Below are 144179 nucleotides of genomic sequence, written 5' to 3'. Positions count from 1 at the left end.
CTTCTACTTTGGCTTTTGAGCTCCATATTTGTGAACTTCTTTCAATGGTGGGGTCCACTATCTGTGACCCATGACCCTGTCCCACACAGTGCTAAGTGGTGGGCATACAAAAAGGGACAAGAGTCTTTAGCTTCAACGAGATTACAGTCTAATGAAGGACACAGCAAGCCATCAAATATGAAGGAAAAGCTATATAGAGAAATTAAGAGAGAAAAGGTACTAGAATTAGGAAGGATTGCAAAAGGCTTCCTGTAGAAGATGGAATTTTGGGATGAGGAGAGGAAGTTGTTGAAGGCTTTGAATGTCAAGCAGAATTTTGCATTTGATCCTACAGGGGACAGGAAGCCATTGGAACTTATTGAGCAAGGGGTGACATGGGCTTTAGGAAAATAACTTTGATGGTTACGTGGAGAATGAATTAGGAGTCAGGACAACCTGAGTTCAAATGTGACCTGACTTTCTAGCTATGTGACCCTTCACAAGTCATTTAATTCTCCCTTGCCTAGTATAAGCTCTTGCCTTTCTGTCTTAGAAAGTTGCTACAATGAGAAATAATTTGATACCTATTCTATTTGAATAGACTCCTGCCCATCCTAAATCATTGATTTTACCCCATGGTAATTTATAATCAGTATTATCCAGCTTAATGTGATTCCTTATTGGTAGGAATCATTTTTTTATATTTATAGACATTAATATACAGTTAAAGATAATCAACCTATCTTAATACATAATATAATTGGGAGTACTTATATTAGGTTATATAGTTGAGTAGATTTATTCTTATGTTAAATTTCAAACTTGTCAGAATCTATACTGGCCATATTACAAAAATGTCCTTACCTGCATCCTTATGGCCCTAATGAGTATCACTGTGGGCAAGAAAGATAATGGGGTTGAGGAGATATAGGATGATATTTAGTGGGGATGGAAGGATCAAGTGGAAGTTTTGAGGAGAGAGGAGATATGGGCATATTCATAAATAGTAGGGAGGGCAGCAGTAGACTGGAAAGATTGAAGAGAAGGAATAGAGAAGGGATGACAGAGAGTACAATCTGTTAGAAAAGACGGAGAATGAAATCACTTTTGTGTAGGTAGAGAGGTCTTGCCTTGGTAAGCACTAGAGCACCTCTTCACAAGAGATAGGGATGAAGAAAGAAATAGTAGCAGAAGGCATCTGAGTGATATGAGATGAGGAAGTATGGGGGGTGGGGGGAGATGGATGACAAACAGCCTCTATTTTTTCTGTAAAATATGAGGAGGTAAGGTTCTCAGTTGAGAGGGTGGGGGGAGGGCAAGCCATGGGAGATTTAAAGAGGGATAAAAATGTTTGGAAAAGCCTTGGAGGTGGTTGGAAAGTTGATAGAAGTATAGAAAAATTGCCTGGAGACATAGTGTCTTCTGTCTGATAGTATGTTTATTTTAATCCTAGATTTCATTGGGCATTTGCAGAGATAAATCAGGTGGGACAGAAAGAATATAGAACAATGTTTAAATTGTTCTCTGGAAAATATAATGGTTGATAATATTAATATGATGATATTCTTTCAATGCCAGATAAAATCAATCACATAATGCATAAACTATATCACTCTTCAAGTCTGTATGTAAATAGTTGAGAAAAATTTTCTTCTCACTGCCACCATTCCATTCAAGAAATAACTCAGAACCTATATAGTTGCTTCAAAATGATAGTACCATGCAGGAGTGGAGAGTCTTCCTATCTCCACCAAGTAGTAAAAGAAGTTTTCGCTAGAACAAAATCTCTCCTTCCACAGACCTACAGAAGACACATGCCTCAAAGTATCAATTAAGGACAAAATCCAAGTTTCTTTCCTCCTTACTCTTTCTCAGTTCTGGGTCTTATGGCACTGGTTTGAACTATCAATTCTTCTATTTTGACTAGGAACCTCTTGCCACTCCACCAGCACTGCCCTACCTGGCATGTGCCCTTTCCATCAGAAGACCTCTATAGTTGACATATCCTTTTCCCATATTTTTGTCTTCTTTAGGGAAATATCATAGCTTTCAAATGAGAGAACCAGAGATCGGTAGGACCCTGGGAGAGTTAGCATTACTTCCATGTTTTTTGTTCATCAAGCCCTGTCCAAAAAAGGGACACTCAGTGACTAAAGCAGGCTTCTCTAAAGAACAGCTGACTCTTCCTTTTCAGGTTAGGAAAACTAAATACCATTCCCCTCATTCCACTTCAATGACTGGAGAGAGTGAGGCCAGCAACTTTGCAAAATGGTGTCTCTCTCAAATCTAACTAGCTTGCAAGTCAAAATATCATATTGATGATGCCTTTGGTCTTCAAAAAACAAAGGACAAACAACTTCAAGATGCAAGCGGTAAGACACCCTCATCCCCATGCCCACTCCCAGTTCACTAAACACTTTGTATTGAGTCTTTTTGGTCCACAAACCCATGTATTGTAATCAAATAAATTTACAATCTTAATTCCATCCAAGTTTATTTACACATTCAAATTCCACCCAGAGTCCCACAAAAGTATCAGAATTTAACGCTTAAAGAAAAATGAGTACCTCAGAGAAAGAACATTTGGAGTCGAAATGAACATGAAAGCATTTGGGGTTTTGTTTGGGGGTTTCAGTTTTATATGAAGTAGTTTAAAATCATGCAAATAACTTTTATTTAGGATTAGAGAAAGTGAAAGTGGGAGATAGGATGGAGGCATGTATAACACAGAAAAAAAAATTAGGTAATAAGCATACAACTTTAGAATCATTCAAATAACTTATTTAGGATTAGGGACAGTGAAAGTAGGGGATAGGATGGAGATGTATTGGAGTTCTTTAAATATCTTTATTTCCATTTTCAAGAATTAATTTACTCTATTAAAATTACATTGGTCCTCTTCTTCTCTTGAAAAGGAAACAAAGGAAACCTCTAGCATATCAAAGGAAAGAGAGAAAACATGCTAAATGCCAATCCTGGACAAAGATCATCTAGTGGGTTTTTTCATGTTTGTTTTGTTTTTTATTCCAGGTTCCACTGCCCCATGACTACTTTCTTTTACAGATTTGACTCTCCAGTCTTATAACATCTAAAACATCCATCAAACAACGTTCACCTACTTTACATATGGTTGTCATGTGAAAATAATGAGCTACTCATGACTCTTTTTGGTCAGGACTCCCATGCTTGCTTCTCCCTGCTTCTTTTCCTTCAGTTTTCTTCTTTCCTCTGTTTCCTGATGGGCTTCTGTACTGATTCTCAGGCTCTCCCTCTCTTTTCTCTCCTTTTTGGCCTCAGGTTCCTGAAAGGGAAGGATCAGAGAACTATAAAGTCATAACAGCTGACAATGCTTGGTATTTATCCTAGCATTGCAACCAAAATGGTATAAGCATTGGTCATGATAGTTTTCTATTTCTGAACAAAGCAGCCTTTACACATCAGGCTCCAAATCTGGAAAGTCTTATAATAGATCAGCCTAAAACTAAGGTTGTTATAAAAGTGTTTGTCATTTTAGGCACATATGAAAAAATAAGTATTAAAATCATCTTAAAGAAATGGAAGGGGGCCTTGTTTTATGCCAGTCAGGTGCATATCTAACCTAATTCCCCTTACTTTTCCTTCTTTTTTTTTTAAATTAATTTATTTAGTCAATTTAGAACATTATTTCTTGGTTACAATAATCACTACTTTTCCTTCTGACCAGAACTATAACTATCAATCCTGCTACCTAAGGCAAATTCAGATGGGTAGAAGAGGTAGGGTGCAAAGGTAGGTGTGACTACAGTGTAGTCACATCATGAAAACATCCCTGATCCCAAGAGACAGTAGAGACTGGTGATGCAGTGGACACTTAGTCCTAGAGTCATGAAGATCTAAGTTTTAATGTAGCTTCAGATGCTTACTAGCTGTGTGACCCCCAGACAAGTCATTTAACTTCTTTTTTTTGAAACCCTTACCTTCGGTCTTGTAGTCAATGCCGTGTATTGTCTCCAAGGCAGAAGACTGGTAAATCCACTGAGCCACCCAGCTGCCCCTTTCGTTCAAGGAATTATTAAACCCCCATATTATTATTAAAAACCTATGGTTAACAAGGTCTGTTTATTTTTAATTTAGAATGAGATAGTGCCTTTCTCATTCATTCATTCAGAATGAGACTCTTAGATAACAATAAGCAGAGAGTAAGTTGATCATATATATCTAGTTGTCAGTGAACAAGGTGATTCCAAAGGAATCCATATTTCTAAAGAGGTTCCAGATATCTAATAATGTCTATTTACATACCAAAGAGACTGATCTTTTGGTTCTAAAACAGAGTTGCTGCTCAAAGTGTTCTGAAAATTCCTGGATGGAATGTGATCTGCCTTTGGGTTCCATTTGCCCCTGCAATGAACCACTCTGGGAGCATATTTTTGCCTTCATATGATGATGGCCTTGGAAGCCATAGTCCTCCTGAGAATGCCTTCGAGGGTGGCCAGAAACTGGAACAACTCTAGAGGATCCATGAGTGCTGGTCATGGGAAGGGCAGCAAACTGTGTCTAAAGAAAGGAGAAAAAATTGTTCCATATTAATACAAGCAAAATATCTATATTGGCTTTCTGGTTAACAAAATCCATTCTGAAACAGCTTTAATTAACATGCATTTTAGTATGAGGAAGCATAGGCAAGTCATTCACAATTTGGGCTGGATGTCCAAGGATCATCATTCAGTTCTTGTTCTGCTCTACTAGTAAAATATGAACTAGCAGTTTCTCAAGATTGCCTTTGGAACTGGGAAAATCTAGTTCAACAAGTTTTAACTTGGGGAAGAAAATCTGCATGCTCACCAATGTATGTTCTCCTAATAAGGAAAATAAAAGGTCTAAATAATGAGAGCTTTGGTTAGGACTGAAAAAAGAGTAATAAATATCACTGTATAATTTTGTTTATATTGTTACTGAATTGGTAAACGATACGGGGAGAACTAATGTAGAGTGAAATAAGCAGGACTGGGAGAACATTGTATACAATAAAGGCAATATTGGATAATGATTATCTGTGAAAACTTGGCTACTCTCATCAACACACCGATATAGGATAATCCTGAAAGACTTATGATTGGAAATGCTATCCAGCTCCGGAGAAAAAATTGTTGGAGTTGTCTTTCACATCAGTGTATCTTTGACTTTATTTGGGGGTTTTGCTTATGTAGGAGTGTGCTCTTACAATAATGACCAATATGGAAGTATGTTTTGCATAAAAATAAAAATATGGAAAACAAAGCTCCCCCTTGAGTATTTCTTTTGTGAGATAATTTCCCACATATTTCTTCTCCCATTTCTCTCAGGGTATCTCTTGTTCTCACTTTTCCATTGTTTCATCATCCCAACATAATAACTCACTTTCATATATTCTTTCTGTGCAGAATCCTTCTAAATGCCCTAAGAATGATAAAGTTATTAGATGTCACATGTATCATTTTCCATATAGAAATGTAAGCAGTTTAACCATAATGACCCCTTTATGATTTCTCTTCCATGTTTACCTTTTCATGCTTCTCTTGAATCTTGTATTTGAAAGTTAAATTTTCTATTCAGCTCTAGTTTTTTCATTAGGAATGCTCAAAAATACTCTATTTCATTAAATATCCATTTTTCCCTTGAAAGATTATACTATTTTTCTGTATAAGATATTCTTGGTTGTAATCCTAGTTCTTTTGCCTTCTGGAATATGACATTCCAAGACCTCCACTCCCTTAATGTTTTAGCTACTAAATCTTCTGTAGTCCTAATTGTGCATTTCATCATAGTTGAATGGTTTCTTTTTAGGGACTTGAAGTTTTTTTCTCTGTGATCTTGATACCCTAAAATTTGGCTACAATTTGTGGGAATTTTCATTTTGGGATCTTTCTTTCAGGTAATGATTACCTGAATCTTTCCGGTAATAATCAATAGATTCTTTCTATCTCTATTTTGCCCTCTGGTTCTAAGATATCTGGGCAGTTTTCCTTGATAATTTCTTGAAATATGATGTCTACATTCTTTCTTTGATTATGACTTTTCAGTAGTCAAATAATTCTTAAACCTCTCCTTAAACTATTTTCCAGATCAGTTATTTTTCCCAAGAGATATTTCATATATCCTTCTTTTTTTTTCCTATTATTTTCCATTTATTATTTCTTGATTATCTCATGGAATTATTAGCTTCCACTTGCCCAATTCTAATTTTGTTTAAAACCTTACCTTCAATCAACAATACTGTGTATTGGTTCTAAGGCAGAAGAATTGTAAGGGCTAGGCAATGGAGGTTAAGTAACTTGCCCAGGGTCACACAGCTAGGAAGTGTTCAAGGCCAGATTTGAACCTAGGACCACCCATCTCTGGGCCTGGTTCTCAATCCACTGAGCCACCTAACTGCCCCATCAATTCTAATTTTTAAGAAATTATCTTGTTCAGTGAACCTTTATACCTTTTCTTTCTAATTGGCCAGTTTTGTTTTTTAAGATTTTTTTTGTGCCCCATTACCATGCTATTAATTACCTTTTCATGTGTTGTTTCTTTACTTTCATCTCCTTACCTAATTTTTCCTCTTCCACTCTTATTTGATTTTGAAAATAACTTTTTAGCTCTTCTAGGAATTCTTCTTGGACTATACCAATTCCCATTTTTTTCTTTGAGGCTTCGGTTGCAGTTGTTTTGACTTCATTGTTTTTCCGAGTTTGTTTCTTGATCTTCTCCATCACCATAGATTTTAATGGTTAGGTTCTTTGTTGTTTTTTGCTCATTTTTCCAGCCCATTTCTTGATTTGGAAATTTTATTAATGTTGGGCTCTCTTCCTAGAGTAAGGGGTAGATGGGCATTATATAAAGCTTCAGGTTTTTTTACACTGCTATTTTCAGAGCTAGTTCTCGAGGGCTAGAGAACTTTTTTTTGTGCTTCCACAGTGGTATAATCAGGGGAGAGGTGTGGTTACTGCTCTCTTGGTCTCTACTTTCTGTCTTTATTCTGGAAGATTCTAAATCAATAGATGCTATTCCTTAGGGTTTCTACTCCCTTGGGATTAGACACAATACAATTCCTGAGGGTCCCTGATCTCTTAGAACTGGAAATTATATTGCCCCTCAAGGCTTCCACTACCTTTTTTATTATTTTTTTCATTTAATATTTTTTTAACCCTCACCTTCCATCTTAGGATCAATACTGTGTGCTGGTTCCAAGCAGGACAGTGGTAAGGGCAAAGCAAATGAGATTAAGTGACTTGTCCAAGGTCACATAGCTATGAAGTGTCTGAAGTCAAATTTGAACCCAGGCTCTCAATCCACTGAGCCACCCAGCTGCCCCACCCAATCCCTACACCCTCCTTATCAGAATGCTTCTCTCCACCTTTGAACTATGATACAGAAGCAGATAAGGGTAATGGAATTTGAAAGTATCTGACATTGTACTCAGTACTAGTTTAGGGGTCCCCTGTAATCTCTCCCAGGACCAATTTCTAGGCCCCCTTTCCACCTCTGACTTGAAAGCCCTGAAAATTGCTGCTATTTCTGTCACCGCCACCTACTCCCATCACTGAGGTTGAAATCACATGGGTTCCAGACCAGTCTACTCCTACATCACAGATCCCTCTTTCGGACCACCTATGTGGTCAGGGGCAGGAAGAGTGTCTCACTGGCTTTTTGGTGGCTCTGCCACTCCAGAATTTGATTTGAGATGATATTTTAAAGTTGCTTGGTAGGGAACAGTGGGGAAGCTCAGTTGAGAGCTTTCTCTACTACCTTGACTCACCCCTGAAAGTCTGTAATCTCAATTATAAAATGTAAGTTGTTTCCCTCATAAAATAAAGTGTAATGGGGAAGTGGCTGAGTTCCATTCCTAGTGTGTGCAGTCGGTTCTGACATGTGCTAAAACCACACTGATGGTTAGGGGAGTCCGCTTGCAACTAGAGGGAATGAAAGACCCTCTGCTTCAAAGCATGCGCATGGATGCTGTGACTTTTTCCCCCTTTACTGTGTGGTGAAACAAAGTCTTTCATTTGGCTACTACACCAGAATTGAGTACACATAAAAAAGGGCACAATTAGGACAAATCTGTTTCCTGGTGAAATAGAGGAAAATTTCCTTAAATCACATCATGAAGGGAGCTATAGTCATTCTCGATCACCGAGAGACTACCACTACCTAGTTCTCCAACTAGTAGATCACTTCCTGAAAAGTATTCTACATCCAGAAAAATCATAAGTAAAGGAGTTCAATATTTCAACCACAAATCAAAAATTTTCAGTGCATATAATGCATGATGCCACTTAAGTCCTAGAGCCACAATCAATAGACTGAGTTAAAATGTGATTAATAGTAGAAATGTGAAACTTTTGCTCACTCTAAAAATGACATGACTAAGGGGGCAGCTGGGTAGCTCAGTGGATTGAGAGCCAGGCCTAGAGATGGGAGGTCCTGGGTTCAAATCTGGCCTCAGACACTTCCCAGCTGGGTGACCCTGTGCAAGTCACTTAACCCCCATTGCCTAGCCCTTACCACTCTTCTGCCTTGGAGCCAGTACACAGTATTGATTCTAAGATGGAAGGGAAGGGTTTGAAAGAAATGACATATATATAGAAATGAAAGAACAGAAGAGGAAAGCACTACAAATCTGTAGAAATCAAGAAGCCATTTCATTACTGTCCTTTTGGCTCATTCTATGGTTTCTCTCAATGCACTGTCACTGGGTAGTAGGGAAGCAGACAAATAGGGAAGCTGGCTTCATATTCCTTTGTTCTGATTTCATAAAGGTCAGTAAGCCTGTAAAGGCAATTTTCTTTGTTCATTTTGGCTGAAGTTGCAGATTACAATACGCCCTGCCAGAGAGTAAGGTTTCCTGAGGGTATCCAACCCCTGCCCTGAGGTATTTCATGTTCTTGCATACTAAATATACCCAGGACATTACAATGGTTTAGAATGGATCATGAGGCTCATAAAGCTCTAAGACTTTTGCTTTAGATAGGAGTATGCAACATGTAAATGGATCGCTGATAGCAAACTCTTCTTTTGTACATGATGAGGCAGATGGCAGGTTATTTATAATTCCAAAAGGGAAGAGCCTAGAAAGAGAGCATTTGGAGTCAGAGATTCTAGGTTTAGAATCTGGTTTTACCATTTACTAGCTGTAAGACCTCAAGCAAGTTACTTTAATCTCTCTATGCCTCAGTTTCCTTTTCTGCAAAATGAACTCAGAGTAGATGACCACTGAATTCCCTACAAGCTTTAAAATCTAAAATCATAGGTACCTCAAGTGGATCACTGTAAGAAGATGAAGTTATAGGAAATGGGAACAAAATTAATAACATGATTTTGTAGAATTCCTTTTTACAATTCTAAATACACATAAATCTCATTTGTTCTTAAAATGTTTCAGGTAAGCAAGAAAGAAGTAGAAAATACTAATTCACTGGGAGGAGGGATATAAACCAAGTCATTAGTTGAATTGCTAAATGTAATTTAATTAAGATTTCCTGAATACATTTCAGGAGTGTTCTCTCTCTATTCAGACCGTGTTTCCTAAATGCAGTGGGATATTGTTGTGTGCAAGTCATTTAATTCCTATTTTACTTGGCTAAATCACTTTCCAAAAAATATTATTTTTGCTTATTAATTACAGAATTTTGTATTTTCTATGAAAAGCTGAATAGATTAGCTTCATGCATTTGTGACATAAAGCCTTTAGGCTGCACTTGTGTCACATGCTTCTCTAAATTGACCATAATAAAAACATCAAAATGCATAGGAATGAAAATGCACAATATGGTATGATATTTTCCTAATAATCTCCATATGGGATGTACAGAGTTTTTAGGAAGAACTAGCACCTCTATTTGCCAAGCCCTTTTCAAGATTGCTCATCCTTTAGTAAGCCTAGGTCTCATGTGTGGCTCCAAAAATCTATTGCATGCACAGTGGCCACATCCGTGTAAACCATTTCAGTAGACAGAATAAACCAGGTTGAGGGTAACTGATAGGACTCAAATTCATTGATGAGTTAGGGTAGTGTCTACCTCAGGCATGCAAAGACTTCTCCTAATAGAATTGACTGTTTAGAACAACTTTTTCCAATGGCCATGAACACAGGGAAAGTAGGCAATGTGGAGGGCTTAGCACTTGGTTAAACATCAAAGAAGCCAAGGCAGTCCACTTTGCACCAGGGCCTCACCAGACATCTTTACTTTTGAGCTGCCACTGGACTTGAATGACTCTGGATTTGCATTTCCCTAATTATAAGAGATTTAGAACACTTTTTCATGTGCTTATTGATTATTTTGATTTCTTTATCTGAAAATTGCCTATTCGTGTCCCTTACCCATTTATCAATTGGGGAATGGCTTAATTTTTTTGTACAATTGATTTAGCTCCTTGCATATTTGAGTAAATGGACCTTTGTCAGAGGTTTTTGTTATAAAGATTTTTTCCCAATTTGTTGCTTCCCTTCTAATTTTGGTTGCATTGGTTTTGTTTGTACAGTATCTTTTTTATTTTCATGCAATCAAAATTATTTATTTTACATTTTGTAATTTTTTTCTAACTCTAGTTTGGCCTTGAAATCTTTCCTTTCCCAAAGATCTGACAGGTATACTATTTTGCATTCACCTAATTTACTTATAATTTCCTTCTTTATATTCAAGTCATTGAATGACTCTGAAAAGGAGTGAAGCTGATGACTTTGTACAATTCTACCTCAAAATTCAGCTTAAGAGCAAGTCAAAAAACATCACCCAGTGATTCATTTTGATATTTTAGTTCACTTTTTCTCTGTCTTTATTCTCTTGGAACAAAGTAGGCCACATCTCTTCATCAAAGTTCTTGGGGTATCCCTGAAGGGTTGGGTGTCTTTTCTCTAATACTATCAGCTTGAGCATTCCAGGTATCCCTCCCTCTATTAGTCACCTTTGCCCAGTACCTGTTATAGAGAATTGTATATGTTATTTCCTAGCCGTTATCAGTACTTTCCTAAAAATAAACTAAGTCTTTTCTGTTTACCAAAGGTTCTCCTGACTTTTGTTTAAACTCCTACTAAAAATTTTAAGCCTTCACATACCTGAGTTCTAGTAATCAGTTAACATCCATTTGCTTTTTACAAGGGAAATTTATTTAGAAGTCAGAGCAAGAAGAGCAGTATAATATTTTCCCCTAATTTTCCAGGAGCAGAGTCTCACTTATACTTCCTCAGTGCCTAGGGAGATTGAGCTTAGATTTAACACGGTTTCTACATAGCAATAGATCTATTAAATTCAGGTCCAAATTCATCTCTGCTACTGAATGAGTCCATATCTCAGCTATCACTGGGCTAAGTCCTGAAAGTTACTCCTTATTCCTTGGGGAATCAAAACTACCTGTCATCGACCAGGCTCCTAGGCTCCTTTCTAGACTCCCAGTTGGTTCACAATCATGACCTTTTGAAACTCAAAAAGGGGTTGCCTACAATCGAATGCAATGGACTTCTCTATAACAGCAATGCAGTGATCCTGAACAACCCGGAGGCATCTACAAGAAAGAACACTATCCACATCCAGAGAAAAAACTCTGGGAACAGAGACACAGAAGAAAACCAACTCTTTGATCACATGGGTCAATGGGGATATGATTGGGGATGTAGACTCTAAGTAATCACCCTGGTACAAATATCAATGGTATGGAAATGGGTCTTGATCAATGACACATGTAAAACCCAATAGAATTGCTCATTGGCTATGGGAGGGGGAAGGAAGGAGGGGAGGGAAAGAACAGGAATCATGTAACCATGTAAAAATATTCTAAATTAATCAAATTAATTAATTAAAATTTATTTAATAAATTTAAATTTAAATTATTAAAATTAAAAAATAAAAATAAAAAAGAAGTGTTTTATGTATATGTGTATATACATACACATATACATAAAACACTTCTTTTTTATTTATGTGTATTTTATTTATTTATGTGTATATACATACACATATACATATAGATAGATAGATAGATAGATAGATAGATAGATAGATAGATAGATAGATAGATAGATAGATAGATAGATGTTGCCTACTACTTCCTTCCTCTAAAAAAAAACAAATTCCAAGGAAGACAAAGAATTGGGGACTATGATGTAACCACATTACTTCTGTAACAAGAAAAAAAGATAAAATGACTGAGGGGGGAAAGTCAGATCTTCTGAGAATATTGATTTATTAAGCAATGCTTTCCAATTGTCTCAAGGTCACTGACATTCAAAAAAATATATGACAAAAAATATATAAAAATATATAAGGTTCAAATCTGACCTCAGACACTTCCCAGCTGTGTGACCCTGGGCAAGTCACTTAACCCTCATTGCCTAGCCCTTACCACCTTAGAACCAATATGTAGTATTAATTCTAAGGTGGAAGGTAAGGGTTTAAAAAAAATATATATATATATATATATGGAAAGGAATAATAATAACAGCTCACATTTATATAAAGCTTTAAGATTTGCAAAACATTTACTTACATTATCTCATTTGATCCTCAGTCTAACCTTTTGAGACTGATGCTATTTCCACATTTTACAAAAAAAGGAAACCGAAGCTTCCCAAGTCCAAGTTACTTGCCCAGGTTCGCTGGTTTTAGGTATCTTAAAGCAGGAATGAAATCCAAGTTTCCCTCCCTTCAAGACCAGCATGTTATCCACTAGGCCATGTAAAACGAAAGCAGCAACATAAATTCAAGCTGTGAAGGCTGGAAGAGAGAAGCAAAGCCAAGGAAGCCAGTTCAAGTAAATGTGGGAAACCCTGGAGGGGAGGAGGGGTTGCTGGGACAGGAAAGTCAGCAGGAGATCCCTTAAAGTGACTGAGATCCAGACAGGAAGCTGAAGGGCAAGGTGGAGAGGCAGGTGCAGGGCAGGGCAAACTCCACCAAAGAGAGAGATTAGAGCCACATTTGGGCCCTTGCCTGGCAAAACAGGAGAAAAGGATAAGCCCATGACTCATAATGGGTCCTTGAACAAGGTGAGTCAAGGTGAGTCTTTTGAGTCAAAGAGGCAGAGCCAGACCAACCTCAGCAGTAGTGACAAGACCTACACTGACATTATCTCCAACATCACACATTGGCCTATCAGTCCCAATTAGGTATTGTGCAAGGAGAAGATGGAGACCAGCAAAGGCCAGAACCTGCAGTGGACCACCACAAGACAGAAGCCAGGGACTGAAGGAAAAGGCAAAGTCCAATACCAGTCACACCATTAAGAGAGACAGAAACGAAGCAGCTAAGTGGGTGAGTGGATTGAGAGCCAAGCCTAGAGATGGGAGGTTCTGGGTTCAAATCTGACCTCAGACACTTCCCAGCTGGGTGACCCTGGGCAAGTCACTTAACCCTCATTGCCTAGCCCTTACCACTCTTCTGCCTTGGAGCCAATACACAGTACTAATTCTAAAGTGGAAGGTGAGGGTTTTAATTTTTTTTTTAAAAAGAAGATAAATTGAAGCCACAGCATTCAGATTACTTCTCCTGTTCAATCCATTCAAAAGCATGAGAAGGGTAATATCTCAAGCACAAAATCCCGAGCCAAGAAGATGAGCTAAAAACACAAGTTAAATAGAAAAATATACCAAACACAAAGAAGAAATATTACCGGTGAGAGAAAGCCCACAAATTAGGAAAGAAGGAAATAAGCATTTTATTAAATCCCCTCTATGTTCTAGGCACTATATTAAGTGCTTTACAAATATTATCTTGTTTTCTTCACATCAACCCTAGGAGGTAGATGCTATTATTAGCCCCATTTTACAGTTAAGGAAACTGAAGCAGACAGTGGTTTAGTGACTTGCCCAGGGTCAGAAAGATAACAATTGTCTGAGGCCAGATTTAAACTCAGTTTTTCTTAACCCCAAGACCACAACTCCATTGTGCCATCTTCTACCTCAAAGATAAATCTTAAAGACAAGATAACTCCACAACAACTACAAGAAGAGCCCCAGACTGGAAGAAAATGGCTTAGCTACAAGAACTAAAAGAATGTCTGAAAGAAATAAAGCAAGAGATTAAAATTAAAAATGAGAAAGAGAGTTGGGGAGGAAAATAAAGAAAGACGAATACCTTAGAACATAAGGTAGAGAGAGAGTTGTTGTAGACTCATTGAAAAACAGAATGGAGCAAGCAACTTAATAAATCAATGAAACAATAAGAAATAGAACAAAGTCAAAAGATTGAAAAAAGTAAAAGAAAACATAAGGTATCTATTCTCTAAAACAACAGGCCAGGGAAACCAATTAAGGAGGAATAATCTAAGAATCATCAGACTTCCTGAAAACCAAAGAGACAAAACTGTATTTCAAAAAATCATTTTTAAAAACCGTCCAGATCTATTATAACCATAGGAAATTGTGAGAGAGGGAAAAGAAAAAAAAGAATGCACCAATCATCTCTTGAAAGAGAAACCAAACTGAAATCACTCAAGAAAGTCACAGTCAAAATCCAGAGCTTCTGAGTAAAAAACAAACAAAAAACTGGAATTAGCCAAGAAAGCAAGAGTTCAAACACCACAAAGAAGTATGTAAGGTTTATTATAAAGTATAAAGAAGAGAAAATCTTATAATATAATACCAAATGATAAAAGACAAAGGCTTACAAAATGAATAATTCAGCCTTAAAAAAAAAATATATATATATATATGTGTGTGTGTGTGTGTGTGTGTGTATAATCCTATGAGGGAAAAGTTAAATCCTATTAGAATGGAATATTTTCAAGTATTCCTGATGAAAATATCAAAGCTGATTTGAAATGCAAATCAATCAACTGGTATATATTAATGTCTACTATGTGCCACGTACTGTGCTAGGTACTAAGAATATGAGAATAAAGTGGGAATAATCCCTACTTCAAAAAAGCTTCAAGAGACTAATACAGATATAGGTAGGTACAGATATGTACAACAAAAAATATGTAAATACAAATATAAAGAAAGGAGTTAAATTCAATGCTTTGTACTAGCAGTTAGAGAAATCAGGAAAGTCTTTATGCAGCTGCATTCTAAAGGAAGAAGAAATTCTCTGAAGCAGAGATAAGGAGGCAGTGAATTCCAGGCATGTCAGACAAGCCCTTATTAAAGACACAAAAACAGGAAATGGAGAAACCATTGTGAAAAACAGAGAAAAGGCTAGTTTTGCTGAATTATAGAGTGCAGGAGAGGGAGTAATGTAGAGAGAGGCTGAAAAGATAGGTTGGGAACAGACTCTTTAAGACTGAAAACTAGAAGTAGGTAGGTGGCACAGTAGATAAGAGTGGAGCTGGGAGGACCAGGGTTCAAATCTGGTCTCACTCATTCTAGTTGTGACCCTGGGCAAGTCACCTAGCCCTTACCCTTCTCTCTTAGAGTTGATACTGAAACAGAAAGTGCTAAAAAAAATTTTTTTAAAGACTTGAAAAGTTAAAAAAAATTGAGATTTGAGATTTTTACATTTGATGTTACAAACAATAGGAAACCATTTGGAGTTTAGACTTCAAGTTGGGGAGTGATGAAGAGAGATATTGTGAAGATAGAAATGGCAAATTCTGACATTATAAATCTGGGACTGAGACTGGAAGAATGCTGATGCTGTGGCAAAGATAAAGAAGTTTTGAATAGAAGAGGATGTTGAGGAAAAATAATTAGTTCCATTTTGGACATGTTGAATTAATGATGTTTTCAGGACCAATAGGCAACTGGTGACTGGGAACTGAAGCCAAGAGCTAGAGAGAGAAAGAGAACTGAGAGTCATATGAATGGAGATGGTGGTTAAATCCATGGTTGCTGACCAGAGTGCTAACAATTAAAGTGTAGAAGAAGAAAAGAAACCATTGGAGGGAACCTTGAATGAACAGATTTAGGGGAGGAAGAGAACAGAAGGCAGGGCATGAAATGATGATAAAACAGCAAAGGAGACTGGAGAACTCTCAGACAGTAAAAGGACAATCGGGGAATATGATGTCAGGAAAACCCCAAGAGCAGAGAGTAGAAGATAGTGGTCCACAGTGTCAAATGTAGTGGGCCAAGAAGGGTAAAGACTAAGAAAATGCCATCTTATTTGGAAATTCTTGATGGAAAGCCCAGAGCTGAGTAGAAATTTTGACATGCAAACACAAAAGTCAAAAGAAACCTAGAAAGGTAAAAACGTCAGAGCAATCAAAAGAATGCTTACCTTTTAGTGACCAGAGGAAACATATATCCCTTCAAAATCCTTTTTTCCAAAGTAACAGAAGGAATTAAAAAAGACAATTGCAGGGCTTGGATGTGGTTTGTTCTATTTGGGGGGTTTTAAGAGAGGAAAGAAAAGGGAGCAAAAAAGGAATAAAGTAGAAATATGAGGAAGAGGGGGGAATCCATTATTTTATATAAATGAAATACTTGAAAGGAAAAGTATATAAACATATAGCACTCAATAAACTCATTTTTATGTGAAATAAATAAAAGAAGTTGAACACATAAAGAGTTAGGTATAGAAATACATTAAATTCAACAGGGAATGGGCAGAGAGAAGGGAAGAGAGAAGTATAAAAGAGATGGTAGTGTCAGGGAAGGAATAACCACAAGCAAAACAAATTTCATTGTAGGGTGTCAAACATAAAGGTCAAACTTAAAAAAATGTTTTTAAGTGTAAGAACTAGGGATAATAGTCTGCTTGGTAAAGAGAGATGGGGAAGAGGAGTGGAATCAAACCACTTCAATTTTATTGAATGCTAATTTTAATTAGATTCTTTTTCTTTGTTCATTTCCTTCTTTGTAAAGAGGTTATGATGGAAAAAATATATAATTAACTATATAAGCATAAATAGGAAAGGGACCAAACTCCCCTTAAATTGGAGATGGTCAGGAAACCAGATAAGTCAGAATCCAACAATCCAACAAGAAAGAAATTGAAACAAAGATTTACACTGGGTTAAAAGGAAGAGTTCAAGCTGAAATTTTTGTACTTCAGAAGAATTCAAAATAGAAGGAATGGAAATCAGGGACTCCAACAAAGGAATAAGAAAATAGATATCCTTGCAAGAGATAAGCAGGTAAATAATATTGTGCCTAAATAATAAAAGAAAATCAATAGTTAACATATGCATCAAATAACAGCAATCTATATACTAAAAATAATAGCTAATTGAATAATAAGGAGAAACAGAAAAGAATAACAGCTGGTACTGAGAAGATTAAGATTGATTCTGTATCATTTATTTATTGATCTTATTTACAATTAATAAATTTTGTCCTATAATTATTTTGTTCTTGTAACTGTTATAATTCTTTGTTTCTAAACTTAGTTTAGGATTCAGTTGATCTGTAAAGGATTAAGTTTACAAATCTAGATTCTCTGACAATCACTACTCTACTCTTGTCTCAAAGAATTTTGATAACTTTGAGGAAGGTGTGAGAAAGCAAAGGAGTTTGGGCCTGATATCTTAAAAAAAAAAACAAACCCTTATCTTCTGTCTTAGAATCAGTACAAAGTATTGGATCTAAGGCAGAAGAGGAGCAGTAAGGACTAGGCAATGGGGGTTAAGTGACTTGCCTCCAGTATCCAGGACTGGTTTTCTAATCTATTGAGATATCTAGTTGCCCCTGGGCATGTTATCTTTACAAAACCAAGCCATCCTTCCAGGGTGCCTGGTTTGCTGTCCAAAAGTTTAGGCCATTATCTTGTACCTGGGTTCCAAAAATGATCCCATCTTAGTCTCATGAGAGAAAAGGGGGTCATTGATAGCCCCATTACTAAACTTCCAACCAATCATGTTGTTCTCAGTGCCTCAGCTCTATCTATAACCAATCATCTTGCCCTCAATCCCATTATGTCATGTAGCCTGATCTGGTCTTTTTTCTGTAATCCCCAAACCCTCTAAAAGGGGAATTGTCCTCCTTGAATGGAGGCAAGCCACTGATCCATATATTGACAGGTTGTATGTTCCTGCTAATAAATGGTATCTTACTCAGAGATCTGCCTCAGCTGAACTTTTAGTTAAAATTCAGATACAGTACCTCAATGTGTCCTTCTAGACAAATTAACAAAATAAACAAGAGCCTTAATAGTTAGAAAAGCTAGATATAATAGCTCTCTGGTGATTATTGAATGATAATAGGAGGGAATTTGTATACTTTAGTTGCACCTCTAGAAAAATTGACAATGTACTAGGATATAAATGCCTCAAGAATAAACACAGAAAAGCAGAAATGTTAAATATATACTTTATTGATGACAATATGAAAACAGTATACTTTTTTAAAAAGCTTTAAAAGCTTTTTTAAAAGTTAAAATAGACATAGGTAATATAATCTTAAAGAAATAGTGCATTAAAGAACAAATCACAGAAGCAATACATATATGTATATAAAATGAAAATAATGAAAAAATACACTAAATCTTTTGGGATATAGCCAATATAGTCTTGATGGGAAATTTAATATCTTAAAACATTTTTCTAAAAAAAGCATTATAAAAACAATAAAACAAAAACTCCTGAACAAATAAAAAAATAAAAATTCTTAAAATAAAATAAGATAAAGGAAAATGAAAACAAAAAAGTAAAGTGAATATTAAGACTGGAATTCATTTTTAAGCACAAAATAAGTAAACTATTAACTTATTTTATTATTTTAAATCTAGTTGTTGATATGAAAAAAATTAAGGTTAATTTACAATAAATTGAGAAAAATAAAGGAAATCATTATTTCTCCCAGTTACATGTTAATAAATTGGCAACAAATGAAATTTATAAAAATATAATTTACCCAGATTCACAGAACTATAAACAGAGAATTTAAATATCTCAACCTCAGGGGGGAAAAAGACTGAAATATAAACTTCCAAAGGAAAATAATTTCTGGATCAGATAGATTTACAACCAAATTCCATCAAACTTTAAAAGAACAATAATTTTCAATATTATGTTGTATTAAATTGTTTGCAAAAATAGGAGAAGAAAGAATACTATCAATATCTTGAGCCTAAGATGTGCTAAACCAGAGTAAAACAAAGAAAAAAATACAGATCAACATCTCTAACAATAGTAACACAAAAAATATTGAAAACCATGGCAAAAAGTCTAGAACAATACATTTATTCTATAACCAAGTTGTCATTATTATTAAAAAGAAAGAGAGTAGAAGAAAATTTAGAAGATGACACAAACATACAGGTCACTGTTGCAACAGCATGTTAAATTTGAAATATACAAAATAAAACACAAAAAATTAAAATCTCATCTCCCTCCTTCCAAACTCTCCATTCCCTACAACTAGAAACTTTAAAAATATAAAGGGAAGGGAAAGGAAGAAAGGGAAAGAAAGGGAAAGGATGGGCAAGGAATATGAAATCTTAGAGGCAAGAATCTTTGAAAAGGCTGACTGTTATTCCTTAAGTTGTATCATCATCATCATCAGCCACATACTCGTGCAGTATTTTTTTTTCAGTTCCTCTCTGTATAAAAAGCTGTTCATTTTTGTTCTGCATTGTCAAGTTCACAATAACAAAAAGGAATTTTTTTTAAAAATCCAAACTGTGATAGCTGCTTCCACTATAAGCCCAAATTGAATATATTAATTTATAAAGTACATTAATCTACAAAGTAATCTGAAGTACCTTTTCAGCCTAGCTCCACAGAATCAAAGAATGCTAGAAGTGTAAAGCAACTTGGAAATCACTGGAACTTGGAAACTAGCCTAACTCCATTATTTCTTACAAATAAGAAAACCAAGGGCTAGAAAAATTCAGTAAATTTATCAAGGTCACCAGAATCTGATAAGTGACATGGGGCTGGGGGCTGAAAGATAACTTATTACTTAAATTGGTTAGCTATTCTTTACATTGCATGAGAATAAAAAGGGAATTAAATTTCCCAAAACTTATGTTCAGGGGAACCCAGTGCTAAAATAAAAAATTCCCCCCACCCGAATACATTTCCAATGTCTTTTAGCCTTGAGGAAAGTTAGAATAGAGGGCCACTTCTTGTTATTTGGTGTCAGAAAAGGTTATATAAAGAATTAGATACTTCTACTGCTGTATAATAAGGAGTGACACTTCCCCCAAAAACTGAAGAGTACTGGCATTCCGAAGACAAGGAGAAGTGTTGCTTTTTGTCTCTGAGTTTCAATGTGAATAGGCCCAAACATTTCCCTCTTACTAGTTTCATAGTCAAGGCTTTGCTCCTGTAATACTGTTTTCATGTAGAAAACTCTGCTGGTTTCCCATCTCAGAGATGGGAAGAGATTTGGGTTGTTTCAGTAAAAGTTCAGATGAGCTTAGAGATGGGGTAAAAAAATTAAAGGAAAAGCCATGAAAATTTGGCCATGCCAATGGAGCCTTTAAAAAGTAATTTGACTCAACCCCCCCATCTTTTACTCCCCCACTTTTGTTCTGCAGTAATAACTTACTGGACAAGGCAGGGAGGTCCTTCTAGCTCTGATATCCTGGGATCGGCGTTCCCTGTTGTTTCTTAAATCTCTCTCATTTTCATCAATCCAGCTGTGGCCCCAGAAGCTGCTCATCCATTTGGCAAAGGAAACATCATCATCATCTTCATTTTCCATGTACAGATGGTTCCAAACAGCAGAGCTTGTCACCCAATATGATCGAAGCAAATATTACAAAGCAGAGCTTCAACAAGGTCTCTCCAAAATATGAAAAGAGACTGGAGTTTCCAATTGGTCTTTAATAATGCGATCCTTTAAAAAAAAAAAGATTTATAAAATAATGACATGCAACACAGAGCTTCAGGCAGTATCTATTTATAAGTTAACCTGCTCCCCCCTCACTGATCTTCAAAACAAGAGGCCTTTTAATCTTTTCATTACAGGGATGCTTATGCTACATAGCCTTAAGGGTGGGAAGCCCAGTTCACTGCCTGTTTTCCCCATGCACTCAGTTATTTAATGCATCTCCAGCTGTCAATAACATTGAATTGCTACCAGCAAAAACATGCCTTGAAGGTGTAGGCTGGCTAGGAAATGGGGTCATAGTTGGGAAAGATAGGAATAGACATATTGACCGCAGCCTGAAAAATAAACAGCATAGATAGGCAAGGATGTACCAGGAAAAGTCATTCAATTCAGAGGGAGAGTTACCTGGGAATTTTAATATACTAAACAAATAAGTAAATGAAAAAAAAAATAATTCATATATAAGCACTTTGTAAAGTGGTTTCCTCCCAAGAACTCTGTGATTTAAAATCAAGGTCTTCTGAGAAAGAGTTCTATTTGTTTTCCTTTACTTTCCCAAGATGAAGCAAAGAAAATGAGTGCCACAAAGAAAGAATTAGATCTGTGACATAGTAGTGAAAAATTAAAATCTTATCTCCTTCCTTCCCAGTCTCCACACTTCTTGTACCCACAATCTATAAAAACATAAAGGGAAGCAAACATGGATTCTCAGAGACAAGAATCTTTAAAAAAAAAAAAAAGTTGACTGTCATACTAAAGAACAAACACCTAAATTTCAGGGTGTTGAGAATGGGCAAATGAGAACAATTTATTACAATGGCCATGAAGGCATCTGGAAAAGGTTCTGTGAAGCTCTTAGTCTTGGTTAGACAGACGGGCAAGGTCATCTTCTGCATCCTAAACCAGTGATGGCAAACCTTTTAGAGATGGAGTACTGTACTCCCCCCCCCCCCAGGCCTCTTGCCATATCCTGCCCCTTTTATCCCACACAGGGGAAGGAGAAAGGGCTCCCATTGGGCTGCTGGGCAGAGGGGTGGGTGAAGTGAGGGATGTCCTCAGTGATGGAGAGAGGGGGAGGAGAGTGGCCCAAGTGCTCTGCTCCCCTCCAGCTCTGCTGCCTGTGAGCTGCCAGCCTTACCCTCTGGGCACTCCCATTAGGCTGCTGGGCAAAGGGGCAGGGATATGAAAAAAAAATATCATTAGGCATGATGGAGAGGAGGAAGGGAGCAGCTCCGTCTGAGTCCCTCTGCCTTTCTAGTAATAAACTCTGGGGGGGAGGGGAGGGTTGGGGGGAAGGGCAGCTGAGTGCAGCTCTGCATGCCTTCTTTGGCACCCATGCCATAGGTTTGTCATCACTGTCCCTCGGCCATCACCAGTGGTTTGACTTTTGTCTTGCTATTAGACTTTGATAACTCTAAAAGAGAATGAGGAGGATGATTTTGTGCAACTCTGCCTCATTTAAATACAATTTAGGGCAAATCAAGACATCACCCCATGATACTGACAGCCTTGTTTTAAGAAACCCCAAATTGACCTTTCTACCTGTTAACCTGTCTTGAAGAAACCCTTGGACTGATCCCTGTCGAAGACTGAACAAAAAACCCTCAAGCACCCCTTCATCAACCTAGATAGGATTGCAAATATAATCAAAGCTTTTTTTTTTAAGCTTTTACCCTCTGTCTTCCAATCAATACTGTGTATTGGTTCGAAGGCAGAAGAGCAGTAAGGGCTAGGTAATGGGGCTTAAGTGACTTGACCAGAGTCATGCAGCTCAGAAGTGACTGAGGCCAAATTTGAACCCAGGACCTCTCAACTCTAGGCCTGGCTCTTAATCCACTGAGCCACTAAGCTGCCCCCCCACCCCAATCAAATCTTAAGTACCTTTTTTCTCTTTTGTTTTTTTCTATTTTATCCAGGGCCCTCCCAGGCATCCTAGCTCTAGATATATCCTTTTCCCCCCAAGTCTTTACAATCTGTTGTCCTTCCATTCTTATACCCTCTAAAGCATATATATGACCTGGAGTTTTTTAGTTCAGTGGAAGTTTTGGAAATTTTTATTTAATTAATTAATTTAGAATATTTTTTCATAGTTACAAGATTCTTGTTCTTTCCTTCCCCTACCCCCACCTCCCTCCCATAGCTGACACACAATTCCACTGAGCTTTACATGTATCATTGATCAAGAATCATTTCCATATTATTGATATTTACATTAGGGTGATCATTTAGAGTCTACATCCCCAATCATATCCCCATCAACCCATGTGATCAAGGAGTTGCTTTTCTTCTGTGTTTCTATTCCCACAATTCTTTCTCTGGATGTGGACAGCGTTTTTTCTCATAAGTTCCTCTGGATTTTCCTGGATCGCTGCATTGCTGCTAGTAGAGAAGTCCATTACATTCTATTGTACCACAGTGTATTAGTCTTGGTGTACAATGTTCTCCTGGTTCTGCTCCTCTCACTCTGCATCACTTCCTGGAGGTTGTTCCAGTCTCCATGGAATTCCTCCAGTTTATTATTCCTTTGAGCACAATAGTATTCCGTCACATTGGTGGCTTTTCTGAAAAAGCATTCATCCCCAAGTGGTGGCTTTGTGTCATGACTGTGATCATTGTCTCTCTTGTCCTGATTAAAGACATGTTCTAATATAACTACTCTGGTAGTTATGAGTTATTTTTTTCAGGTTGACAGCATCATATGTTCCTCTCAAAAATGGACAACTATAGTTGTTGTTGTTGTTGTTGTTGTTGTTGTTTTTTGGGGGGGGCAAAAAGATATAAAGAAGATAGAGATAAAGTCAGAAAAGAATCCCACTTCATCTTCAACATGCAGGATCCATGCCTCAGGGCTCAAATATAAACTTTTTTAGGTATGGGAGTTCTTCACATCTTGATCCCAATCTACCTTTCCAACTACATACATCCTTACCTTACCTTACCTTCTTTTCTGCATCCTACTGTCCAGTTTACTGTTCCTCACTTAAGACTCTCCCTCTCCTGTCTTGTATCATCTGGAGTGGAATGATTTCACTTCTCTCTCTTAGAATTCCTTTTCCTTAAACATCTGTGTAAGTCCTGTAGGGATTCCCTTCAGTTGCCAGGGCCCTCAAGCCTCAAAAATTTACATGATTTATTTTGTGTGTACTTAATTCTGTGCACATTAGCTCTAGAATGTTAGCTCTTTGAAGGCAGGAATTATTTCCTTCCCCCCCCCCCCCCTTTATATCCACAGTTCCTGTCACATAGTTGACATTTAATAAATACTTTTTGACATATGTTACATGTAAGGAAAAATATAGTAATAGTCATGGCTGTTAGATTTCTGAATAGGCTAAGAGATATTGTGGATGTCCTTCATTGAGTAGCCTTGCAAAAACTAAATTTTTATCTTGTCAAAGATGGGTTAAGCTTAGGCTTGACTAGAATCTTCTCTATTAATTGTAGGAAGTTGACAATCTTGTTTTATGTAACTCCAAATTGACCCTTGCCCCTGATAACCTGCCCTTCCCCCTCTTCAAAACTCTTTATAAGCACATTACATGCTGTACTTCAGGGGTCCCCAAACTTTTTACACAGTGCGCTAGTTCACTGTCCCTCAGACCATTGGAGGGCAGGACTATTTAAAAAACTATGAACAAATCTGTATACCGCTGTCTGAGATAGAGGAGGCTGCAGGCAGTGCTGGCTGTGATGGACCTGTTACACTTTGCATAGGCCCATATACACCACTATCCCAGGCATCAGTATACACAGGGAGGAATCCCCTCCCCCAGAGAGCCACTCACCATGCTGACATCTCCCATTGTGCAGCCACATAATCCTGTGCACGGAGCCTCGTTCTTGTTCAGTTACTCTCAGAACAAGGTGCCACACAAAGGATTATGTCAATAGAAGTAGTACTGTATGTGAGCAACACTGCACTTTGTGGTGCCAGCACATACAGTGCTCCTCTCACTGACCACCAATGAAAGAGGTGGCTCTTCTGGAAGTGCAGTGGGGGCTGGATAAACGGCCTCAGGGCCATAGTTTGGGAACTCTTGCAGAGTATAGTTCATTGGAAGTCCCAAGATTGAGGTTCAGGTCATCTTCCCAGGTTAAAAAAAAATCTTCCTACTTCAATTAAAGACTTATACATACTTTGGTAGTTCTATGGTTGTTTATTCAAGTAACAACATTTCAAGGCACTTTCTAGCTCTGTAAGCCAGTGATTTTATAAACAGATTACTGTGAAAGAGAAAACTACAATTCAGACTTTAAGTGAACATTTTTTTAAACTCTGTGAAAGGGAATTTTTTATTCCCTTTGTCTATTTTACGCTAATCAATCAGCAACTTGAAGTACCCCTACTTAATACTTAGTAAGTTACTAACCAAGAGAGTTCACACTTACTTAGTCATTAACACTTAGTCATAAAAGACCACAAGGACTGAATATTTAATTGGTTGCCAGGGATTTAATTTCTAAATCCCAAAATGAATTACTAAAGTAAAATGGAATTTATGGTAGTTAATTTTACAGTAGAGGGAAGATATTAAGGAAGAGAGAAAAGGGAAAAAGAGAGAGATAGAGAGCTCTGGCTTCCTCTGAGCCAGGTAGAAAGTCTAAGGACCCAGCTAGGGGAAAGGAGTCTCAAGGTGATGGGCCTTTCCCAGAGGCTCATGCCTTCAGAAAGGGCAAGGAAGGAAGTCAGTCTTTACACTCACCACATTGACAGTTCAATCAGCAGATTCTTTTATCAGCCTCCATTCCAGTAGGCTCCACTCCAAGTGTATCTCTTTCAAACTCCCAGAAGAACCACCACCAACTCCCAGAAGACCAACCAACAACAACAAACCTCCTTCAGGCCCTTGTCTCTTTCTTTTAAAAACCTTTTTTCTTGTGTTACTTCCCCTAATTCCATGTCTACCAATCACAGCTGACTCTCTGTAGGACCACCCAGAAGACAGTTAGTCAATTCTAATTAGTTACCCACTATCCCATATGTGAGTCACAGACCACCCACCTCATGATTAAGTGGAAGATTTACACTGTTACAGACAAAAGAATGGTTGCCATAAACTGTGACCGTGAAAATATGGGTTTCAAGACTTTGAATTGCCAAAAACTGTAAAGATAAATTTTAGTGTCTTGATTTAAATCAAAAATAAGTGGTCATAATGGGAAAATTCCAAAATATGAAATACCCAAGTCGGCTGGGTTTATGGAGATTTTAATTAATACAAATGAAGGAATTAAGGAAAGGGAGAGAGACAGAGTAAGAGGAACTAATAGGAAGGCTAGGGCCTAGGCCTTTCTTTTAAGAGAGAAACCTCTATGCCCAAAGGGCGATAAAAGAATGTCTGCCCTATGATCCAGCCATAGTATTGCTGGGCTTGTACCCCAAAGAGATAATAAGGAAAAAGACATGTACAAGAATATTCATAGCTGCGCTCTTTGTGGTGGCCAAAAATTGGAAAATGAGGGGATGCCCTTCAATTGGGGAATGGCTGAACAAATTGTGGTATATGTTGGTGATGGAATACTATTGTGCTAAAAGGAATAACAAAGTGGAGGAATTCCATGGAGACTGGAACAACCTCCAGGAAGTGATGCAGAGCGAAAGGAGCAGAACCAGGAAAACATTGTACACAGAGACTAATACACTGTGGTACAATCGAACGTAATGGACTTCTCCATTAGTCTCAATGCAATGTACCTGAACAATCTGCAGGGATCTAGGAGAAAAAACACTATCCACAAGTAGAGGACAAACTGTGGGAGTAAAAACACCGAGGAATACCAACTACTAGACTACAGGGGTTGAGGGGATATGACTGAGGAGAGATTCTAAAAGAACACTCTGGTGCAAATACCAACAACATGGAAATGGGTTCAAATCAAGAACACTTGTGATACCCAGTGGAATCGTGCATTGGCTATGGGATAGGTAGGGGGGGTTGGGAGGAGGAGAAAAAAGATCTTTGTCTCCAATGAATAATGCTCGGAAATGACCAAATAAAATAATGTTTTAGAGAGAGAGAGAGAGAGAGAGAGAGAGAGAGAGAGAGAGAGAGAGAGAGAGAGAGAGAGAGAGAGAAATAGAGAGAGAGAGAGAGAGAGAGAGAGAGAGAGAGAGAGAGAGAAAACTAAGTCAGTCTTTAATCACTCACCACAAGATTGTCCCAAGCAAAACTCTAGTGTTCAGAGAGACCCTCCAGTTCAGCTCCTCAGCTCAACTAAGTTCAGCCACTGAGAGACCCACCAAGAGCCCCAGCTCTCAGTTCCTGACCTCCATTTAAAGAGAATTTTCTCCTATATCACCTCCCCTAAATTTTCACATCTACCAATCACAGTAGACATTTTCCAAAGGACTGACCATTCTTAATTCACATCTTGTTATCACCTTCTCTGAGTAGACTAAAACTTCCTATTTCACACCTCTTTGCTAAGGTTGTCCCTTGCAAGTTGCCTGACCTTTTAGTGATTAATTTGACCTTCATAGGTACTTAGCACCCTTTTGTATTAGATCTAAAAATAGACCTAGCTTAAGGGCTTTTTTGGCCTCACTATAAGTATGAGTTAAGCACCTTCATTGTTCACTAAGGAGTTTTACAACTTTATCTTCCCCTAAGGTATGCCTAAGTATGGGTGGAGTAATTTTAAAGTTCCCAATACATTCCTGATCAAGTACCTCCATTGTTTAAATGGGAATAGCCTTAACCAGATGTTTTAAGGTAGAGTTTGAGCAGTTTTAAGATTTACAACACCCTTGGTGATAAGATCTAAAATGGGCAGATCTTCCCACTCATCTTTAAATATTGTGCTTACATTTTGGGGATTAAATCAGCAAATAGACAGGGGGTTACAATTTCATCTTCATAATCAAGAAAGAACTAAGTACTTTCATTGTTACAATCAGGGGAGAGCCAAATCCAATCTTCACAGTACTCTTTTGTCTTAGAAATTTCTCCCATAACATTTCAAATAAAATTTGTTAAATTAGCAGATGGTTTATTTGGAACAGATGTTAGTATATCTGGACTCCTATATTTACCTTCTTGGGCCTCTTTAAATATTTGGTATTGTACTAGCAGGGGATAAGGAACCAAAGTTTGACAGGTAACTGAGAGAGAGGAAACATATAAAGAGAAACACCACTTTCCTCCCAGGCAGAGCTGTCCCAGAGAAGGTTGGATCTATGTCCAGAGCTGAAAGGCAAAGAGAAAATCTCCTTCAATCTCTGGTTTCTGTTCTCTCGGTGGATGAATACTATCTTGTCCTCCCCCCCCCCTTAGTACATTTGAAGAATGAGATGTTTATTTCTTAATTTATAAGATCTATTTATTAGTTGGAGAATCAAGATTGATAGGTTTAGGGAAGAGGGAAACAGGAAGTCCCTATTCTATTTTCTACCTAAATTTCCTTCAGGGATTGAGGGCTCAGGTCTGGGGACTTGAGTCCCTGAAGACATTGATGGAGTCAGGCTGGTGTAATTTCTTGATATAGAAATACAGTTTTGAAGGAAAATCTTCTTTTTAGATAGTCTCTTGCCTTCCCCAAAGGGAAAAAGTTTCTATCAACCACTTGAAGGAATGATGGCTAATCTGGGTCTCTTCAGATCAATGAGGGATTATAGCAAGATAAGCTCAGTGAGGTTGCTTCTTCCCCTCTCAGTTCAGAAGAGCCAAGAACTTCTTTGCAACTGTCCTTCTGCTTTTCTTAGCTGGAGATTCCAGTCCCATCCTCCATTGTCAGCCAAAGTTCCATTTCCTTCTTGCATGAGATTTCCTGGTATCTCTCTCATCCACAGTATTTAGTTACATTTTTTATGTTACCAGGGTCATACCTGCTGGCAAATAACATCAATTCCAAGTTCATTACCAAAACTTTGGGTCATATTTTCTCCTTTTATTTAGATGCTTATGCAAAAACCTAATTCCCTTAAAGTCCTATGATGCTTGATCTAATGTATGTGATTAAGGTTATTGTGACCTTGAAAATATGGGTTTCAAGACCTTGAATTGCCCAAACTGTAAAGATAATTTTTAGCATCTTGATTTTATATCAAAAAATAAGTGGTCGCCATGGGAAAAATTCCAAAATATGAAATACCCAAGTCAGCTGGGTTTTATGGAGATTTTAATTAATATAAATGAAGGAATTAAGGAAAGAGAAAGAGACAGAGTAAGAGGAAATAGTAGGAAAAAGTTAGGGCCTAGACCAATGGCCTAGGTCTTTCTCTTTAAGAGAAACTAAGTCAGTCTTTAATCACTCACCACAAGATCTTTCCAAGCAAAACTCTAGTGTTCAGAGACCCAGCAGCCTCCTTTGACTCCTGACCTCCAATTCAGCTACCAAAGCTGAACTAATCAAACTACTTTGAATTGGTTCAGACAGCTCCTTTTACAGAGAAATTTATCTTGTGTCACCTCCCCTAAATTTTCACATCTACCAATCACAGTAGAAGCTTTTCCTAGGACAGCCCATTCTTAGTTTTTAGTTCTCACCTTCTCTGGGTAGACTATATCTTCTGAGTACTTCACACCTCTTTGTTAAGCTTGCCCCTTGCAAGTTGCCTGACCTTTTAGTGATTAATTTGACCTTCATAGGTACTTAGCACCCTTTTGTATTAGATCTAAAAATAGACCTAGCTTAAGGTTTTGGCCTCACTATAAGTATGAGTTAAGTACATTCATTGTTCACTAGGGAGTTTTACAACTTTATCTTCCCCTAAAGTATGCCTAAGTATGGGTGGAGTAATTTTAAAGTTCCCAATACATTCCCGATCAAGTACCTCCATTGCTTAAATGGGGAATAACCTTAACCATAACCTAAAGATAATGTTCCAAGGTAGAGTCTGATAAATTTTAAGATTCACATTATGGATATATGGAGGTACCTAGGACAAATCAGGTCCACTGAGGAAAAACAGCCAGAAAAGACATGCCTGTAAGTTTGTGATTCTTGGCAAGACCATTCTCATAGCTATAACTGTTCTCTAGGCTGAAACTCAGATAAGAAAGGATTCCTCCCTACATATAGTCATCATTAACCCTTGGGTCTTTCCTCATTTTGAAGAGCTAAGAGGTCTTTGTAATATCATGACTAAAAGTACCAAACCTTCCTTTCCCTATGTTACACAGAATAGATTAGCTGTCACTCTTTCTCAAATTGCTTACATTTGTAAAGAAACTCTGGTAGTGTTTTGGGGTGAAGTTATTTCATAAACAATTTTCTGTGGGAAAGTAACACACACAACCCCATAATGATGTAATGCTTAGAATTCTATTCTCTATAAAAGTCTTTCTTTTTGTCACAATAAGCAGAGTTCATGGAGACCATGCCTCCCTGTCTAGCCCTTGCTCTGTTATCTCTATAAATCTATCTCTATCTCTACCTTTACCTCTACTTTCTCTTCTGCTACTTTACTCTTCTACTAATCTGTCTACTTCTTCTACTAATCTCTCTCTACTTTCTCTCTCAAAGACAAAACCTGGGCACTCTACACATAGTTCCCCTGACATGAGGTAGGTCATAAAAACAATAGTAAATATTATTAAGTGCCTACCTTCCACCCAATACAATGCCTAGCACAGAGTAGGCACTTTAGCCTATCAGTAAACATTTATTATGTGCCTATTCTGTACCAGGCACTATAGTGAGTAGAAGATAGACATTTAATAATACTAGAGAAACAGAATGGAATATTGAATAAAGAACCTAAAGAATGTATCTCAAATTTATTAAAACCTGGAACCAAGTTTTATCTATGACACATAACAATTCTATTACCCTGGGCAAGATGCTTAAATTCTCAGTGCCATAAGTAATACTCTAAGACAATGAGCTGCAGAGTAGTTGCTGATTTGCATTGGGAGGGGGTTTCCCCACTGGGAGTTACACACTAAAATCACAGATCCCATCCAGACATTTCAAATTACTTTGTGCAGAGTTCTGTGCAAGGGACTAGGGAAAAATTCAAATCAAAGATCATTGCCCAATGTAACTAACAGTCCTGTAGAAGCATCAAAAGCACAGATAATTAGAATAAAGGCAGGGATTATTCTTGCCCTTAGTGGAACCTTTCCAAATAGGCCTCAATTGCCTACTGTCACAAGCCAGGGCATTTAAACTGCATTGGAGAGATTCCAATAAGACCAGAGGCAACCATATTACAAATATGTAAAAGGTTCAAAAAGAAGTACTATATCAGATCCTAGAGAAAAGAATGTTACTGACAAGAAGGATTAGAGAAAGCTTCATAAAGAAGCCAATATTTAATTCAGTAGATGAAAACTAAAAAGAAGGGCATTCCAGATAGAAGGAAAGATTATGAGCAAAGGCCTAGATGCAGGAAACCATAGGCATTTGCTGGGCACCAAGGAGTACACAGAAGTCTAATCCAATTTGGCTAAAGGATGGTAAAATATATATATATATATATATATATATGTAAGTGATATGAAATAAAACTAGAAACATAGTGTCAGATGATATTGGCAAAGAGAATCAGCAGGTAAAAATAGTATATTTTAGAGGGAGAGAGATAGAACAAGCACAGTAAGTAATGCACTCTGTGGAAGTGTGAATAATTGGTCTGATAATCGGAAAAATAATTTGGAATTATATGCAAAACGTTACTCATTTGTTCATGCCTTTTGACTCAGGACTACTATTACTTGGAGTCCAAAGACAAAGGAAAAGTTCCATCTAGTCAAAAATATTTATAGTTATAGTTATTTTTTAATCCTTACCTTCTGTCTTAAAATCAGTACTTTGGACTTCCGGGTAAACATGGCTGCAATGTAGATGCAAATTGTTTCCTCCCCCCGGCACCGAACAAAATAGACTACCTCAAAAGAGCATAAAAATCATCTTTGGAAGAATAGAGGGACTCTCCAGTACCCCACAGAAACAAAGGTACATGGGGTCTGAACATTGCCACACTATAAGAAGGAGGAAAAGCTTGCACAAAAACGTGAATTGAACCGCCCTTCCCCCTCCTCCCCCAGGGAACCACAGTAGGGGATCAGAGCACTCACCGGGACAGCAAGTAAGTGAGAAATGTCTCTGTCTGGGGGGGCAAACCAGGGTCCTTGGGATCTAAAGACTGCTAGGGAACGACCTCTCAGGGCGGTTTCACGGGAGAACCCTGCTAACTGAAGAGCGCACAGACTGTGGGGCCCCTGCAAACTGGGAACAGTGTGGAGTCTCCAGAATCTGTAAAAACTGCCTAAGGCCGAAGCGTCGCCCCTCACTGTAGTGAGGGGGGGGGCACGCCAGGCTCCCTGTAAACTGACAGGGAATACCAGAGATCCACCCCTCAGAGTGGTTTTACAGGAGATTCCTGGCACTGGTGAGAAGAGACCATAGAGCACAGGGGAGGGCATGCTAACAAACTGCGGAGGCTGGGAAGAACTAGTCTGAGGCAACCTAAATACACAGAAAACCCACCCATATCACCCAGACCTCAGACCAAAAACGAAAGGGGAAAAAAAAACACCAAATGGATGGCTCACATGGCCCAAAATCAAGCCTCCAAGAAGAAAGGGGAAAAAGTGACTATTGAAAACTTTTATGGTGGGAATACCCAAGGAAAAGAAGAGGAAGAGGATGAAATTCAAACAAAATCAAAACATGGCCCCCAAAATGGAACTTATCCACAAGCTCTGGAAGAACTCAAACTGGAGCTTATCCAAAAGATGGAAACCCTCTGGAAAGAAAAATGGGAAAAAACCCCAGAAAGAAGTCAGCAGCCTGACAGACAAGACCTCACAATTGGAGAAAGAGCTGGAAGACTCTAACAGAAGGGCAGAACAAGCTGAAAAGCAAAACCAGTTCCTAAAGACCAGAATTAAGCAACTAGAAGACAGTAATATTGCAAAACAGCAAGAATTAATAAAGCAAAGCCAAAAAATTAATGAATTAAAAGAAAGCATAAAATATTTCACTGACAATGTGACAGACCAGGAAAACAGAGGAAGGAGAGACAACTTGAGAATTATTGGTCTGCCAAAAAAAAACAGAGATAAACAAAAATATAGATGCTATACTACAGGATATTATAGAAGAAAACTGCCCACATGTTCTGGAGCAAGGGGGAAAAATAGAAATAGAAAGGGTTCATAGAACACCCTCTATACTAAATCCCCAAAAGACAACCCCCAGGAATGTAATCACCAAATTCAAGAGCTTCCAAGCTAAGGAGAAAATCTTACCAGAAGCCAAGAAGAGGAGCTTCAGATATAGAGGGGGCCCCCATAAGAATCACACATAACTTAGCAGCTAACACACTGAGACCGCAAAGCATGGAACACGATATTTAGAAAAACAAGAGAGCTGGGTCTTCAACCAAGAATCAACTATCCATCAAAACTGACTATATACTTCCAGAGGAAAGTATGGGCATTGAACAAAATAGAAGATTTCCAAGTATTTGCAAAGAAAAGACCAGAACTTAGTGGAAAATATGACATCCAATCACAGAGAGCAATAGAAACATGAAAAAGAAAATATGAAAGAAAGGGAAAAGGAGAAAAATCTTATCTTTTTCTTCAAGTCAAACTCTCTTCTATAAGGGCTACATTTATATCAAATTATATATATTAATATGTGGGGAAAATATAATGTGTAACTCTCAAAATTGTATGCATCATAAGAGTAGTTAGAAGAATTACGCATAGGGAAAGATTGGGACATCAAGACGATTTGGTGAAAGGGGAGGGGAGAAAGAAAAAGGGAGGGGGGAATCATTGATGATACTAAGATTTACTTCAAGAAATGGGGGGGAACTAAATAGAATAATCTTTCCCACACAAAGATATACATGGGAAGGGGAGGGGAAGAATTCTCATATGAGAAGGAGAGGAAGAGAACGCAAAGTGGTATTACTTAAACCTTACTCTCAGTGAAATCAACACTGAGAGGGAAGAACATCTAGATCCATTGGGATCCTGAATTCTATCTTATCCAACAGGGTAAGAGAGAAGGGGAAATTAAGGAGGGGAGGGGGAAGGAGTATAAAAAGGGAGGGAATGAGGGGGACTGATCTAAAGTAAATCACTGGTTTAAAAGGTTATAGCTAAAGAAGAAAGGTCAGAATTAGGGGAGGATATCAAAATGCCAGGGAATCCACAAGTGACTATCTTAACTTTGAATGTGAATGGGATGAACTCACTCATAAAAAGTAGACAAATAGCAGATTGGATTATAACCCCAAACCCTACCATATGTTGTCTTCAAGAAACACATATGAGGTGGGTTGATATTCACAAGGTTAGAATTAAAGGATGGGAATAGACCTTTTGGGCCTCAACTGATAGAAAGAAGACAGGAGTTGCAATCATGATATCTGACAAAGCCAAAGCAAAAATAGACCAGATCAAAAGGGATAGGGAAGGTAAATATATTCTGTTAAAAGGGAGTATAGACAAGGAGGAATTATCACTAACCAACATGTATGCACCAAATGGTATAGCACCCAAATTTCTAATGGAGAAACTAAGAGAAATGAAGGAAGAAATAGATAGTAAAACAATATTAGTAGGATACCTGAACCAACAACTATCAAAGTTAGATAAATTAAATCAAAAAATAAATAAGAAAGAGGTAAAAGATGTGAATGGAATCTTAGATAAATTAGACATAATAGCTATATGGAGAAAAATAAATAGGGACAAAAAGGAATACACCTTATTTTCAGTAGCACATGGCACATTCACAAAGACTGACCATGACCTAGGTCATAAAAACATGGCATACCAATGCAAAAAAGCAGAAATAATAAATACAACCTTTTCAGATCATAAGGCAATAAAAATAATGATCAATAAGGGTACATGGAGAGCCAAATAAAAAAATTAATTGGAAATTAAATAATATGATACTCCAAAATCGGTTAGTTAGAGAACAAATTATAGAAACAATTAATAATTTCATTGAAGAAAATGACAATGGTGAGACATCCTTTCAAACCTTATGGGATGCAGCCAAAGTAGTACTCAGAGGAAAATTCATATTCTTGAGTGCATATATTAACAAATTAGGGAGGGCAGAGATCAATGAATTGGACAGGCAAATCAAAAAACTTGAAAGTGAACAAATTAAAACCCCCCAGAAGAAAACCAAATTAGAGATCCTAAAAATTAAGGGAAAATTAATAAAATCAAAAGTAATAGAACTATTGAACTAATAAATAAGACTAGAAGCAGTACTTTGAAAAAATAAACAAAATAGACAAAGTACTGGTCAATCTAATTTTAAAAAGAGACGAAGAAAAGCAAGTTAACAGATCAAAGATGAAAAGGGGGACCTCACCTCCAATGAAGAGGAAATTAAGGCAATCATTAAAAACTACTTTGCTTAATTATATGGCAATAAATATGCCAATCTAGGAGATATGGATAAATATTTACAAAACTATGAATTGCCTAGACTAACAGAAGAAGAAATAGAATTCTTAAATAATCCCATATCGGGGGCAGCTGGGTAGCTCAGTGGATTGAGAGCCAGTCCTAGAGATGGGAGGTCCTAGGTTCAAATCTGGCCTCAGACACTTCCCAGCTGTGTGACCCTGGGCAAGTCACTTGACCCCCATTGCCTAGCCCTTACCACTCTTCTGCCTTGGAGCCAATACACAGTATTGACTCCAAGACGGAAGGTAAGGGTTTTAAAAAAAAATAACAATAATAATCCCATATCAGAAAAAGAAATCCAACAGGCCATCAAAGAACTGCCTAAGAAAATCCCCAGGGCCTAATGGATTCACAAGTGGATTCTATCAAACATTCAAAGAACAGCTAATCCCAATACTATACAAACTATTTGACATAATAAGCAAAGAGGGAGTTCTACTAAATTCCTTTTATGGTGTGACAAGGAAGTCACTTTAAAAGACTGATATATATTAATTTAAGGTCGCCAAGGAATTCAGCTATGTAATTCCTAAATGAAAACTCAAGTCAGCACTCAACCTTTTATAGAGTTTAATTACAAACAGGAGGAAGAAAGGTATTAGAGATAGAGAGAGAGAGGGAGAGAGAAAGGGGAGAGAAAGGAATAGGGCTTAAATACCCCTTCTGTTTAGGCTGGGCCAAAAGGCCCAAGCCCTTAGATAGCTGAGGCAAAGAAAAGAGATCAGTCCCTATCACTCACGTGACCAAAATGGAGAAACAGTCTCAGGGGCCTCCACCTCCAGCTTCCTTCAGAGCAGCTTCCTTCAGAGCAAGCACAACTTCTCAGATCAAAACCTCTCCAACCACCCACCCTCAGTCCTCAGACCCCTCTACCTTTAAGGAAACCATCCAAGTTCCCTCCCCTCAGTTCTCACATCTACCAATCACTGTCCATGTCTTCCCTGTGCCAATGGTGGCAAGCACAACTTCTCAGAGCAAAACCTCTCCAACCACCCACCCTCAGTCCTCAGACCCCTCTACCTTTAAGGAAACCATCCAAGTTCCCTCCCCTCAGTTCTCACATCTACCAATCACTGTCCATGTCTTCCCTGTGCCAATGGTAGCTTAACTCAGGACCGCCCAGTGGTCTGTGGCTTTGCACATGTCTGTTGAAGGTCATATTCTCAATAATTAAATCTTGATCCTTTGCTGCAGCCCTTCCTAAATCCTGTTAGGACTGAGTGGGGTGGAAATTGTATTTTCCAAGACCTGGTTCTGTCATTCCAAGTATCTCTATTGTATCAATTCTAAAATCAATCATGACTCAAAGAACTTCCTGTTCTATGCTTAAGCATAGGTCAAAGCCCTTTCCATTGTTCAGCAAAAGGTTTCTGTCCTAAAGTAATCTTAAGAAGGGAGGAGGAGGAACCTCCCATGCCAATGGGGTTCACATTCCAATAGAGTTCCCACTATCAATAGGAAATTTTTCAAGTATGAAATTTCCCAATGGTGAAATTTCCAACATTTATAAGTCTAAGAAATTTTAAGGTTTACAATGGCACAAATATGGTACTGATTCCAAAGCCAGGCAGGTCAAAAACAGAGAAAGAAAACTATAGGCCAATCTCCCTAATGAATATAGATGCAAAAATCTTAAATAGGATACTAGCAAAAAGACTCCAGCAAGTGATCAGAAGGGTCATTCACTATGATCAAGTAGGATTTATACCAGGAATGCAAAGATGGTTCAATATTAGGAAAACCATCCACATAATTGACCATATCAACATGCAAACCAGCAAAAAACACATGATTATCTCAATAGACTCAGAAAAAGCCTTTGATAAAATACAACACCCATTCCTATTAAAAACACTAAAAATCATAAACAGTATATATCTAAAACCATCAGCAAACATAATCTGCGCTGGAGATAAACTAGATGTGTTCCCAATAAGATCATGAGTGAAACAAGGATGCCCATTATCACTGCTATTATTTAACATTGTACTAGAAACACTAGCAGTAGCAATTAGAAAAGAAAAAGAAATTGAATGTATTAAAATTGGCAATAAGGAGACCAAGCTTTCACTTTTTGTCAGTGATATGATGGTCTACTTAAAAAATCCTAGAGAATCAATTAAAAAGCTAGTGGAAATAATCAACAACTTTAGCAAAGTTGCAGGATACAAAATAAACCCACATAAGTCATCAGCATTTCTATATATCTCCAACACATCACAGCAGCAGAAAATAGAAAGAGAAATCCCATTCAAAATCACCTTAGACAATATAAAATACTTAGGAATCTATCTGCCAAGACAAACACAAGAACTATGAACACAACTACAAAACACTCTCCACACCTAAAACTAGATCTGAACAATTTAGAAAAACATTAACTGCTCATGGGTAGGACAAGCTAACATAATAAAAATGACCATCCTACCCAAAGTTATCAATTTATTTAGTGCCATACCCATCGAACTTCCAAAAAACTTCTTTAAGCAATTTAAAAAAAAAACCATAAAGTTCATTTGGAAGAACAAAAGATCAAGGATATCCAGGGAAATAATGAAAAAAAATGCAAAGGAAGGTGACCTTTCAGTCCCAGATCTCAAACTATACTATAAAGCAGTGGTCATCAAAACAATTTGGTACTGGCTAAGAGACAGAAAGGAGGATCAGTGAAATAGACTTGGGGTAACGGACCTCAGCAAAACAGTCTATGACAAATCTAAAGACCCCAGCTTTTGGGACAAAAATCCACTATTTGAGAAAAATTGCTGGGAAAATTGGAAGATTGTGTGGGAGAGATTAGGCTTGGACCAACACCTCACGCCCTATACCAAGATAAACTCAGAATGGGTGAATGACCTGAACATAAAAAAGGAAACTATAAATAAATTAAGTGAACACAGAATACTATATATGTCAGACCTTTGGGAAGGGAATAATTTTAAAACCAAGCAAGACTTAGAAAGAGTCACAAAATGTAAAATGAATAATTTTGACTACATCAAATTAAAAAGTTTCTGTATAAGCAAAACCAATATAACCAAAATCAGAAGGGAAATAACAAACTAGGAAACAATCTCCATAACAAAAACCTCCAACAAAGGTCTAATGACTCAAATTTATAAAGAGCTAAACCAATGGTACAAAAAATCAAGCCATTCTCCAATTGATAAATGGGCAAGGGACATAAAAAAAAAGGCAATTTTCAGTTAAAGAAATCAAAACTATTAATAAGCACATGAAAAAGTGCTCTAAATCTCCGATAATCAGAGAGATGTAAATCAAAACAACTCTGAGGTATCACCTCACACCTCACAGATTGGCTAACATGACAGCTATGAAAAGTAATGAATGCTGGAGGGGATGTGGCAAAGTGGGGACATTAATTCATTGCTGGTGGAGTTGTGAATTGATCCAACCATTCTGGAGGGCAATCTGGAACTATGCCCAAAGAGCGATAAAAGACTGTCTGCCCTTTGGTCCAGCCATAGCACTGCTGGGTTTGTACCCCAAAGAGACAATAAGGAAAAAGACTTGTACAAGAATATTCATAGCTGTGCTCTTTGTGGTGGTCAAAAATTGGAAAATGAGGGGATGCCCTTCAATTGGGGAATGGCTGAGCAAATTGTGGTATATGTTGTTAATGGAATACTATTTTGCTCAAAGGAATAATAAAGAGGAAGAATTCCATGGAGACTGGAACAACCTCCAGGAAGTGATGCAGAGTGAGAGGAGCAGAACCAGGAAAACAATGTACACAGAGACTGATACCCTGTGGTACAATCGAAGGTAATGGACTCCTCCATTGGTTTTAATGCAATGACCCTGAACAACCTAGAGGGGCACAGGAGAAAAAACACTATCCACATCTAGAGGAAAAACTGTGTGAGTAAAAACACTAAAGAAAAACTACTGCTTAATGACATGGGTAAAAGGGGATATGAATGGGGAACTAGACTCCAAATGAACATCCTATTGCAAATACCAACAACATGGAAAGAGGTTCTGATCAAGAAAACAGGCGATACCCAGTCAAACTCCACATTGGCTGTGGGAGAGGTGGGGAGGGGAGGGAGGGAAAGAAAGAAAATTATTTTTGTAAATAAATAAATAAATGAATAAATAAAAATAGGCAAGGGGAGAGTTAATCCTATCTTCCCATGTGGCTGAGCATTGTGGAAGCTTTGGCTGCTTCTTCAGCTATGCCCAAGGCCTGTTGCCTAGGTGGAACCTGACATGCTATGCTCCATCCCTGGTATATTATATCCCTCATACCAGCCTTCTAAGTTGTTTGGGGCTAAAAAATTACTTCATTTCACCTTTTTTTATGGATTAGGCTCATCCAGATCTCATTAACATTATATCATTGCTTTTTGGATTTTTTTTTTATTTGGGAGAAATCAGATGGGTCCCTGTATCTTCTCTGCTATCTTCAATACATAAGCCTCACAAAGAATAATGCTGAATAACTGAAAATCATGAGATAGCTCTAAAATAGATTAATACATTATTTTAGGGTGTGAATTTTAGATTTTCTATGGCCTGATTTGTTTTAAAAATCCTAACAGGAATGTAAACACCTCTACTTAAGGATTAAGCGTTGAGGAGGATGACCTATGACCGACATATGCTATCAAGTGGCAAATAAGAAACAACTGACAGACCCCTTGGGCTGCCCTAAATCAAGCGTAAGCTGCCAGGTCGCAGGAAGAGATGTAAAAAAAAAAAGTCTATATATTCTCATCATTTATTCTTGCTGGCTCTCTTTGGCAGCGGAGGTATTGAGCTCTGGGTCTCTCTCTCTCTCTCTCTCTCTCTCTCTCTCTTTCTCTCTCTCTCTCTTTCTCTCGGAGACATTGGGTTCAAAAGTGGTGTAGCTGGTGGCAGTGTGCTGGGTGTCTTGGCATCTTGGCATGCCTGTAGCTCTTGTCCAGGTTTGGCAATGAGTGTCCTTGATGCAGTGACTGGGAGAAGCTCAATAGCTTGTGTCAGGTGAGGTGTCTTCCCTGAGCTCTCTTGGAGTTTAGGCTGATTCCTTTTTTCCTTTACCTTTCCTAAAAGCACTAAAAGCCTCTTAGGAGGCCCCTCATCTTGGAGTAGACCTCATGGCTAGAAGCCCAGCTAGTTTTAATCTTGGAGGAGGCCTCATGGCTTAGGTCTCTGAACTTCCCTTGGTTTAGACTAAGCCGGAGAAATCTTATACCCCTTTCTCTCTCTTCTTCTTCTTAATTCCTTCCCTCTATATTAATTAAACCACCATAAAATTCCCAAATTGACTTGAATATTTTTATTGGGATTTGAATTAATCCCTGAAGACCACTAGTATAATATATTAGTCAAAACACCCTAAATTTGCCCCCTACAAAAGTCTTTACTGATTTGTATCTGAGTAAAATTGCTTAATTTGATAAATGAAGTTATTATTAAAATAATAAATTCAGTTAAACCTAGATTGTTTGGAGTTATAGAATAAAATAATAATATTCCTTTGAAAATTAAGACTTTTGTTATAATTTTAATTTTTTAATTGTCCAAAAGAAACAGAAAGACATATTTATAATAATAAAAATCTAACATATAATGCAGTTAATTCAGTGTGAGACTCAGAAGGATCAAAAAATTTTGAGAGCACAGACTTCATTTTGTGCTGCCACATATGCTCTTTATTTTGTTACTTTTCTGTTTTTCATCCATCAAAAATGAAATTACAAATATCTATTGTTTCACATGTATAGGTGGTTATAATTAGCATTTTTTTATCCTAAGAGAAATTAAACTTAATTTTGTTATAACTAATAGATCTTTTGGACATATTTGCTTAATTTTGGGGTGTAATTTGTTACTTTGTATTTGAGGTGTGTGGATAAACTGGGAAGTCCATTGACTGATTTTTTTTTTAATTGCCTAGGCCTGTGGTGGCATCCCTATGGCACACATGTTAAAGAGGACACAAAAAGCCCTCTCTGTGGACACATGTGCCATCACCCGCCAGAGTTTGTTACTAGAAAGGCTGCTCCCTTCCCCTTCTCCACCACACCTGAGAATTTTTTTTTTAACTTTACCCACCTCTCTGCCCAATAAGAGCACTTTCTCCCTTCCCTGTTTGGTGGAGTGGGGCACTCAGCATGTGGTCTCTAAAAGGTTTGCTATCCCTGGTTTAGGCCATAAGGCACTTGGAACCAAATAATTCCTCAGTAACTATCAACTTTTTCTATTACAGACCTGAGGATCACAGAGAGGTTCCTATTATTTCACTTACTCACATAGGGGTTTTGAAAGCTTAACTGATTAGCTTGCTGCAAATAAGGTCAGAGGCTAATGAAAGTTGTGCTTCCATCCCAGCAATATAAATGTTAACCATGTAATTTAAGTACTATGACTTAGAGGTGATCTTGAGCTTTTCCTTAATAATCATGGTCAGTCTTTGCGCTTTGTGGGAATTTTTAAGGATTCTGCTTATCTGAGAAGAAAAGGCCATACCTTGCAGACTAATTTTTGGAGGTTCTAATGTAATTTTCCAGAATGCCACCATTACTCAGAAAGATTTTTTGTTTTAAGTATTTTTAAATCCTCATGAAAGCCTTTTTGTGTTGGATTGGCTTCATCTCTTCCTCCTTAAATCTGGAAGATGGATTTTATTCAGCTTCTACCTTTGGGTATTATTTTTCTCTGATGAATGGAGCCTCTGCACAGGCTATTGTTGAAATGGATTTTCCCACTTGGGATTTCCCTGGTGATATCCTGCACCTATGAGTGTAAAGAAAGGTATTAAAATTCATTAAGGTTAAACTTGCAACATTCCTTATTGATCTTTTTGTCTTGTTGCAGAGAACTCATTCAGAACCCCTGGAGTCCTAACTATTCCATGTCCCAGACATTTCCTAGGGAGCCAAAATTCCTAGACAAGGTTACCCTAGAGCAAGAACCTAAAGAAGGAGTTCACCTAAAGCATCAGTACAGGAAAACTGACAGCCAAAAAGGAAGGTCTTCACTAAAGTCTCAGAAGACTCATAATATGACTAAGCATCCTCTTTGCTCTGCCTTCCATTGCCCATTAGTGGTCTTTCAACACATGTTCTGGAGCCAGATATGGAATCTGGTCTATTTCCCCTAGGAATTCTAGTGGTACCAAGCCAGAGTGTTGTACCTTTTAAGATTAGCAATTACTTCCCAACTGTGTGACCCTGGGTAAGTCACTTGACCCCCATTGCCTAGCCCTTACCACTCTTCTGCCTTGGAGTCAATATATGGTATTGACTCCAAGATGGAAGGTAAGGGTTTAAAAAAAAAAAAGATTGTAATTACTCTAACCTGAGAACCAAAAAGTCAAAAAAGGAAAAGCTAGTCTTCAGCTAGCTAAAGTAGGAGTTTCAACTCCATATTACTTAACATTTGTTAACTTGGAGATTTATAACAACTTGTCCAGAGTGCTTTTCTAAATTTGTGCAAATTATCACAGATTCAATATCTATGTAGAAGTGGAAAATATAATTATTCCATAATCTGATGTCAGAAGAATTTAGGAAAGAATAATGGAATCTGATTCATGAAAATAGTTGTAAAAATAGGATTTAGTTATATTCAACCATAAATATGATTGGAGAGAACTTCCATTTGAGATTAAATTGTATAGGAATTTAATTAGAAGGAATGCTATTGAACAAATTGATTGGAGATGTAAGCAGCCCAATGGGATTATCTTCTGGTAACTGTAGGTATAGTTCTATATCATGGGAAAGCTAAGATAGGGCTTGGCTATCTGCCTTAGAATGAAACTTCAAGTTTATACCTGGAAGGTTATATACATGGCTGTGCATCATTGCCAACTTCTACCTGGCATTAATGAATACTTTGGATTAGAGGAATATTTTTTTCCTATTTTAGTTGTAGCTTTCTTTTATCCTGTTATGCCAAGTTTTCTATAATCATGAAAGGTTGATATTGTCCTAGATAGGCTAATGCTGAAATATATAGGAATTGAAGATGTAGATAGTAGAATTTTAGTCATTCAAAGAATCAAGCAGATGAATACTGAGTTTGTTATTTACCTATTATTCCTTATAAGGCCTTTGAAGATATGTGGTCATAAAAATAATTAGAAAATATTGCATATAGTTTTGTGAGACCAAGGTATAAATCTATTCAGTGAGATTAGTGAGGTTTAATTTTGGTTAAACTAATTTAGTTATCACTAGAGAAGAATGACCTATGATCTCATTACCTCAAACAGAAATCCAATCACTATTAATGTTTTAATTTGGGATTAATTCACATATGTAGAAAGAATGAATATATATATATACATATAGTGGTAGTCTCTCGTTAACCGAGGATGACGATTGTCTTTGTGCGTTTTCATCTATGGAGTATAGATGAGTGTGCACAAAGACACTTGTGCGTGAAGGAGATTTAAGTGGAAAAGTCGATGCATAGAGACAGTCCCACTCTCTTGGCATTGGAAGCCTGGGTCCAGTGGCACGAAAAATTGTTACACCTGGAGATTTCCTCAGCTGCATTGGATGGCCGTGTTGTCCTTTGTGCTCCAACACACCATAAGCACTCCACAGTGCTTTGCTGCGTCGCCATCTCAGCTGTTGAACCTTCTTATTGGTTTCTTCCGTCTGTTCAGCCGAAGCAGTCTTCACATGCTGGGTGAGCAAAGTCCTGGTTCACCAGGGGTCTACGACCCGATGGCTACCCTCACAAGGTTTAGCTGGCCTGTCGAAGCCATTGCCCAGGGTGTGGCCACTGCCACATGCTAGCAGCTACTGGGAGCCACAAGTGAGAACTGGGTGTCAGGTGGGGGTCAGTGGCTGGAGAGCTGCCCTAGGAGGGCACGACAAGCCCTCTATACCAGAGATACTACCCCTCCCTGAGCACCCCATACACCCCATACATATATATATACATATATATATATATATATAAATACTTAAAGTGCACAAGAGTTCAAGGGATCTGAAATAAAATTTTAAAATACTGGATAATGTGAGTGAAATGTCCAAATCATTTGAATGTGATTATGATTGTTAAATAAACAATTAAAATTAATGAAAGGATGTTGGTTTTGGGTCCTCAGCATCTCATTCTCCCTTCAGAACTGGGGAACAAGAATGTTGAATTAGTATCTCCTGATCCACAAGGGGAAGTGAGAAGTTTGAATTTGATTTAAATTTTTTTTAATTTAATTTTGAATTTAACTTTAAAATGGTTTTGAAACTGAAATTGTCATCTGGAGATAGTGATCTGATATATGCCTGAGCAGGCATTTTAGAAATATTTATTTTAATTCCATAAAAGGACACCCAACTAGAATTTTTATTTAGTATTAACCAAGGTTATTTTTGACTATTGTTTTAAGCACTGATATAAAATGATTTTTAAGACCATCAGAACATTCCAATTAATTCAATTATTCAATATTTGTTTTGGCTAACAGCATAATTTTAGTCCTAGGTATATTAGGAGCAAACACCCAAATGTGTTTCATATTTAAGAATTTAGTTACAGATTTCTCATGTTTTCTTTTCCAGCAATGACATTGTGGAAGAACTTGTCTATTGCAGAGGAGACTTCTTCTAAAAGAAGGTCACTGAAGTCTACCTCCCAAAACTATATGACAGACTTTGGGAAATGGGCTAGCTTTTTTTGTTGTGACATATTGCCAAAACTGAGTGTCCCGGTCTTCTGGATGTCAATGCATCCTCACTACCATCAGAAGCCAATTGTCAATTGTCAACGTGGAAATCTAGAAGTCCCCAGTTTATTTAGTGGTGTGAATTTTAAAAGTCTCCATCTTGGTATAGCACCCAAAAAATTGTGCACACCCACACTACACGGGCATGTGCTAGTCAATGACAAATCAGAAATAACTAACTGCCCACCTGGGCTGTCCTAAGCCAAGCTAGAGCCAACCATTGGCACTTGTGAGACACAGGAAGTGAGGTAGGGAACAGCCTCTGGAATTTGCTCACTTCCTGTGGAGAGAGCTAGATGCCAGTTGGTGTTAGGAGCTTGGACAGGGAGGACGCCGGCAGACAGCTTTCCTTCAGATCACCCACGTGAGTTAAGGACTGATTCTTTCCACCTTGGCCCTTTGGGCCTAAAACTCCCTCTGCCTTGGTCAGAGGTTGAGTAGCCCCTTTCCCTTTTCTCTTCTCTCCTGCTCTCCCTCTCCTTTCCCTACTCCCATTGTGATTAAACCTCCATAAACTCCATTCTGACTTAAGTGTTTCATTTTAGGAATTTCATAAGTAAATTCCTTGGCGGCCATTGTTCAATATTACATCAATCTTAAAAAGGTGAAATTTTCACCATTATAGTGGGGAGGTAGAAACCCCAGGTTTGGACCTTGTCACAGGAGAGTTTTCCCCCTGAGGGAAGGTCCCACTTCGCCAGACAATAAACAATCCACTTCCCCTTTGGCGCAGTAGGTAGCCTGTCAGTGGTCCCGAGTTCCAGAGTTCCATCCTCAGAAGGAGTATGTGATATACTGGGAAAGGCTTCTGGAGACAAAAGAGTTACTTGACGTTGGATGGGGTCTACCTTCCACCTGAAGTGGATGTCTATTATCTGGTGAAGTGGGACCATTCCTCAGGGGGAAAACTCCTGTGACAAGGTCAAAACTTGGGGTTTCTACCCTCAAACTAAATTTGGGGATCTCTAGATTTCCACGTTGACACAGTGTATGGACCCCTTGTTTCTCTTCCACTTTTGGTAATGGAAGGTCACTTGGCAAGCCCTCCCATAAACCCTGCCCTTATTCCTTGTTATGGTTGATGGCAGAAGACCAGAAGGGTAAAATGATAACTTTGTTTTATGAAACCCTCAAGTACCCCTAGATGACCTTAGATAGAAAACAATAGAACATAGGGATCTTATATACCATTTGGGGAAATAAAGACAGGGAAATAGAATTGATTGGCTTTACCATGGCTACAAGGAAATGAAAAGTCCAAGACAGGATTAAGACAGGGAGATGCTGATGCTTTACAATGGATATAAAAGGGAAAGTTCCAGCTAGGGGCTGGGCTATCTGGGAGAGGACTTTGACACAGTGAGAGAAACTACCAGAACAAAAGGGTACTTAACATTTTATTAAGATCTACTAGTCCCACCTAACTGGGACCATCAAAATCCTTAAGGTCTTTTCAATCTGTAATGGGCATGTCTGGGATTCCCTGAGGTGAGTTCTCAGGAGATAGGCAGAATTGGGGTCTCCAGATTTCAAGTTGACAAGATTTTGCTTCCTTTATTTGGCTTCAAAAAAAATGTAAAAAAGAGTTTTGTCCAAGATATCCTGTATTGAAGGGGAGGCTTTCTTAAATGGGACTGGACAGCCTTGATGACTTTGACAGAACCATGTGCCTTTGAGGAAGTCCCAGATTGACCCTAGTCTTAGACTGAAGAATTAGTAGATATAATCTACTATGGGGTATGGGGTGCTCAGGGAGGGGTAGTATCTCTGGTATAGAGGGCTTGTCGTGCCCTCTTAGGGCAGCTCTCCAGCCTCTGACCCTCACCTGACACCCAGCTCTCACTTGTGGCTCCTAGTAGCTGCTAGCATGTGGCAGTGGCCACACCCTGGGCAATGGCTTCTACAGGCCGGCTAAACCTTGTGAGGGTAGCCATCGGGTCGTAGACCCCTGGTGAACCAGGACTTTGCTCACCCAGCATGTGAAGACTGCTTCGGCTGAACAGACGGAAGAAACCAATAAGAAGGTTCAACAGCTGAGATGGCGACGCAGCAAAGCACTGTGGAGTGCTTATGGTGTGTTGGAGCACAAAGGACAACACGGCCATCCAATGCAGCTGAGGAAATCTCCAGGTGTAACAATTTTTCGTGCCACTGGACCCAGGCTTCCAATGCCGAGACAGTGGGACTGTCTCTGTGCAACGACTTTTCCACTTAAATCTCCTTCACGCACAAGTGTCTTTGTGCACACTCACCTATACACCATAGATGAAAACGCACAAGGACAATCGTCATCCTCGGTTACCGAGAGACTACTATCCATCTGCATGCCAAGAAAATGGGTATAAAAATAAATCCCAAGCCTGGGAATGTCGGAGCAGCTGAGATGCAAAGGAATCCCATGGCCGTTATGATTAAGCTGTCTTCCGTTTGTTATTTATTTTATTTATTTTGACTGATCGTTTACCACCTGTCAGGAACCCTGGAGTCGCAAGTGGGACTGGACCCTGACCCCGGCATTTGACCTCATGTCTCTTCCTTTCCTGGTCCTTATTTTGCCCCAGAGGGGGCTGCTTTATTTCTCCACAATGCCCAGGACTTTTTTGCATGCCCCACCCCCTCTGCCCAGCAGCCCAACCAGAGCACTTCCTCCCCTGTCTGGGGTAATATAGGGAGCTCACAGGTGGCTTGAGGATGCAGTTTGGACACATGATTTCCATAAGGTTCACCAACACTGCCCTAGGGTTTAAATAAATAGCCTTTTTACTAAAAACAGATTCTAATACCCTCAAGTAAAAGCAGCTTCCAGAGGAGGTTAAAAAGTTCAGGAAGTTTTTACATAAATAAAATCCCTTTGGCAAGGAGATTTAAAAGTAATTAGCAAGGAGGTTCCTAGAAGTTTGGGGCCAATATCCTAAAAACTGCTTTTATAATCTTCTTGCTCAGAGCTGAGTCCCAAATCAATCTGCCCAGGAACAAAATTGTCCACAATGGGTCCTGATTGCATTATAACTTCCTTGCTCACAATCTTTATGAAACGCTAAATTTACCCTACTAATTTGCCTTCAAGAAAAATCCCTGACTGATCCTTGTCCCATATTGAACAACTAACCATCAAGCACCCCATTGATCACCCTGCATAGGAGTGTCAGAGTCAAGTCTTAAGTACCTTTTTGGCCTTCTCTTATTGTTTCTCTTATTGTATCTAAGCCTCTTCCAGGTATCCTAGCTAGAGTTACACTTTTCCAAACTTCTATCTAACCCATCAGTTGTTCCTCCTTTCCTATATTCCCCAAGTTCTTTATTTCGAAGGAAATTCCCATTTTTGGTGTCTTTCCTAGAGACCACTTTCCCAGAGTCCAGGGTGGTAACTCTATGTGGCGTGCGGTGGCTGGCCATAAAGGCATTGTTTCCCTTGTCCTGATTGAAGATGTATTCTATTATAACTGTTTTGGTAGTTCTCTGTTTTTTCAGGTTGACAATTCCTTCCAGAGATAGTCAAGTGACCTGCCAGAAATGGATATTTGCTTTCAAAAAAGCAGTTCCATTGAAGATGAAAAGAGAAAGTTGTCAAAAGAGCATGACTTGGATGGGAAGGGGACTTATGTAGACCAACTTAAAAATGTTTAAAGTCATGTACAGAAGAAGGAAATGTGGGCAGGTAATGGAGGATGAATACACAAAGGTGACATGGACCTATAAGAGTAGTGTCAGGAATGCTCGGCCTCAGAATGAGTTGAAGCTGGCAAGACAAAACTATGGACAACATGAGAAAGGTTTTTGGAGCTTTGCTTTTGTTATCAGCTATATTGAAAGGGGTAGAAAGGGAGGATGAAAGAAGGAATATAATCATTACCCAGGAGAGATGGAATGATAATTAATAATGGGAGAAGAAGTACAAATGTTGTGCTCCTTTTTTGTTAGTTTTCTCTGACAAGAAAGTGTTCTTTGAAACAAACAAAAAAAAATAAAGCAAAAACTTCTAATAGGCAGTATGCAAGATAACTAGGGAATTAAGAGCACTCCATTGTCTAGGAGGAATTTTAATCCTCTGGTCCTTATGAACTACATCCTGGAGCACTGAAAGAACTGGCAGCTAGCTAAGCCACAGTGTATGAATGATCTTTCTTTTTTGTTAAAAAAATTTTTTTATTATTTACTTAGTAACTCCCATCACCACACAACATCTAAGTAAAGAAATACATTTAAAAATGATATGCAAAACTACAAACTCCACATTGTGAGGAATAGAGATAACATGAACTCCTCAGGGAAGTACATCTGGCTGACAAGAAATGAAAGTGTAGAAATTGAAACTTAAGAGCAGTGTATAACCTTCTCCTCCTCTGATTGATTGAAAAATGTTATACAGATTAGCAGGATTGAAAATGCGCTGTTCTACTCTGATTGGCCTAATGAATTCTTAGAATCATAAGATATTGCTGGCCTGGGTTCTGATTAGCTAGCTTCCATGTATAACTCTCTAATGACCAGTTCTTCTCACACATGATTTACAATTTTTAAATATGTAAATTATATATGCATGCTAATATAAACATCCTCTGCTTATGAGTTCCCTTTGGATTTGTTTTAGTTGGATACTTTCTTCTCTTGATTTTCTGGAATGAATGCACTTTAAAAGTTTATGAAAGGGGGCAGCTGGGTAGCTCAGTGGATTTTGAGCCAGGCCTAGAGACAGGAGGTCCTAGGTTCAAATCTGGTCTCAAACACTTCCCAGTTGTGTGACCCTGGGCAAGTCACTTGACACCCACTGCCTAACCTTACCACTCTTCTGCCTAGGAACCAATACACAGTATTGATACCAAGACAGAAGGTAAGGATTTTAAAAAAATAAAAATATATGTAGAACAACAAAGATACTGAAAGATTGGAGGAAGAAAAGTATGGTTCCCGTTTTTTAAGACTGAAAGAAAAGGAGTCTGAAAGCTATGGCTAAAATGGTGTGGATCAGGGGAATCCTAGATGAAGAGGAAATCTCTAGACATCTTGATAAGATTATAGGGCCTGAGCTCCAATCAAACTGAAAGCAACTGATGAAACTCCTGGTTTGACTTACTATGGAGATCAATTATATCCTGTGGCCTATAAAAACAAGTTGATCCTACTCTCTGGAACTTTAAGCTCTTCAAGTTGTAGAAGCACATCAATAAGTTTTTCTGTTTCCCTAGAAGGAAATAATATTTCTCTCTAAAGCCTTTTCCAAAATCATTGAAAAAGCCTCTTGGAAAGGTAGATGATGGGTAAAGATAAAAAGGCCTTTTATCAGGTGAATGGATGAAGATGGTAACCAGAAATTTCACAAAGAATATCTCTTGCCTTTCTCACACCTAAAATGACTTTGGCCATTGACTCCTCTAAAGGCAATGTCCCTTTACTGTTCACCTGAGGTGACTTGCAGACTAGCAAGTCAACTCTTTTGAGAAATAATCAATCATTGGAAGGGATGAAGTACCTTTTAATTCTAGAAGAGAGGTGGTATTGGGATTTAGGGAGAAATCTCTTTCTCTTTTTCCCTTGACATACGTTGAATGTAAACATAAGATAAAGGTAATCAAGTCTTGTTGCAGGAAAATAATTCATACTGATACTGTTTAGGCAGCAGTCTGCCAGAAAATATTTTATTATTAATCAATACAATGCCATTTTTAGCTTTGAGAGAGATGTCCAAACTTACATAATCATCCATGCCCTCCAATTTAACTCTACCCCAAGATCATTTTAGGTAACATCTGGAGGAATCTTAAACAAGGAAAATACATCTTAAAATACAGTTTTGATGAAAATTACAGAATTGAATAACCAACTCACTATTCCACTCCCCCAACACTACCAAGAGTAGAAATGACAACTTATAGAAGAAATATGAAAGAAGAAAACAGTGGAAGATAATGTGCTTTCATGCAGTCCAAGAAGTTTATGGACAAATCTCCTAAAACCCAATCTCCTTTGCAGAAGATGGAAATTTTAAATTACTTAATTTGAAACCAGAATCTACACTTCTATCAAAGAAGGAAGCTATCCTGGAAATCACCAACTTTGTGAATTGTCCTAGGAATGACCCCATGTTTAAAAGTTCCTGAGTTCTAGAATTAAGGCATTAAACCTTCTAGAGATTTCCTTGGGAAAGGAAGAAAGCTGTTCTTGCTCAGTATCCTAGTTGGAGAATAGTTAGAGTTACTCAGGGAAAATAAAGGTAGGATGAAAAGGGGGTCTGCTTATTCATCAAAGACTTTGAGAGGAAATCCAAACCATGGGGTTTCTCTGAGTCCTAGAAACTGTAGGACTTTGTGTAAAAGAGGCATCCCCCAAAAGGACAAGGTTACCATAAGAACAAGCCCACATTTCATTAATTCCCTTGCCAGGAGGAATTGATAGGCTATTTGAATGCTTCTCCATATCTTCAAGGCTTCTTGTGAGTTCTTAGTATTTCAGGGGAAAAAAATTCACTTTATGGAGTGAAATATAGGCTATCCAATACTCTATAACAATGTGGTATATTAGTGTCTATACAGTTTAATGGATACTGCCACCTACATTTTGGAACATCTTAGACACAAGTTATACAAGTTTTTATTTTGGAGACTTTCCTGGATTAATTTAGGTTGGGGCAACAAATCAAAGGACTGGAAACCCTGTTCAAGAGCTATTAGATAATCTTCGGCTATGGCTACATATAGACCAATTGAATTTGAATCTTGAGACAGCTTGATGGTACAGTGAATAGAGCACCAGGCCTGAAGTCAGAAGACTCATCTTCCTGAGTTCAAGTCTGGCCCTCAGATACTTACTAGCTATGTGACCCTGAGCAAGTCACTTAACCCTGTTTGCTTCAGTTTCCTCATCTGTAAAATGAGCTGGAGAAGGAAATAGCAAACCACTCAAGTATCTTTGCCAAAAATTTGAATCTTGTCAACAATCTAATTATGTTTATCTCTAACTAGATCCACATTCATGAAATAATCCTCTAATTCTTTCAAATAGAACTTACTTTCAAACATGAGCTCACCCAATATGACCTTCTGACAGCTTCTTTATACTCTTCCCACACAGTCTTCAAATAGCATTGAAAAAGGGGTCTATTCCTACCTACTCCCACCACCAAATACTGTCAAATGTTTTTTTTTTAAAAATTAGGACTAGTTCTACCACCCTCTCTATTCTGTTTTCCCAAGGTTTCCTTTTGGAAAATTTCATTTGTTACTAGATGAGGAAAGCATCCTGACTGATGAAAATTACTCCTTATATTCTGAGACTTCATTACTGGATTGCCCTGCTGAGAAGGTCTCTGGGTAGATCACTCATGAAGTCACATAGTCTGTTCATTAAAAGACCTCCAAACCCATGGAATGATGGGTTTGGGCCAGCAGTCCAGGAAAATTTTCCCCACTCTAAGGTAATTATCTTACCTGTCCCTTCCTGTAAATCAAAGACTCTGGTAGTTTTTTTTCCATTCAATTTTCCTCCAGGTGACAAAGTATGAAGGCCAATAGATAACAAAGCCATCATCAGCTCCTAGCAAGAACATACCTCTTCTGTCTTCTGAATGGCCCTTTCTTGCTAAGGGGAAAAAACAAACAAACAACTTTCCTCCAAATTTCTAAACTTCCTTTCTTCTATTATTGTATGAAACTTGTAGAAATCCCTTAAAATAATTTCATGGATGCTTACTGCTTTTGTTTTCTTTATTAAAAGGGGAACTGAAAGAAAAAATAAAAGAACTGGCCACCATTATTCCTTCTGATTATAATTCTTTGGGTTATCTTGGTTGTGCCATTGTGAATTCAGTGGAGTAGTACAATAGATTTCCATTTAACTTTGCCTAAAATATCACTCTCCTTATAATGTGGCTACCCTACCCAAATAGAGGTAGACCAAGTCCCCAAAATATCTGTTTCAATAATACACTCAGGATGAGACAATTACTATTTGAGGCCCCAATAGAAATCATCTATTGACAAAGGAGGAGGATTAATTTTGCTTCAGTCACTCTTCCACCATATTTTCCTTTATTAATAACCCCTTTCAAAATATAGTAAAGCTACCTGAAATCACAAAAAACCCAGTGTCAATCATTCCATAGAAGCTTTGGTCATTTTGTTTTCCTCAATGTACTACCACCTAAATGGTATTTACTGAGGTGGGATCAATTCCAGGTTCCTCTTTGTAATAGATGATATTTGAAGGGTATATTTGATGGATACTGGATAACTAATGGATCAGGTGGTTAGTTATCTTCTTTTGACTACCCTCCTCCCAAATATCATCTATTACATCTTACAGGATAAGCCCAGCTCATCACCCTGCTGAGGAGGATTTTAGAATCTCATTTTTATCATACTCATGCTCTAGTCATTCTAGTTTTATCAGAGAATTAATGACAGGGACAATCTAAGTTGTCTTCCCTAGCATTTCCATCAGCTAAAGGCCCCTGACCTGTTCCCTTATATTTCCTTAAGTCTTTCCTCCTCACAAGATGAAGTAGGAAGAACAAACAAACAAAAATATGATGATGCAATTCAATTACACATGAGAAAGTACTTTTTCCTCCACCCATGACTTTTCCTGACAGGGAAGTCTTTACTTATTTTTGTCTTCTAGTGATAACTTTGTTTTATGGAACCCCCAAATCTGCCTTTGTCCCCTGGGAACTTGCCTTGGGGAAGTCCCAGACTGACCCTTGTCTTAAGTACCTTTTTGTCTTAGAAGTTTCTCCCATTACATCTAGGCCTCTCCCAGGTAGTCCAACCTAACTGGAATCATCCTTCCTTGATTTCCATGTAAGCCAATCAATTGTCCTTCCTGACTTTTATTCCCCAGAAGGCATACCCAAGTTCTTTGGCTCATTGGAAAATCCCCTTTCTTGTGAGGTACTTTTTCCTGAAGACATAGTTTCCAGGGTCCCAGAGCTTGGCTCTATGTGGTATCTTGGGCATGACCTTATAGGGCCAATTAGAGCACTGTTTTCCTTGTCCTTGTTCTTTTTAAATACTTTAGTGGTTTTTTGTTTTTCAAGGTTGACATTACTATTCAAGAAGTTCTGGTTCAATACCTTAGCTGGGTGTGGTGAAAAATAATGCCTATTCAATTTTTCCCATAACAACCACTCCAGATTTCTCCACTCTCTAAAAAAATCTGTCTTCTGGCTCTGTTGAAGTTATAACTGTTTAAAGATATCATACCTCATTTGATGGATAATAAAGGGTATTTTGATAATTTTGATAATCAATTTGCACTGATTTCAGAACCTAACTCCCTTATTAGTAAAGAGTGATAAAATGGGGGGCAGCTGGGTGGCTCAGTGGATTAAGAGTCAGGCCTAGAGATGGGAGGTCCTAGATTCAAAACTGACCTCAGACCCTTCCCAGCTGTGTGACTCTGAGCAAGTCACTTAACCTCCATTGCCTAGCCCTTACCACTCTTCTGCCTTGGAGCCAATAACAAGAGGGAAGGGAAGGGTTAAAAAAAAGAAGAGTGATAAAATGTAACTCCATTCTACCTACAACACAATCTTGATACTTTTAAGGGTCCCTCTTTGGCATATCTTTCTAGAAATCTGAAAGCCTCTTGTAAATATGTAAAGACTATTAAATGAGTTGAATGGTTTTATCCTCTAAAAGACATTGAGCTCAGCTCTAAGATTTGCCTTTGAATGAGGAAATAATTAGCTTTGGACTTTTTGGAAATGGAAATGCAACTGAAGTGAACTGAAATGAAGAAGAGATGGCATGGGAAGCATTTTCCTTTATGTCTACTGGAAAATATATCAATATCTCTATATATCTATATGTACAGGAATATATGCAAGATTCTCCAATATATCCAACAATCAACAAGTATTTATTAAGTACCAACTATGTGTCAGGCACTGTCAACCTAGACACAAATGACAAGCATTTATTAAACATTTCCTCCAAGTCAGGTAGTGCTAAGTGCTAGGGTTACAAAGATAAAAATGAAACTGACTCTGCCCATAAGGAGTTTACATTCTATCAAGAGAAACAGTATATATACAAGTTTCATATAAAACAGACACAAAGTAAACCTAGGGTAACTGGAGTGGATTCCAGCAGGTATCAGAATCAGGGAAAGCCTCTAATAGAAGTGGGATTTATGCTGAGTTCTAGCCTGCTCCTCCTCTGGCAGGTCCAGTATTTGGAATCTCTGACTCAAGGTTAGAAATGTCCAGTTTCTTGGCTAACTGGCACTTCCCTGACTGTGTCCTCAGAGATAAGAAACCAGTCTAATCAACCTGAGCTTAATGCATGGCTTGAACATAGCCCCTAACATTCCAGGGCAAGTGTAGGGTAAGAATCCATCAAGTCATGGGGGCCTTACTTGTAAGACCCCTGAATCCCAGAGTGATCAAAGAAAGAGGAAAAGGATCCATATGAACCAAAATATTTATAGGAACTCTTTTTGTAGTAGCAAAGAACTGAAGACTAAGAAGGGCAGGTGCCGGTAGCCTAGGGAGTGGCTGCATAAATCATGGTCTTTTAATATAATAGAACTATATTATAAGAATTGATGGAAAGGACTGGTTCAGAGAAACTTGGGGAAGACATATGAACTGATGCAATGGAAAATGAGCAAGAGAACAATTTATATGATAATGGCAATAACATAGAGACAATTGTCAAAGCCATGACCAATCATGATTCCAGAGGACCATCTACTAAATACAAAGCTTTCTAACTGGACTCTGTTTTCCAATTCCTCCCTTCTTCAAACAACGCTCTATATAAGCTGTCAAAATCACCCTCCTAAAGTGCAAAATCATTACCTTTTCTTGCTCAATAATAATAGCTAGTATTTATATACTATATATAGCCATGCAAAGCACATTGCAAATATTCTCTCATTTTATCTAGAACATACATGTTATGGAGCAGCTAGGTGCCATAATGGATAGAGCACCAGAACTGGCATCAGGAAAACCTTAGTTCAAATAAAGTCTCTTACATTTTGCTACCCTGGGCAAGTCACTTCACCTCTTTTTGCCTTTCTTCATCTGTAAAATGGAGGTCATAATAGCTATTATTGTTAATTATCATCATTCTCGTTTTACAGATAAGGAAACTGAGGGAAACAAGTAAAAGTCAATTAAACATTTTTTATGAGCTTACTATGGGCCAGGCACTCTGCTAATTGCTAGGGATACAATAACAGGCAAAAAAAAGAAAAAGTCTCTGCCCTCAAGGAATCCACAGTCTAATCAGGGAGACAACATGAAAACAACAAAATATAAAGGATAAATTGGAGAGGATCCCAGAGGGGAAGCATTAAGATGAAGGTTTCTTGCAGAAAGTGGGACTTTAGCTGAGGCTTGAAGGTGACTGGGAAAATTAGGGGGCAAAAATTAGGAGGGAGAATATTCTAGATCTGATGGACAATGAAAATATCTGAGAATAGGAGATGGTAGACTGTGTGTAAGGAACAGTAAGAAGTTAGTGTCATTGTCCATGGAAGGAAGTAGTAGATGGAAGACTTGGAAAAGTAGGAAGGTTGTAAAGCACTTTAAACACAAATCAGAGGGCTTTATTGGATCCTGGAGGTAATAATAGGTAATCACCAGAGTTTATCGAGTAGAGGTTGGGGGTAAACTGGCATGGTCCAACCTGAGATTTGGAAGACTAATGTGATATAGCTAAGTGGAGAATAGATTGAAGTAGGTAGAGACTTGAGGCAGGGAGATAAACCAGCAGGCTTTTATAAAAATCTAGGCATGATATGATAAAAGCCTTGCTTGGGGTTATGCTGCTAAGGCCACATTTGAACTTGTCTTCTTGACTCCAAATCTGGTGCTCTCCTTAGGCTGTAACTAGATGCCTCAGGAACCTTAAGGAGCTCCCTAATGTCTCAACCAAATAGATACTGTGACAAGGAAATCACTTTAAAAGACTGATATATATTAATTTAAGGTCGCCAAGGAATTCAGCTATGTAATTCCTAAATGAAAACTCAAGTCAGCCGTCAAACTTTTATAGAGTTTAATTACAAACAGGAGGAAGAAAGGAATTAGAGATAGAGAGAGAGAGGGAGAGAGAAAGGGGAGAGAAAGGAATAGGGCTTAAATACCCCTTCTGTTTAGGCTGGGCCAAAAGGCCCAAGCCCTTAAATAGCTGAGGCAAAGAAAGGAGATCAGTCCCTATTACTCACGTGACCAAAATGGAGAAACAGTCTCAGCGGCCTCCACCTCCAGCTTCCTTCAGAGCAGCACAACCTCTCAGAGCCAAAAAGCTCTCCAACCAAAACCCCTCCGTCCTCAGACCCCTCTATCTTTAAGGAAACCATCCAAGTTCTTTTTTTTCTCCCCTCAGTTCTCACATCTACCAATCACTGTCCATCATTTTCCCTGTGCCAATGGTGGCTCTAGCTTAACCCAGGACCGCCCAGAGGTCTGTGGCTTTGCACATGTCTGTTGAAGGTCATATTCTCAAATAATTAAATCTTGATCTTTTGCTACAGCCCTTCCTAAATCCTGTTACCCTGAGTAGGGTAGAGATTGGAATAATTAAATTTTGATCTATGCTGCAGCCCTTCCAAAATCCTGTTAGGACTGAGTAGGGTGGAGATTGCAATTTCCAAGACCTGGTTCTGTCATTGCAAGTATCTCTATTGTATCAATTCTAAAATCAATCATGACTCAAAGAAATTCCTGTTCTATGCTTAAGCATAGGTCAAAGCCCTTTCCATTGTTCAGCAAAAGGTTTCTGTCCTAAAGTAATCTTAAGAAGGGAGGAGGAGGAACCTCCCATGCCAATGGGGTTCACATTCCAATAGAGTTCCCACTCTCAATAGGAAATTTTTCAAGTATGAAATTTCCCAATGGTGAAATTTCCAACATTTATAAGTCTAAGAAATTTTAAGGTTTACAATACTAAATATCGATTATGTGCCTAATGAGTGCCAGGCATTATACTAGGTGCTGGGGCTATAAAAACAAAAACAAAAAAGTCTCTGTCAAGTACTTTATACATATATATTTTCAACTCTTACCAGAATCAGTCATGAGTATTGGTTCCAAGGCAGAAGCGAAGTAAGAGCTAGGCAAGTGGGGTTAAGTGACTTGCACAGAATCATACAACTAGAAGTATATAAGGGGAAGAAATGGGTAATCCCATCTTCACAAGTGTCTAAGGTCACATTTGAATCTAGGACCTTCTGTCTCTAGGTCTGGTCTTCTATCCACTGAGCTATCTACTTGCCCCCAAGTACCTTACATTTTAAAGGATAAAGTACAAACTCAACTTGGCCCTTAAAACTCTCCAGGTTCATTATTTCATATAAGCCCCTTTAACACACTTAAAAGAGGCAAGAGTGAGAATAAACATTAATATGTGATAGTACAGTGCCATGGACTTTACAAATATTACCTAATTTAAGTCCTACACCCCCCATATGATGTAGGAACCATTATTCCCCATTATACAGCTTAGGAAATGATGATCCAGACAAACTGACCACCTTGCTGTTTCCTCAGCTTGGCATGCTGTACATCTAGCTTCTATGTTTTGGCATTCCTCACCTCTGACTCTTAAGAATCTCTGAAGTCCTTATGACAGAGAATGCTATTGTGACAAGGAAATCACCTTAAAAGACTGATATATATTAATTTAAGGTTGCCAAGGAATTCAGCTATGTAATTCCTAAATGAAAACTCAAGTCAGCAGTCAACCCTTTATGGAGTTTTTAATTACATACAGGAGGAAGAAAGATATGAGAGAGAGAGAGAGAGAGAGAGAGAGAGAGAGAGAGAGAGAGAGAGAGAGAGAGAGAGAGAGAGAGAGAAGGGGAGAGAAGGGAATAGGGCTTAAATACCCCCTCTGTTTAGGCTGGGCCAAAAGGCCCAAGCCCTTAGATAGCTGAGGCAAAGAAAAGAGATCAGTCCCTATCACTCACATGACCAAAATGGAGAAACAGTCTCAGGGGCCTCCACCTCCAACTTCCTTCAGAGCAACCTTCTCAGAGCACAACCTCTCAGAGCAAAACCTCTCCAACCTCTCTAGTCCTCAGACCCCCTCTATCTTTAAGGAAACCATCCAAGTTCCCTCCCCTCAGTTCTCACATCTACCAATCACTGTCCATGTCTTCCCTGTGCCAATGGTGGCTCTAGCTTAACCCAGGACCGCCCAGAGGTCTGCCCCTTTGCCTGTCTGTTGAAGGTCATATTCTCAAATAATTAAATCTTGATCCTTTGCTGCAGCCCTTCCTAAATCCTGTTACCCTGAGCAGGGTGGAGATTGGAAGTTCCAAGACCTGGTTCTGTCATTCCAAGTATCTCCATTGTATCAATTCTAAAATCAATCATGACTCAAAGAACTTCCTGTTCTATGCTTAAGCATAGGTCAAAGCCCTTTCCATTGTTCAGCAAAAGGTTTCTGTCCTAAAGTAATCTTAAGTAGGGAGGAGAAGGACCCTCCCATGCCAATGGGGTTCACATTCCAATAGAGTTCCCACTCTCAACAGGAAATTTTTCAAGTATGAAATTTCCCAATGGTGAAATTTCCAACATTTATAAGTCTAAGAAATTTTAAGGTTTACAATCCCCCCTGATGATCATTGGGAGACTAGTCTCCCCATTGATCATTTAACATAATCATTTTGTAGTTCTAAATGCACTTCTAACTATAGATATACACAATATTCAATTGTTTAAGAGAAATTAGAATAGTGAGAGAGGAAATAGAAAAGAAAAGAAAACAAAACCAATGCTTTGCTAGGCGCATTGACAGAAAGCCAAATTAGGGGCAGTCCCCTTTGGCATAAATGTGTACAGTTACAATAAATGTTCATTCAAAAGTTCAGTCCAATCAATCATATCCAAAGTTCATTCTTGATCTTCTTGATGAAGTGTAGGTTTTCGGCACCTTTCTGCAACAGTTCATTCTCTGGATATAAAAGTTTCAAGCTTCTTTCTTGAAGATCATTTTCTCGAACAGAATCAAAATCTTTAATTTTTTATAACAGTAAAATCTTAAACAAAATGCAAAATTCTTGGTTGAAAAAAAATTCAAAAATAAAAAAAATTCTTAGATTTTAAATTAAAATACAATCCCCCCTGAAGTATTTAAAAAAATATCAATTTAGCTCAGAATGCAATGTTCAGTTATGGGGGTGTATGTGTCAATTATCAAAAGAATAGAAAAATAATCAAAAGCAAAAGAAAAATTCAAAATAGGCCTTGTATAGGTCCAGTTTAATGATTTCTATCCCACAAGTATGTAGGACAGAATGCAGTAATATTTCACTTAGCCATTTGTAGCCAAGACTATAGGAAGTTGCCATAATATAAGAAGAAAAGAATTAGAATTCTATCTTGATGGGGAAATGTCATTCCCTCGTCTGATTTTTTTTTTTCATCAGGGATATAGGGAGCCAGCATGATAGTCAAGCTTTGTACTTGTTTGAGTACTTCACAAAGAGTGTAGATACAAGGAAGTCCTATGACTTAAACATAAGTTAACCGTCGCAACCTCGAGTCTCACTTTAATGTTTCTTGTGTGCTCTATTGGCACTATTCAGGTTTAGTCTGTGCTCCTTGTTTTTATCCCTTTTCCTGGAATCAGACACAAACATTAATCACAGTCCTATAATATTTTATCAATAAATGGCAGGTTCCCATAGTTTAAAGCTTTTAGGCATATATTGATATTATAGCAAGAGTTTATATATTAACTTGTATTACTGCAGGAAAAAATATTAATATTAATTATGTGTACCTTCAGTACAAAAAATGAAAAAAAATCAAATATTCTGATCAAAAAATAAAAGAAAATAAGAAAAATAAGAAAAAAAACAGTAATTCAATATATTCTTGAAAAAACAGCATCCATTTGTCTATGGATTATTATCTTGAATTCATATGATAGGATACAGTCAATCAGTCTCAGCAGAAGATGCTTTCTTCACATGTGAGCAGTGAATCAAAGAGTCCCTTTCTCCAATCTTTATAGATGTTGGAGTAGTTAATAATATTTGGAATGGTCCTTCCCATGAAGGTTGAGTTGCTCCAGTTTGCTTGAAATTCTTGATATAAACTTGATCTCCTGGATTCAGGTCATGCAGAGAAAAGTCTAATGGTCCAGCTTGTACTGCAGCTCCGGATTCATGAAGTTCACGTAGTTTGTGCTGTAACTCCTGTATATAGGAAGCAATAGTAATATCTCCCCCTAATAGCGATGTATAAGCTGGAGAGAAAGGCTTAGCCTGTATAGGCGGATGTCCAAAAAGCATCTCAAATGGTGAAATATGTAAGTCTCCTCTAGGCCTGCTTCTAAGATAAAATAGGGCCAGAGGGAGAATTTCAGGCCATTTTAAATGGGTCTCAGTGCATAATTTGCCAATTATAGTCTTAAGTTCTTTATTCATCCTCTCCACTTGGCCTGAGCTCTGGGGGTGATATGGAACATGGAATTTTGGAGTTATCCCCAAGCAAGAATATATTTGGTTTAAGACAGAATCGGTAAAATGACTCCCTCTATCAGAGTCAATACGTGCTGGCAGGCCAAAACGAGGAAAAATTTCCTTTAAAAGGATCTTTGCAACAAAATCTGCTGCGGCTCGGGTTGTAGGAAATGCTTCCAGCCATCTGGTTAGTTGATCTACAATTACTAGACAAAATTTATAACCTCCAGCCTTTGGCATCGTTATGAAATCTATCTGTAGATGTTCAAAATGTGTGTAAGCCAGAGGACGTCCCCCAAAGGCTTTTCCACGATATGCATGTTGGTTATATGCCTGGCAAATGGAGCAGGCTGAACATACTTTAGAGGCTATAGTAGTTATACCAGGGGCTGTCCATACTCTCTTGACAGAGTCCACGATGCCCTGGGTGCCAAAATGACCATTTTTATGAATAGATTGGAAAATTTTATTATAGAAACTTCTAGGGAGCAGGGGTTTTCCTTCAGATGACACCCATACTCCCTTAATCTGTTTTGCTTTAAATTTTTGTTTCCATTTTTCCACTTCCTTTTCATTATAGGAAAGTGATAAATTTAAATTATCAGTGGTGGTTAATGTTAAAATTAATCCAGGTCCTTCTATGGCTGCTAGTTTTGCAGCGGCATCTGCTCAGTCATTTCCTCTAGAGACAGGGTCAGAGCCACCTGTATGGGCAGAGCAATGAACTACAGTTAGGGCTTTAGGCAGTTTGAGAGCAGAAAGAACTTCATTAATAATTTCTGCATTAGCTATGGATTTTCCAGCTGAGGTTAAAAATCCTCTCAGGAGCCATAGCATCCCGACTGAGTGACAAATGCCAAAAGCATATCTAGAATCCGTATAAATTGTTGCCTTTTTATCCTTGGCAATTATACAAGCTTGTTTTAGAGCTATGAGTTCTGCTCCTTGAGCACTAATATTAGAAGGTAGTGAAGCTGACCATTCAATGGCAAATTCTGAGACTACGGCAGCTCCAGTGTAACATATGCCATCCCTCATAAAAGAGGAACCATCGGTAAATAAAATCAGATCTGCATTGTCTAAGGGACTGTCCAAGAGATTATCTCGAGGCTTTTCTGCCATGGACACGAATGTTTCACAGTTATGTAATGGTTCTCCTGAAGTAGGTAAATCTGGAAGCAAGGTGGCAGGGTTAAGAGTTGAACAGCGTTTCAAGGTAATATTTTCACTATTTAATAAGGTTATTTCATACCTTGTAATTCTCTGATCCGAGAATGCCTGTGTTCTATGTTTTATCAATAATGCTTCTATCTCATGTGGGCACATTATTGTTAATGGACATCCCAATACTAAATCAACAGTTTTTGTTACTAGTAAGGCTGTAGCAGCTACTCCTCTAAGGCATGGTGGTACTCCTGCTGCTACTGGGTCTAGTTGGGCAGAATAATAAGCAATTGGGCGCTGAGAAGGTCCCAAAGTCTGAGTTAACACACCAGAGGCTACTCCTCTTCGCTCATGCACATATAAAGTAAATGGCTTGTTGTAATCTGGGATGCCTAGAGCAGGGGCAGACATGATAGCCTTTTTTAGATCTGATAGAGCTGACAGGTGTTCAGGCTCTAATTTGAGGGGTTCAGGAACCGAATCCTTTGTTAATGCTATAAGGGGTTTAGTAATTTCCCCATAGCAAGGAATCCATTGTCTGCAAAACCCTGTTGCTCCTAAAATTGCTCTCAGCTGTTTTAGTGGTAGGAGCACTCAATTTTTGAATATTCTCAATTCGTTTTGGAGAAATATAACAAGCACCTGCAGTCAAGATGAATCCCAAATATTCTACTTTTTGGAGACACCATTGAACTTTATCATTAGAGATTTTATGTCCTCTTGTGCAATTCCAAAAGAAGGTGTTTGCTATCTTCTTGACATGTTTTTGAATCTGTTGAAGCCAAGAGTAGATCATCTACATATTTGATTAATTTGCTATTTTTAAATGTTATATTGTCTGTGTCTTGGCTCAAAATTTGCTCAAATAAGCTCGGACTTTCGACATAACCCTGTGGCAGCCGACACCAGGTATATTGTGAGCCCTTCCAGGTGAAAGTAAAAATATGCCTGGAGTTCTCATGAATAGGTATGGAAAAGAAAGCTGAACACAAGTCTACTACTGTAAAGTATGTAGCTGTGCTAGGAATAGATGAAATAATAGTATGTATGTTAGAAACTACAGAGTGTCTCTTTATAGCATGATTATTCACTGCCCTTAGATCCTGTATGAATCTATAGAGGTGCTTGCCCATCGGGCCCTCTTTTAGGTTTTTTAATTGGCAGGATGGGCATGTTATATTCAGATTTGCAAGGGATTATTATTCCCTGTTCTATTAATGAGTTAATAACTGGTGTAATACCCTCAATTGCCTCCTTTGAGAGGGGATACTGAGGGATAGAAGGAGGTGGGCTAGATTTAGTTTTTATCTGCACAGGAACAGCCGACTTAAGTAAACCTACATCGGAAGAAGATGTGGCCCAAAGAGACTCCGGTATATCTTTAGATATTGCAAAGACAGGATCCTCTTTTTTCTCCTGACTCTCTGAGAGAATTACAGGGAGTAAATTTAAAGATTCCTCTGGTACTTCTAATGATAATGAGCCATCTGGGGAGCAGGTTATTGTGGCTCTGAGTTTGCATAGAAGGTCCCTCCCCAGCAAATTTAAAGGGGAGTCAGGCATCAAAAGGAAGGAGTGTTGTACTTCTAGGGGTCCTACAGACACCATTCTAGGAGGAAGTCTTTTAACTCTTTGGGTTATTCCTGATACTCCCATTACATTCTCTGAGCCAACAGAATAACATTGTAAATCAGGTATTCTCTTTAATACAGACCAGGAAGCTCTGGTGTCTAATAGACAATCATAATAGGTGTTACCCAACCTTTAAGGTAACATGGGGTTCATTAGTATGGGGAGGCAGTGGATAGGGACAACAGGTAGGACATCAGGGTCCGGGAAATCAAAGGTTGTATCCTCTGATTCCTGTGCCCTATCCCCCCCCGGACACCATCATTGTGTTTGGGATATTCCTTGGGCACCCCCCTGAAGGGCACCTCTCTGAGGGTCATTAGTACCTCGAGTATTTTTTGGACAAGCGCCATTTCTCGTATATTGTTGTTGTTCATTATCATTATAATTTTCTTCATTTGTAGCATTGTCATTATTTTTCCCAATTCCTATTTCTATAATTCTGGTTTCTAAAGTTCTTATTTCTATATTCATTATAGTTATTTCCATAGTCATTATTATAATTTCTAGAATTCTGGTTTCTATAACCATTATCATCATTTCTATAGTTATTATTTCTAAAGCTATTATTAAACTGTGTATTCCTTCCAAACATCTTAAGAAAGGTTCTACATTCCATCATTTTGTGGCCCTTCTTCCCACAGAAGTAACAAGTAATGGATTGATAATTGGATTTCTGGAGAGGGGCAATTGTCGTTGGTTCATTATCATGCCCACTTTCTAATTTAGTCATCCTATCTATTAAATATCTTATTTTTTCTTCATTTCCTCCATGTCATCATTATTTTCTTCCTCCTTTTCTTTGTTTCCCTTTAAAACATATATAGCTGTTTTTCGCAATTCTTCAAGGTCCATATCTGACCATCTTGGGCATTGCGTTCTAAAATAATTCTTAATTGCTTTGCAAGAGTTCTTTACAAAGATCCTTCTAACTTGTCTTAAACTACTCTCTTTAGTTAGGTCCCAATCTAAGTATCTGTCCCCAAACTCAATAATTCTATCCATAAATCTGGAGGGTGATTCTTCTTCCTTTTGCTTAATTTTTTCCAGTTCCATCCACTTATCTGTACTGTCTGCACATTCCTTCATTGCCGTGAGGATGGCCTCTCTACAAAGGTATAGTTGTAGATAATCCTCAGGATTGTTATAGTCCCATTTGGGATCCTGAGATGGCCAATGTGCTGCATTACGCCCCCGGGTTTTGTTGACATGAGCAATTATTTTATTTTTTTCACGTTCACTTAAAAAAGCCTGTAGTAAGTTCTCAACATCCTTGTAAGACGGATTATACTGAAAAAATATGTCTCCCATCTTTTTTGTTACTAGAAAAGGATCTTGTTCATATGTGGGGATATTTCGTGTAAATTCATTTATTTCTTGGGGAGTAAACGGTATCCTATGTCTTAAAGTCACCACATCCCCATTCCGTCCTATTTCAGGTACTTCTCTTAGAGGAAACAGGCCTCTAGTTGAATTTTGTACCTGTGGGTCAGTTTGACAAGGACAGGTTTCTCTAGGAGGACAAGATCTCCTTTGCATTGGAATTTGGTTTTCTGTAGGAGAGGGAACATGAGAAACTGGGATTGCAGGGGAAGGGTTTTGGGAATTAAATTCAGTCAAGATTTGCACTGCACAAGAGAAGCAGTCTGTTAACTGGGCTATAGGGAAGGTGTTTTCCATCTCTATTTCAGGGAAGGAAATTTCCTCATTCAAAGGTTCAGAAACAGGTCTGTTTCTGGTAGAGTGGGTGTTTGCCAATTGATCCTGTAAGAAACATTTTAGATCTTCTAATTGGGCTTGCATTTTATCCTTAATTTTTTTTATTTCAGCATCTCTAAATATAGTATTGAGGAGTACAAAAATGACAGTACCTATTAATATAAAAATTTGGAGGTATCCTGCATTCCTCAATGCCCCTAATTCTTCAGCTGCCATATAAATGTCAAAGAATGTAGTATTCATTTTTATATATATATTTTGTAATTTCACAAAACACGTGGGGAGCAGGGCAAAGCAACAAACTTTCCACAGGGTTTTTTTTTTTTCCTAATCTAGGAAGTTGTTCCTTAAGGGAAAGGATATTTAGAAACAGCTCTTCCAGCCAGGACTTTAGGGTCCTGTTGCTGAGATTTAAAACAGCTGTTTTCTATCTAACTATCAGTGTCACACAGCTGGGAAGTATCTGAGGTCCAATTTGAACCCAGGACCTTCTGCCTCTAGGCCTGGCTCTCAATCCACTGAGCTACCCAGCTGTCCCTTTAGATTAAAGGGAAGAAAAAGAAAAACTGCTGATTCCAATTTAACTTAAGGAGAAAAGTGAAGAGAGAAAAAGTTTTTTATACTCACGTGTTCTAGCAGCTGTGTCTTTAAGCCAAGTTTGCTGTTAAAAGGGACTAAGTGGTGAGACGGTAGAGTAAAAAGGCAAGGAATTTCAGAAGCTTATTGAGAGAATTCTTTAGACTCCCTTCGTGGTCACCACAATGTGACAAGGAAATCACCTTAAAAGACTGATATATATTAATTTAAGGTTGCCAAGGAATTCAGCTATGTAATTCCTAAATGAAAACTCAAGTCAGCAGTCAACCCTTTATGGAGTTTTTAATTACAAACAGGAGGAAGAAAGGTATTAGAGAGAGAGAGAGAGAGAGAGAGAGAGAGAGAGAGAGAGAGAGAGAGAGAGAGAGAGAGAGAGAGGGAGAGACAAAGGGGAGAGAAGGGAATAGGGCTTAAATACCCCCTCTGTTTAGGCTGGGCCAAAAGGCCCAAGCCCTTAGTTAGCTGAGGCAAAGAAAAGAGATCAGTCCCTATCACTCACGTGACCAAAATGGAGAAACAGTCTCAGGGGCCTCCACCTCCAACTTCCTTCAGAGCAACCTTCTCAGAGCACAACCTCTCAGAGCAAAACCTCTCCAACCTCTCTAGTCCTCAGACCCCCTCTATCTTTAAGGAAACCATCCAAGTTCCCTCCCCTCAGTTCTCACATCTACCAATCACTGTCCATGTCTTCCCTGTGCCAATGGTGGCTCTAGCTTAACCCAGGACCGCCCAGAGGTCTGCCCCTTTGCACATGTCTGTTGAAGGTCATATTCTCAAATAATTAAATCTTGATCCTTTGCTGTAGCCCTTCCTAAATCCTGTTACCCTGAGCAGGGTGGAGATTGGAAGTTCCAAGACCTGGTTCTGTCATTCCAAGTATCTCCATTGTATCAATTCTAAAATCAATCATGACTCAAAGAACTTCCTGTTCTATGCTTAAGCATAGGTCAAAGCCCTTTCCATTGTTCAGCAAAAGGTTTCTGTCCTAAAGTAATCTTAAGTAGGGAGGAGAAGGACCCTCCCATGCCAAGGGGGCGTTCACATTCCAATAGACTATCAGTAGGAAATTTTTCAAGTATGAAATTTCCCAATGGTGAAATTTCCAACATTTATAAGTCTAAGAAATTTTAAGGTTTACACTATGCATCTCCAAAGAAATAACTGTTGGAATCTGATGGATGTGGATCAAAGCACATCAGTGTATTGAGTTTTATTTGGGGTTTTGTGGTTTGTGTGAGTGTGCTCTTACAACAATGACCAATATGGAAGTGTTTTGTATGATAAAATTTTAATTAAAAAAAAAAGTCTGATTTCTTTCGAGGTTCAGCTCACCTGAAGTCTCCTAGAGAAATCTGTTCCTGATCCTAATGCTCTTTCTTTTCAAATCACCTTGTACATATTTATAGGCTTATATGTTCTGTACCTTCAGTAAGTATTTTGAAAGCAGTACCTTAAGCTATAGTAGACTTGTTAGAGGACCAAGTATATAGCACCAAACTATAAAAGCTATAATCTAACCTATTTTTAAAAGTTATTAATTCCAGAAAATTAGATGTGTATAAAGATATTGATTCTGTTACAATTTCTTAGAACAGTTTAACCAGGAACCCCAATTCTCTGTCTGTGGGCAGAAGAAAGAAACTAGGTAATTGGTCTGATCTGATATCATTCCTAGGGGGATTATTGCTACTAAGAACTTTGCCTATAACATTCAGAAAGAAAGCAGTATGTTTCAAATGTCTATTTTGGGTAAATTTGAGGGGAAGAGCATATAAAAATTTTACATGAATGAAAATAATCCTTGGTCCATTAGAGTTACCATTTGAATCTGACATAGAAAATTACTTGTTAGGATGAAAAATATTCAAGGACAGGATAGGGATGCCAAAGCGTAGGTAGTAAATATAGATTACTTCTAAGTTAATTTGAATTATCTGTAGCATAATCTCCTTGAATATCATAATGGGAATAATGGATCATTAATAAAGATTTTTATGTAAGCCTTATAAGATCATTTCTTATCTCTTAAATGCACTAAAGAATAGACTCAAAATTGGAGACCTCACCAGTGAACACTAGCATGATTAATCAATTACAATGGAGTCAGTGAAGCATATTCAGCATTAGTTTTCTTCCAAAATTCTTAGAAGAAAATTTGGGGGAATTCTTTGAGGGGAGTGCTATTAAAAAAGAAAATTTGATTGAAAAATATCCCAAAGAATTATGATTATGGATCACCTCTTCAAAGCAAATTAAAAAAACTGAAAATTTAAAGTACCCAGTAAATACTATTTTTTCATAAAAACCTTCACTCTTCAATGACAATGAGGTCATACAATCATTTTACTTTCTAAGGAAATTATTCTCAAAGAAGCCTCTTTGAACAAATTTGCTTAGTTGTGGGGTTTAACATATATCATTGCAGAAATTTATTGGGTAGCGAAAATGGTATTTATCTCTTTAAAATGATTCAAGAAATTCAGATGTTTGGTAGATAGGAGGAAAAAAAAGTTGGAGGACAACTCAAACCTTACTGGGGTCATTATGAGATAAACATATGTATTTAATATAAAATCACCCTGATATTGAGATAAATATGTAACAATTCTGTCTTGACTTTATTCTTTGTAAAATGGGAATTATGTTATTTGTTCTACGTACCTCTAAATAGGTTGCCATATTATATGAGATAGTATATGAAAATGCTCTGAAAAGTATTAAGTGCTTTGTAAATACTTAGTAGAGCAATTACTAATTGCTTGTGTTAGTTACTTTACTTTGTTGTATAAATGCCATCTGCTTATTTCCCAAGAGGAAAGGAATACAGATGCACAGTGATGCTTATAATATAGGCTTGAGGGAGACAGTGCCTGGAACCAAGTACTCAGATTTCCATTGCTATTATTTTTAGCTCTCTTCTCAGTTCTGTTGCTAAGAAACACTCCATTGCCTCAAAGCAATTTACTAATGAGGATTTACATACAGCACTGAAGAACTGAATCTATTTCAAATTACACCATCCTAATTTAATTAGTTAGGCCCTATTGGTGCCAATTAATCCAGTTTCAAAATTTAATTGTAAGCATAGTATTCTTGCTTCTATTAGTCTAAAAAGCAAAGGGTTAACATAGAAGAGTCAAAAGGAACTACAAAGTAAGACACTAGAACAGGCAGTCCAATTCTAGATACACTGCTGACTGTACCTAAGCTTTCTCCATCTATAATGTAGAGCTATTAATACCTGGCTCTATCTACTTCTTGGAGATACTGAATTTCAAACAAGCAATTGAAAAGTGTCATTTTGGAATACAACCTATTTTTGAGTCAGAGTAGAAGGGAGTAGGTAGCATTGGGAACTCATTTCAAATCTACCTTTGACTTAAATTCTTTAATATCTTTGAGGCTTAGTTCAGAAATCTGTAAAATGGTAATTACCCATGATACTTACCTCATAGTTATTTTGAGGAGTCAATCAGGTAACATATTTACAAACTTTAAAGCACAAATACCAGCTGTTGTTCTTCCTGTATTCAGGTTGTAAGGGAAAAAATGCATTGTTTAATGGTAAAATGGAAAGGAATAGTATTACAATTGGGGGTGCTAGCATCTGTCAGGAAAACTTGAGCTTAAGTCCTGCCTTTGATACATCTGATACAAAGTAACTCTGGTCTGGAACAGGCTACTTAACCTTTCAATGAGTACAATAAGAAACTCTTAAAGACAGTAAGTTATAGAACAGTTGCAGATCTGCATCAACATACACAGCTAAAATCACAGATTGAATCCACCCCCACCCCCCACGCCCCACCCATAAAAAAAAAGGCCACTGGGCCTATTTCTGAGCCTAACTTCTTATGGAACCATTAGTATATCATTCAGCTATGATCCTCACTTTTCTCATCAATAAAATGAGGATATTAATACATGAGAAACAACTTGCTCTAACTGATGAATACTGGCCTAGAATTAAGGAGACCCAGCAGGTTCCAATCCTGCTATGATATTATTTGTATGACTATGGATAAGTGTATTATCCTTCCTGTTAGATATCTACTGTTAAGCTGGAAAAAAAACAGAACTATAAAATGGTCAGAAAAATCACTCTTTAAAAATTAAGGGGTTCTATTGAACTTTCCTCAAGGCTTCCACACAGAGTTGCACACTACAAACCCACAAAGAGCCCAAGACTCTGGTTGCTCTGGCCACTGACCCCTAGGAATGTCACCATACTAGATCAAAATTCTGAAGAGCCATGAAAATTGGGAAGCTTATATACTCTTTTGGGAAATCAAGGGATAGGGAAACATGATTGATTGACATTACCATGGCTACAAGGAAATGGGAGGGCTCCACCTACACCTGTAGGCTGGGGGGAAAGAAACCATAGCCACAGGCTAGGGTGTAAGGGAATGGATTACTTACTTACAATGGATAATAAAAAGGGTGGTCCCTACACAAGTATGGGCCTTCTTCAGAAAGGATCTGATACAAAGGGAAAAGCTACTGGGACAAAAGAATACTTCACATTTGACTAAAATCTGCTAACTCCACCTAGCTAAATCCATTAAATATCTAATGTTAGTTTGAGATTTCCTTCAGTGGGGATTATCACTCAAACCAAGGGTGAGGGTCTCCAGCTTTCAAACTGACTAAATTTGGGATTTTCTTAGATTCCATATCAACACAACAAACCCTACAAGCTCATAAATTCATGTGATCATAGGAGAATTGAGACTATCTCATATAATCCTTTCACCCTATTCATGGGGTGAAGCTTAGATTGTGACTTGCCCAAAATCACACAGGCAGTAAGTGGCAGGGTTGGGATTTGAACTCAGGTCCTCTGACTTAAAATCTAGCATTCTGGGGGCAGCTGGGTAGCTCAGTGGATTGAGAGTCAGGCCTAGAGACCCTAGGTTCAAATCTGGCCTCAGACACTTCCCAGATGTGTGACCCTGGGCAAGTCACTTGACCCCCACTGCCTAGCCCTTACCACTCTTCTGCCTTGGAGCCAATATACTGTATTGACTCCAAGACAGAAGGTAAGGGTTAAAAAAAATATCTAGCATTCTTTCCACAGCTCTGGGGGTTATTAAGTAATTCTTGTACTACTTATCTTACAGGAGTATTTTTGGGGGGAAATGCTTTCTAAATCATAAAAAGTTATATATAAGAAAATTATTATGGGGTTTGGAAAAGAGGGTAGAAATTCTGAATTCGTATTTAATCATTAGGATCAGAATATATATTACCTCTTTCTAAAGAGCTTTCTGGATTTTGCCAGTAGTTAATATCCTCTTATCACTCTGAATTTGTTTTGTATATATCCTGTATTTACTTATTTGTGAAAATGTTTTATCTTCTGGGTAGACTGTAGGCTTACTGAGGTTAGGAACTGTTTCACTTTTGTATTTGTATCTTCAAAGTCTAACAATATTTTTTGAATGACTACCATAGTTCTTCCTTTGGTTACCCATTTAATATGGTTAAACAATTTTGATCAGTGCAGGGAACTTTAGGTGGGGAAACATCTTCCAAACCTAGAGCTCTGCAACTTGTAGCCTTGAGCATTACCTGGGGCACTGAAGGTTTCAAGCAATTAAAGAGGGTCACACTGGCAGTATTTCCCAGAATTAGAACTTGAAGACCAGAATCTTTAATCAATCAAAAAGCATTTGTCATGCACCAGGCACCATGCTAAGATCTGGGAACACAAATACTAGTAGAAATGATAGTGGTCATCTTCAAGAAGCTTACATTCTAAATAGGGAAGACTCATTTGGGAAAAAATTGAAAAAGGTTGGGGGTAGACAACCTAAGGAAGGGGAGGGGGAGACATGGTGTCAACATGGAAATCTAGAAATCCCCAGTCAATTTAGTTTGAGGGTAGAAACCCCAGGTTTTGACCTTGTCACAGGAGAGGTTTCCCCTTGAGGGAAGGTCTCACTTCCCCAGACAATAGACATCCACTTTAGGTGGGGAGGTAAACCCCATCAAGTCAAGTAGCTCTTTTGTCTTCAGAAGTCTTTCCCTGTATATATCACACCTTCCTTACCAAGGATTGAACTCCCGACCTTCAGCTTGTGGGACTGACCTACTGCACCAAAGCTGAAGTGGATGTCTATTGTCTATTGTCTATTGTCAGGGGGAAACCTCTCCTGTGACAAGGTCAAAACCTGGGGTTTCTATCCTCAAACTAAATAAACTGGGGATTTCTAGATTTCCATGGTGACATGGCCTATAAAGTTCAGTACATCCTGGAAAGGAATGAGGCATGACTGGTTTGAGTGTAATCTAGTCAGAGGGAACTGGCAGAAAGGGCAAAAGATACTTTTAATGTGTTCACACATTTAGGTTATGTTAAGAGGAAGGCTCATATAACCAGGAGAATGAGGCTTCTTACTAAATCCAAGACTAGTATAAATTTTAGGATTATAATTTGTAAATAAGAGCTTCTCCCACATAGATGTTGACAGCAGTGAATGATTATTTAAGCAGTTTGATTATTTAAGAGGTGAATGCTTAATATAGTAATAGGTTATTTATATACCATAACACTAACATTCAGGGTTAGAGAAATTAGGTTTTGTAAGGGACTGGTCCTGAGGTGGAACAAAATTATAAAGTCAAACTTGGGAGAGAAGATAAGAGAATATGCTGGAGTAGAACTGGGTAGAAGGGAGTCCCAGTTATGGTGGGTGCATGATGGTCAGTCTAAACACAGGATTGGGAATCTATAGGGAGCTAAAGGGAAAAATAAAACATGGCTTTGATTAGAGGTGGCTTTAGGGACCTGGGGAGAAAGATAAGCATGGGCTTTCGTTAGAGGCAGCCAATAACAGCTCAATCACAGTAATGTGCACTTGGTAAGACAGGTAACAGTGACTGCACATCACTTTTACTGGGAGGGATTATAGGGAGAAGGGGGAAGTGTTGCAAATCTTGAACAAAAGCACAATCGTTTTGTATCGTGTCTCCTTGCCCCACAACAACCTCACGTTCACTAAAGCTATTGAGGAGGTGGTCCCCCGCGATAAGATGCAGGTTGAGCAATTCTGGAAGGAGAGCCAAAAGATCTGTACAAAGGACAATGGAGACAGCGGTATACACAACCACCGAGGAGTCACAGAAACTAGAGCGATCAGGAACACAGGGAATCTGGGCCGCGGCCCTGTCAGAAAGTGGGGCGGAGCGTACTCTGCCCGGCCCCGCCCCCACCATATAGAACCAATTGCAGCAGGGCACAACCTTCCGCCCCGCCCCCTCCGACAAGCCAGCTCTTTCTCTGATTAACGGACGGCCGTTTAAATAACATCTGAAGGTTAGCAAACCTTTTAACATCCATTATCTCGTTTGAGCCTTATTACAAACACTCCCCTCCACCTCAATAAAATCACCGCTCAATCGCTCCATTCACATCCATCCCGACTCTGATCCTCAAGTGCAAGTGGGACAGAGACTCAGAGGAGACTCTTCCACTCAGTAGAGCTAAAAGAATTGAGGCTAGAAACCTCAGATACAGACTTCGGGTGGTCCCGTGACCGGAAGTGATTGTCTCTCCCTCCCGCCCCCTTGGGATGGCTAGGAGACCGGAAGGCTGGCCCGGCATGCCCCGGGTTTCCGGTGCCCTCTGGCCCTTCTCTGTCGCCCGCTCACTCGCTCGCTATTCCTGCTGTGCGCTGGCTGGCGTGTTCGCTCCAGGACTGGGGCGACCGAGGAGGAGCGGCGGCTGAGGAGTGGAAAGATCGTCATGGCCGCCTCTAAGCCCCTGGAGACGGCGGTGGCAGCGGTCCCCAGCGCCGGGGTTGGGGTGGGGAATGGAGCAGTGGATCCCGGCGCGGGGGGCCTGCCTCGCTGGCAGCTGGCGCTGGCGGTCGGGGCGCCGCTCATCCTGGGCGCGGGCGCCGTGTACCTGTGGAGTCGGCAGCGACGACGGCGGGACACGGGCAGCGGCGGCCGTGGCGATGCCGGAGGCGGAGGCGTGAAACGGAACAGCGAGAGAAAGACCCCGGAGGGCAGGGCCAGTCCAGCCCCGGCCGGGGCTGGCAGCGGCCACCAGGACGGCACCGGCGCCCACGAGGAGATGGTGAGACACCGGCGTGGGAGGGCTCGGGGACGCCACAGACACTGCCCCGCCCCCCGCCGCTGCCCTCCACAGGCTGGCAGGCGGGCACAGTCCCCCAGAGCCACTGGGGCCCCGGCAGGGGGGGCAGCACGTGGGTTTGAGATGCCGGGGTGGGGTGGTGTCTGGTGATTGGGGAGCAATGAATGGGGTGTGTGACTTTCAGAGGAACAGATTGGTGTCTTTAGGTGTGTCTTCTCCCCCGCTCCCCCAGCAAAAAAGGGGGCGATTTTTTTTGAGGAAAGCTGTCTCCGAATGCTTTTTTGTCCTTACACCCTGACACAGCATTTCTTTGGCTGAAGGTTCAGGTTTGGGGAGAGATCCCCTTTAATTTGCTCTTAGCCCAAATGTTTTAGAGATGGCGAAAAGGGACACCATACATAACCTGTTAAAGCTGGAAGGGTCCTTCCTTTCAAATTTATTTTTCCAAACCCTTCAACTTTACAGGTGAAGAAATTGAGGCCCCCAAAAGTAACTAGATTGTCCAAGGTCACACAGCTTCCAAGTTCAGATTCAAGCTATGTCTGGTGTTCTTCCCCTTACTAACTACTCTATGCATGATGTTTTCAAGTTATCTTGACTTAATTTTAACTAGAAAAGTATGCTAGCATACCCCTCCCCCCTTTTTATTTTGAGGAGATAAGAGGGACGTATTATACTCCTTATTAGACAATGGAAATGATTGATAATATTATAGACTAGTATGTTTAGAAGTGGAACAATGTCCATAGCATTGGGTTCTTTTTAATATTGGGTTTACATATTGTCCATCGAAGCATACTAAAATATCTCCTTCAAAGAAACAGATCCATGTATAAGGTACTAATGTCAGCAAACATTTCTTAATAACCCATCACATGTCAGGCACTTTGCTAGGTCTCTTGAGATAAAAGTTTTAAAAAACAATCCCTCCCTATTCATACAGAGCATAATTAACATTTTAATGAGGAAGACAAGTACACATACAAAATAAAATTAAAGTGAATAAATGCAAGTAAGTATAAAGTAAAGTACAAGATAAAGATCTTAGATTTTGAGTTGGAAGAGGCTGTTTAGTCTTTAATTTTGCCTTTGAGATTGATTTACACAAAGTCACCCAGTAAATAGCAGGTCTTGGATTTGAATCAGGCTTCTAAATCCATAACTCTGCATCACTTAGATTTTTGTGCCTTCAACAAAAGAGTATCTGGTGTGCTGCTTTGCCTTTTGGCATCAGGTCTGGCTATGTTGGATAGAACTTATTGTATGGTTGGTGGCTCTTAATTGCTTCCTCAGTCTTAATGGGAAAAATCTATAGTACTACTTTCTGCTGTACCTGATTTGAGAAAATGTTTATATCTTAAATAATCAAATGAGTCAGCACCATGACCATATGTTCACTTCTGGTCATCCATATTCACTCTAGAGAGAGGCAGTGTGGTACAGAAAGCAGTGGATTTGGGATCAGACAACTTGAGTTCAAATTCCATACCTGTCATTTACTACTATTATGATATTGTACAAGTCACTGATTTCCTTATCTATAAAATGAAGATTGAACTGGATGATTTCCAGTTCTATATTATCCTTTGTAGAGCTAATTTATTTTGAAATTGTAAAAATTTATTTGCAGTAAGAAAAGTGGTGGGGTTAGCAGAAGAAAAAATTGTGCAGTGAATACTATTAGGTGTGTGACTAGGCAAGTCTGTTAACCTCCAGACTGTAATCTTTACACCTATATAATGCTTATTGAATTGAATTATCTACTGGGGCCACTTCCAACCCTTAAAGATCGAAAGATCTATGATTCTACATAATTGAAAAATTAGTAAGTTGTTATTTGAAGTAGTTGTCACATGTGCCAATATTTTAAAATTACATTAAAATAATTCATCTTAAGTAGGAGTGAAAAAAGTTAAATGAAAAGTTTGAAGCTATATTAAGAATTTTGCTATTTGAGAAAGGTCTGGTTTTCTAAATATTGACGATTATATGTTTTAGCAAAACCAAACAGTTCTTAGTCATCCATTTTTCATTAATTACAATTTTTAAGTCACCCCTTACCCCTGTGCATTCTTCTTAGCATTTGGCTCAACTTTGATAGAATGTTTTGAAACTTTATACTGTTTTTCTTTTGACAGGGCAATATTTCTTCAACTTGAATGTATCTCATCTCTTCAGTAACATTGTATTTTGCCATTCATTTGATGATTCTGATTGAGAATCAGTTTTTTAATCCCCTGAATGATTTGTATAATTAGGGCTGCTACAAATTCCCAAAATTTGACTTATACCTAATAAATTTCAATGAAAGACAAGCACTTCCAAATCCAGGGGTTTTGCCTTTTTGACAATCCTATGGGAAATTCTGTGTGCTGATAAAAGTAAACACCTAATTTGACATGAGTAGATGAAGAAAACAATTGAAATAATAGAACATAAAGGAAAAGATGTTCCATCTTTTTTTAAATGAAATTGATAGAAGGGAAAATAGAAAAGATAGATGAAGAAAATGTTGAAAGATATTTCAAGTTGAGTGTTCAGGGCATGGTTTAGGTTTTTTTGGTTTCTTTTTAATCAAATCTTAATACTAGGGGTCATCTAGAAATGCTGACAGCAGCTTTTTCATAGTTTAAATGTTTCCTCCAAGGTCATTTACACGATAGCTAATTTTTTTCTTTTTTTCCAAAGTTGAGAATTTCATCATCAAGGATATTAGCTACCAGAGTTTAACTGAAGGAGAAATTGTTCCATTGTTGTACTCACTTCTGGGTAAATTTCCAAAAATAGATAGGATAATTTTTGTCTTACTAAATATTTGATGTTTTTATTGTTCCAACTCATATGAAAAATGTAGGTGACTTTAATCCTCCAATTTGTGTTAATGTGGATAAATTCTATTCAGGTATTTTTCAAGGCTTTAAGTTTGTCTTCTACCTTGCTCCTAAATTGTACAGTATAAAATTGGGAGATAAAATGCTGAGACAGATGAGTCTTAATGGACTTACTATATTAACTATGTTTTGAAGATTATGAGATTGAAAGTGTTCGCATTCAAAAACAATTCAATTCAGTCTGCCTTTTATTTAGTGCCTCTTCCCCCCACCCCATTTCCTTGTTAGTGTTTTAACTATAAAATAAGCTGAATACCCGAGTCCCATAGTGGGTAAGAGTATTGTATTTGGAGTTAAAATATGATTTCTAATCCAGGGTCTTAGTAGATATCATGACCTTTTTGATCAAGAAAATTATTGACCATCTAAGACCTTGGCACTTATTTCAACATATCAATAAGGTTTTATAAGTGGATGTAATATTAAAGAACACACTAAATTCCTTGTGGCCTTTCCATTTGACTTAGAGCTAAAACCTACATTTTTTTTGTCTCCTTAGTAGATGAGGTCCTGAAAAGAGGGGACTGTCTTGCTTTGCTATTTATTTACTCAGGGTTTTTGCATATGAGAACTTTTTCATTCAACTTCTTTGATCCTTGATAAAAGCTTGGGCAAAATAATCTCTGAGCTTCCTTTCAGATCTACATTCAGTTCAGTCAGCATTTAATTTGCCTCTCCTATTGCTAAGCTCTGAACTAGGCTCTGTGGGTATAAAAAAGTCCAACAACCCCTGCCATAAAAGAGCTTTCAATCTGTAGGGAGACTGCATTGAGAAATAAACGAAAAGTTATTGGGGGTAGGGTGGGAGAGATGCACTAAAAATTAGGGGCTTCAGGGAATTCCTTTCAGTAGAAGGTGGTGTTTGAAATGAGCCTTGAGTCTGAGAAGCTGAGGTAAAGTATTCTAGGCATGGGAGACAGCTTATACAAAAAAAAGACGAAATGTCATTGGAATATGTTAGACCAGTTAGGCTCAAAATAGAAAGTACAAGGATGGAGAAATGAATAATTTTAGAAAGGTAGATTGAAACTAGCTTCTTGTAAGGAATAGCTTGGTTCGGAGGTATCTCCTTTCCTCTTTATCATCCCTCCTTTCCTCTTCTGTGCAGAATCCCATGATCCTAGTTTTGTATGACAGTAATGAGGATCAGTTTGTCTTGGTTGGAGTCATTAGGTCTAGAGAGGAAATTATTGATCTAGAAATGTTTTCATAAGTAGAATTGGCAGGACTTTATAACTTTGTATCATGAGGAGTAAGACAGAAGGGTAGAGTCCTGTATTTAAACCCAAGGTTTCAAACTTGGGATACTGGTAAGTGGTAGTGCTAGTGACAGAAATGTCAAAGTTGGAAGAAAACAGATTTAAGGGGGAAAATAATCTTGTTGCCATGGAATATGTAGCTGAATATAATTGTAAGGAAATAATAAATAAATCATTCTGCTCTGTGCTAGTGATAGTATCCTGAAATACTCTTTTGTCTATATAAAATTAGAAAAGAGGCCAAGAAAGAATTTGCTTATTATTTTGCTTTATGCCCTAAAATAGTTTTTATAACCAAAATGATATGTTTGTCTTCAGAAATCTGGTCACACTTAAAAATTCAGGCTTATTTTTTTGACTTGACAGCTTTCTAAATTGTTGAGAATATGATCTAAATTATTTTAGTCTTAGAGGTGAGAATAATAGGTGGAGTCTATTTTTAAACTCTTACTTCTGTGTTAGAATTGATACTAAGTATCAGTTCCAAGACAGAAGGGAGGAAAGGGCTAGGCAATTGGTGACTTACTCAGGGTCACACAACTAGGTAATGGCTGAGGTCAGAGTCACAACCAGAATTCCCCACCTCCAGGCCTGGCTCTATCCAATGAGCCATCTAACTGCCCCTCATGGAGCTTTTTTTTAAAGATAGAATCTGCTTGGTTGACTTTGCAAAGGTTGCAGTAAAAAGTACCTCATAGCCTTCTGAGGATTTTTTTTAATGGTATGCGTCTTGGTGAAATGTGGAAAAAGGAAAAATTGTAATTTGGGAAATGAAGTCCTTTAATGGCAACATGACTTCATATAATAGTCTAAATAAGCCCTGTACAATAATCATTGCTGCATTAGTTTATTGCCCAGTGTCTCAGCATTTCACACCTCAATTATTGCAGTACCCTTCTACTTTCTGTGACAGTCCCTCTTAAATGACATTGCCAAAATAATAATTTTAAATGCTAGATTGATATCCTGAAGCATAGGTCTACCTATGTCACATTTATTTTTTAACCCTTCTGTGTTTTGGTTCCTCTCAATCCACTGAGCTACCTAGCTGCCTTCCTCCCCACTCCCATCACATTCTTAAAGAAATTTCAGTATTGAAATGCAAACTTTGACATTTAAAATCTTTCACTATCTGAATCCAGTCATATTGATTGGTATATTTCCCAGTCCTCCCCTACATGACATTAACTCTCATCTCTTTGCTTTTATGTATGGTATCCCCATTCTCTTCCTTCAGTATTGCTAGTAGGTTTCTTCTGTCTTTCCTCTGACCCTCTAGCACCCTTCAAGGCTTATTAGTCAGCTATAAGGGTAACAACCCCATTGCTTCTGTCCTTTTCCCATCTACTTTGTACTTTATTTTGTTTGTACCTTATACATATTGACCTACAGGTGTTTTTTTTTTAACCCTTGCCTTCCCTCTTGGAGTCAATAGGCAGAAGAGTGTTAAGGGCTAGACAATGGGGGTCAAGTGACTTGTCCAGGGTCACACAGCTGGGAAGTATGTGAGGCCAGATTTGAACCTAGGACCTCTCCTGTCTCTAGGCCTGACTCAAACCACTTAGCTACCCAGCTACTCCCCAGGTTGTATTTCTCAGTAGAATGTGAGTTCCCTGGGAGTGGGGGACCTTTTGTCTTTGAATTCCCAATACCTAGCACAGTACCCAGATATAACGGTAGTCACTAAAAATGCATTAATTTTTTTATTCTAAACTTAAAATACCATCAGACTGTAATTCAGTAGAACATGCATTTGATATGAAATCTGAATATCCATTCATACCTCTTGCTTTCAAAATTCTGCCTCATTACTTTCAAAACTTATTGTACTTCCTTTTGAACTTTGTTCTTTGTGCATATTTTTAGATGTTTCATGAAAGGTGTGGCTACATATCATTATTGCTAACCCTTCTCAAATCAAAAAACTGAAAGAAAATAACCTTGTTACGCAAAAATATGATGGCCATGCCAAAAAAATGTACGTTTGTACTTTTCATTACCTTTTTTTTTTAAGATAAGTAATGTACTTCATAGATCCTTTGGAGACAGTTGTCTTCATTTCCTTGACCATGTATAAACTAGTATATTGGTTTTATTCACTTCTCTTTGAAATCGGTACACAGGTTTCTCTAAAATTGTTTCTTGCCATTTCTTACTGTGAATTAATATTCCCACTATAGTCATATGCCACATTCCATTTGTCTGAGACACAACCTCTAAGGTACTTCTTAGATTCTAGTTCTTTGCTTTTTATTCCCAACACTTTTCAATCTTAAAGATCAAGAAGCTTATTTTGTTTATTATTGCTATTCTTTCCTGTACACTATTCTCCCTCCCCCTTTGCTTGTTTCCCTGTAGAGTTTTATGTTCAACCCTAGATGCTTGCTGAGTTGCTTGCATTGGCAAAAAAAATGTTAAGTAATAGTACCAAGTACAACTACTCCAGAAAATTTTCGTTTTGACATCAAACTATTGGCCATTTGGGGGGGGGGGGGGATCTGGCCTAATCTAAACAATTTCAGTCTTTCCTAATTGTATCAGTTTAACTTACTTTTCCATTTGCCTATTAGAATTGAGAAACTTTGTCAAATGCTTTGCTAAAATATAAGTATGCCATGAATTTTACATTTCACTGAAGTACTTGCCTAGTAAACCTGTCAAAAATGGAACTCAGATTTGTCTTGCCATGACTGAGTTTTAATGAAACCATGCTATCTCTTTGCAGTGACTCTTCTTTTCTCACTGTTCATTATTTTCTAGTCGAACCTTTTTTATTGAGACCTGTTGCTGTTTTGCCCTAACTCATTCTTTTCATATGACATTGCTCATCTTTTTTTTTCTCACTGTTCTATAAAGGGTCACACCTTCCAAGAAGTCTTCTCTAACATTACTAGTGACAGTTTCCTTGGCATTTTTCGCCAACCCCCCAAATAGTGACATTGTAAATGTCTGGTGATTTGTGATTCTTTGCAGCTTAATTATTAGATGGCGGCCTCATTAAAATACAGTAGATAACTTTTCTCTAATACATATGTAAATTTCACTGTTTTGATCTTAGCATAAAAAGATTCTAGTAAATTGGAAGGTGGAAAGTAAAGCCATAATCATTAATTCCTAGAAATTTAGAGGTATGTTATTTTTTTTTCTTATGGAATCCATTAAATGTTGGAACATCTAATAATGTTTTAATATTTTCTTGAGTGTTTTTCCTCCTTAATTTCAAAATCCATAACATACCTCATTCCTCTAGTACTACAGGCTCCTATAATGAGGTGTCCCATCTTACCTGACCCAAGACTAAACCTCTCCCATCTTTTCCTTCCACCTCCACACACATTCAGTTCTTTCTCATCCTAAACAGATGTTTACTAGAGAACCTACCATAATTTCTTAATTTCTTCTACTTCTTTCTCAGTCAAACTTCTAGAAAACTATCTGCATTAATTGCCTCCCCATCCTTAATTGCCAGATCTGGTACTCTTTTGACGTTTCAAGCATTTTTACTGCTGTTGATTACCCTCTCTTCCTGGATAATTCTCTGGGTTGGCAAACTAACCATCCCTGGTGTTATAACTGTTATAACTGATCTATAGTCTCCATATCATACCTACTAAGTGTACCCTGGACCTTCTGCTTTTTTATGTCAGTGACCTCATCAAGTCTTTAGGGGCCAGTTGTCTTTTCTGTGCAATTGATATCTCTGTCTCTCATAATGTACAGTCAGCTCTAATCTTTGCTACCTTCAGTTTCATAACTCATTCCCTTATTGAACACTTCGAATTGAATGTTACATAGGTATCTCAAAACTGAGCATGTTCAAAATTTTTTTTCCTTCCCTCCTTTACCCTGTACAAAACAACTCATCTTTCTTTCTGAAATAACTGTTTCTGTGGGAACAAGGTTTTCAAGTTTCTACAATTACCAGTGTATTTATTCTTCAATCTCCTAAATTCTACATAGTATCCAGTAAGTCACTAAATCCTGTCTGTCTTCTTCCACACTATACTATACACATGCCCATTTCTCACTACTCTTGCCCCAACCATTCTAGTAACTTTCTAATTGATTTCCTTGACTTTAAAAGCCTCTTTCAAGTAATCTATCCTCCACTGCTGCCCATATAATTTCCCTTAAGAGTGGTTGTTTGGTTTGTTTTAGTTGCTGGATCTTGGCTTTCCTACCTAATAAACTTCCCTGCATCTCTATAACCTCTAGGGCAATGATGGTGAACCTTTTAGAGACCAAATGCCCAAACTGCAACCCTCACTCTGCAGGTGAGGGCCCTCCCTTCCCCATCCCCAAAGAAAACCAATTATGTTGAAATAAATTTATGAAAAAAATTTTAAAGCAATTTCATGGACCTCTAGGCTAAGAATCTAGCTTTGATCAAATACACCTTCTGAAGTTTAAAATTATTTACAACCAGATCCTAATTGAACTTTTCAGCAGTATTCATTATAGATTAGTCAGCCATGCTTCACATTGCTTCTTGTTCTCTGGCCATCTCCAGGTGCAGCTTTCTCCCCACTTTCTGGAAACATGAATTATGATCCAATCAACTGTGTACTATGCAAATTTATACTGCTGCTTTACCTGGGTGGGTAGTGTCCTTGTAATTTTTCAAGATCAAAGTGTTCTTCCCTGGCTGTCCTGTGTATATTTCCCCAGTTGGTGGGGGTAGGGTGGAATATACATATACATATTATCTTTAGGAACAAGAACTTTTTTAAGTTTTTAAGGTAAATTCGTACAGCTTTGGCTTGGTAAAATAACTGCTTATTCGTTAATAATCATTATAGATCCTCTAACTTTGCATTCTTGCTCTTGGGGACCAAGTACAAAATTTCCTTTTTTCCTCTCTTATTCCTTATAAAATCCCTTCCTACTTTCCCAGGGAGCACTTGCTTTCTCTGACTACTTTATTTTTTATTTTTTGTTTGTGCTGTATTCTCCACATAATTAGTGTACATATTCTTTCCCCTGAGAGAATATAAGCCCCTTGAAAGTGCATTCTATCTTCATTTATTTGTTTATTTGACTTTGTTCTCAAGGGTTTAACAAAGAGCCTATTATTGTTTGGTTGATAGGATGTTGTAGAAGTTAGAATTAACTGGGAGAGGGGGAAGAGTTAAGGACTTGATTATTAACTTGAATGGCAAAAGAGTGTTGACTCAGCAGAAATATTAAATTTGGGGAAAGGGAAAGATGTTTTGTTCCCCTGGTGGAGATGAGTTCATTTTTTCATCTATAACGTTTAATGTAATTTTGAATGCTGACTTTAAAGTTTTATGGTTTGTCTCATTCTTTCACTTGGCCCATATTTTGGGTAGCTCATTAGGAAAAGGCTACATGGAGAAACCCATCATAGATGATTAGCTCCTTGAAGATAAGAATTATCTTTGTTCCTTATGTATCTCAAGAACCACCTAATATAGTTTCTGAAACAATACTTCATTATTTCTCATCTCATTGCTGGAGATAATCACCTCCATTGCTGCTGATGGCAATTTGTGTCTTTCTATTAAATGTAATTCTTGACATCTTTCCTTTCCACCCTCTTAGATTTTTTAACATCCCATATAGGTGCTAAGTTAGTGTTCCAACTATTCCTAAGAGCTGAAGCATTAGCCTCAATTATAGTCTACTAGCACCTAGACCTAACCAGTGAATTAGGTAAACCTGAAAAACATGAAAGATCACAATATTGTGTGAATCCAAATTGGTGGGTAACATAAAGGGCAATGAAGTGATGCATGATGGGCACTGGGATGCTATATTTTGGTTATCAAAGATCTTACAAGTCATCCTGGAAAAGAAATAGATTAGTCTCATACTAAGAATTAAGTTAAAAATTTAAATGAGGATAATATTTGGAAAAGGGCTATGGATAACATACTGAACCAGTAGTTAGGTTCAGAGTATTAGGTAGTGGCTAATTGACATAGGCATTTTTAAAAAGTAAGTACATAAAGAGTTGAGATAGTGGTACTAGGAAGATCATTAATAAAAGTTAATTCAGACTGATTTGGGTTCTAATTCAACACCTGATTTAATTTTTTCAAGGAAAGCTGGTTTACATTTAGGACCTGTACTCCAACCCACTCTTTTCCGCACAATTCAAATAATGCATACATATATGTAAATGGAACAGCATAAGAGTTGAGGACAAGAATCCAGGACTGCTAGATTCATCTCTATTCTCCAAGTCATGGAAAAAAAGCCCCTCAAAACTTTTTTAAAAACTGCAAATCAGTTACTCAAATTGCAATTCAGAGATGCATGGTAGGTAGTACATTAACAAAGATGGCTTGAATTGAAAACAAATGCTGACCCAGGAAATGTAGGATTGGAAAAAGGTAAGATATTTATGTACTAAGAATAAGAAAGGGTTAGGCTATGGGTGTTAAATGACTTGCCCAGGGATCACACAGCTAGGAAGTGTCTGAGATCTGATTTGAACCCAGGACCTCCCATCTCTGGGCCTGGCTTTCAATCCACTGAGCCACCTCGCTGCCCCATAAAAGTGTTTTTAGGCACATATGAATGTTTTTATTTGCTGCCAACAAGTTTTGCTGTATATGCCAAAAGCAGGAATTTGGCCACAGACTTAAATATGCTTATAAAGTAAAAATTCATCAGAAACATCACTAAGCAGTCAGATTCATAAGAAATAAATTTCTTAAATATTCTAGGATTGGCAAAATATACAATCTAAATAAGCTATACAGTGTCTGTATCTTCTGGAACTCATGCTCATGGAATTTAGCTCTTTAGGATGAATACACAAAGTTTAATAATAGAGTGCTTACTTTGGTGTGAGACCCAAGTAGAAAAGGAAGATTCTCCCTTCTCCACCAGAAATGGTTCTTACTTACCTTTTTAAAAAAATTTATTTGTTAAGGTTAAAATTCTCAGGTATTTCCCTTTTTCCCACCTATACTAGAAAAGTATCATTTGGTAAAAAAAAGATATATGTATATATAAAACTGTCTTATTTATTTCTATTTATCAGTTCTTTCTCCACAGGTCATTCTTTATATATATATATATATATATATATATATATATATATATACAAGTCATTCTTTAAACATTAATATTGCTATATATAATGTTCTCTTGCTTTTTGTTTCACTTCATAATTTTGTCAGTCCTTTTCCATATTGTTTTTATAAAAATTAGCTTGCTCATCCATTTCTTACAGCACAGTAGTATTCCATCAAAATCATGTGCCACAACTGGGTTAAATATTCTCCAGTTGATGAGCATCCTCTCAATTTCCAGTTCTTTGCCACCACAAATGTTCTAACTCACATAGGTTCTTTTCTTTTTTCCCTGATTACTTCAGGAAATAAACCTAATTTGATTATTAATTAAAAACTAATTACCAAAAAGTTGATCATATCAAAAAAGTAACATAAGTAGCATGAATTATATCAGCAAATTAAGAAAAAGTTTTTGGCAAAATACAATTATTCCTATTAATAAAAACACTTGAAAGCATGGGTAAGTGGATTTTTCCTTAGAAGTGTATAACTAAAAGCAACATGCAGTTAAAGTAATGGGGTTAGAACAGGATTGAAACAAGGATGCCCACTGTCACTAGTATTATTTAATATTGTACTAGAAATGCTAGCAATAGCAATAAGAGAAGAAAAATTGAAGGATTCAGATTGTACAAAGAAATAATTTTTTTGCAGATGATATGATGGCATATATAGTTGAAACTATCAATAATTTTAGCAAAGTAGCAAGGTATTAACAAATTACCAGCATTTTTATGTATCACCACAGTTCTGCAAAAAGATAAATAAGAGATAACCCAATTAAAATAAGACATAGATGGAATAAAATACCTAGGAATATAACTGCCAAAACAGCATCAATATGATTATAAAACACATTATGCAAAAATCAGATTTAAATTGGAGAAATGTTTTCTTCAGTGGGCAGGAAAAATGATAATCCTATTTAAACAAATCTGCTTATGTAATATCATCCCAATTAAATTAACACAAAATTATTTATTTTTATTCTTTAAGTTTTGGTTACATGAATCATGTTCTTCCCCTCCTCCCACCCCCTTCCCATAGCCAATGAGCAATTTCACTGGGTTTTACATTTGCCATTGATCACTACCTAACATTATTGAACTAGAAAAAAAAATTCATTTGGAAGAACAAAAGGTCAAGAATATCAAAGAAATTACCAGATTTTAAACTGTATTATATAAAGCAGTAATTATCAAAACTATCTGGTAGGTACTGGTTAAGAAAGTAGAGCAGTATACAACAAACAGTAAAAGATTATAGTAATTTTGAGTTTCATATCATAAGATCCAAGCTTTAGGGATTTGGTAAAATTTGGCATCTGGTAAAAATTGTTGGGAAAATTGGAAAACAGCCTAGCAGAAACTAAGTATCCTTACTATTTACTAAGATAAGATCAAATTGGATACATGACCTCAGTATAAAAAAGGGTGCTCTCATAAGAAAATTAGTATAAGAAACATTACCTATCAGATGTATAGATAATTTATGATTAAGAGAGCATCATGCTATATAAAAATGGATAATTCTGAATATATTAAATGTAAACAGTTCTGTACAAATAAAACTAATGTCACCAAGATTAGAAGGAAAACAGAAAATTGGGAAAGTTTTATAGATAATTTCTTAAATTTATAAGAATGAGTCAATTCCAAGTTAGTCAAAAGATAAGAAGTTTTGTATGAAAAAAATCAAAGTGTTTTCTCATGAAAAAATTTGCTCTCAATGAAAAAAAAGTCATTGAATTACAATTCAAAACAACTTTGATAATCATTTTACCTCTTATCAGATTGACCAAAATGATAAAAATGGCAAAATGTTAGAGGGGATGTGGGAAAATGGGGACACTAATACACTGGTGGTGGAACTGAGAAAGCTTCTTGCCTAAGGGGATAAATGCAATTTTCATGGAAAAGGTGATGTTTTAAGTAGAAAATTGAACACCAAGAGAGAGGAGGGTGTACTTCCTAGGCATAAGGAGTATGGTATATATATATAGAAAGGTATAAAAATGAAAAAGCAGTGTTTATGAATGACAGAGTCCAGCACAGATCATGTGTAGAAGAGTCATTCTGAAGTAACATTAGAAAGGTAAGATATTGCAGATAATTATTGAGTGCCTTGAATGGCCATCAAAGGAATAGGAATTTTATTTCAAAAAGAATCACGGTGTTTTGAGTCTAGAAGCCATAATCCTATACTCCATATATTGGGATTAACATGAGGGTAAAGAGAATGGAGTTCAGAAGACCAAACTAAGGAGTTCTTTGTAATACAGTAGTTTCAGGTAGGTAATAGTAATTACTTTTATCAAACAGTGGAAGTAGAAAAGAGGATGAGGGAGATGATCTGGGTTATAGGACTACAATTGTACCTACTTACCAGTGATACTTGTATCATTTAAATCAATTCCCTAAAGGTATTCCAGTAACTATCTTGTATATTGGGTACATAGAGCTTAGGTTTGTTTTGCGCTGTTTATTTACTATGTCAGCTTATAGGCAAATAATGTTGAGAAATAGATTGGATTGTGTAGTATTTTTTTAAAACCCTTAACTTCTGCCTTGGAATTCATATTGGGTATGGTAACTCATGGTTAAATGAGTTGCCCAGGGGTCACAGAGCTAGGAAGGGTCTTGACCAGATTTTGAACCCAGGACCTCCTCTCCTGTTTCTGGGTCTCACTCAATCCACTAAGCCACCTAGCTGCCCCTATAGTTTTTTTATGTTGAAGAGAGTCAACTTATCACCTGGGCCTTGGAAGGTCTGGGTCCTAAATTAGGAGTCCATTTGTGTAACAAATAGCATGAACTAAAGACAATGAAACACAAGTGCCTATGACTGGAAATAGTCTTTTTGACGTTTTGTCTCTTCTAATCATCTGTTTAATAAAAAAATTTTATAGCAAGGAAGGATATATAACTTTTTTTCCATGACCATAATTAGATCAAAGAGAGACTTCCATTTTAAAATAGTGGCCTGCTTCTGTGTTTTGATGCAGTCATAATTTTTTCTATTAAAATTTATTTACAAGGGAGGATGCAAAATTGATTTGTTTCTTAATAGCTAAGTTTAGTTGAAATTCATAGGCTCTTGAATCATGTTCTTTAAAGTTAAGAGACTTGAGGTCAACTAGTTCACCCTCATCATTTTCAGTTGAGAAAACTGAAGAGAAGTCACAAGTTATAAATAGCAGATTTGGGATTTAATTTGAGATATCATTATATATAGTACATTGCATTAATAGTAATTCATAAGTGGATTAAAAGTGGTGATTTGAAATGTATTAAATGCTTACAACTTAATTTGGGAGTGATTAAAAATCGTTTTTCCATTAAAAAACAGCTACATGAATTAATATATTCTGAGTTGACAATTTATGGGAAGAATTTCAAGACTGAATGTGTGTGAACACTGCCTCTGCTCACTATGGAAAGATAGAGAAGAAAACAATCTGGAAAACAGTTCTGAATAACCATAGACAGGCAGTCTAAAGAGGCTTTCATTATCAACTGGTCACTTCTTGGCAAGAATTGGTGAATATACTACATAGTTAAATAGGTATTGTGTCTAGTTTCCCTTAGTTCAAACAGTAGTCAGAGAGTCTCTTTGTTTACCTGTTTTTTTAAATAAAGTCTTTTGGAAGTGCTCTCACACTGGAAGTGCCTCCATCCTCTTTATTGAAGGTCTTTAAGCATAGAGTGGGATGACCACTTGTCAGGATGTTCTAGAGGATAGTTTTTGTTCAGATAAGAATCAGTCCATTTGGCCTCTTGAAATTTTGCTAAGACTTGCCCATTTCTTTCTTTTTTTTCTTTTTTTTTTAACCTTACCTTCTTTCTTGGAGTCAATACTGTGTATTGGCTCTCAAGGGCTAGGCAATGGGGGTCAAGTGGCTTGCCCAGGGTCACACAGCTGGGAAGTGTCTAGGACCTCCTGTCTGTAGACCTGACTCTCAATTCACTGAGCTTACCCAGCTGCCCCCTCCATTTCTTTTGAAATGCTTATGGCACTAAACTGAAAAAAGACAGAAACACAAATTATGTTTGCAAATAGTCTTAGATTGCCTCTTTAATTTCTTAACCAGCAGTTAAAGGGTCTTCTTGGGCTTCTCTGATAACTTCTGATTCTGAGATTCTGTTACTATTACTAGATCTGTTTTATGTTTACTAATTTTATTAATTTAAGCATTTAAAAATTTTCTTAATTGGTATAATTGTAGAAATGAGTATATTTAAGGGATATTTTAGTACATAAGCCAGTGTCCTAGCTTATTTTTAAATAATAGATGGTCTTTACTGGATCTGCTGAATATTCATTATACGATAGGTCTATGTTGGCACACTTATGGCACCTGTGCCAAGGCGGGGCTGCTCCCTTCCCCCTCTCCACATGATTCTGAGGACATTTCTCACGTGATCTGCCCCTCTGCCCAACAGTCCAATAGAAGTGCTTTCTCCCTCCCCTGTCTGGGGTAAGACAGGGGTCTCACATGCAGAGAGTGGGTTGCATGCAGTTTGGGCATTTGTTCTCTAAAATGTTTGCTATCACTGCTATAGGTCATTTAAAATTATAGGTTACTGTGGATCTGAGCCTGTTTCTCTGTTAAACAGTGGATGGTGCCATCTTTTTTTCAGAGCCCCCTCGATAGAGCCCAAGCAGCAAAGAACAAAGGCAACAAGTATTTTAAAGCAGGAAAATATGAACAAGCCATTCAGTGCTATACAGAGGCCATCAGTTTATGCCCCACAGAGAAAAAAGCTGACCTTTCTACATTTTATCAGAACAGAGCTGCTGCATTTGAACAGTTGGTATGTGCTAGACTTTTAATTTATGCCATTGTATCAGTCTGCTAAAATGAAATTTAATTTACTATTTGCTCAAATATAATAACTGGTTTTGGATCATTTGGGGTTATGGCCAGACAAATGTATTAATCCTTTCTCCACTCCCCACCTCCCTGGTTTTTTGTGACTTGCATTGCACACTTTTGTGCCTGGCACACTATACTTTAGAATGGTGTTTTTTCTTTGAATTTCAGCAAAAGTGGAAAGAGGTGGCACAAGATTGTACAAAGGCTGTTGAGCTTAATCCCAGATATGTGAAAGCTCTTTTTAGACGTGCAAAAGCCCATGAGAAACTAGATAATAAGAAAGAGTGTTTAGAAGGTGAGTATTTTTGTATTTGTTTATTAAAATGATAGATTCCCAAATTAGCTTTTTTGTTTTCCCCATTTAGGTCTGAGATTTTGCTTCATTTCTTCTGAACTTTAAAAATATTGAATCAGATTAATAAAAAGAAATAAGCTAAAATTAGCAGGGAGGACATTGAAAGGATGGTATCAGAAGTATACTAGCACAGCAAAAATTAATATGAGAAATTGTGAACATTGATTTGCATGTTATAGAGAGAAAATGTGAAATAATGAAAAATTAGGTAGCAAGTGGTATGGACAGTCTTAGGCTGGAGGCCCTTTGAATGTAACATTTAGTTGCCATGTCTCATATCTTGAGCAATGATATAGCTTCATGAAACTAGTTTTTAAAATAGAGTAATAATTTGACCATTCACTGTCACAATAGTTAGGCATGAGGATTATTGTTTTTAATTTGGGCTATATTGGCTAATAAGTTAAAAGTAAATAAATAGTACATGCAGGGAGGAAATGTCCAGTGGTTTTTTTTTTTTTTAATTCGGTATCCACAGATCGTTTGTAGTCCATGGATAAATTTCAGGGCTTTGGGGAACATGCATGGGGGGGGGGGGGATTACATTTTTATTTTGATATTATTTGTTTCCTTTGTAATTCTGTGTATTTTGTTTCATGCATTTTAAGAAATTCGTACTTTCCATCTTTGATTTAATACTGTGTTTTCTAAGGCAGAGGGCTAACTGACTTGTTTGAGGGTCACAATTAGGAAGTACCTGAGGTCAGATTTGAACCAGTCTCTTATTTTATTCATTTAAAAGCATCTTAAGGAATCCAGAAGCTTCCATCAGATTTCAGTAAGAGTCCATTATAACACAAAAGGTAAAACCTGCTCTAATCCTTAAATCATTTGTGGAATTTTATAAGAAGGGACCTTAAAGATAACTAGTCCAGGGTGTTAGATCTCTTTAATAGTATAGTGAAGCTTATAGAATATCCCTTCTCAGAATATTTTAAACTGCATAAAATAAAATTCTCAGAACTACAAAGGAAAACCAATCATGTTAAAATAAAGATGTGATTCTTCCCCTACTCCCAATTCAAGATCAGACACCTTGAATTTTATATATGGATCACTGGTTAAGAATCCTTCCAGTCCAAACCTATAATTTGGCAAAAGTGAGGCCCAGCATGAAGGGAGTTGATCATACTCATGCTGATTGTGGAGGACTTCATAAAGCATTTCATAGGCTCATTTTTTTTTTTGTCTAAAGGATATAATTACCTATAAGGCCTCAGCTTCTTGCCTTAAGTGGCTATACACCCTAGAATTCACATTGCTTTTTGGTTGTGTTTTGCATTTTGTTGTCATTGTTAACTTAATGTGGGTATTTTAATTATTATAATTGAATAAAGATCCTTATTTTTCTCTCTTCCTAGATGTCACAGCCGTTTGTATTTTAGAAGGCTTCCAGAACCAACAAAGCATGCTATTAGCTGATAAAGTTCTTAAACTTCTTGGGAAAGAAAAGGCCAAAGAAAAATACAAGGTAAATTCTATTTGTGTTCTGAGAGATTATTCAGTGAAGGATCAACTCAGCTTACTTCCATCCACCCTGTGACTTGTTAACCTGAGTGGTATTGATACTCCCTACTTTTTAAACTTTTATTGATTTCTTTTTTTTTTTTAACTCAAACCTTCTGTCTTGGAATTGATACTGGGTATTTGTTCTAAGGCAGAAGACCAGTAAGGGCTAGGCAGTGGTGGTTAAGTGACTTGTCCAGAATCATACAGCTAGGAAGTATCTAAGGTCAGATTTGAACCCAGGACCTCCCTATCTTGGCTTGGTTCACTGAGCCACCTAGTATTCCCCTCTAGTTGTCATTATTAATAATTACTTATTGCAAATATCTTCTGAGAATAAAAAATGAGTGGTGGCCATTTTTTTTAACCCTTACCTTCCTTCTTGGAGTCAGGGCTAGACAATGGGGGTCAAGTAACTGGCCCAGGGTCACACAGCTGGGAAGTGTCTGAGGCTAGATTTGAACCCAGGACCTCCCATCTCTAGACCTGGCTACCCAGCTGCCCCCGGCCATTCTTTACAAATGTATCTTCTCATCTTTTAGCCTTTCTCTACAATTCTATTTTTTAATATCTCCTTTATTTTAGTTTTACTTATGATAACTTCATTTTATTTTTAAAGAATATTTTATAATATATGAGTTACTTTATATATTTCAATATTTAAAAATTTTAAAAATATATTAAAAAATGTTAAACTTGGAGAGGGGGTAACAGTAGACAGAGAGCCAGACCTGGAGTCTGGAGGATTTGAGTTCAATCAAGTCTGACCTCAACTCCCCAATTACCATTCTTCTGTCTTAGAACTTAAGAAGATTTCTCTTTAACTTAAAATATTAAAACTTATAAAAATCTGAAAAACCTCATCAATTTTCTGCTCAATCCTTGGTCTAAATTATTTTAACATATCAGGCATTGAATTTCTTAGGTGGTTAAATTAGGAATTTGTTAATAAACTTAATGTACTTCAGACATTTTAGATCTAAATAGAATTTCAAAAAAAAAAAAAAACAGGTATCTGGCCTTGGGTTCTTTAATAGTCTCATCACCTAACTAGAATATGCTCTCTGTTGTCAATGATCTATAAATTGCCAAATTTGATAGCATTTTCTTAAAGCTTCTTTTTCAATATTTGCAGGCAGCTTCTGAACCTTCTCACTTCTCTGGTTTTTGCAATACTTCTCTTTTCTGGCTCTTATCCTCTGTTGAATTATGGTCAGTTTTTAGGTATGCACAGGACTCTGCTGGAGCCAGCTAGTATTGTCTCAGGAGAACTCTTTGCTAAATTTTTGGTGTGGGCATTTAAATCTTGGAAATCAACAAATGCTACCAATTAGGATTTGATTATTTTATTGTCTAAAGTGATGGGAGAAAATGTTAATAATGCAGATTTAATCCAAAAGAATGCTCTGTAATTTTTTTTTTTGAAAATCCATCCCTCGGTGGACCCCAACCAAGTCTCTGTCCTAGGTTTTCTCTTTTTCAATTTGAAAAATTTTATTTAATTGATTTTAGAATATTTTTTCATGTTCTTTCCTACCCCTCCCCCATTCCCTCCTGTAGCCAATGAACAATTCCACTGGGTTTTACATCAAGACCTATTTTCATATTATTAATATTTTCACTAGGGTGATCATTTAGAGTCTACATACCCCATCAACCAATGTGATCAAGCAGTTGTATTTCTGTGTTTCTATACTCACAGTGAACAGTGTTCTTTCTCATAAGTCTCTCAGAACTGTCCTGGATCATTACATTGTTGCTCGTACAGAAGTCAATTACATTCGATTGTGTATTATATCATATCATATCATATCATATCATATCATATCATATCATATCATATATTATACAAGTCTTATTATATTCGATTGTATCAGTCTCTGTGTACAGTGTTCTCCTGATTCTGTTCCTTTCACTCTGCATCAATTCCTGGAGGTCATTCCAAGAACTTAAGCTTTTGGAAGAGTATCATATTATTATGATTCTTATAATGTCAAGGATTAGGTTAGACAGACACAATCAAATAATAACCATAACTTGGCACATTTAGTAGCAATTATATTAAGAATTTGCTATTTTCAAGGCACCATGTTGGGGAGAGTCCCAAAACAGGTCCTGCCCAGGTTATTATGTGGTGGAATCACTGGAAAATATGGACAAGAGTGGTAGATATAAAATAATTCAATGATGTACATTATTAACTTTTGGGACCCAGTATAGTTAACCAAATTTCTGAAGCAGTAAGTTTCTACTCAAGACTATTGAGTAAAATTTTGTTCTTCATCTTGGTCTTAATGGAAAAGGCATAATCTTATTTCACCTAGGAATGAACAATTCCAGACAAAGATACTCTTGAGAAGCAAAATCCAAAACAAAAAAAAAAACACGAATGAAAATTCATTAAACTCCAACTTACAGATTTATTTGAAAAAAAAAAGTTTTGGTTTCTTATCCTACAGATGTATTTGCTTTTTAGCACCTTTTTTCCTATTTTATTATATTTCATTATATAATTGCAGAATCGTGAGCCTCTGATGCCATCTCCACAGTTTATCAAATCTTACTTTAGTTCCTTCACTGATGACATCATCTCTCAGCCTATGCTTAAAGGAGAGAAATCTGATGAAGATAAGGACAAGGAAGGGGAGGCATTAGAAGTAAAAGAAAAGTAAGTATGCACCAGCATATTTTTCATAGTTTAGTCTTCAAATAAACAAATTGCTGGTACATTTTGATTGAGTCAATACCAAGTTGGTCTCAAGAGATGAATTTAACATGTGGGAGTATTTTATTTAAAAGTATAACATATTTGTATACTTTGCTTGTCAAATCAAGTACAATTATTTCCAAAGCAGTTTTGCAAATCTTGATAGGTTCAATTGCAGGATCACAGAATAGGTTTTTAAGGGAGTATTGCTAGGTCTTGATTAGTGCAAATAAAGAAACCCATTTATTAGCCAACCATTTTTATATATATATATACCATTGATACCATTCATGCCCTTTTAGGAAAATTCAAGAGCCCACCACCAAAAATAACTTATTTGGGGTATCTTTTATGATGGTTGCTTATTCCTTTCATGTAGGGAATTTAGGACATAGAGTGGAATGCAGGAATGGCTGAGGGTTAGATTAGTACTGGTAATTAGAAATAAATAACACTTAAGTGATCAAGGCTAATGTAGAGTTCATAAGAAAAAATTTGGTTTAAAATTTTCAAATTCCTTATCCTCACTTTATCTTCATAATGCAGTGACTCATGAGCATCTGTAAAAAAATAGTCTAATATCCTAACCAATATAGCATTTCTATCATACACCCCATATGTTTAAAATGACACAAAGCAATTCATTCCATTTTGAGATGGCTATAATTATTTGGTCTTCCTTATTTTCCCCATATTGTGCCAAATCTACTTCCTTATAGCTTGGCCATTGGCCCAAGCCTAATCCCTGTTTTCATGTTATCTAAACTCTCCAAATGTTAAACAATTATTTTATGTGATGAGCAAAAAGTTTTGTAGACTGTAATGCATTCTTAAATATTAAGTGCAGTTTTTCCCAACATGTCCCCTCACCCCACCTTTCTTTGTGTGTTAAAGTTGCTTTTTGCCTACCTAAAGACATGGCCAAATGTAGTTAATGAATAGTTCTCTTTATTATTTCCAGTTCTGGATATTTAAAGGCCAAACAATATATGGAGGAAGAAAACTATGATAAAATTATAAGTGAGTGCACAAAAGAAATAGATGCTCAAGGTAAATATACAGCCGAAGCACTGTTGCTACGAGCCACCTTCTACTTGCTCATTGGCAATGCCAATGCGGCCAAGCCAGATTTAGATCAGGTCATCAGCATGGAAGAGGCTAACGTGAAGGTAAACTGATTTTTCTTCTTTTCCCCACTTGATATTCCTTAGTGCGGATTGGGAGCAGAAGTGGGTGATAATTATTTTTTTATTTTTTAATTTTAATTTTTATATTTTATATATATATATATATTTATATATATATAATATATTTATATTTATTTTTAATTATTATATTTTTTGCTGAATTGTCCATATATATATTCAATATAAGGATTTTTTTGTTTCTTTGTTCTGGAAATAAAATGCCCCAGGATTGTTTGAGTGAATTGAATGAAAAAACATATCAAATGATTTTTCTTCAGGAAAGGTTTTCTTTTACTCTACTTGAAGGCTCAATTCAGTTTTCCTACCCAACTGTTCTGTGTATTGTGGGATGACATACAGGAAAACAGGGTTCTACATGACAGATTTGATATTTTTTTCTTGTTTTTGTGACCCTGATATGTAACGAATGACCCAGTAATACTGATTTACTAAGGTCATAGCAGCAGACAATTCTGAAGCTTTGAATTCATCTGGCAGTCAAACTAGTTTCATTAATGTACTCAAATAGAATATTTAGCAGAAAAGTTAATTTAATTTGTAATTTGTAAAAACATGGGCTTTACCACTGATTAATACCTTAAGTAATTTACTTAAGCTTTCCATGTATCAAGTTCTTATGAATAATCTAGTATTTCTCCTTCACTGAAAAGGAAGGATATTGATGTTCAGTATTAGTTTGTGAGCTATTCAACTAGCAAATATGCAGGAGAAAACACCTAGATAATTATATGCTTGTTTTATGTCCAATGCGAACTATAGAATAAATTTAGAATAAGATGAGATATTTTGAGGAAGAAAACAATATGTGCTTCCAGTCCTAAACTTTGATTTGAAACCTCAATTTCTCATTTCCTGATAATAGCTGGCACTAGCATGTGTCCCATAGTAGTTCACACTTACTAAAGACCTGGCTATGATGGAGTTTTATGTCCTCAGGCTCTAGGGGGTGAAGAAGCCTGCCCTGTGTTCAGTGTTCCGTGTTTTGGAGTAGGATTTGGGTGCAAAGGCTGCTAGGATTTCATCAGGGAAGATATCACTAGAAATTCATGCTTCCGCTGCCAATAGACAATTTATCTGAATCTAAGTGTTGATGGGACACTAGAAGGTTCAGTGACTTGCCAGAATGTGTGAGAGGTAGGATTTTAACCCTGGTTTCCCTGACTCCTTGACTGGTCTTTATCCAGTGACCTTGATGTCTCTACAAAGAAGTGTGAACAAATAGCTATGATACAATGTAAAATATAATAAGTGCCATGAAATGGACAAAGTAGCATTATAAGAGTTCAAAGGATGATGTTAACTCAGATACCTTAGATCTTTTCATTTGTTTGGATCAACAGCTTCGTGCAAATGCCCTGATCAAAAGAGGCAGCATGTATATGCAACAACAGCAGCCTTTGCTCTCCACTCAGGATTTTAACATGGCTGCTGATATTGATCCCCAGAATGCAGATGTCTACCACCACCGAGGCCAAGTAAGCACAATTTTCTGCTTAACATTCTGACCTTTGGAGATGGATCTTACGTTTTCTAAAGGTTTTTGTAGTTCTCTTTTAATATCTCAATTTATCATACCTTTCTTTTTAAATTGTCTTCCTCATGCTAACTGGGCCTCCAGTCAGAAACACTATATGCAGCCCCAAAAGTCATTACACCTGAGATTTGATACCCTTAGGATTGGTGGTAGGGCCAAGCAGTCTTGGGTGCCACCTGTCATTTCTTTTTTGTTGTTTTTAATTTTTAAAGAAGTTGACACTAGGGGCAGCTAGGTAGCTGGTGGATAGAACACCAGGAGTGGAGTTGGCCTCAGACACTTCCTAGTTGTATGACTCTGAGCAAATGATTTAATTTAACCCTGATTGCTTAGCACTCACTATTCTTAGAATTGACAGAAAGGTAAGGTCTTTCAAAAGATAGAAGTAGATACTAACGACCACGTTAACCAGCACTTTTTAATGAATTACTGGGTTGCTAGAAACAATGTCAAATGGAATGTTCTGGAGACTTATTTGGGATATATATATATATGTTATACACTTAAAAGCTTTTAGGAAGCTGAAAACCCTCATTTTCACTTCACTTCCCTCAGTCTGTTTGCTCTTCTGTGAAATGGAGGAGTAAGACCAGATGACCCATATCCTGTGATCTTACAAACAGGGTGAAGCATAGACATATTGTCTGCCTTGACTTTGAAAATATTTTTTCAGTCGAATGGGAAACATTAACACCACCAGCAGAATAATTTCAAGTGTACAAATATTACAACTGTTCAACTAAAGCTCTTTAGGTTCTTGGATTTTCCTTTTTATCCAAAACATATATAACACTAGCAGACTTAGGCCGATTTTATAGGACAAGAAATATAATCTTTTTTTAATGTTACCAGAGCTCTATAGCTGTTGTACCCTTTTTTATGATTGATTGGTTTCTCTGGTTAGGAATGCAGTCTCAATTATTTTCAATATTTTTCCCAGTGGGAAAATAGTTATTACATAATCGCTTCTAGGATCATACCTTGATGAAAGATGTCCTTATTTTTCTATTGCGTATGCAATTAAAATTAAGATTACTTTTTTAAAACCCTTTCCCAATGGAATTGGCAAAACTTATATATGGATCAAGGGGAAAAATGTAAATGTTAGACTTGTTTTCTGCTTACTTAATTTGTTGGAAGAGAGGGAATTAGAAGTATTTTAGGTGATGGCTCATTTTGATGAATGTTAACCTGTGGTTTAAAACACTAATTTAGAGGAAACTGTAGAGGAAAAGGTTAATAAAAAATCTACAACACAAAGATGCTAACTTATATTTTTAGCTACCTTTGAGTAATATTTTAAGTGTTTGTAAATGGCAAATAGCCTTATACAAAATAAATTTTTACTCATGTAAGTATTACTTGCTATTTGGTGAACAATTTGGAATAAGAGTTAATTTTGTTTTTATGTTCTTAGCTCAAGATCCTTCTTGATCAGGTTGAAGAAGCAGTGGCAGATTTTGATGAATGTATTAGATTACGACCTGACTCTGCCCTGGCTCAAGCTCAAAAGTGTTTTGCACTGGTAGGTATTTCTTTCCTCTTTAAGTATTTCTGAAGGTGATTTATTTTGTTTTCTAATTTGTCACTATTTTACAAGTGATACTACATCGGATAAAAAGAATTGTATTTAGGAACATTTTTATTACGCCTACATGCCAGATCCTACTGAGCTCAGAGCCATATTTAGTGTCCTATGACTCCTAAACTACTTGCTATAGAGTTATGAGGACTGGCTTAGTCTCCTCAGCTATAAAATGAGTAGCTTGGATCAGTATACTGTAAGGCCCTTTCTGCCTCTAGAGCTATGCTTCCATACTATATAAATGTAGAGATTTCTGTTTCACCATTCAGTGAGTTTTAACTAATAGAAACATTCTCTAAGTATTTTATACTTTTTCAAGAAACTCTTACTACTCTGGTAACAGTACTGTTAATGTTCAAGTGGATAGGTGTGAAAATAAAACATTTGGAATGATGAAATAAGTCAAGAACTTCTATATTCAGATTTGAAAACTCGTGACCAGGATCTGTAATTAACTCACTTCACCAGTGTAGAATGTTAAATAGTCTGAAAGGTGAGGTAGTAATTTTGCAGGCCCTAAACCCATTTTTCCACAATTCCAAGGCTGACCCCTCTATCCCCTACACCATTCTCCCTCTGAAAAGAAATTATTCCTTTTTAAATCAGGGCTGTGCTCCATAGCTAAGTGAACTTTTGAAAACAGCTAAAAATGGTGTAATGAGGCTTTTTGACACTGGCAATATTTTTGGCAAAATATTGCCACGTTACAGAGATGTTTAAATTTTCCAATTTATGGCCAATGAGAAATGATATTAACGAGGGTCTGGTTCTATTGAGAGACTCTTAAAGAATCATCTTTGACTTGTTTCTCTAGAATGCATTAGAATCCAAAGCACAATTACTCAACTGAAAGTTCTGAAATATGCAGACATTTTCTGTTTTACTGCTGACATTCATGATTTGGTGAAATCTAGTTTTTTGATAGGCCTGCTATAAGGTGTATATTTGTTTTCAAACAGTATCGTCAAGCTTACACAGGAAATAATTCTACACAAGTCCAGGCAGCTATGAAAGGCTTTGAGGATGTCATAAAGAAATTTTCAAGATGTGCTGAAGGCTATGCATTGTATGCCCAGGTAAGTGATGGTAGATATTTTATTAGTCTTAAGTAAATATCCACCCAAATCCTCTAACCAGTTCTCACTAAACCCAGAATCCTGGTAGTTTGGAATAGAACGATTAACCTTTAGAAATAATTGTTTAGACATATGTAACTGCTTAACTTAGGGACCACGAATTCTTCTTTAAATATTTTGTTAGTTTAGAACTATAGCTAAGAACCCTGCCTTAACCGCAGACAGTTATCTTCTGACATTGTGAAGTAGATTGAATGTTGGAATTCTACAATATCCAACAGGATGTTTTTGAAGCAGCAACTCAAAATACAGGTGAGTGAAAAATAAGAGTTGGCAGCTGAGCACCCACCATATTCGAACATTTGAGTTGAATTTAAAAATCTGATCTGAGCCTCTCAACATGATCTAAATGATTAAAAACCCTTATGTCACCTCAGACCCTTCAGTCCTGAATCCTACTCTGTACTTTTCTGGCTAGAAATTAAATCATAGTCTTTATAACTCTTTCTTACATCATGGCAGCAAAACACCTATTTCTCTACTTAATAAAGCCAAATAACATGTAAAAATCTCAGATGGTTACCAGTGATCTCTTAATTACTTTTTCAGTTCATATCCTTCTTGATTTCTGTAACATTTGACTCTCACCATCTAGATACTCTTGTCTAAGTTTTTTGGCCTCCTTTATCTCTTGGTCTCTCTACATGTATAACCACTTAGTTCCAGTCTCTTCTGCTAGTTTGTCTTTGAGAATTAGTCTCTAGCCCCAGTTGTGGGTTTACCCTAATGCTCTGTCTGGAGGCTTTTCTCCCACTGATCAGATATCTCTGGGGAGAGAATTACTCCCAGGTCTGTATTTCTCAGTCAGTTCCCATTGTAGTTCTGCACCACCATCTGCCCCATAAATGAATGCCCCATAACCATTATCTTATTCCTTATTCCCTCAAAACCCACCTCCCAGTCAAACATCCTTGCTTTTAGTCACCCCAAGATCAAATCTCACTGTGTCCATGACTTCACTTGTTCTTGCTCTTCTATATTGGTTTGTTTTGTGGATTGTGCATCCAAATCTTTTGAAACTGTTCCCTTCTCTATGGATACTGAGTCTACTCTCTAGATGAGTCCCTCCCTTTTTTTTTTTATTTGTCTTTTGATTTTACATTGTCTAGATTTCTTCCATATTCCTTGATCCCCAAGAGCTGTTCCTTATAATAGAATTTTTGAAAAGGGGTTGAAAAGAAGTACAACTGATCAGCACCTAAAAAATTCTTGACACACAGTGTTGTTCCACTTCTGTGGGCCACACCACCTCTGCAAAAAGTTAGGGTCAGGGGAGGAAATGTGTTCTCTCCTCTTCAGGTCCCAAGCTTGTTCTGTGTAATTTTGTAATTTTCATCTTATATCATAGAAGTTGTTTACACTTACATTGAGGTAATTGTTTATCATTTTCTTGGCTTTGATTGTTTTGAATTAGTGTTTCCATTCTTCTTCACCTTAGGACACTATAATATTCCTTTACATTGTTTGATGTACCGCAGCCTATTCAGTCATTCCCCAGCAGATGGACATTTACTCTATTTCTTTGTTACCATGAAAAAGTGCTGCTATAAATATGTGGTGCCTTTTTTTTATCATTGACTTGATGGCTATACTAATTTACAGCTGTGCTGACATTAGTGTGCTCATCTTTCCACAGCCCTTCAAGCAGCATTTACTTCATGTTCTCCAATTTTGCTGACCAGTTAGCTAATAGCCTTACCTTATGCTCCTCCACGTACTCCATAGTACAGTAACACTGATCTCTTCATTATTCCCCCATTGTTCACAAGATCCTCCATCTTCAGACTTTCAGGGGTTTTCACTGGTTGTCCCCCATTCCTCCTAGCTTCCTTAAAATCCCAGCCAAAATTTAGCTTTCTGCCAGAAGGCTTTACTGATTTCACCCCTTAAGTAATGTTGTTATATATAAATATGATCGGTTCCAGTTTAATTTGCATATAATTATTTGTATATAGTTATTTGCATATCCACTCCCACCCCCCCATTAACCAATGAGCTTGAGCAGAAAAGAGATTTTTTTTATAATTCTGTTCCCAGAGCTTAAAATGGTGCCTGCTGCATGGTGGGTGCTTAATAAAATGGTTATTGACTGACTCCTAGAAAATCAGGGAAAGCTTTTTGGAGAAGTTGGCTTTAAAAGATGGGTAGGAATTCAGTTTATGAGAGGGATATAAAGCATTCTAATTGGGTAGATAAAAGCAAAGACAGGAAGGTGTCCAGTTCAGACCTTTGTTGCCTTCCTCTTGTCAAAAACCTAAGGGTTTGAGAAACTATGCTGGTACCATTGGCACCTTTTGGTTGACAGTACAGGAGTCTGTACCCTACTTAATGAAACCACTGTATAAATAAGGTTCCTTGTAGTATTCTGTGTATTTAATGCATGTAGGGTGCTGGTTAAAACTGTCACTGAAGAGAAAGAGCATCATTTGTCTATTATTAGAGCATTTCCAACATGTAATTCTAGAGGTAGGTTTTAAAAAATATTGTCATGTGGAAATAGCATCAATGAAAAAATTTAAAATACAAATAGGCACAGTACATTTGTCTAAGAATTTGGCATCACTATTGTGAGTGAAACTGGTAGATTTGAAACTTGAACTCCCTAAGTAAATTGAAAAGGAGGTAGACAAGTTTTAGTTCGGTTGGGGGGTTGAAGGAAAATGCATTGAAACCATGAAATGTGGAGAATTAAAACTTGCCAATGATATTAAGCAATTATAATTTTTCAAATTGCATTGAGTGACTCATGTTACTCAATTTCAATGAAATGTCACCTCACAGGCACTAACAGATCAACAACAATTTGGTAAAGCAGATGAAATGTATGATAAATGTATTGACTTGGAACCAGACAATGCTACAACGTATGTTCATAAGGGGTATGTATTTTTGTGGTTTCTGTTCCTTTCGCCATTTTGGCATAGTTAAGTGGTTTGGATGGGGTGATTAAAGAAAAATTTAAGTTGAATTTTCCAAAGCAAGTAGAACTAAAACATTTCAATAATTTTTATATATAATCTGGCTTAGAAGTGAAGGATATCACTTAATATCAAATAGCAAACCCTGTTTGATGTAAACAGGTCCATTAACTTAGCTTCTCTGACTATATGTAAGAGATAGAAGTAAAAGCCAATGAGTATTGTTAACCCACCACTACTGTCATTTGTAACTCATTTTTAAAAATCCTTAGCCAAATACATCATGATTAATCTTATATGTAATCAGCAATGTTGATAGTTAAGGAGTCTGAAAGTGTCCTGCTCATCATGAAATTATGTACCTGCCAAAGATAGTTAGTTGCCTTTTGTTTTTGTTGTAAAAATAAGTGGAATGTTTTTCTCTTGTTTAGTTCCCTCCCCTGGCTTTTGCTCTAGGCTTATTTTTGAACCTATAGCTCTGGACCAGAATGTGTCATGGGACCAACCTCACACTGTTGGTCAAATTGCTCTGGCAAGTGGTTGATAAGGAATGGAGTTCTTTATAAAGTTTATTGTGGAAAGAGACTCCAGAAGGGAAGCTCAATATCCTGTCCTCTCTAGATACTTAAATTACTATAAAATTACATAATTACAGAAGGAAAATATGTAACTGTAAGTGAGTGATTGATAAACTCTTAAATGGAATTTCTAGATAAGAGAGTTGTCTCCTTGCCCTTCCACTCTAGTTCTCATTTTCATCCTTTTCTGTTCCCCCTGCTTGGCATCTCCCCCCCTTAAATTCTGTCCCCCCCCCCCCAAAGCCTACCCCTTTCATATCCAATGTCACTTGTTTTTGGGGGGGGAATGGGGGGCCAAAATTAAATCTCACACTTACCAAGAAGCTTTTCCTGATGATTCCTTTTATATTTAATCTCTAAAATAAAATTTGTCATTAATTTGTATAAACCATTTTCTATCACTTCCAACTAGATCCCATCTTTTCTTTAGTAAAGACTAAAAACTTTCTACCTTCATTTACCCCTTCCCCATGGATGTGTAATTTAGGAAATGCCTCAATTAATTTTGAAACTTTCCCCCCTTTTTCAGCTTACTTCAGCTTCAGTGGAAGCAAGATCTAGACAAAGGCTTGGAGCTTATTAGCAAGGCCATTGAAATTGACAATAAATGTGATTTTGCATATGAAACTATGGGAACCATTGAAGTGCAGAGGTAAAAATTATATTGTTGAACTGATTTCTTTTTTTTTTTACCCTTACCTTCCTTCTTGGAGTCAATACTGTGTATTGGCTCCAAGGCAGAAGAGTGATAAGGGTTAGGCAATGGGGGTCAAGTGACTTGCCCAGGGTCACACAGCCAGGAAGTGTCTGAGGCTAGATTTGAACCTAGGACCTCCTGTCTCTAGGCCTGGTTCTCAATCCACTGAGCTACCCAGCTGCCCCCTGTTGAACTGATTTCTAAAGGGGGTTCTTAAAATTTTTATCCCTCCTCACAGTATTGGTGGGCAAAAAAACCTGCTCAACAACTAGTTGATAAAATAGTTGTTAGCTTCTACTAGAATTTTAGCCATCTTCAAAATCATACAGTTTTGAGTTGGAAAGGGACTAAAGTGATCATTTAGTCAAACGTGCATCCAGCTATAACATACTAGATACATATTCATCCAGTTTCTATCCTTCTCTATATCCTGGGATTTTTATCATACAGATTACCTAAGCTTGAAAATTTCCAATTTCCTATTTTACCTTTATGAGTTCTGGATACATTCAGCTAGTTTCATGAGTCTAACACTACTGAAGTATATTATTATTTTTTTAAAACGAATTTTTAAAAACGAATGTTTTAAAACGAATGCTCTACTTAAATTGGGATATGCAAAATTTTGGGGTAATATAAAAATCGTTTTCCAAACAGATTCCAAAGCCCATAGTGAGTGGACTGGCCATTGGTGGTCAGCAGAAAAAGTTCTCCAGTTCTCAATATAGTGCCTACACAGTCAATGTTTTGGCAACTAAAATTTTCAGGTCTGACATTCTTTTAAGAGGAAATTCCTTTGCTAACACAGAAATAAGAATTTCAGCCTACAAAAGTATAATTGTCCTTAGGTCTGGCCAGGCCTGCTAAATTGCTCTGTTCTTAGGTCACATACAGAATGGTGGCAGATTTGATTGAACACTGGGTTTGTAGAGAGGGATGCAAGTTCTGCTCAGATAATCAACCTTGAATTGGCAATATGAATTGCTATTGACTTTAGATAATTAGGCATAAAGTAGTTAAGATGTTTTGGTATGGCTTTTGTATTTTAATGAAACAGTTTTTACACTATTATATTCTATTTACAAAAATGTTCTCCCGAGAAGCATTGCTGCACTAGCACTCTAGCTAAGAATTCCTGTGTCATATAAACAAGCGCAAGTACTACAAAGTAAAAGTAGCTTTTTAGCAGTTTTTTTCTTCAGACTTCAGTTATGAATGCCATTTATCTAATTTTATGATTTTTCTGATGTTTCTTTTGCTAATAAAATAGCCTCCTATGTTACTTAAAATAGCCTCTAGTGTTACTTATTTAAAACATGACTTATAGTTTATGGCAGGTTTAGTTTTAAAACCTGAGAGTTTGTCTCAGACAAAATGCATTCATTCCAAACATTGCTCAGAAGCCCCATATTTCACTAGTAGGGATTCATTTAAGAAGCATATAAACCAAGTTGGTTTAAATTTGTAGTCAGGCAAACAGTATTGTTTTGCTTACATTATTATCCTTTCCCTTTTTACAGTTAATAGGCCTGGTATTGTTTTGACTTTAATTTTTGTCCTTTCAGAGGAAACATGGATAAAGCCATCGATATGTTCAACAAGGCAATTAACCTAGCCAAATCTGAAATGGAGATGGCACACCTCTATTCACTTTGCGATGCTGCCTATGCTCAGACAGAAGTTGCAAAGAAATATGGATTAAAACCGCCGACCTTGTAAAACAGCTGGGAAGGGAAAAATGACCCTCTTTTTAGCCCTTTGCCCCCACTTCAACCGAGCCCTACAGACGTGATCACAGACCGTGGTGAATGGTGGAACTTTTTTCCGTTTTGTGGTGTTTGTCATTCGTTACATCTGTTTAATGTTTAGGTGTTGTGGGAGTGGCTGTTCAAGGAATTTCACAGTGTTGAAGCTTATTCCCTCATGCAACAGAAAGGGAAATCAAAAACAGTTGCAAAGGGAACAAAGGATATTTTGGCCATGCAAATAAAAACTCAGATTTGTTCATGGGGGGTGGGAGGGGGAAGAGAGGAGTGATTATGTTTTGAATGATTTTGTTTTTATATAAACATTTTACAGCATGTTGGTTTTAAAAATAATATAGCGAGTGCTGCTATAAAATTTATATGCATTTAATCCCTATGGGTTGATTATTAGTTTTTCAAAGGAAAAAAATATGGTTTTTTGTTTCTTGTTTTTTCATTTTTTAAAAGCTAAATTGAGAGAGAACCTTAAATGTGATCAGAGGCATAGTCCCTTTGCCTTCTGCATAACCCGAGGAAAGATCCTGGTGGCAGCTAGCGATCAATTTGATCATTTCCCACAGCAATGTGATAAAGAAGTATAAATTGTTCCAAATCTAAAGCAAACATGAACTCCCTGTAGTAAATTATGCAGAAGCAAAACATGTGTTTTGAAGGACTTATAGAATGGAAAAGTTAGATGACTTTACTAGTATTGCTATTATGGGGGGAGTAGTCCACTCAAGGGGTAAAGTGAAGTGGTTTTTAAAGGCCTAAGACTATTTTCTGAACTCGGTACTGCTAGATTTAATGGTGTACACTTTTAAAGGAAATTCAAATGCTTGTTTATGTATATAACCTAAATAAAAATGGAATGTGTGTGATACATGGAAATACTTGATTTCAAATAGTTAGTAAAGGAAATTTGGTAAAGGCATGTGCATATATTAAGGACTTATTGCCAAGAACATTAGTATTTCCTCAAATGGCAAGTGTTTGAGTGTTTCACCAAGTTATAGCAACAGTTAGAAAAAGTACCTTTTCTGAGGCTCTAATTTTTATGTAAATGTATGTGTGAGTATGTAGGATGCCTTTAGTTTTTAATTCAATGAGCCCTTTGTGAGCTCCTGAGTGCCAATATTTAGGAATTTGTTTATAATTTTGGAAACCTGAACATCTGTTTACATTTTTATCCTCACTCAACCTGCAACCCATACTTCAATTCATTGTGTATTCCTGGTTGTCATTTTTATTCAAACTGTCCTTTTTGGTTTTAATGCAAATTTGCTAGCAAATTTCATTGCTTGGGTTTCTCTCTCTCTCTTTTTTTTAACAGTGATTCATTGCACCTTAGAGAACACATGCCATGATGCAGTAGGGCTCTGTGCCATCCCTTCTGGAAAACTAAAATCTTTTTCCTGTGCAGGGTCTTGGGTGAGGGGACTTTCTTATCCAAAGGGCCAGCATTCACTGGGTGCTTATACTTCTGAAACCAAATACACTTTATGGTCCTGCTTTCACAGTTGGCATACCTCCTGGCTTAGGAGATCTAGAAGAGGCCATGGGCGTAAGATAGCAAGCACAAAGTGAACCATGTTTGACAGCCAGGATAGTGACATAGCAGATCTAAGGGCTCTCTCCATTTTTGGTCTTTAAATTATGCACTTCTAGGACAACCACTGCTGACTTCAAGAGGGTTATTTAGCCCCAACTTAAAATTCCACTTATTCTCTGAAAGAGTTTTTATTCGCATGGCCTTACTTTTCATTGACACTGACATTTTCTTCTACCCTTCTCCCTTCCCTCCCCCCTGGGGAGGGGTAGAAAGAAACCACACAAAGGAAAATGACGCATGTGCCGTTCAATATTATCATTCCAAATCCTCACGGACTGTTGCTTGTTCTTAAAATATTTGAAACTGCACTGAAAGCTACATTTGTCTGTAATTTTTCTTTTGTAAATGAACTCACATGTAAATTCACCAAATAAATATTACATTCAAGTTTTTCTTAACTTTATTTTTTAAAGCTAGAACAGTAGGTGGTGGTCACCAAACACCCAGTAACCTACTGCTTCAAGGTAATGGATGTAATTACCTGCTTATAAAATACCAGAGGGGTTAGAACAAAGACATATATGGATAAAACAAGATCGAAATGGAATTTTCTGAAAGCAGGGTTTGCAAACTACGACTTTTGGCACTTTTAAGCTCTTGGACCCAAAAAGAATAGTAGAAAACCATGGCAACAGACATTGTGGGGAGGGGCACAAACTAGCAACCATTGATGCTTTCTTTTTGGGCAAACAAAAATAAATGACGACTTTAGGATTCATTATTTGAACATCGGAGTAAGGATAGTGGTCATGGGCCAGGACTTGAAGCCCTGACAACTGGTTTGTTACGACCAACTCTATCTAGTATTACTTGTGCTCTAGTACTGGGCTGAGGCTGCCAAGTCACATTAAGATTACCTTCCCTACCTTTCCTTTACCAATCCCACCTCTACTTTAAAAAAATCCTCTATCAATAACCTATTTTAATGCTATTCCTTCTCCCTCCAAGAATGAGAAATTCAACAATAACAAACCAAAAAAGGTTGTTAGTATGCAGTTCCATACTTTCCCCACCCCCTTGCATAGAAGTTTTGACTTAAACTTGCTTATATTTTAACAGCATTCAACAATGTTTGTTTTCCTGATTCAATGACTCCACTTTGCCTTATTTTTTGTATTCAAAAAAATCTAGATCCTTCGTTTTCTAAGACAGTGTGAAAAAGGCTAAGTGGGAGGGGTTAAGTGACTTGTCTTGGGTCACATGGCTATGAAGAGTCAGGGCATATTTGAACCCAGGATCTCCTGTCTCCAGGCCTTGTGCCAGAGCACAAGCTGCCCCTCTGTATTCATTTCTTACCATTCCACTTCTTTCACCAAATTCCCCCTCCCCCCACCTTAATTGTTTCTAGTTCTTTGCTACTTAAATATAGCTACAAAATGCTGGAGGCTTTTATCATTAATGTCCTTTGGAAATGTATGGAATTTCTTTTCATTTTCTAAACCTTTAACAAATTAATACTGTATCGTTCTAAGGCACACGAGTGGGAAAGGCTAGGCAAGGGGGGTTAAGTGACTAGCCTAGGATCACACATCTAGGAAGTGTCTGAGGCCACTGGAGTCTAGACCTGGCTTTTAATCCACTGAGCATGCACATGCGTGCCCACAGACATGCACCCGTTCCCCAGTTTTTCCTACCTCAAAGCCCCAACAGATGCTTTCCAGGTGGCCCAAGTGTTTGTTAATGTAAAGTTGAGAGGTGATAGACTGGGTGCCCGGTATTTGACAGGCCTCACAAAAGAGTAGTAGGTCACCCGCCAATTGGTCAGCATTTTTTGTATGGAAAAGATAAGTTATTCAGAATGCTCAGAATGTTTTTGGAATTTGCATGAACACTCAACATGGCCTTAATTAAAAATTACCTTTAGCTACAGGAAAAGATCATCCAGCAATAGAGCTGGGTAGAGTAGAGCCACCATCTTGGTTAGTGGGGAATGGGTGTGGATACCCGTGGCTTCAGGGTAGGTAGGCAAAGGCTTTCTGACAGCACTTTGATGTTGTCATGGTTCCTTGGCATATCTGATGTTGGTTAAGCACCATACTAGTGTGACTCAAAAATTAAGTCACATGTATTCCTACCTCTGCAGAAGAAAGATGGTATGCTTCATCATTGTTCTTAAGACCATTTTTGGTTTTTAAATTGCTCAGGACTCAGCTTCCTTTTGATCATTTATTCTGAGTTGTCCTATTTCTGCTTCCATTCATACACATTTCATGTTCTTCCCATGTTCTTCATTCATTGCAAAAAAAATATTGCATTAGTCATACACCGGTCTCCTGGAGTACCACTGCTTCCAGTTCCTTGTTTTCCACTCAATTTTAAAAATTCCTACATTTTGGTGAATATTGAATTTTTTCAACCTCAGGTGAAGTGCAAGTAATATAATTTTATCACTTTTCAAACAATGTCCAGATTGTTTTCTATAATTATTAAACAGATCTACTCATCACCACTAGATTAGTGTAACTCTCCCGACTTTTTTTATTCTAGCTGAGCAGGTTATGGAGTAAAACCTTAATTCACATACCATTTGTGATTTGGAATATGTAGCATGTGTTTGGTGATCATTTGCAATTCTTATTGTAAACTTTCTACTTAATGACATAGCTTAATGGCAAAGCTCTTATTGGGGTTAATGTATGTAAAATAAATGTGTATACAATCAGCTATTTTATCCAAAGCCTTTAATTCACCAATATCTTTAAAAAATATTTGCATTTGTGCAGACACTTGAAGTTTATATAACCAGGACTATTCAGATTGTAGAATTTAGATTTGGAGGAGACCATCACAGTCATCTGTTTTAACATACAGATGAACTGAAGTTACTAATTTTTTCTGCCAGTGCAGCATGTCCTGATTCTCAGCAGCAAATATGAGTAAACATTTTAAAAGGACTTTAAGCCAGAAATCTAAATAAAACCCCGAAGAGAGAAAAAAGTAGCTAGTAATAACCATTACAATTCCTTGAAAGAATGATGGAAAACTTTTTAAATGACAGGAAATGAGCTGTGGAAGTGAAAATTGGAAAAAAAATGTAGTAGGGAGATCCCTAAAAGTTAGAATGGGCCAAATCGAAGACTCTAATCAGAGAATAACCACTGGATTTCCTGAAATACTTGACTAAAAAAAGTCTGAATATATCAAGATATTTTAAAAGAAATTGCCCCCCAAATTGAAAACCGAGGGGATGCCCTCGGATTTGGGAAAGGCTGTGGTATATGTTGGTGATGGAATACTATTGTGCTCAAAGGAATAATAAAGTGGAGGAATTCCATGGGAACTGGAATGACCTCCAGGAAGTGATGCAGAGTGAGAGGAGCACATTATACCCAGAGAATGATAGATACACTTGTGGCACAATGGAATGTAATGGACTACTAGCAGTAGGACAATCCAGAGGAATTCATGAGAACCAGAGAAAGAACTGGGCATAGAAATGCAGAAGAAAAGCATTATATTGAATGAGCTATGACTGGGAAAGTCATATGTCAGTAATATGGAAATAGGTCAAATCAAGGACACATGGAAAACCCAGTGGAATTTTGTGTCTACAGGAGGGGGATGAGGAGAGGAGGGACAAGGAAAATTTTTCTCGTAACCAAGGAAAAATATTCTAAATTGAATTTTATTTAAAAAAAAGAAATTGCCCAAATATAGGACAAGAGCAATGAGAAAATAGAAGAATCACTTGAAATAGCCCCCTAAATGGAAATTCCCAAATGTCATTGTCAATTTTCAAATTAAAAGAAAAAAATATTGTAAGCAAACCAAAAAACCCAGTAAGAAAATCAGGATCAAATTGAACTTAGTAGCAACTATTTTTTTAGTTACTTAAGAATATTTTCCCACGTTTACATGATTCATTTACTCCCCCATCTGGAGCTGACAAGCAGTTCCACTGGGTTCTACAAATGTCACTTGATGCCACATGTTATTCATTTTTGCTATAGTGACTTCTAAAAAGCCTCGACCCCAAACCACATACCCAGATATGCATATGTCCTGTTTGGGGGGGGTTCTTTCTCTATGGATATCATTCTTTTACATAAGTCCTTCAGGGGTGTTGTGGCTTTTTGCACTGCTACTGCAATGCTTTTTTGCATTGCAGTGTTTGCAATGTTTAGCAAAGGGCTAAAGAGGTTAGAGGGCTCCTGCACAGAAAGGGAAGATGGTCAAGCACGGGGTGTTTTTCATGAACTGGGGAAAGGAAGGAACAGAACATTGGCCTGTGCCTGCCTTGAATGGGGAGGAAGATCTAGTCCAGAATGGATAAGCCAAAGTCAGGAATTAAAGGATCGTTTTGAGTAAGTTGGAAGTCCTGTGTGACTGCGAACTGTGTTCCTTAGGCCTGTCAGAGACGCCTCACTCCCGCCGGCCGTTATATGACCACTAAATAGTGTTCGTGAAAGAGAAGCCCCGCTAGAACTCTTCTGCCTTTTTTTTTTTTTAAAAGAAATCCTTACCTTCTGTCTTAGAATTGTGTATGTGGGCTAGGCAATGCGGGTTAAGTCAGGATCACATAGCTAGGAAGTGTCTGAGGCCACATTTGAACCGAGGTGCTCAGGTACCTCCCTGCCCTCCTGCCTCTTTTCCTATGAATTTTGCCCCTCTTTATGTGATTTTATCCAGTGATCCCTTCCATCTCAGAATCAATACTTTCCAAGGTAGGAGACTGATAAGGGGGTCAAGTGACTTGCCCAGAGTCACACAGCTGAGAAGTGTCTGAGGCCAGATTTGAACTAGGACCACTGAGCCACCCAGCCACCCTTGAACCCTTGAATTCAGGACAGCTCATGGGATCAATGCTACTTTGGAGTTCTTAAAATGTGTGGTACGGCCATTACACTTTACACAAGACAAGAAAGGCCTTTAAAACGGAGACGTCTAAGAGTTGGGTGGCAAAGCCAAATCTTATATTGTGGGAGGTGAGGGGCAGAAGGAAAATAGGAGGAAGGCCAAGAGATGCAGACTGGCACGTGAGGCCTGGTTGCTGAGGACAACTGTGTCCACAAAGGAAGAGAAATTAGATGAGATGGGGTGGGGAAGAGGCCCCGACTTTGCATGGACATTTACTGTTAGGCATCTTCTAAATAATTCTCCTTTTTATTATGTACTTAAATACAAAGACAGAAGAAACCATAAATCTAGGTTGATTGCTCCAAAAACACATGAAATTTAAGCCCCCCAACCACCCTTATCTTTCCAGTGTATTTATTAGCGATGCCCCTTTCCCCGTCTCTGCGCAGTAGGTCTAACAGCCAGGCCCCCCCAGTACCACACGTTAACCAAGTAAAGCAATGTCAGGCACTTCTGGTATGCCATTCCCGTGCCCACGGGCACCCCGCCAGGATCTGTCTGTTGCCCGTTGCCTGTCGGTTTGTATCGCTTTTCCTTCCATTAGCCAATGGCTAAGCCTACTTACATAAGAATGTTCTGCAGAAACTGGGTTGGTTTATCATTCGTTTCTTTAAGCTTGGCTGCTAGAAAAGTTACAGAGATCCAGAAAAAAGCCCAAAGACGCAGGCCCAGGAGCCCGTCTCCTGGCACTCCTCAGGGCTTTTTCCACTCCACAGCGTAGAGGTCTCCCCTCTTCTGGCTGAGAACAGGGATTTGCTGGCGAATTTCAACCAACTTCTTCAGGTCTGCAAGAAGAGCGAGTTGTGTTAGGAAAGCACGCGGGGTCTGGGCTAGGCCGCAGGACAGGTTACTAGTGCGGGGCCTCTCTGACACGGAGGCCCCGCAGGAGCAGGGGTTCGGCTGCTTCGGCTGGGCGTCGGGACAAACTTTCTGGCAGTATTATTCGTGGAGAAGGGTCTGTACCGGGCCGCTCCAGGAGGGCCACTGACCTGCCGGCCGCAGGCCTCTTTCTGAATGAGTCACCTGAGACCCGAATGGCGGAGCAGGAGGCTTACCTATGTTGGCATAAACGATGGTTTCCTCGATGCCGGCTTGGGCCAGGACTTCTCCCCTGAGAAATGAACACATAAGGACGTATAATTTCTGCAGCCAAGGGGGACGGTAACTGGCTGGTGGAGCAGAAAGCAAGGAGGGCACCTGACCATGCCTCACACTTACTAGCCGAGAGGCCTTGGCTCAATCCCTTCAGCGGCTCCTTCCAGCCCCCAGGAGGGGGATGCGCTGCGGCGCCCTAAAGCCAGGAGGCTGGCTAAGGCCACCCTGGTGCCTTCTCTCCTCTTATTTAGCTGACCACGCAATCTTTCACATGTGTGTGGCCTGATTCATAAAACCCAATTTACATTATAACCAAAACACACCTCAAAAGCATCCCAAACCAATTCAGTTATTTTATTCTATTTTATTTATTTGTAAGGGTTAAAATCGAGGTTTTGACAAAATAAGCAGTTTTAAAAAAGTTAAAGTAGAGTTGTAAATTGATATTATCCCTTTAAGCCAGAGAAAAGAAAACTTCTAGAAACTTCCCAGCAGGGGGCTCCCCAGTTCCTCCTTCCTGTCATTGTGGGCTCTCTATGGTAAGAGAACCCCCGGGTCCCGTTAAAAAGGAATAAACTTCCTTTTTACATGTTTACTTTTTAGTCTTAGAAGCAATGCTGCTCTAAGGCTTTAGAGTACCTTAGAACTTGGAGTGGTAAGGGCTAGGCAATGGGGGTTAATGGGGGTTAAGTTCTAGCCCAGGGTCACATTTGAACCCAGGACCTCCCATCTCTAGATCTCTCAATCCACTCCAGTGGCTCCAGTTTTGCACCACCACGTAACTATTCTGTCACCAGGCCGATGGGAGGCAGTGCGGTACTGTGGGAAGCCCACGGATTGTCGAGTGAGATCTCTGAAGCTTCCTGCTTGTGTGCCCTTGGGCCATGGTAACAATGAGGAAATGAGCCTAGAGGAGCTCTGAAGAAAGGCTCGCAGAGGAAGGCCACGATGAGCACTACCCATTCAGCTTCCTGACTCTCCTCCCCACCCCCCACTTTTGTGCTCCAAAGGGCCTGGATCCCCGCTTTTCCTTTCTGCAGGCAAAGTGGACTGTTCCCGGAGGCGGCGCGAGCTCCGGTGGCTGAGCCCGGAGACTTTCTCAAGGGAGCCGTCACGTCTGACCGACCACCTCCTAACAGACCCGTGCTGATGAGGCCTGACTAGAGATAACAGAATGACGCAGACTCTAGAAGTGCAAGTGTTCTACCCCAGACCCCTCTTTTTAGACAGAACCTGAAGCCCACAGTGGTGAAGGCTCAAGCAAGGGAACCCGGGGAGCGATGAATGACTCACTCCAAACACGCTTCCCGCACCGTGATACTTCCTCCGATGTCCCTCCTGCTGGGCCTTCTGTACACAAGGGGGACAGAATGAGACACTCTCAGCCCCTGAGGGATGGCGCATAAAGAGACTTACCAAGGACTCACCACCGTGCTGTGTCCCCAGGCCACATAGGGGGCATCTGTATCTCGGGCGGGGGAGGTGGTAGCCACGAACACTTGGTTGTCAACAGCACTAGGAAAAAATGAAAGGAAGAAAAAGTGGAGCATTTTGTGAAATTCCTGTCGCAGATGTTTGGACTAGAAGCTCCCTCAAGGCAGGGGCTGTCTTTTGCCCCTCTGAACCTCCGGCCCTTTGTGAGGCATTTAACACCTGCTGACTGATTGATAGTCCTGTCTGATCCTGAGAGACAACGCCACCTGGCTCCTTTTTTGGCTCAACAAAAGAGAAGTTTTTCAGAAGGCAAACACTGAGGGACTAGACAAACTTCCAGTCAGAGGCAACAAACTGAAATGATACCCCAATACGGCCTTTGAACTTCCTGTCAGTGCCTTCACGTAGTGAGAGGCAAGCCAAAGTCAGTGGCCTGGCAATTCCACAGACCCTCGTGAAGATGGGATTAATTCTCCCCTGCCCACTTTTAGATTTAATAGCCAGAAGTATACACACCCCACTCAGCCCCGAAGGTCTGTGACCCACGTGTGCTATGGTGGGTGACAAATCAAAATGGACTGACTGACCCCTGGACAGGCCTAAGCAAAGCTATAGCTGCAATTGATAAAGTGGAAGGAAGGCCCAGGAAGTGATGAAAGGAAGGGTGTATAAAAGTGGCAAGAACTTCCTGTGTCCAGCTCTTTCGCCTTCGAACTTCACCTGGAAGGAACTCCAGCTTGGGACTACCACGTGGGTGAATGAAAAAGGCTGACTCCTTTCCTGGCTCCCGAAGGGACTCTCCTACTCTGATCTCTATAAGTGACTAGAGGTGCAGGGTTCTTTTGGTGGCACTGACCCAAAGGTCCAATCAATTTATATTCATAAATATATTCCCAAATAAGGACATGTGAATGAAAACACTTCAAGCACTATCCAGGGAAGTCGGATTCTCCTGGTTAGGGAAAGGCCTCCCCCTCGCCCACACTAGCTGTTGAGGCTGGAGGTCCTGGTTCTGGTGGATCAGCAGTCTACCAAGCTGAACGTTTTTTCAGGGGGTAAAAATCCCTAAGAAAAAAGGCTGATCCCTCTCTTACCGGCCCCGCTGAAGCAACTCCCAATGTGCTGGTCCAGTGGTCATATTAAAAGCACCAGGATACACCAGCAGCTGGCAACCTGAAAGAAACAGGTATGAAAGATGGGGCCAAGCTGAGACAAGAGCAGTTCATGTCACCGCTCTTCACCCGGCACATCTCATAGTCCCATACCTTAAGCAAAGACCTAGCAGGGGCAGCTGGCTGGCTGAGTGGATAGAGTCAGGAAGGTCGCTTCAATTCTGGCTTCAAACACTTCCTTAGCCATGGGCAAGTCACTTAACCCCCACTGCCTAGCCCTTACCATTCTTCTGCCCTGGAACCAATACACAGTATTGGTACCAAGACATAAACTTAGGGGAGGGGAGGGGAGGGCAGGGTGAGGGAGGAAGGAAGGAAGGAAGGAAGGAAGGAGGGAAGGAAGGAAGGAGGGAAGGAGGGAAGGAGGGAAGGAAGGAGGGAAGGAGGGAAGGAAGGAAGGAGGGAGGGAGGGAAGGAGGGAGGGAGGGAGGGAGGGAGGGAGGGAGGGAGGAAGGAAGGAAGGAAGGAAGGAAGGAAGGAGGGAAGGAGGGAAGGAGGGAGGGAGGGAGGGAGGGAGGGAGGGAGGAAGGAAGGAAAGAAGGAAGGAGGGAAGGAAGGAAGGAAGGAAGGAAGGAAGGAAGGAAGGAAGGAAGGAAGGAAGGAAGGAAGGAAGGAAGGGAGGGAGGGAGGGAAGGAGGGAGGGAGGGAGGGAGGAAGGGAGGAAGGAAGGAAGGAAGGAAGGAGGGAAGGAGGGAAGGAAGGAAGGAAGGAAGGAAGGAAGGAAGGAAGGAAGGAAGGAAGGAAGGAAGGAAGGAAGGAAGGAAGGAAGGAAGGAAGGAAGGAAGGAAGGGAGGGAGGGAGGGAAGGAGGGAGGGAGGGAGGGAGGAAGGGAGGAAGGAAGGAAGGAAGGAGGGAGGGAGGGAGGGAGGGAGGAAGGAAGGAAGGAAGGAAGGAAGGAAGGAAGGAAGGAAGGAGGGAGGGAGGAAGGAAAATACCCATCAGGTTAGTCACACAAGTGGCCTAGACACAGTCCATCAAAAACAAAAGCCCTTTGCTTACAATCATCACCTGCATTTTAGTGCTTCACAGAGAAGCAAGAGGGGCCAACTGCAATTTGAAGCAAACTCATCTCTGAAAGATGGATTTCAATCTGAATATCAGATAATAAAGTGCTTGTGAGCAGGGCGTTTATCTGCGAGCTGCATGAGACTGTGACCCCTGACAAATTCACAAAGGATGCTAAGATATGCCGGTTACTTCTCTTTCTGGCAAGTCTTCTAAGTTCATGGCGCTGAACACATGATAACCTCTCAACAAAGAAGTAATACATTCACTATGTACTTGCCAATTTTTGAGTGGCCAGGCACAGCATAAGGAAGACCTGAGCGAGTTCAAATCCAGCTGTGTGACCTGGGTAAGTTACCTAAGCTCTGTCTCCCTCAGTTTTGTTGTGGGAAAACACACCCAAGTTTGCTGCAGGGTCTCACCCCAAAATTTCATTCAGTTCAGAGGTATGATGAAAGATTTTATTTAAAGAAGTTGTTTTTAAGATGGCTTATAGCCTCGGCTGGTGAAATGGCCAAAAGTTCAACAGAACAGCCTCAGGGCTAGTGGATACTGAGGGTCTGGGGGTGGGTCACCTCCCATTCCTGGGACATCTTTGCTCTGGGATGTTCCAGGAAGAAAAGCATGGCAAATGGGCATAGAGGAGGGTACAAATCCCAGGGAGAGGTGTGTTTTGAGTCTGACATGTGACAGGTGAATTCAGGGACACCAAAAAGGAAAAAGGAGCACGTGCAGGTTTGGGGGATTCCCGATTCCCCGGGACAGGCAGAGCCCTCAGAGCAAATGTCCCAGGCTTCCCCCACTGTCCCGCTGGCCATCATTTGTTAGCATAGAGGAGGTCTCGCTCCCCTTCTGGAATGCCCTCACCAAAGAGCCGAACATAATACAATAGACGACCACTATGGGTGATTAATAATGATAACAATTCAGAGCTAAGGTAAATACAGAACGATATAAAGCAGTTCCTAAGACACAGCAGCACAAAGCTGATGTACAGAACAGAACTATTATGAGTGATTCATAACACAGATTTTGCCATTTATGCCAACTAGTGAGAAATGCCAGACTGGGGACCACGAAGGTCCCGCGTCTACCACTGCCCATCTCTCCTCACCTCTACCACGTTCCTCCACTGTAAAATGGAAACACTAACAGCGCCTCTCTCCTAGGGTAACTAGGAGGATCAAATGAGATAATAATCGCTTTGTCACCCTTTCCATCTGTCTAAGGGACAGGTAATTGGGGTTCCATTAGGGCCACGCAGCTCCCGAAGCCACGTTTGAAGCCAGGACCTTTGGTCTCCAGGTCCAGAGCTCTATCCACGGAGCGAGCTGGCTACCCCGACTTTGTGACTTTTCTCACCCGGGGCCATTATTTATAACCAACAGTGTTAATGCTTAGACAGCACACAGGCTGTGTTACAAGTGAGACCTCCAGACAAACACTGATGGGGGAGATCATGTTTGTCAAAAACAACGTAATGACTTACCACGGACGCTTCTCGGGGCAAGAATGGACACGTTGCCGTAAGACTTTACACCACTTGGGAAAATGGCACACATTCATTGCATAATGAAAAATGTTCACTTCATCTATTTTTCTACCTTTATTTTTTTAATTGCCAATCAAGTAGACCTGAATTCTCATGTGTTGAGTGTGCATAAAACAAGGCCATACTGCACTTGTTAACTGACCAAGGACTTACTGAGGCTTAGGCAAATTCCAAGGCCAAAACTCAAGGCCCCAATTAGATATTTTATCAGCAACAGCAAAATGTCCTCACCTCTTTGAGAGTAGACTTGTGCAAGTTCAGCAAAGCGCATGTCATAGCAGATCCCCACACCCACTTTGCAATAAGCTGTTTCTCCGACAAAAGATATAGACAAAAAGTCAGTGTCATGAAGCAAAGGGAAGCATAACAATAGATTACTTAATATTCATTTATTATATGATAATTAATGCTTTTACTATTATATATAATTTGATTCTTATCATTATGTGATTATTAATGGGGGGGGGGGGTCTGGTGAGAGAAAAGGACTTGAAGTCCAGCTTCAGGAGGCCTATTCCCAATTGTGCCCTAGCGAGGTTTTAAACTAGAAATTATGACCTAGTTTAAAATTTTTTTCCCTGATGACTGTATTTCAAAATAATCGTTTCCCTTTATAGTATCTGTATTTTATTTTTATGCATTTAAAATCATCCCAAGAGGCCCATAGGCTTCACCAGACTGCCAAAAGGGTTCATGACACAAAACCCCTAGTCTATAGGATCCTGGACAGCTTCAATCTCTCCCAATTGAACTTAAGCCCCCTGAGGACAGGGACGGTTTCATTTGAAAATTTGTAATATCCATGTCTAGCACAGTACTTAGCACACAAGAACTTAAATGCTTCTTGACTCAATTTAAAACTTAGGTTTAGGGACACAAAATAGCCTTCAGATTCCTAGGTTGCTACTAGGACTATACTAGAGCTCCAAATTAAAATTCCTTGCCCTTTTTGTTATAAAATGGAGATGATGCACAAATAGCAAAATGACCTTAATTTTGCTCCCCTTCTCTGTCCTCAATTATGCCTTTCTGGAGGGAGTGGGCCTGGATATTAGTGGGAAACTAGAATCAATAGCCTGACTCCCACACCGGTTCTCTAACTACTATCCCAGGCTGTCTTTACCATCCACAGACTACTAACAAGATTTTATAAAATAACTTACTTTGGTGTTAGGGAAAACATGCCTGGAATTGGAGGAAGAAGGCCTGCATCAAACGTTGATGCCTCTATTTCCTAGCTCTGAAACCCTGAGCAAATTGCTTTTCTCTGGGTCTCAAATTTCCTCATCTGTAAAATGAAGGTGTTGAACCAGAACAGCTCAACTCTGAAGCAGGAGTGAGTATCTTTTGGAGAAAAACCCAGTTTGGTATTGAGAAAATATGTTGTATGTCTAAGAAACACTGCATCAGGACTAAGTCCACACGGGCTACCATAAAACCGAGTAGGGGATGGAGGCATTGCTGTTCTTCGTTGGCAAAGTGGGCTAGAGAGAGGCTACCCAAAGGTGAAGGTCATACTTCACTCTGGTACGTACGGGTTTCAAAAATGGAGAAACTGTCGCCAGCGCTCAATGTTTCTGATTCTTGGAATCGAATCTTCCCAGGAACATCAACGTCGAACAAGTGAATCTATTTCAAAAATAATTAGTATGGTTACCAAGGAATGCTCACAAGTCTTCAAAAATTGATATTTTGCACACAAAACTATCTGGAGTTGCAGAAAAATCCACAGGGATGTTTACATCCCTCCCAGTAGGTCTTATGCAGTGGCTGAAGGAATGTACTATTTTTTGTTTAGATCTGATCATGTCACTTCTCTATTCCCTAGTCTTCAGTGGCTCTCTATTTGCCTTTATACCGTGCATTGCTTCCAAGGCAGACGAGTGGCAAGGGCTAGGTAATGAGGGTTAAGTGACTTGCCCAGGGTCATATAGCTAGGATGTGTCTGAGGCCATATTTGAATCTAGAAGTACTCATCTCTGGGCCTGGCAGCTGTCCCCTTCTCTTTCTCTTGAAACTGAATTGCATTGGGGGCAGGGGGAAGAAACTACTTTGCATCATTTTAAATCCTTTATTCTTATTTGTGCATATGTTGTACTGTTCTTCCATCCTTTCTCAGTAGAAAATGAGCTTCCTGATTCCATTTCTGTTTTTGCATCCTGTCCATTTCTCAACTCCTGACCATAAAAGAAGACCCTTAGCTAAGAATGCCTTGCTTGAATTTATCAAAAACATGTTAACTGCCAAATAAAATGACTTTCTCTCAACCCTCTTCCTCTTTGATCTGTGACACACTCATGACTCCATTCTTTACTCTCTTTACTTCTATGGCATTGCTCTCTCTTGGCAAAACTCCTCACTTGTTGAGCGCTCCTTGGCTTCCCCAGCATGGTTGTCCTCTGATTCCTATCCCTCAAGGATATGTGTCCAATAGAAGCTTTTCTCTCTCTTCTTTCTTCATGATCTTATTCTCCTCAATGAGGAGCTCAAGTACTATCCATGTACAAATCAGTCCCAAATCTATAACATCCTGCCTTAATGTCCTTTCTGAATACTAGCCCTCCCGGTGCATACAGTTCAACATAACCAAGGTGGAACTCCTGATCTTCCTCTAAACTCAGTCCTCCTTTCAGAGCCCCACCAAGGTCTTAGTCCCTTGGATTTTTCACCTAGGAGTCCATGCCATACAAGGACTGGCTAAAGGATCTGGGAATGTTTAACTATGAAAAACATAAAGAATATGCTAGCTGTCTACAAGTATTTGAAGAGATATCATGGGAAGGAGGGATTAGACTTATTCTACTTGGTCTCACTAGAAATAAATAAATTTAGGTGAAACTTCCCAGTAATCAGAGCAGTGGAATCGGATGTCTGGAGAGGAGATGCATCCTCCATACTTGGAGGTCTTCAAACAACAGATGGATGACCATTTCTAAGGAATGTTATAAGAAAGATTCCTTTTGTATGAGTCAAACTAGACAGCCAATAAGATCCCTTCCCACTCTCAAATTCTGTCATTCAGTCAACTCCTCTCTCCACTTCACCCCAAATATCCAGTCAATTGTGAGGTCTGGTTCATGCTTCCCCTACAGTCCCATTTCTTGCATCCCTCTTTTCTCTTGACGCACAGGTCCACCGACCTGGTTCAGACTGTTTGCTTCCAATCTCTCCTCTACAATTCACATCCTCTCCACAGCTGCCAAAATAATCCATGTAAAATGTTGTCGGATGACTCTCCCCAACAACTTTCAGTATCTTTCTAAAGTCTCTAGAATAAAAACTGCTTGGTACAGCACTGAACAGTCTACAAAATGGATCCATGGCTTTGCTGCTCATACATTGCTTTTCCTAAAGATTTCAGTTCTTTCCACATGAAATAAAAAACTATATTTGAAGTATCCCAACTCTTTCTGGCAGGCATGCTTCTAAATTATTTAAGCTTTTCTGCTCGTCTGAACTCCACCACCATGCCCATCCTATCACATACATGGTTCATTGTCTTAGATGTTTCCAAGTATATCTTTGCATTTGCTTGTACACATATTGGATTCCAACTTCTCCCACTAGAATGCAAGCTTATAGAACACTCTGTTTTTGTTTTTGTATCCCCAGCAGAGAATAGGTGTTTCATCCTTTAATCGACTACCAGATCTCTCACACCTACAGCCTTTCCTTAATTTACTCAGCCAAAACTCCAATTCAGGCCCTCATTCTTCCCTGGACTAATAAAAAAAAACCTGCTTCCTAAGTAGTCTCCATTTCCAATTCTTCCTTTCTAAAACCATCCTCCACAGAGCAGGCAACCTGAGAAAACTAAAGCACAAGGTTGTTTCATTCCCTGCTGGAGGAACTGTAATGACTCCTTATTCCCTCTAGAGTAAAATGATGCCTGAAATGTTTCCTTTTTCACTATTGTTAATCTCACTTCCCTTTAAACTTTGCCATTATTTTGTTTATTTTTTGTATTTAATTACATTTAATCATGTTGTTGTTCCCCATCTCACCCCATGAACAAGGAAACCACCTGGGGAGGCAGAGATTATCACCCTTTTGTCCTTGTAGCCCTACAACCTAACATATTACAGGCACTTAATACACTTCTTGAACTGAACTACATTTCCCCTGCCAAACTCCTCAGAAAGATTGTGTGTCTTTACAGCCAACTCACCGTTCCACATTTCTGAATACTTTCTTCCTTGCTCTAAGTCCATGACTGCTGCAATTTCCAGTTCTGCTGACTTCCTCTCTTTGCCTTGGCTTCTGACGTCTTTCTCCTGGTCCCCCTACCTCTCTGACCACTCCTGCTCAATCATCCTCTCATCTCTTTAGGTGTGGATATTCCACAAGTCTGTTCCAGGAGCTCTTCTTTTTTTTTATGCTTTTTTCCATCAGTGATCTCAATAGGTTCATGTAACAACCACAAAGATTCCCCCAAAATTTGTATATCCAGCCCTTACCTTTTCCCTGAATTCCAATCCCACTTCACTGATCAACTGCTTTACCTGAGGTCCTGCAGGCACTTAAACTAAACTCAATCACCATTTATTAAGTGTCTTCTATGTGCAAGGCACCAGGCACAGAGACAAGAAGAAACAGCAACCAACAAGGATGAGTGAAACTTTCAACTGCATCCTTTACCTTTCTATGCTTTGTCAGTAGACTTCCATCAGGACCAAACACAGTACAGGTGTTGTAAAATTTCTCATCATCCTTTTCGGGAATGGAACCTTTCATTAAGAGAAAAAAACATATACTTATCCATATATCACCTAAGTTTTCTAAATACAGCAAGTCAGTCTTTAAATTCCTTGTGGAAAATGATTAATAGGTTGCCAATATTTTCTGATGTGACAAAAATAAGACAATTTGATTGACTATTTGATACTTTTCAAAGTGATATTTCTCAGTACATACATACACTTCCAGAAATCTGTTCCCATAGGTATGAGAAACAGTATCAGGACAGGTGCCAAAAATAGGTTTAAAAGAATCCACATGATCCTTAGTTAAACTTTACCTGTAAGCAATTAGATGTAAACTTGTGGCATTAGACTGGAGATAGGAATTCTAGCTCCTAACTTCATTTCATCTGTCCTGGGGCAGCTAGGTGCTCAGTAGATAGAGAGGGAGGCACAAAGTCAGGAAGGCCTGGGTTCAAATCTGCCCTCAGGTACTTCATACCTATGTGACCCTGGGCAAGCCATTTAACTGCAATTGCCTTGCCCTTACTGCTCTTCTGCCTTGGAACAGATACTTAGATAGAAAGTAAGGGTTCAAAAGAATTCATCTGGTTTGTGGGACAAATATGAAGAGACAGGATTTTCATTGAGGCCTCTGGAGTCTTGACAAATCAAAGCTTTAAATCTTTAATAGTAATATCCCAAAGGGCCACACGATGGCGATGTGATTCCTTAAAAGTCTGATTCATTGTGTTTGTTTCCCTTTTTTAAATAAATGAAATTTTTTATTAAAAAAAAAAAACAAAAACCAATGATGAACATCAATGCTACTAGCCAAATTTACTTTTTAACTAGTTTTATTTAAATGAATTAACTTCAACCTACAAAAAACAACAATTTTTCAGTTCCTCTCTTTAGGTTCCTATCAGAAATCATTTGTCTATTCTCATTCACTCATCCTATTATATGGATAGTGGGAAGTCTAGTCTTCTGATTCTACCTTTTTAAAAATCTGGCATGGGTGGAGGGCAGCTAGATTGCTCAGTGGATTAAGAACTAAGCTGAGAGACAGGGGGTCCTGGGTTCAAATTTGACCTCAGGACCCCCCCCCCCCCCCCAGCTGCTTGAACCTAGGACCTCCCATCTCTAGGCCTGGCTATCAATCCACTGAGCTACCCAGCTGCCCCCACCACAATTTATTTAACTCTAGTTTTGAAGATTTGGGTCATTTCTAAGTTTTTTTCAGTTACATATATAATGCTATGAAAATTTTCCAACACATTGTAGCATCCTTCATTTCAATTCAATGGGTATGATTATTCTTTTAAGTTTTGCTGCCAGATTGCTCTCTCAAAAAGATTCTAAAAATTAGAATTTCATTAGTAATGAATGAATGAATGAATGAATGTGTCTGTTCCTCCATATAATTATCAGCACTAGGTTTCATTTCTTTTCTCGTTTCTGCCTTTCACCCTTAAATGGGCATAACCAATAATTTTTTTAAATTGTTGGATTTATTGAACCAAAAATTACATTGACTATTCTTAATTTTAAAAGTAGAGCAAATAAAAATGTGAAAAAGTGGAAAAAAGCATTGGGTTTTTTAGACCAGTTTTGACTCTGCCACATTCTGTGTAAACACAGGCAAGCTGTTGAGCTCCTTAAAGCTCAGTTTCCTTACCTGCAAAATGGAGATGAATATCTACACTGCTATTCATTTCCCATACTCAAATGGATTTGTGATCTCATTGATCTGGGATACAAAATTGCAACCCATCCATGTGTCTAGAACTAATCATATGTAACATATATAACATATACACAACATCAAACATAGAACCATAAAACTCACATGCACAAGGAAGTTGTGAAGAAAGGGTTTCATAAACCTTAAAATGTTACATAAATGAGGGCTACTATTATACTAAAGAGAATTAATTTTTTTTTCAAAAAACCTCCCCAAACAAACAAACAATCCTAAGTTAACATTTAACTTACTTATGTGGCCTTCAAGAGGAAAGTCACTTTATCCTTCACCTTAGGGGCCCCACAACACAGATATATTGGACATACTCTGATGTGATCTACTAATAATATGCCAAACATCAATCATTTTCAGAAAATCGTTTTTGTAATGTTTAGAAACATGTCCATTGGAAAACCCATGCTGTGGAAAAGTTTGTCTTTAACATTATTTTTGTTGGAGGTGAGGGAGAAGAAACTCCAAATTATTTTTTTTACACCAGAAAAAAAGAATGATAAAAAAAAAGCCCCTTAAGAACCACAACCAGGTGGGACAACACCCATGTGAGCATGAACTTGACCCCCCACCAAATGAAACCTTATAGAAATATATAGCCAAGCGGCCCCAGAAAGCTACCTCCAATGAGATAAACTTGGCATTCCTTGGCTAACATAGAAAGCTGTTCTGTGGTTTCACCGGGGATTGTCTCTGCATATTCAGGAAAGAAGTTTGTGCCATAGGGAGAGTTAAAGCATTCCTAGAAGTGAGGAAGGAGAAAGAAAAAAAAAGATGTTAAAGCCCCTCTGCCATCCCCAGAGTGATTGCTTCCAGGTCTGCTTACCCTTGAGGGGAGCAGCGTCTTCTGGAAAAGCGCCAGCTCCCACACAGCCCTTCAGGACAGCAGCCGCATCGACACTGAAGATCTGACCCATTCACAACAAACAAGCCCATGGGACAGGCCTTACCTAGCTGATCAACCAAGAAGCAGACGGAACTACCTCAATAAAGTCTCTCAACAAAGACAAACCATACAGATCTAAAAGAGATACAGTTGCATGGCTGAGATCATCCAATCTTTGGATCTTAATAGGTTATAGGCTCCATGCATAAGGACTGAGACTCGTAGCCTTTAAATTATGAATCTTTTTTTTTAACCCTTACCTTCCATCTTGGAGTCAATGCTGTGTATTGGCTCCAAGGCAGAAGAGTGGTAAGGGCCAGGCAATGGGGGTCAAGTGACTTGCCCAGGGTCACACAGCTGGGAAGTGTCTGAGGCCACATTTGAACCCAGGACCTCCCATCTCTAGGGCTGACTCTTAATCCACTGAGCCACCCAGCTGTCCCCTGAATCTTAAAATAATGAACCAAAACTGAATTTTATAACTTGAGGAAGTAACTATACCATAAGCCACCCCTCTGGGCTTCCTTCCAGTGCTATGCAAAATGAAGGAATTAAACAAGGTAATCTTTAAGGTTCTTTTCACAGTGAATATTCTGTGACTTCATGTTTCTAGAGATAAGAGAACTGCTCTTATGACTTGCAAAAAATTCCCTTTTGTGGGTTCTTCCTCACATCTCACCCATATAAATACTAAATAAAAATACTTTAAAAAAGCTTAGGTAAATATATGTACAAATCTGGCTCAACTCTGAGAGGGAGATTAAAGTGGAGAGGGAGGGAGGGAGGGAAGGAGGGAAGAGAGAAGGGGTGCCACGTTTAGTCTTTAGAGCACAAATGTTTTCAATAGATTTTAAATCAGAAAGTTCACACCCTATTGAAAATATTTGTGCTATAAAGGCTAGTTTTTTAAAAAAAAAACAGATTGTTTGTCAAAAGTACTCTTAATATCCAATGTGAAAGGGGCCTCTAGGTGGCTCAGGAGATGTAGCCAAGTGTGGAGATGGGAGGATCTGGGTTCAAATTCGGCCTGACACTTCACTGCGGTGTGACCCTGGACAAGCCACTTAAGCCCAATTGTCTAGCCCTTATTTCTCTTCTGCCTTGGAACGAATACCATAAGTAACAATACTAAGATAGACTGTAAGGATTAAAATAGATAAATGGATGAATGAGTGGCTATATGGAAGGATAGGTAGACAGAGCTGTCTTCAAACTGATAAAGGTGTGGTTCAACTATGTATCAAATCTTGTGAACTCAGGAGCCAGCTGGGTAGCTCAGTGGATTGAGAGCCAGTCCTAGAGACGGGAGGTCCAAGGTTCAGATCTGGCCTCAGACACTTCCCAGCTGTGTGACCCTGGGCAAGTCACTTGACCCCCATTGCCTAGCCCTTAGCACTCTTCTCCCTTGGAATCAATACATAGTATTGACTCCAAGATGGAAGGCAAGGGTTTAAAAAAAAAATCTTGTGAACTCAGTGTCAAATCATGTAAAACAGGTGATTGCAGCCAAAGGACATATTACACATTAAATTTTCTTAAAAATATAAAAAATGGTGAGGTTTATTGACTCAGTTAAAAAATGTACTATTTGTCTAGCACTTAGCCCAGCATGGACCTGACACATTGTAAGAACTTAATAAAGGCTTGTTCACTGGACTTTTTGTCTTACTTTGTCCCAAATCATTTAGATGTCACTGCAGCTAAGACATGGCACCAAAACAGACAATTATAAATACTTTATGAGAAGCACATCAAAGTGGCAATTTAAGGATTGAGGGTGAAAGGTCATTATTACCACTCGAGACGGGGAAAGGGACTTCCTAGAGACAGTGCTGTGTGACTTGGAATTTATGGAAATGAACTGAGCAGAAGGAAGCCATTCAAAGAATGAGGAAGACGGTAAGCAGACACCTGGCTTGGATGGAGCACAGAGTGCATGGAAGAGAGCCCCAAAAGACAGATAAGGCGAGGGCTTTGAATAACAGAAAGCAAAGACTCTCCACAGAGAGTAGGAAGCCATGGAAGATTCTCTGAGCAGAGGAGCGGTATGTAAGCAGATGTATGTAGAGGAAATCTCGTCCTGGCCATATGAGACATAGATCGATAGGAAGAAGGGTCGAAGTGGGAAGACCTGTTGGGAGGCTATTGTAGTAGCAGAAAGTGTGGCAAGCAGGACCCGAATTACAATGGTGGTAGAGACAGAAGGGAAGTTCTGAGATGCAGAGGCAGAACTAGCAGCACTTGGCAACTGACTGGTTATGAGAAATGTGAACTAAGGAAGCATCAAAGAAAAACCTGAGAGACGGGGTGAATGGTTTAACCTAAAACAAGGAGGACTACGTCTAGAGAGTGGGGAAATAAACTCAGGTTTGCATGGAAGTGGAGATATTTATTTGGAGAATTTAGGACTGAAAACTGAGATTTGGGAGCTAATGGCAGTGGTAAGATGGTAGTTAAATCTACAAAAGTGAATGTGATTAGCAAAGAAGAGATCGTGAAGAAAAAAACCTGAGGATAAACTTTTGGGGAAACATTACACTGAGAAAGTAGGGTGCTAGCAAGAAGAAAAATCATGTGTGTCAAAGGGTGCCCAACAATGCCAAAAGATGCAGTGATTAAGGAGGGTGAGGACTGAAAAGGCCAAATGACTTCGTCACTAGGAAGCTGCTCGGATTTTAGAAGAGAATATTTTACATGGATTGCTTACAGACATGTGTGATCCTGGTGAAGACGCTATCCACCCCAAATGATAAGAACAAGAAGGGCAAGAAGAACAGGAACCCAACTAATCTACCTGAAATGATACCCTTCCCCTGCACGATGAGAACCAGGACTTGATCAGGGATGTCATTCACAGAAGAGATGCTCTCTCTATACTTACGGGAAGAGAGATAATTTTGGCTCCTTGGTTTGCTGCTTCTTTGATAAAGTCACAGGCTCGACTCAGATTATCTGACTTGACAGAAGATACGCGAAGCTGGATGAGGGCCAAACGAAATTCTAAGAACACAGGTAAAGAAAAATGAACGCTAGAGAAAGTTGGCTATGAACATTTAACACACATGTAAGGCATAGAACTTCTAGACAGAATAGAAAAACAGATATTAAGGAATCCCATCCCTATATACCATAGCACCATAGTTATCCTAACCAGAAGGATCTAAGAAGCCAACTAGTCCAAACCTCTCATTTTATGAAGGAAACTGAGGCTTAGAGGTGATAAGTGACTTGTTCACATAATTAGTGATATTATTAGGTAAATAATTAGTAAGAGAGCCAGGATTCTTGCCTGGGTCCACTGATTCCAAATGCAGCTTTTTTTTTTTCTACCACATCACACAAAATCTAACATTCTTGAGAGAAATACCATATGAGGCCAGCAACACTTTCATGTGAGGCATGATATAAGAGATACCACCTATGGAGGATGATCTCTTCTTTCACTTGGGGCTCCAGCCATAGAAATAGGAAACCTAGATGCTCTAATCATCTGTTTTCCCAATTATGCAAAGGGGAGAGATACATTTTTTTGCCATTTGGGAAACAGTTTTAGAATTGAATTGAAAAGGAAATAAATAGAAAATAAGGCTGGGATAACTTTTATGGTGAGTAGTAACCTATTATGGGTCCTAGCATCGTATTTAAAGACTTTACTACATAATTTTGGGCTAACAAACCAAGGTTCATTTCTGTTCTGTGGATACCTGAAGAGTCCATTCTTCTAGCTTTTGGTTGTTTGGGGTCTTTTTCCTTCATGATATCCCCTACCATGGGACTTTTTTTCTGAAGTATAGCCTCGTGATCACTTCAGTTTCTAAAAGTTACTCCTCTTTAGAACTGTATTTCTTCATCATTGTGAGCTCCTGGAAGGCTGGGACTGACTATTGCCTCTTTTTATATCCCCAGCACTTAGCACAATTAATAACCTGGGCAAGTCACTCAACCCCAAATACCTTGGCCTTTCCACTCTTCTGCCTGGGAATCAATACACAGCATTGATTCCAAGTTGATTCTAAGAGGGATGGTAAGGGTTAAAAAAAAGTTTTTGAAAAACTCAACTGCAGTCAAAGATATTAAGTGACTTGCCTCAAATCAAACTTGTGGTAATCAGAACAACCATTACTTGAAGTCAAAATCTCTGACTCTAAAGTCAGGTTACAGATAAGAAACTACCCAAAATTAAATTCTCAACAAAGCCAAGACAAAGCATCTAGATCTCCTGATGTTCTTTCCTGAACCTTAACAAAATGCCTTTTATGAAAGAAGATTTAGCAAAGGCCCTGTTTGAATATGGCTAGGAACTCATTTTTGAGTTCTCTTCAATAAATCAATCAAGTATTTATTAAGTGCCTACTATGTACTAGGCTCTTGACTAGTGCTGAAGATACAAAGAACAAAAAATAAATAATCGCTCTCTGCAAAGGAGCTTACATTTTAATGGGGGAGAAATAGAAATATATCTATAAATATATGCAGCATAGATATAAAATGAATAAACACTAGTATATATACAAATAGTCAAATACAAGATAGTTTGGGATGGAAGGCACTGGCAGTTGGGAGGTCAGGAAAGCTCTCATGCAGCTTGAGCTACATCTTAAAGGAACAGCTCAGCTTTTAGGAATCACAGAATGAAAATTCCATCTAGCTCAACCAGGAGTGGGCTGGAGTCAGCTCTAACCAATTTGCACAATTAAATTCTTAGAGTGTGCATCTATACTACAGAAATTAACCAATTAGGTCTTGATTTACTGTTTTGTTGATTGTTAAGATAAGGAGTTAATAATGCAGATTGAATTTTTTAAAGTATGTTATATACATATATATACACATATATACATTTTTTTCCTGATGAGCCCAGTTGTAAAACATTTATCAGAGTATCCCTCAGCCTGACCTATAAATGATAACATATAGAAAACCTGGCCTAGAACAATGTAGTAAGGTAGTTAATGATAGCATGAGCTTGGTCGATTCCCCTCAAACTGTACCCACTCAGAAAACCCAGCTGCCCACATCTTCAGGGTTTGGACAATATTTACATCCGTTGCCAAAGAGCATTTCTGGGAGACTGGACATTGGTAGGTCTAAGTATATGTGTGAAAATGAGATAGATTCTTTAATTATTTTCTAGAGAACACAAAGTCCAGAAGTGCTTCATCTTCATGTGGCAATAATGTTACCGATTAACATCTAAAAACAACAAATAGTTAGGATAAAGAATAACATGAAGTTATCAAGAAGCAAATATTGTCAAGGAAAATATTTAGAATAACAAGTTTTTCAGCATTCTCTCAAACATAAAAATGTCACAATCTGTAGAAACTTATATTATTAAGAATAGCTTAATAATCATAAATGCTATGCTAGCTTCAAAATTTGGACTGACTTTAGAAATTTAAATTTTGCAAATCACTAGAGAAAGAGACTAGGTTGCCCTTTTTTTGCACAACTGCTTTCTAATCAATTAGACATTTATAAATAACCTTCTATGTGCAAGTCACATTGAGAGGTCTGGAGAACACAAAGACAAGAAGGTATGAAATACACTTTATTTCAAAGTCGATTTTAAATCCTTATTTAATCCAATCAATTTTAGTACCCTTTTCCTCCTCACTCCTTACCCCAGACCCTCAAAATCTCCCAATCATTGTTTCATCCTTTTCTGCCCTTCTGGGGACAAATTAGTCTATACACTAGAGACATGGAGTTGTTGAGTGTTCTGAACTGTAACAGCAACACCATAAGTCACATTTTCAGAGATCCCCAAATGAAATTATTACAGTGAAAATGTCACTGGACCTGGAGTAGGAGGGGCCTATTAAAGTTCCAGTTCTACTACTCAGACACAGCAAGTTACCTAACCCACAAAATGGCCTTACCTTATATGTAACACAAGGCGGTTGGCCTAGATAACTTCTAAAGATCTTTCCATCTGCATGTGTTAATTCTTTTAAATTTATTTTTTGGTGTAATGGGCAATCTGGTGAAGCTTCTAGGACCCTTCTCAGAATGTTTTCCAATGCATAAGAGCAAATACATTGAATTATGAAGAAAACCAATTATGTTGAGATACTTATTTAAATTTTTTTTTTAGTTTTTAAAACATTATTTTAAATGTTTTTTAAAAGAATATCATGGACCCCAGATTAAGAACCCCTGCATACAGGATGAAGATCCTATTCAGAAATAAAGACTTGCTACCTGGACCTTCCACTTTTTTTTTTTTAATCCCTACCTTGTCTTAGAATTGATATCAAGTATTGGTCCCAAGACAGAAGAGCAGTAAGGGCTCTTCAGTAATGGGGTTCAAGTGATTTGCCCAGCGTCACACAGCTAAGTAGAGAGGCCAAATTTGAATCCAGGACTTTCCACTCTGAAGGAATTGGCCCAGGGTAGTAGGATGGAGACCTGACTGCCCGGATTTTCCTTTTCGACTTAAATCTAATTCACCGGTTCCCTGGGGAATCACGTCATCTTCCAGTGCTTCGATTCACTCGTCCTATCTTTCTCTCTTGGGCTCAATCCTTGGAAATCCTGGCTTGGAGAACGGAAGGGCCCTTAGAGATTCTTTAGCTCAACTATCCCCTTTTCTTACAAACAAGGAGACTGAGGCCCCGGGAAGAAAGGCGATTTTCCCAGGTTACAGTTATCGGCGTCGAGGACAAGATCTGAAGCCGGGTCTCCCGGACTCCCCAGTCTGAGCTCCCCTCCCTACGCTGGGCCTCGAGGTCGCCGGACAAACCGGCACAGGAATCAGCCCTGCTTGGTTTCCAGGTAGGCTCGGAGAGCAGCCCCCAGGCACTGAGCCCCGACTGGCTGGGAAGACCCCGCTGCTGGAAAGTCAAGTTCGCTTTAGGGACGGGGAGGGGGGAGGGGGGGGAAGGTGGAAACCGCCCTGGGAGACAGAGACAGAGCAGTCCCGGCCCTCACTTACGAGCCATCGCCTTCGCAACAGGGACCATGGAGAAAAAGCCACTAAGCCAGAGGGAAGGTGGGAGCCGATGAAGCGTAAGGCGACTCACGAGCCCCGTACAGGAAGCAGGAGTAGGTGGCCCCGCCCCCAGCTGGGAGGATCGGAAATGGGGGGGCAAGGCGAAGAGGGGCGGGACAAGGAGGGGAGGTGAAAGGAGAATGGAGAAAAAGGAAAGGGAAGTGGGGAGGAAATTGAAAGGAGGGAATGGGAATGGAAAAAAGAAGAAAAAAGGGAAGGAAGTCAAGAGAAAAGACGGGGAGAGAGTTGAGAGGAGGAAAGGAGAGGGGAGAGACGGAAGACGGGAAGGGCGTGGCTTCTGTGGTTTTTTTATGTGTGGGCGTGGCCTCTGGAGCTGACTGCAGTCTCGCCTTTCCCGAGGTCAGTCACGGCCACTGAACCGGCGGGGTAGCTCCAAGTAGCCCCACACCGCGCAGACTTTGATTGCTCACTCCCTGCTGTGGGGTTCTTTAGATTGTCCAGACTGCCCCTCCTTTCTTAATAATAAGCATTTACCCCAGGCTCGGAGTTCCTCCTACCCCCCGCGGCCCAAATACTCTCATGGATTTCCCTTAGGAGAATGTAAACTCCTAGAAGAGAGAGACCGTTCAGTGTTTGTGGTAGATCCCAGCGCAGTGAGGAGGTATTTATGTGCAGGGAATTGAAGTGCTCCCATCTCCAAACTTCTGCCGGTGTCCGTGCTGGGCCAAGAGCATCTCAGGAAGGTAATGACTGAACTGCTCTTTAAAACAGAGCTTAAAACAGGAAATGTTAAGTCCAACAATCGTTAGGGAGAGTCCAAGCTGTCCCGTCTCATTGGTCTCAGCCTGCTGCACTCCAGGCTTCGTCTGCCGTGTCGCTCATCATCCCGAAGCCTCACTCCTATTCCGAAGTGTACGCATTGGAAGATCCCTTGTCTCTGCTGCCTCTCCGGGCCCCAATGGCTCATTTCTCTCCAGGTTGCACTCCGTACTTCCTTCACAAAGCCCTGAGGCCCCCCAGTTTCCTTTTCTTTACAACATAACTCCCCCAAAGAGGCTCTCTCTACTCGTACTTCCAGGTTTGGCACAATGCCTGGCACGAATTAAGTGCTTAAATAAGGGTTTGTTGACCAACTTGACTGCCAAACACAGGGGATATATACAAAGGAGCTGAAAATCTCATGGGGGAGACAACGGGCAAACTTGTAAAAGCATGATCTAGGCATTCTAGGGAGAAGGCATAGCATGAAAAAAACTGGCGTTGGGAGAGAGATGTAAAGAAATATGTACTACAAGATACAAAATCAATAAACATTTTAAGCACCTACTAAGTGCCAGACTGCAAAATACTGGGATGCAAAGAAAGGTAAAAGACAGTCCCTATTCTCAAGGAACTTAGTCTAATGAAGGAGACAATATGCAAACAAATACATGTATTGTACTATGTACAAACATATTTTATACGGGATAAATGAGATAATCAATCAACACGATTAAAAGCTTTTCTGTATACGTTTTAACTGGGGCTTGAAAGAGGAAAACAGAGACAAAGGAAATTATTTTGAGTATGGGGACACCTGGGGAAAATGGACTTAGGTGATGGAGTGTCTTGTTCAAAGAAGAGCAAGGAAGACCTGAGAAGACTGGAAGGGGAAGGGGTGATGTATGAAGGTCTCTGAAGGCCAGAGGACTAAATATTTGCTCCTGGAGGGGATGAGGAATCAATACAGTTTGTTGAATGGGGGAAAGGTGATGACATGGTCAGACTTTCACTTTACTAACAGCTGACCCGATGAAGCAATGAGCAATGCTAGGAGACCAACCAATAGGCTGTTGCAATAGTCTAGATGCAAGGTGAGGAGGGCTTGCACTAGGGTAGTGGCAGTGGCAGTGAGAAGGGGGCCATATGGGAGAAATGTTAAAAAAAGGTAAAAAAGGTAAAAAAAGGCTTTGGCAACAGATTACATATTGGGGAGAGGGAGGAAAAGAAAATGAGTCAAGGAAATACCTACGTTGTGAGGGTGAGGGGCTGGAAGGATGGTGTTATGGAAGTGGATTTTCTTATTCAAAAATTTTATTTTCCCAATTACATGCAATAATTCTCAAATACTTTTTCTGAGATTAAAAGATCCAAATTGTCTCCCTTTTTCCCTTCCCTCCTCTCAGAGATGGTAAGCAATTTGATCTGGATTATACAGGTATTTTCAAACAAAACATACTTCTATATTGGTCATTTTTATAAGGTCTATATTGAAATATAAAAGCAAAACCCCAAAATAAAAACACAAGCTAATGTAGAACATAATATGCTTTGATTTGCATCTGACTTCAACAGTTGGAGGTGGATAGCATTCTTTGTCAAATGTGATAGGGAAGTTTGGAAAGGGGAGGATTTGGGTAGAAAAATAATGAATTGCTTTAGACACGTAGTTTAAACTGTCTATGGATCATCCATTGAAATGTATAAGCAATTGGAGATTCAAGTCCAGAAGTTAGAAAAAAAGGTTAAGGATGGATAAGTAGATCTGAGCATCATCAACATAAGGAAAATAATTGAAACCATGGGAGCTGATAAAATCTCTAAGTAAAATAATATAGGGTCAGGACAGAGCCCTGGAGGAAACCTGCCTTTAGTGGGAGTCACCAAGGATAAAGACGAAACAAAGACTGAGAAGGCACAGTCTGTTAAGAGAACCAGGAAAGACTGGTGTCAAAGAAACCTAGAGAAGGCATCAAGGAGAAGGTACCTGACAGTGTCAGGTGCTGCAAAGAGGTCAAGAAGGATGAGGATTGGGGAAAAAAGGACATTAGATTTGGAAATCAAAATATCATTGGCAACTATAGAAGAGAAATTTTGGTTAAATGATTAAGTGAAACTATAGAAAGCTATTAGGGAAATTTATTTTACCCTATAGGACAGTAGGAGGGGAAGAGGATAAGAGGAAAGGGACTGATAGAAGAGGGCAAATTGGGGGAAGGTGGTCATCAGAAACTAAATAGGGGAGATAAGGTGAGTAGTACCCCATAATCATAATGGTACAAAACTTTTTACAAGTCTCTCTAATAAAGGCCTCATTTCTCAAATACAAAGAGAAATGAGTTGTGAAGGATTTAAATTAATGTCCAATACTCCAAGTACTAATTTTTATAAAGTTTATTAATAATCACTTGAAGTAGAAGGAATTAAAATCCTAATTGTCTAACAAAATTAAGACCATGCAAGTAAAATTCTCCTGGCTCTCACCTCACACCCACTCCACCAAGAGATCACAGAGCGAGGCGTGGCTATACGAAACTTATATCCTCCCTGTCAGCACTTAATGTGAGAAGGAAAGTGGGGAGCTGGGAATTATAGTTCTAGGGTTCAAATTGTAATTACACAATCTCCCCTGTGATTCTCACGGGAAACAAGCATAAGAGTTTACATTCAAAATAAATGTGTTCAACCCCACACAGTTCAATTTCACTACATCCCAAAGTTCATTCTGGATCTTTTGGTGCAGTGTGAGGTTTCTGTGGACATCTTCATGGTGCCTTCTCCAAACAGTTCGCTTTCTGGATTCAGGAAGTTAGCAAGTTTCTTATCCTAAAATTACTCTCAAATAAGAAAAAAAATTTATAAACCTAGGATTTTATGACAATTATACAATCCTCCCTAAGGATGGTGTTGACAAACACACGAATCACCCTGAGATACATGGCTGAGTTATGAGGTATGTGAATCAATTGTAAAAAGGAAGTAAATAAAAAAACATTTTAAAAAAAGACAGAAAAAAATTCAAAATTAAATAGTATATAAAAATTCTGATTAAAAAAGAATAAGTCCATAACAGGTCCTAGAATCAGGGCCCAATAAAGTAATTTATGCCCCACAAGCCTATAGGACCATTGCAGCAACATGCACTTAACCCAAACAACTGCCAGGACTACAGAAAATTGCTACATTAAGAAGGAGAAAGAAAAAGGACTAGATTTTGAAGCAGGTAGGAAATGTCATTTGATTGTGTAATTACAATTTGAACCCTAGAACTGCAATTCCCAGCACCCCACTTTCCTTTTCACATTAAGTGCTGATGTAGGGAGAATATAAGTTTCATGTAGCCATGCCTCTTGCCCTCTCTTCTTGAGATAGGATTTGGTGGAGGTGGTATGAGGTGAGAGCAAGGAGTTTTGCTCATGGTCTTAATTTTGTTAGATAATTGGTTTTTACTTCTATTTCCTTTTAATTCCTTCTACGTTAAGTAAAAACATAAGAATTAATAAACTTTATAATTAATTCTTGAAGTGTTGGATATTCATTTAAATCTACATTTGATTAAGAATACAAGCTATTCCCCAATTGATATATGATTAAAAATATGAACAGGCAGTTCTCAAAGTAATTAAAGTATTCTGTAATCATGCAAAAAATGCTTTATATCACTATTAATTAGGAAAATGCAAATTAAAACAATTCTGAGATAAAACCCCACACTTACCAGATTTGCTATTCTGACATACAAGGAAAATGACAAAACTTGAAAGGGATGTGGGAAAATCGAGACCAATGCACTGTTGGGGAAGTTGTAAACGGATTCATTCATTCGGAGAGCAATTTGGAACTATGATCAAAGGGTTGAAAAACAGTACACATACCCTTTGACCCAGAAATATTATTAGATTTGTATTTCAAAAAGATAAACAAAAACAAAAAAGGAGAACCTCTATGTACAAAAAAAAAAACTTAAAGCAGCTTTTTTTTGTGGGGGCAAAGAATTGGAAAGTGAGGGGATATTCATCAATTGGGGAATGGCTGAGTAAGTTATAGTATATGATTATAATGGAATACTATTGTGCTGTAAGAAATGAAAAGCACTTACTGGAAAGACTTAAATGAATTACTTTGATTCTGGAGGCAACAGGAAGCCACTGGAGTTATTCAGTAGGGGATGACATAGTCAGACCTGTGCTTTAGAAAAATCACTTTGGCAATGGATTGAAGTGGGGAAAGACCTGAGGTTGTCAAGCCTACCAGCAGGCTATTGGAATAATCCAAGCCTAGAGTGTTAAGCCAGTACTGGTGTCTATGGTTTAGCCATAAAGGGTAGAAGAAATATAGAATAATAGCTTTCAGGGATAGAAGGATCAAGTGAGGATTTTTTGAGGATGGAAGAGAGGGCCATATTAGTAAGCAATAGAAGAGTCAGTAAACAGATTTAAGATAAATGAGAATGATGTCTGCTAGCAGTGACAGGATGGGATGGAATTGTTTATGCAGGTAGAGGGGTTTGCCTTGGTAAGGAAACTTAAACTTAATGTGTGAGAGAAATGGAAGAGATAGAGGCAGATGGCATCTGAATAATATAAGATGAAAGAGGGGAAGAGGGAGCTCATGGGGAATGGATTCTATTCTGCAAAATAGGAGACAAGGTTGTCAGCAAGGGAGTGTGGGAAAGAGAGAGGAAATGCAAAGGTTTAGAAAAGCCACTATGGAGAATGGGATAGTAAATGGTAAAGGATGGTATAGAAAGACTGCCAGTGGGGGTACAGTTAAGTAATGTACTATAAATCTTTGGTGAACCCAGTAAGAATGGTTGATTTTTTTTTACCCTAGTTCATTAGCATGCATGTGAGAGCAAAAGCAGCAGATGGTGGGAGTCATTCAAGACAGATTTGGAAGGGTGAATTCAGTGAGAGAAGGGGGGCAGGACTGAAGAGCACAATGGAGAGCAGAACTGATTCACCGAGTGAGGAAAAGAGAAGAGTGCCTAATCCAGAGATGACCTGGGAGAGAACTGAGGGTAGGTTAAGGGAAGAGAGGTCAGGCGCATTTGAGGGTGATGGCAAGACCAAAGATCTGATCATCTTCATGTGTATGGCTGAGGGAGAGTGGAGATCATCTTGGAAAGTGAGCAGGTTTAAGAACTGAATGGTTGGAATATTTGATGGAGAATTATTATGTCTGTTGAAGTCTGCTAATCTGAGAGCAGGGGAGGAAGAGAGAAAAATTGTAAGTCAGGGACCAAACTCATTGAGGAAGGAAGGAGACCTGAAGATCATTCTGGTTTGGTGGTAAAGATGAATTGCATGAACCTCAAAGGAAGAGTGATGGAGGTATAAGGAAAACCTAGAAGCAGCAATTGGGAAAAGACTATGAAACCAGTGAGCCAAGAATAATGAATGAAGGGGCAGCCAGTACTGAAAGGGAGACAGAGAAGCTAGGTTATTAGGAGAACTACATTTTAGTGATTATCAGGAGATGGAAACAGTAGAAGAGGAAAAGACTTAGGACCTAAAAGGAGACTGGAGATCAGGCAGGAAATAGGAGTAACATGAAATGGGAGGCACATGTCCTATGGGAAACCCTGTTTCACAACTCCTATGTCCTCTAAAAGTAGACAAAACAGAGCAGCAGAAGATGGAAGAACTGAATAGCAAGAGATGGAAGTTCAGGTCCCTATTGACTTTCCTTCTCTTCCCTCCAGGGACAGGCCCAACAGAGAGTGTAAGGTGCTTGCACCAAGAAGCCTTCCCTCCAGTAGCATTCACAGCAGATGTGAGGCAGTGATCAGAGGGTCTAGCTCCCCTCTTCTTACCTGAGGCTGGAGATCAGGAGGCCCCCAGCAGGAAGGAGAGGACTCACAAGGAGGAAGTAGTATTGGAGCAAATGGATGTTGAGACTTGACTGGTCCTCTCAAGAGACACACACAGCAGAAGGTGGAAGGCTCCAAAGGTTAGAGGAAGTTTTGCTCATTTCTCTTGCCAAACTCTTGCTGCAGAAAGTCCTAGTTCCCTGGACTATTTGAATTAGCCTAATTGGTCTCCTGGCTTGCAATCTCTCCAATCCACCTTTCATACAACTTCAAACAATCTTTCCAACACTCGATGGTTCCTTTACTGCTCAAAAGCCTTCAGGGGGTAAATTGTTTCTAGAAGGTCCCCCAAGGAGAGATAGGTATGAGGTGTTTAGGGAAGACCAGTACCTCTGGTGGGAGGGCTCTGGCTGAGCCTTTTTCAGAGCTCTTTGGTGTCCATCTGTCACCCAGTTCTCACTGGTGGTTCCAAAAAACTGGAGAATGCAGTGGCCACCTCCCAGGAAACCATTTCAGCAGGTGGGCTAATTTCAGGAAGGGAGGATTTATCCTAGGCATGTGAAGACTTCCCCCAGTGAAAGGGGCAGATTAAATCAGAGGAAGAGAGCACTGTGGAAGAAGCCATAGTCATCTACTGCATCTTGAGCCATCCCCAGTCATCTTATTTTTCGTCTTGCCACTGAGCCTTGATGATTCTGGAAGAGAAAGTGAGGCCAACAACTTTGTGCAATTCTGCCTCACTTAAATCCAATTTATGCTTCAGTCATGAGGTGCTAACATTGATGTTATTTTGGACCTCTTCCAGTATAAAAGACCACAACTCAATCAATCCTTGTTTCAAGGGCAAAATACAAAGTTTATTTAAGACCCTCTGCAATCTGGATCCATCTAATCTTTTCTGCCTTATTTCACATTATTTCCTTTTCAGGAATTTTATGTTCCAGCTAAACTACAATAGCTACACCCCAAATAAGATATAGCTCCTCCAATCAATAAAAGTCTTTCACCTATTTTAGAAGGCTTTCTTTCCTCATCCTGGACTTTCAGAATCATTATCTTTGTTAAAGCTTAATCCAGTGCCTTATCTCCTCTGTAAGGTTTTCCCCAATCTCCTAGAACAGAGGCTAGCACCCAGTGTATATAGATGAATACCAGAGTAACATCATCTATGCTGTATTGTCTTTTAACTTTTTTGATAAATCTTTTCTAAATACATTTTCATCTGGTTGTAGCTTATTTGACAATTTCACTGCCTTCTGACAACAGCCTAGAGTTTGATCTCTATGTCCTACAGCATTTTTTTTTCTGAGGCTCTTTTCTATCCCTTCGTTCTCTATATCCTATTTTACTTACCTGGGTCAGAGTTTGAGTCCAGAAACACTTATTAAAAGCCTATTATGTGCCAGGCCTGGTACAAAGTACTGAAGAATACAAAGAAAGGCATGAAGCAGTCCCTGCCCACAAGGAGTTCACAATCTAACATGGAAAGCTGCTCCACATAAAAAGAAGTTGAGGCAGGGGATATGGGGAGGTTACCCAGAAATAGGTATGAAATCATGCAATTGGGATGGGAAATGATCTGAGGATATGTTTTGAGTTGATTTCACATTGTAGAATGGGAAGTTTCTGGGGATCATAAAGTCCACGAAAGTAGTCAGGTAGGAAATGATTCTTAAATGGGGGAGAATCTAGGAAAACTTCTTCAATGTCTATCCTCCACCCTCTTCTAATCATTGGGAGGGAGAGCCCCCTGGAGCAGAAGGAGCTGAAGAGATGTATTTCATTTGCAGAACGAAGAGTTTCTGGAAATAATGAAGTATGGGGGAAATAGCCAGATGAAAAATGAACATAAATAAGTTTTCCAAATTCCCAAAATGTACCATAATAGAAGTCAGAAGGCCTGGATTCTAGTTTTAGCTCAATTACTTAATACTTACAATCATTCTCCTGCTTGAATTTGCCCAACTCCCAAATGGAGATGATGCCTATCTCACACCTGGGTCTATCTATCCTCCTCCCCTAGAATGCAATCTCCCACAATTCATTGCATATGGCAGGCACTTAAATGCTTGTTCAGCTAAACAAAGTCTAGGAAACTGGTTTTGCCGATCTGACTGAAGCAGAGTTTACACAGAAAGACTGAGAATTAAGGTTAAAAAAGCATATTGAGGGGGCATCTGGGTAGCTCAGTGGATTGAGAGCCAGGCCTAGAGACAGGAGGTCCCAGGTTCAAATCTGGTCTCAGACACTTCCCAGCTGTGTAACCCCGGGCAAGCCACTTAACCCCAATTGCCTAGCCCTTACCACTCTTCTGCCTTGGAACCAATACACGTATTGATTCCAAGATGAAAGGTAAGGGTTTAAAAAAAATTAAAAAGCATATTGGGGCTATATTTTAGAGGGTCTTAAATACCATTATGCTAAGGGAAGACTTTTGAATAAGGGAATAATAGGATTAAAGCATTTTCGTTAATCTCTCTATATTGTGTTGGTGGATTGAAGTGGGTAAGATTAAAAACTAGTAAAAACAAGTCAAGAAATCAAGTCAAAACAACTCTTAGAGTACTGCAATACAAAAAGAGACTGAAGAAGAGAAAATTAGGAGGAATAAATCAATAGGATTTGGTAATCAGATTTAGTAAACGAAAGTATTCAAGAGTTGATGTCAATATTTGAAGCTTGAGGGTCTAGGAGAAAGATAACACCATTTATCAAGGAGCTGAAGGGGAAAACAATCAAACAAGCATTTATTAAATACTGACCTTGGGGTAAATGTTGGAGATAATTATTTGGGGAGAATTCAGTCTAAAGCAAGCTGAGCATGAGTGATGGTAAATCACTCAAATAAAAATGTCCATCATTTATAGTTTCTTCCTTAATAGTATCTTTTAAACCAACCTAAGAAAATACTAACAAATTGTATTAACATGACATTTGATATAACAAATTTTTTTCTAGAAATAGCAAATTTGAATGAATAATTTAATTTCTTTCAATTAAATTCAAATGGAATTTTATTCAAAAGAACTCTCCAGAGTTATAAGTCAGGGACTAATTAGAGCGAAGTGACATAAGTACTTGGCATATTGTCTCTCAGATGATGCCAAATTAGGATATTTTTGCTTAGTTGGTTAAACTAAGCTAGTAACTAACTGTAGCTAGTAAGTCAAAATTCCTTTGAAATGGTTTATTTTTGATTTGTTATGCTAAATTGTAGTCCTACTAAGCCTAGACTTCTGGAAATACCTGGAAAATATACGCCTAGTTAAATAGGGCATCTGGCAAGAGAAAATGGATTCATCAATGCAAGCATTATTATTGGTATGGAGATATCAACTCAAAACATATATTTTTATTTGTGATATGGCTAGTAAAAGTATTCTTTTATGCAAATTATTAGTGTATTGAATAGTGTGTGTATATATATATATATAAATAGGGTGTACATACCCTAATATTAGTGTATGTATATATGTATATGTATAAAGAACAACTACTATAAACCCTATTTGTATATATGTGTGTGTATACACACATCTATCTATAGATATATATGTAGATGTAGATTTATATATGAGGACTTTATATACAAAAATATCATAGCAGCTATCTTGTAGTGGCAAAGACTTAAAAACTAAGGAAGGGTGCCCAAACTCTGGAATAACTGTATAAATTATAGCATATAGGAATTGTGTTGTAAGAAATGGCAAAGGCACAGTTTCAAAGAAACTCAGGAAAACTTGTATGAATTGATGAAGAGGGGAGTTATCAAAACTAGATCAGTTTAAAAAGATACTTTCAGCTTTTAAGTGTATCTTTCAAATATTCCAAACCTACTAATAATCTATTCTTGCTTAATTATTAAAAGCAAACTAGATTATCTCCTTATCCTGGTTTGGAAATACCCTTCCCGCCTAAGCCTCAGAAATTAGCCTAAGAGGGGGTAGCTGGGTAGCCCAGTGGATTGAGAACCAGGTCTAGAGATGGGAGGTCCTAGGTTCAAATCTGGCCTCAGACACTTCCCAGCTGTGTGACCCTGGGCAAGTCACTTGACCCCATTGCCTAGCCCTTACCTCTCTTCTGCCTTGGAGTCAATACACATTATTGATTCCAAGATGGAAGGTAGGAGTTAAAAAAAAAAGAAATTAGTCTAAGAACACATGTAACAATGAATTATAATAGCAGTCTGATAGTCTTTAGGGCACTGGAC

At 38.5% G+C, this 144179-nt stretch overlaps 3 protein-coding genes across 3 annotated transcripts; 1 reads left to right on the top strand and 2 right to left on the bottom strand.

Annotated features, from left to right (window-relative positions):
- Positions 1–2456: 2456 nt before the first annotated feature.
- LNP1 (leukemia NUP98 fusion partner 1) lies at positions 2457–20878 on the bottom strand. Its single transcript, XM_003341188.4, has 3 exons — positions 20345–20878; positions 4261–4515; positions 2457–3280 (listed from the first exon to the last, which is right to left on the bottom strand). Exons 1-3 carry the CDS (start codon positions 20498–20500, stop codon positions 3131–3133), a joined length of 561 nt encoding a protein of 186 aa, XP_003341236.1. The 5' UTR covers positions 20501–20878; the 3' UTR covers positions 2457–3130.
- A 52937-nt stretch (positions 20879–73815) lies between these two features.
- TOMM70 (translocase of outer mitochondrial membrane 70) lies at positions 73816–108396 on the top strand. The gene is made up of 12 exons (XM_001363839.5): positions 73816–74333; positions 90188–90361; positions 90592–90718; positions 92140–92249; positions 94804–94952; positions 95953–96160; positions 97540–97674; positions 99151–99258; positions 100278–100394; positions 103236–103333; positions 104480–104602; positions 106213–108396. The coding sequence occupies exons 1-12, from the start codon at positions 73998–74000 to the stop codon at positions 106364–106366; spliced, it is 1839 nt and encodes a 612-aa protein (XP_001363876.1). The 5' UTR covers positions 73816–73997; the 3' UTR covers positions 106367–108396.
- A 4692-nt stretch (positions 108397–113088) lies between these two features.
- On the bottom strand, positions 113089–133680 carry NIT2 (nitrilase family member 2). Its single transcript, XM_007493576.3, has 10 exons — positions 133381–133680; positions 129325–129443; positions 126179–126299; positions 123758–123846; positions 120655–120748; positions 119351–119425; positions 116485–116563; positions 115373–115471; positions 113917–113972; positions 113089–113646 (listed from the first exon to the last, which is right to left on the bottom strand). The coding sequence occupies exons 1-10, from the start codon at positions 133406–133408 to the stop codon at positions 113555–113557; spliced, it is 852 nt and encodes a 283-aa protein (XP_007493638.1). The 5' UTR covers positions 133409–133680; the 3' UTR covers positions 113089–113554.
- Positions 133681–144179: the final 10499 nt, after the last annotated feature.

The sequence above is a fragment of the Monodelphis domestica genome, chromosome 4, assembly GCF_027887165.1.
Source record: "Monodelphis domestica isolate mMonDom1 chromosome 4, mMonDom1.pri, whole genome shotgun sequence".
NCBI classification, from domain to species: domain Eukaryota; kingdom Metazoa; phylum Chordata; class Mammalia; order Didelphimorphia; family Didelphidae; genus Monodelphis; species Monodelphis domestica.
The sequence above is the reverse complement of the archived record's forward strand: the minus strand, read 5'-3'. Positions and strand labels throughout refer to the sequence as shown.

Excerpts from the sequence above, each read along its gene's own strand:
- LNP1 (XM_003341188.4), bottom strand. The coding sequence starts at position 20,500 with ATGGAAAATGAAGATGATGATGATGTTTCCTTTGCCAAATGGATGAGC. Across the intron at positions 4,516-20,344 it reads GGACCTCCCTGCCTTGTCCA|ACACAGTTTGCTGCCCTTCC; the intron begins GTAAGTTATTAC and ends TCCTTTCTTTAG. Across the intron at positions 3,281-4,260 it reads CCAAAAGATCAGTCTCTTTG|GAACCTGAGGCCAAAAAGGA; the intron begins GTATGTAAATAG and ends CTTCCCTTTCAG.
- TOMM70 (XM_001363839.5), top strand. The coding sequence starts at position 73,998 with ATGGCCGCCTCTAAGCCCCTGGAGACGGCGGTGGCAGCGGTCCCCAGC. Across the intron at positions 92,250-94,803 it reads AGGCCAAAGAAAAATACAAG|AATCGTGAGCCTCTGATGCC; the intron begins GTAAATTCTATT and ends ATATAATTGCAG. Across the intron at positions 104,603-106,212 it reads GGAACCATTGAAGTGCAGAG|AGGAAACATGGATAAAGCCA; the intron begins GTAAAAATTATA and ends TTGTCCTTTCAG.
- NIT2 (XM_007493576.3), bottom strand. The coding sequence starts at position 133,408 with ATGGTCCCTGTTGCGAAGGCGATGGCTC. Across the intron at positions 126,300-129,324 it reads CCAAAATTATCTCTCTTCCC|GAATGCTTTAACTCTCCCTA; the intron begins GTAAGTATAGAG and ends CCTCACTTCTAG. Across the intron at positions 113,647-113,916 it reads CATCGTTTATGCCAACATAG|ACCTGAAGAAGTTGGTTGAA; the intron begins GTAAGCCTCCTG and ends CTCTTCTTGCAG.